The following is a 118,956-nucleotide window of genomic DNA, read 5'->3' on the forward strand; positions in this document are numbered from 1 at the left end:
GCGTGGAGTAGCCTAACTTTAATAGGAGGACAACATTTTCAGAATTTGCAAGTGTTGCAGCTTTAAAAACAACAAAGATGCTGCTAACCCTCATGTACTCAGCGCCTTATCATATGCGGTTTCTATTTTTTGGGCAGGAAACCTCAGCTCACAATTCTCACAGCAGCGATGAAGTTCATTTGAAGAACTCATGGAGTTTTGTTTTGACATGACTTTAATTAGAAACCCTGTTTAACCGGATAAAGTTCAAACATACTTGTAATATTTCATGTAAGGACATAGATCTTTCACACTTGCCTCCTGCCAAATCTCTGTGCCTCCTGCCATTCTCTGCTTCCCCTGATTTTTAAGAACACCTGCTTCTCAATTAGCTTGATATATATGTGGGACTCTTTGTCACATCTTTGTTGGAGTGTAACCTCTTACTGAGTGTTACACACCAAATTTATTGTTCTGTTGATCCCATTCCCAAACATGGTTCTTGCCTAGTTATTTGTTATCTGAGTTCTGACTGATGATTTGGTCCCGGTATACTCCTTTTATACAGTAGTTATTTCTTGTCTGTTATGAACTTGACCTGTCCTGAACTCGACCCCTCTGTGTTATTTATCATGTTACAGCTGAAACCTCAGTTCCTCTTGAATTTCAAATTGCATTTAGAAGTGTCACCAATTTGAAATCTATTTCTCACCTCTTCTTTTCTGGATTGCAGATTTTCCTGACAGGTCCACTGTAAAATGGATGTATCCACATGATCTGGATGTCTTTTTCTCTTAGATAAACGCACCATTTCTGTGAATGAATAAAGTTCAATAACTTAAGGAATCCATAAAACCCCCCAAAGATTAACACACAATTAGTAACCATGTTTTGCTCAGTTACATAACAAGTATGTATGGCTTCCTTTCAAACAAAACAATTTTAAAGAATATACAGTGCATACCATGTGTCATTTTTGCTTCTGGTCAGATGTCTGGGAAAAGCCAACAGCCTGTCAGAATACTCCTTGACTCACTGACAGAACAAAACTGTTCAACTATTTAAACTGCAGAAGACTCCTCCCTCTATATAGCTGCATGCTTTTGCACTCAGCTGACCTTTGTTTAATGAACTGAGAGTTTTTAAGGGGGAGACACAAATTAAAATTGTGGTTTTAGTTTTAGGCATGCTATGTGGTGTTTCTGTTTTTACTGTAATGTTAGTGTTAGTGTGTTAGTGTTAGCGTGAGTGTTAGTTAGTATATTAGTGTTAGTGCGTTAGTGTGAGTGTTAGTTAGTATATTAGTGTTTTAGTGTATTAGTGTTTGGTAACCACTTACCTTCTTCAAGCTTTCTACAGTCTCAGTGTTTCTCACATGTCTTGGTTGCTGTCGCTTCTTGAGCCCCTATCAGTAGGCGTTCTGAGGACTAACAGGTTTTTAGAGCAAGTGCCACTACCTCTCTAACTCAGTGTTTGGGAAACCTTAATCTGAGGCAAAGTACAGATGAAAAAAATCCATGAAAATCAATTAAAGTCACTGACTTAGTTGTAATGTAAGTACATACTTGCTTCTATCTGAGAGGCTGTAGTACATATGTTCCACACAAATGAATAGGTCGTCGGAATCAGTTGCCAGGTGATACCTAAATCAAGAACTCACGAGGGATGTAGATGCTCATGTGGATCGTGTTACACCACCAGTGGCTAAGTCCTGTCAGTGTGCCAGATCAGCAATAAGTGTCTGTCCTATGGGAAAGAAATACTTTGACATATCAGGATATTTTACCTCTCTAAAAAAATAAATGCTGCTTAACTTGGGTTAATAATAATTTGGGTTTATTGGATTTATTACTCTTGTGATTGGCCAGTGATCTTTGGTTCTTTGTGTTCATTGTGGTGGTGTCAAATGAAAAGATGCAAATCTCATAAGTGGAGACAAAGGTCCCTGTTTCTAGTGGTCAGAGAATAGCTTGACAATATTAGCACAATTTTGATTTTGTCAAAAATAAAAGATAACTTTCCCAAGGTATTGATATCATGTCATAGAAATTTAATTTAAAAGAAGAAACTATTACCAGTAGGTAGAATACGTACAACATGATTCATTTGCATTGGAAACATGCTGTACACGCAAGTAATACAGAAGAGATGAGGATAACAAATACACATTTTAAAATATCAATATCAACTCCTATGGATTCTCCGTTATCTACCATTACACCACTTTACACGGGCTTCAAAATGGTCTTTGTTAAATGTTAGCAAACCATCTTTAACTATGACCTTAATTGTCCTTCCATTTAAAATGCCTCATTCTGTTCAGTCATCTTCTGTTGTGTTATGCACATGGTTTTTGTGTTTAGCTATGCCAGTCATTCAGTATGTGTCTATCTGTCATACTCACAAAAGAAACATAATGGCTAAGATAGAGAAACACGTAACAGTCAGGATGGTCTTCACAGCTACAGAGAGATCTGTTTCTTCTTGGATGTTGGAACATCCATTAGGTGAGAATAATGGAACGTGCTCCTTTCCTGCCAGCATGAAGCTGTATGAACTAAGGTGGGAAGAGTACACGAAGCTCCACACTGTTTAACTATCTTTAAAAGTTACAAGACACAACACACTAGTTTTCTGAGTCTGTTCATCGTGAGTTATGCCTCTCAAGCCTAAATCAGTGTAACTTAAATCAACCTGTCATTTAGCCCTTGTTATTCTGCTTTTGGCTTGTGTTTGACCAAAGTCTTGTTCCCTGGGGGGCAATCTTCAGGCATAATGTTGTTCCATCCATGATCTAAAACATCCGGTTGAGCCGACGAATGCCTTTAGGATATGAATATTGGAGCAAGAGTTGGGCATCTCTTGTCCTTCATGACAGTAGATCTCCAGGAGGAATATTGGCAATCTCTGACAAAGACAATTATGGGAGTTCGTTTCACCCCCTTAGGTACTGAACACAAAGAGGAAGATTACAGTCTTTACCAGAGAAGGGCCAGGAAGGAAGCTTTAAGTGTTAAAGCGATCAACAGTGAGGTTGACAGGCCAACGTTGTAATATATGATGTATTTTGCAAAGGATCCTAGAGTTCTGCAATACAGATTTTAAGGAACAAAATCTGAGCCAACACATTCCGTAAACATCCATACTCTAAAGAACAGAAAGAGGGCTGGGCAACAGAAATGACAGACATTACAAAAAGGAATGACCACATGTCCACAGAAGGTCAAAAAGAGTTCTCTGCTACATGTTTAAATGACGACCATAAAAAAAGTATTTTTTTACAGCACTACTGACCTCAATAGCAATCGCAATATGACTTTACTAAAGAACGAAAAGGCAAGACGCTAGTGATGTCTAACACCCAAGACAGACCTGTCAACCCTCCCATTTTTTTCCGGGTTTCTCCCGTATAATAGCCTTCTCTCCGGCAGTGCTCCCGTTTTAATATTTTCTTTAATATATCTCCCGTATTTTAACCTTTCATAACGTTAGGTTCTGGGCCTGGCGGTGGCGTAGCTAGAAATTTGTTTTCGGATGGACAAAAGTGAGCTGGCACGACTTTCACTCACGGTCCATACCTGTCAACACTGGGCTTTAAAAGTAAGGGAGGATCCCCCCCGAACTTTATAATAATCAACAAGGATTGGATTAACTAGTTCCTACGTTAACTAAGTGACTACAATCGGGAGGTCAGTCAGATACCTGCTTGAGGGTGAAATGCTGTGAACACTGAATGCCGTGATTAAAAATGTACACATTCCTCATCGCAGGAGGAGTTGTGAATATCTGTGGGTTTAAAACTTGTCTAGGGCAACTTCAAGGGAAATACGAGGTAAAATCGTAACAAACCGCTTGCTGACGTTACTAAACCTGTTTCTATCAACCAGTACCATTTTACCAGATGCTATACCTCTTTCCAGCAAATAAATTCCTTTCGTCTTGCAGCGAAAAGTTTCCTTTCTTATGTGACTCAAAAGATTTGATGTGAAGTTTAAGCGTTAATTTCCATTAAATAGTTGGATGGAAATCCAGCTACTGTTGTGACAGCATTATATTGTGCATTTCTTGAGACAGGGCATGCCTTTTATGCTACTTCTGGTTAAAGTGGGAGGGTTGACAGGTCTGACGGTTCATCACGTGCCTGCACATTCTTCGTAATTTACTGCTGCACTAAATGACAGATCAGACACCCCATATCGCAACTGTAGCGTAGGCGAACTCAACAAGCCAGTCCACTCTTGGGTTTCGGTGCAAAGAACGGAGGACTGAACCGGCTTGTTGAGTACGCCTACGCTACAGTTGCGATACGGGGTGTCTGATCTGTCATTTAGTGCAGCAGTAAATTACGAAGAATGTAATTGTGATGAACCGTCAGACCTGTCAACCCTCCTGTTTTCCGAGTTTCTCCCGCATTATAGCCTTCTCTCCCGCAGTGCTCCCGTTTTAATATTTTCCCTTGAATCTCCCGTATTTTTAACCTTTCATAACTTTAGGTTCTGGGGCCTGGTGGTGGAGTAGCTAGACATTTATTTTTTAGCTATGGGAATGTCTGTGTGCGTTTCCATCAGCTGTGTTATGCGGATTAAAAATGTACACATTCCTCATCGCAGGAGGAGTTTTGAATATCTGTGGGTTTAAAACTTGTAGGGCAACTTCAACGGAAATGCGCTGGAAGGCGAAAGGAATTTATTTGCCGGAAAGAGGTAATTACTCACTCACTCATTATCTAAGCCGCTTGTCCTGATTAGGGTCGCGGGGGGTGCTGGAGCCTATCCCAGTGCTCATAGGGCGAAAGGCGAGGAAACACCCTGGACGGGTCGCCAGTCCATCGCAGGGCAGACACACAGACAAACACACTCACACACACATTCATACCTAGGGGGCAATTTAGTGTCTCCAAGTCACCTAACCTGCATGTTCTTTGGACTGTGGGAGGAAACCGGAGCTCCCAGAGGAAACCCCACGCAGACACGGGGAGAACATGCAAACTCCACACAGAAAGGACCTCGGCTGCCGAGACCTTCTTGCTGTGAGGCGACAGCGCTACCTACTGCGCCACCACGCCACCGGCCTAAAAGGTAAGTAGCATCTGGTAAAATGATACTGGTTGATGGAAACAGGTTTAGTAACGTCAGCAAGGGGTTTGTTGCGATTTTACCTCGTATTTCCGTTGAAGTTGCCCTACAAGTTTTAAACAGACAGATATGCAAAACTCCTCCTGCGATGAGGAATGTGAACATTTTTAATCACAGCATTCAGTGTTCACAGCATTTCACCTTCAAGCAGGTATCTGACTGACCACCCAATTGTAGTCACTTAGTTAATGTGGGAACTAGTTAACCCAATCCTTGTTGATATTTTAAAGTTCTGGGAGGGAAATCCTCCCTTATTTTTAAAGCCCAATGTTGACAGGTATGGACCGTGAGTGAAAGTCGCGCCAGCTCACTTTTGTCCGTCCAATAAATTTCTAAATAAATTTCTAGCTACGCCACCGCCAGGCCCAGAACCTAATGTTATGAAAGGTTAAAATACGGGAGATTCAAGAGAAAATGTTAAAACGGGAGCACTGCGGGAGAGAAGGCTATACTACAGGAGAAACGCAGAAAAAACGGGAGGGTTGACAGGTCTGTCTTGGGTGTTAGACATCACTAACGTCTTCCCTTCCTAATGTAGGAACTAGTTAATCCAATCCTTGTTGATTTTTTACGGTTGGGGGGGGGGGTCCTTTCTTATTTTTAAAGCCCAGTGTTGACAGGTATGACCCAAAACAGTGATCATACTTATCCCTGGAGGGCGCTGTACAGCGCCTTTTCAAACCTGATCCCTTGACCTGACTGTTTACAGTCTTTGACCATGTAAGCTTGGTCATTATTTTCAGCCATGATACATTTCTCATCTCTTGAACGGGAGAGGCCAGTGGATGTGTTCTGGAGCACAATTTAAAGACCTAATGTATTCCTAATGTATTGATCTAACAAAGATCTTCCCCGTGATTTGAGCCTCGAAGGCCTCGTGTGTGTTATTTATTGAAAAGTATTGAAAAGTCCACTTACGGAGAACACATTCATGTGGACTTTGTAGCAGTTGGTGTATCATGACGTGACCAAGATAAAAAGGTTTGAAAATGAAACAGCACGAACAGCAGGCAAACTGAGATTCTTAGAATAGCGTGGTTGATCTGAGATTCAGAGCCTCCAACTGGCATCATCATTGCTCAAAGCATCTGGATGGCGTATGTATGAATGGTGTACGAACTCTAGCACCGCCACATATGGGTTTTAGGATTCCTTTTTAATTCAAGGTTAACAGTATAAGGGAATGAAAGGAATCCGTATAATATAACATTCCATCCTCTACATGTATTATGGTTGTTTTAATTTATACCGGTCTTTCGTTCTGTTTTCATTTGCTGTGTTTGGGTGAATCAGCTGGCCGTCAAACCTGTCAGCTGACGCGCCAACCCGGGAACTTTTCAAATGCTTTTAAAAAGAAACGCGGGTGTGGCAGGAGAGAGAGGCGAAAAGAAAGTCAGGGAGTCTGCGGGGGACCTGAACGCCGAGATAAAAAAAAGTGCACTTGAAATAAATGAAACGGAAGTTTCCTTAAACTTACATTCACCGAAGTTTCAGGGCTGAGCGCGGGGTAATGTCCTCTGATCCCCAGTCTGCCAAAGCGGTGAGATTGTTCTTTTTTTTCTTTTTTTGCTGGTTCCATTGTGGATTATCTTTTTTGCTGTTTGTTGGTTTTTTGGGGACTCTTTTTTGGTGTAAATTTTTGGTTGCCTTTTTCGTATTTCGTTGGATTACACGCTGTTTTTGAATGACTTTCTACATTGGTTGCGCGAGGACATAAAGCGCAGCTAGCGTTTTACTGATGGAACTGTAAGAACTGTAGGCTATTTGGTTTGTGTGTGAATGATAGGTGTTGGGTGTATGTTTGTGTTTGATGGTGGGTTAATGACAATATATTTAAAAAACGGCATCTTCTGTGTTGCATATTTATTTTATGTACCGATCCGAATTTTCCGCAATTAAAGAAAGAAACGTCAATCAATTTTAAGCCGTGTGTTTGTTGGTAATAATCGCTGTTTGATAGCTGATCGTTACAAGCAAGTAGCCCTAGTTCACTTGATCAGCTTTCCCTTGAATATAATAACTAGCCTACTAAGTGGATTAATCTTGCCTTTGGTATAGACACACTTATTGTTGAGGTTTTTTTTGTAATCCACGGTGCTTAACTTCTCTTAAAAGTCTAATTTTAAACATTAAAAGATAATATTTTCAGGTTGTCTGTCTAGAGGGAAGTAAACGTCGCTCTGGTAACTGGAGCTCCACCCAAGAGGTTCTTACAGCGTCGTCCCGTGTCCGAGAGATGTCATGGAACAGAATCCGTCAGCTGTTCTGTAGTTCGGACAATAGCCCTCCGTCGAACACAGAGCTGACATTACACATTAGTTGGACGACATTAGTTCGACGTTTATCGACCGTTTTATAGAACGGGCTACAGTTTTCAGAGAGGAGAGTCAACGTGGTAAGTAAAACTGATTTATGAGGTTAACCGTACTGCGCTAGTTGCTTTGGAGTACCCTGCATGTTACGCTGCAGTACTACGCTGTTCGCTGCGTCTGGTTGCCGGGTGATGTGACTGAGCAATTGAAAAGGGTCATGTTTCATAGCCTGGAATTACTCAGTTTGCATCCTTACATTTTATGTGCTATATCTGTGATTATTACATTGTTTGAACAAATAATCAGAAGCTCATAAGCACATTCTTTGAAATCATGTTTCATATTTTTGAAAAATGAATGTGTTTGAGTACAAACCGTCTGAACTATGGCGACACATGGTAAATGTTGTTGCTGAATGGAAAATCCAACACACTCCCTGTTACAGCCTCCCTTTGAAAAACAAAATATCATGTTAAATATGATAGATAGACAATAGATATTGCACAAATTCCACACTACTCTGCGACATAACAATTCTGTTCTCATGTCTCCTGTGTCTGACATTCAGACTTTTTTAGTAATACAATTCTGTTGTGCTGTTAAGTTCTTAACCCAGTATGTGTGATGAGTTTCTAAACTGAACGCAGTTTTGTTCTCCTCATCGCTCAAGAATATCACCATGTTCAAATCAGACCTCCCACCAAGTTATGAAGAATCAAGGAATCAGCAGTTTGGTCATGCACATGGGAGCTACCCAGCAGCTCCAGGATATGGATACCCTACCTTTGGGAACCCTGCCCAACCTGCCGTCTACCCTGGTCCTGGTGCCTATCCTCAGGCAGGGATGTGGCAGGGTCCTGGCTACCCTTCACCTGGCCTGCCATCCATGATGCCACCAGTTCTGTCTCCAGGGATGCCTATGTCAAACCCAGGCCCCGGTGAGCAATAATGATAGAATGCCGTGATGAATTTGCATGAATAATGTTTGTTGGATGTTAATGAAAAATCTATATTTAAGGTCACCTCACCCAAGATAACACTGTTCTCCGGTTGTCCTGTTTCTAATTGAGAATGATACTACACAATATTATGCTGTACCGTTTGTTGACAGAGAAACCTGCTGTGGAGAGGTGTAAATAAACAGTAAGAGATGCCAGTAATAGCAACTGATGGTTTTATACTAGCAGAAAGGGAAAGTACAGAAGCACACACATGCATGAAAATTCTTCATCTTCTTCACTGCCTCTCTAAATGTACTTTAACTGACAATCTGTTTTGTGTAAATATGTGAATATAGCAAGGCCTCTGGAGAAATGCTGGCATGTATATTTGGATTGTGATTGTGTAATTAAATAAATCAGCTTTGCTCTGTTGTATTTTTGTGTATGGCACAGGAGACATGGAGGACTTTGCATCAAATCCACTGTGGGATAGCGTGGCTGTTCGCCATGCGTTCATCAGAAAGGTACCTTTGTTTACTGCTTTGAGGAAGCCAGTGAAAAGTTCAGAACAATATTATAAATTATATGTAGAAATGTGTTCTATTTTGTCTACTGATTTTAATGTATGTTAGGCAAATGTTATCAAGTATCACTGTCATTGTATCTAACCACATTCAAACCTATATGCTCACACAGGTCTACATTATTTTGGGTGTTCAGCTTATTGTCACTGCTTCAATTGTGGCTGTGTTCACCTTTATGTAAGCACAACGACAATTATATATATATATATATATCATGAATAATATTTTTTTTTTAAATGTCATCATTGCTATTACTGCTATTTCTCACCTGAGTCATTTATCTGTATGATTTTATTTACATCTTTTGTTACAGCGATCCTGTGCGTCTGTTCGTAATCCAGTATCCAGGCATTTATTGGGCTTCATTGTGATTTTTTTTTTAAATGCATTGATCAGGCAAAGAGAGCGAAATAAGCTTATGTCACTTATTCTCACCCTGTGTTCTCAGGACTTGTTTTACTGAATTCTCTCTGTCATTGGACATCTCTGTAATATTACCATCGTTCATCGGTGACCTGTGATGTAATGAAAAAGCTTAGGACATGTAGAAAGCATGTGGTTATGTCTGAACACTCTGATGTGTTTATTTTATCAGTGGTGTTTTCTTTGTCACTTACCTGGTCCTGGTCTGCTGTGAGGGACCTAGGTGAGCTTCCTTACATTCTCTCTATGTGAGACACCTCATTTCACTTTTCATCTGTTGAGTGCATAGCGGGATGTTACTTTTTGCATCGCGAACAATCAACCACTGTCTTTAGGAGGCGTTACCCATGGAATCTAGTTCTGCTGGCTGTCTTTGTGAGTACCATTCTGCCATGTCAGCAGAATGTAAATTTGATAAGAGGAAACTGCAGTTAATCATTACTCCTGAGCAGTTTACAAATATGTGGCATGTTAGCAAGCTAAAAGGTTTAGCTTTATTTGATGTGTACTTCTAAAACAGGTAAGATTTGAAATGTTTTTTCAGCATATAAATGAATTAATCATTTATGTCCTTCTTTCATAGACTCTAACCTTGTCCTACATGACTGGAACAATATCAAGGTCAGATTCAATATCAGTCCAGTGACACTGTGTAAAATGTTTGTTGTGGATCAGCACACAAGTTTGTCGTTGTAATAACGGCCTTTTTTCTCTCTCATTTCTCGTTGGGTTTTTTTTTCAGTTATCATGACACCAAAGCAGTGTTCCTAGCCATTGGAATTACAGCATTAGTGTGTATAACTGTCACCGTTTTCTGCTTTCAACCCAAGGTAAAGCTGTGATACTCTTATCAACTGGTCGTGTGTGAATGTGCCTTTGTGGTCAGTGTCAAATAAACGAACTGGAGCAAAAGCACGCTTTATTTGGTGGTGGTGGAATCCGGCAGCATGTCTGCTTGCGCCAAAGCTTAACTCAGAGAACTGTTACCGTGATCGGCCTTTTATACCATGAAGCAAACAGACAATAGGTGTACAAATGTTGCTTGATGCAAATCAGAATCTAGGTGTTAATGCTAAAGTCCCCTTTTGTCTGTGATGGCTGCCATTTGCCCATTACTGGTTGTATTTTGCCTTAATCAATTGCTCTTGGCTCCAACAGTAACGTGGCGCCAAAGGTATGAAGCTTTCTTTGTATCTATGGTAATACGACCATCAGGTTAAACAGTTCTCCTATCATGAACCATGTCTGTTCAGATGTCACTATAATCTTACATTCCCCCCCCTTTGATCATAACAAAATATGATCACAAAAAGAAATAATTGTAAGAAAATACATGAACAGAGGGAGGAAAAAGAACAGATAAAGAAACCAAGATATGTTGATAGTAATCATGTACACAGCCTAATACTGATGTTACAGCCTGCACCTCAGTTTGGACTTTTAGTTTGTCATGTCTTTGTGTGCCTGATCTCTGTCTGTCTCCGCCCCTCACTTGTTCCCGTTTGTCTAATTATTGACCTTGTTAATTTTACCCAATCCTGTTTTGCCCTGTTTAGTTTCTCCTTCTACTTAAGTCCTAGTGTTTTCCTTGTCTATTGTCTATCGTTGTTTGTGTATTTTGCGCACTGTCAAGCTGCACCTTTTTGTTATCGGCTTTTGTTATCAGTTTGCACTTGTATTTTTATCTTCTTTTGTCAGTAAAGTCTTCCGTTTGTCACCGTCAACCATCGTGTCTTGCACTTGGGTCCTGCACCACACCACCAGCGAGACAACTGAGTACAGGCACCTCTGCTTACAGTATAAAATAAAAATATCTTTTTATGATGATGCATAAATATTGAAAGGATGTACAGCATTATTAAAAATGACATTGTTGGCATGGTGGATGATTGCATTCCACAGTTATGGTGCTGGATTGTATTGGTGGACGAGATCTCCTGAAGCAGGCTGTGCTATATTGTGCGTTTGTCCGATGCAGATGTGTCCCGTGTCCTGTCAGGTACAGTCCAGTGTAGATGTCAGATGTCAGCCAGGTTTCAGGTACAGTCCAGTGAAGGTGTCAGATGTCAGCCAGGGCACCCTTCTCTCCCAGCTGTTTGGGATCCTCCTTTTCACTAGTTACCTGCAATGACACACAAGAGAGGAAACGGAAACGCACCTGGCCAAACTGCATCGACACCAAAATGAATTGTCATTTGTATAGATGCTTAAAATATCCCTATTTAGTTTACTACCGCCATTCTGTCCCTACTCTCTAGGCGGATTTGCTAACTTACAATGGCTCACATGATACCACTTGTCTTTTCCCTGCACCTTAACTGCTGCATTCGTAACTAAAAGGACCCGATATGGACCTTCCCACTTGGCTTTTAATGCTACCCTCTGATGGTTGCCAACTCAGGTGGTTGCCAACTACAAATGTGTTTCTCACCACCCTGTACTGCGAGACTGAGTTGTTCACAGTACTGCATCAGGCTGTCAGAAGTTAGCATAGATCCATTGTTCTGGGTAGGGGCATGGGCTGGCCTGTGATGACTTCAAAAGTACTTAGTCCATTTTCCTTGTTGTGTGTTGCTCAGTTTGAGTCTTATTTTGCACTCCTTCCTCCAGTGTCCTGGCTTGTGGCAGTAATGACAATGTCCATTTCTTGCTTTCTTTAGGTCATGTGTCTTGCCCTTCATTGCTTTGTGTTCAGTTCCTGTTTTGTTGTACCTCAGAGCCTTAGATTGCAATGCTCTGAGTTTGACGTCCTGTGTTTCAGATCTTGCTGACCGTTCCACAACCTGATTGAAAGCTGTTCTGACACCATCCCAGTCATCATAACAGACTTTAAGGGCTTTGGATACCTCAGGTTCTAGTCCTGAGGACCGCTTGAACCACTTATCAGTTTGCTCTGGTGTAGCTGGTTGATAAGTCTTACATGGGAGGTATCTTTTGACCTTCTTTGTCACAATGCGAGTCTGTATCTGGCCATCCTCCTCAAACTCCTCTTCACTTTGAGCTTCCACTTCAGTTCTCCAGTGTTTGTTTACTACAGGAGCAAGCCTAACCTTTGATGAATTGTTAGACCTTGTCGTGGAGATAGATTTGACACTGTGAACTGCTGTCCTTTGTCACAGATGCAGGAGCAGGTGCATCATTGGACAGTTCCTCACCGCCTGAGCTGCTGTCATAGTCATGTGGTGGTTCTCTCAGCAAATGGCGATGTTGTTCCTCAGTGAAATTCAGCTCTTTGAATGGATAGAGCGGTTTTGGCTTCCCTTGCTTGGTGTCTTTTGATTGTAGCTGGTTGGAGATTAAGTTAAGCCATTTTTGATTTTCAGCTAAAAGTCTCTCTTTTTCCTTTTTCTCTTCTTGTAATAGAGAAGCTAACAATTTAACCATTGCATTTTCTGCAATGATTTCACGTTTCAGTCTTTGGATTTCACACTTATGCAGATGCTGTCTAATTTGCTTGCACAAAATTACAGACAATCCGTCTCGTCTGCTGCTTGCAGACATCCCTTGTGTCTTTCCCCAGGCCTTTTTGATGTCGGGCAAGGTCCAGAGTCTGTCCTCGGAAGGTTCAATGTTGTATTTCCGTTGGATGTCGTCATCGCATTTCCTGAGTCCAAGCCTTTCTTCCCAGATATGAATTTAGGCTGTCCATCATGTGAATGATTGTTACGTCTGAGGAGCTGTTCCGTGATGTTCTGTCGTAGGTTTCACTTGTCCAGCCCCATGGACACGGATCTGCACAGCCAATGATAGCTCAGCAGCCCTGACAACAGATGCCCTCTTTAAAATAGGTTGCAGTGTTTCTAAGCTTACTTAGAACATCTCCTGACTAATAGTCAGAACATGAAGCTCACTTAACAACTTACAATACCAGTATACTGCACTACTTCTTAACTCTCTCACAATCAGGAAAAACACCAAATTTTAATTCTCTCACAGCGAAGAATAATTATACAGTATTGAATTCTGTTCCAGAGCTTACAACGCCACCCTTTAGGAAGGTGTCTAGCAACCCAGTTACTTATGGTCCCTCCATAGACCTCTGATTAGAAGTCTGATAACCGGCTCGATGCAAGATGACTAACAACACTATAGTACACACTCCGTCAACCTCAGGTCTAATCGAAACATATAACTGTGACAGTAGCCAAGTCACAACTAAGTATTTACGGGGAGACGATGTGGTCTGTCTATGCATGTTTCAAATAGTTTATATGCAAATGAGCCGCGACGTGCAGTAAACTGTGACTGGAGCGCTCCTATATAAGAATAATGACTATAAAAGCGATTAGGTTGCACAAGAGCTGCACTTATTTTAATATACATTTGAGCATTTATTTATATTATGCACTTTACGATTTGTACTCCGACTGAAAAGTTTCATTACATTGTGTGTACATGAGGATTATGTGAACCTGTTAGCGTTAAAATTTAAAGAAGTCACTGAGCAGAAACACCGAAACTGCTACATGAGCGAAGCTGGTCTGAAGAAGTCTTTGGTGGCATTATCAGGGACCCTGTAAAATGCCTAACTGATGTTATCTGATGCCTTATATCTATACCAATATTATCAAACCATCAGAAAAATAAAAGACACCTGTCCATTTATAAGCACTAGAGGGTAATATTAGTTCGCAAATCAGGCACCAGATGTACTGCTGTTTGATTGAGTTTACATTAACGAGCACAAAACGCCTCTTTTGAAAATTCATAGTTTAATGTTGTCTCGACAATGATTGTGACTTAAAAAAAATGTTTGATCAACAATCTCTCTCTCTCCTTCTCTGATGGAAATCAGTTTATCAGTTTACCTGAGAAAAATCACCTGTTAAATTTCTGTGAGTGACAGAAAGAGGAATACTACAATACTGTCAATAAACCATTATGATTATATTATTATTATTATTATTATTATTATTATTATTATTACTAATAAATGTAGCACAGTTTGCCTCAGTCATTCAAATAATAATTTCTTACAGGATTGTCTATGTCTTGATATACAATAAAAACAGTGTGGCTTATATAGTTTTGTCATTGCAGTCCTCTACAACATGGTGCAAATTGTATCAGTAGTCTTTCGGTCTCTTAGAGCTTTGGCACGTGCTGTTTTTCCTGAGGATCAGAAAGGAATATTGTGGTCTTGAGCAACTCTCCGGAGAGCCTCTCTTTGGTACTCGCACACCGCTGTACTTTTCTTCACCTCCTTCCACTGCAGTGACTCAGTCTGAGGAGAGAAGAGAGAAAAGATCAGCTCACAGAGAACAGCCAAGCTCTTCAACCTCCTCCAATCACACCTAGACCTGAGTACAGACGAAAGAGTCGGCGATGAACAATAAAACCAAATGTCATCTCAAAAAGAAGGCTGTGCAGTACTTTTCCATGTGGAAGAACACAAAAAATTCCAATTTATTGCATTAAGACTGTTTGACTGATACTTGGAGAAAACAAGACATAAAAATTTCTCCAAGATTAAGTGACCTGTGATGAGCTCAACTTTTACACTTTACATTAGACATCAAAATATGTGCATGTTCGTTAATTCATCCATTCATTTTCAAAGCCTCTTGTCCTAATTAGGGTCAAACACACTGGGCGAGAGGCGGGGAGACACCCTGGACATGTCGCTAGTCCATCACAGCACTTGTGCACATTTCTATTCTAATTAATGAATAACTATCTAGAGTAACATGTCTTAACATTGACGACTGGAGTAGTCTTGGAGTTAACTGCCTGTCATGTCATCAGCGATAGGCTATGAATGGAGAACTGGACCAGAACACTCTCTTTTTGTCTCCCCCGCCTCTCACACTTGCTTGTCTGCTTCCCTTTACCTCTTGACCACCGCTTTGCCAACTGGTTACGTGAATGTTGATGATAGATTTTTCAAGCCAAGCGTTATCAGTGTTCCGAACATCATCAATGTAAACTTCATCAACCTGGAGAAGAACACAAAACCATAAGTGTGTTTGACACAATATTCATACATATCACAGCCTACACACTTTGTAACTCAGCTCTGTCCAAATGAATATGAATGTTGGCCTTTTATGACATACAAAGAGTTATGCAAGGATTATCATATAAAAGCACTTGCTACCAATAGTGTTTAGCTGAACAAGACAAGGATACTGCCATAAGCATAACACGTCACATCCAGGCATCTGCATTTTACCTTCTTTCTCTGGGCTGGGTCCTCTACCTCTGCTTTGATCTTCTGATACAGCTCTGTGCCCAGTAGACTCAGCAGCATTTCAGGTATGGATCCATCAGACTACATGAGAGCATTGAAGCTGGAGTTAATGGTATGATATACCACACAATAAAACTCTGAAACCCTCTAAACATGATTACTCCTCTAAGGTCTTTCACTATTACACAATGACAAATGAGAATTATGAACACATAATTTAATGGTTCTTTAGGGAGAGTTCAGAGAGCTCTCACTGCAGGAAATGCCCACTGGTGTGCAGGCTCATCCCAAACAGCCAGGAACTCAAGAGCAGAGCGGTCACTATTACGCCACCTGGAAAAAAAGAAAAAGAAAAAACCCCTGTCTCATTTAAGTCAATGCATGTTACATGTTACTGCAGATCCTCCACGCCAGGCTGCACGGCTAACCTTAAGATACACAACGGATGAATCAAATTATTTCAGTTTGAGGCATTTAATCTGATCCATTTACAGTCTATATCTGATCTTGATCTGAGTGCATGTTGGGAAAAGCCATAGTATGCATTTATATATATATATATATATATAGACATACACACACACACACACACGCACACGCACATACACATATACATATGAGTGTGTGTGTGTGTATGTGAGTATCTATTTTTTCTCCATTTTAAATTGGAAAGGAATTGGATTTTAGTGCTTCCTTCTCTCACCGAGTGAGAATTAGGTCGACCCCACGATTTGGACCCAAGTTGTTAAGCACTCCTTTCCCCCTCATTCCAGTCCGGCCATTTGGATTTCTGATTTTTTTTTTTTTTTTTTTTAAGGAGAGAAGAGAGAAAGGACATAAGTACAGTTTAATAACATGGTGGTATAACAGAGCAGTGCTGGTCCATAAGATGTTTAATGTCTCCATACCTGTAGTTGTCTAAAGAAGCAAGTTCTGATCTGCAGAAGAAAAAAAAAACAATTCCTTTACAACGCCAACTTGCTTTCTCATCAGAGCTAACTCAATATGTTGAATGAATTAAAATCAAGAAGTTCAGACTGTATTTTTCAGACTTTGTCTTTAATATAAAACTCACTCATTGATCTGCTCTTTTTTGTAAACCGGAGGTTTGTAAAGGCTAAAGTCCACCTGTAGCAGAGTGTGTAAGTGTAAACACATCAGAAAAAAGCTTTGCAAACAGGGAAAATACACTTATCCATCAGTTTGTCCACTGGACAGTAGAGTGAAGTAAAATAAAGCACCTCCCAGGGCACTTTCTCCTCTGGGACAGGGAAGCGAGGCTCTTTGCTGTCAGGGTACCGGAGCTCTCGTGCAAGTATGTGATACTGGGCCTTCACTTGATCTGTCTCTTGCCCATCTGACTCATCTAGGGAGGTACTTTTACCTGAGGGATGGGGTGGGTATTTTGTTTAGCATTCATCAAAGAGTGGAACAAGACAAAATCTCTCTCTCTCTCTCTCTCTCTCTCTCTCATATATATATATACATACACACACACACACACACACACACATATATATATACACATATACATATATATACACACACACATATATATACATACACTTACACATTACTGGAGGGTCCTCTTTTGATTTGAAACCTTGAGATCTGAGTGTATCCATTATCCACTGGAGTGACTGGGAGACCTGTCAGAGAATTATCAACGTGTCACAAATGACAGCTTTGAATCTGGATTATGTTACTCAGTGTTGACATTTTGGGCGGAGAAGGAATGAACGCAAGGCATTAAAACCAGATTCACTGGTGGTGGTTTGTGTAGACACTTAAAGCTCCAAAATTGCTCCTCCAGCTGAGTCAGCCTCCTCTGTATGATCTCAGATGTACTGACCTGCCCCCACTCCCTCTCCATCAACTCTGACATGGTGTCGACCCTGGAGAGCATGACCAGAACCTTCCATTTCTACCAGGCTCTTCAAAATAACTTCAAAATAAATTCTATATAACCCAAATTGGCCATAATAATTATATAAGTCATAAGCAGTCTCAGGGTATGGAAGTCCACTCCCAGCCCCCTATTTTCTTTACTTTTCAGCCGTTTCCTGGATACGGCATTCCATGCTCTGACTGCTGTCCTGATGCATAGATGTCAAATAATAATCCGTCACGAGGGCTTCCCACGACAACAGCAGTTCTTCCTCTTCTTCATTCAGCTCTATACCTGAACAAGTAACAAAAAAAATGAAACTGTTATAATACCACACATTCTCTCACACCGTTCAACCCCACTAGCTTTGAGCACTCACTGAAATGGTCGTCATTCTGCAGAGGGCGACACAGGAGTACTTTTCGGATGAAAAGGTAGAGGTGGTTGAACAAAATGAAGGGAGGTGGTGCTGGAGGTCGGCTGTGGTACTCTCTTATCAGCTCATACCTCTGAAACTTCCAGAATTTGTCAGTGTTGTCTTGCACCTCCTCAAACGTGTAGCTATTGAGAAAAGTAAATGAAAAGTCAAAGAAGTATGGAGGGCAAGCTGATCAAGAAGCCATCAGGTAACTGTTCTAGGGGATAATTTATTTCAGTCTAAATGACCAAGTTTTAGATCTACTGTGTCTGTAAAATTTTAAAATAAATGTTTTAAGTGATTTCAGTAAAACTATGTTGTACGTTGGACAAAATACATATTTAATGGTTAATACTGGTGGGTAAAATAAAGTATCTACAGTAGTAACTCACTTGAATATGGCAATTAGTAGATTAAGAAGCAGTATGTTGGCAAATAGCAGGTAAACACTAAGCAGAATAATAGTCATCCATTCAGGGAATGCAGGCATGTTGTTTTCATTCAGTACAGGACATTTGGGTTTCAGAGGGTCTGTACCATCCACACTACAACTGCTTATGTCAAACTCAGCACCTGCACCAACAAATAAGATGTAATGTTAGGCCTGAAAAATGAAATCTCAGTGTGCGTTTAAGAAATAGGACATTATTGACACTCACTGTCACTGCTCTTTGGCAATTCTCCAAATATGATGAGGTAGGGCTCATAGACAGCACCCCGAAATATCCAGTCGAGCCGCACCTCGTTGTGGACTCGAATGCCCTGTACAGCCACTCCATAGGCCACAATCCAGATACTCAACAAAAACAAGAAGAAGAACAGATCCTTCATCTGTTGAGAACACAGAAAAAAACAACAACAACAACAATCATTCACTGGTCTCATAATGTTACACAGCAACATATGACAAACGTGAATCTTAATGTTCTTATGCAATAAAATGTAATCAATGATGACTGGCTTTACACCCTGAATGCTACAATGTGAGGTCAGTAATCACGTACGCACCATTCTCCTGACGATGATGATATTAGGGCCCAAAGTTCTGCTAACAGTGAAGATTGCCATCAGTCTCAGGGCAAATATGATGAAGTCTATGCAGAGGATAACTTTGCCTGCATAGAACAATGAGTGACTGGGCTGGAGCCTGCCAAAAAAAAAAAAAAGAAAAATTCAACTGTTGAATCCGAAATTAATTTTGGAGTACAGATGAGAGAGATGAGAATGTGAGAATTTTTTTTTTTGGACAACTCATTGATAATTGTTCTATTCTCTTAACACACCTCAAAGCTAGACCAATGATGAACAGTAGTATGGAGAGCACATCAAGAATGTTCCAGATGTCACTGATATACATTCTTGCTTTCCTTCGAAATCCAGATTGATCAGGCATATGGAAAATCTAAACACAGGTAAACATGAATGCAAATCAGAACACCTCACTGTGAATGAAAATGCTAGTCATAAATCTGAGTCAGTGACTGAACTGAACTTGTTACTGTTTATTTGTAAGCCTGTTATGCTGAGTATGCTTCTGATCCAAATAAAGAGAAGTGACATATGTTGTAAGGTGCATCTCACCTGTCGAATCTCCTCAAACACAAGCGATACAAGCCACACGTAGAGCAGGAGCTCCCTCCAGGATGGAGTGTCCTGGAAGTCAATCATCAGCACAAAGGCAAAGAGCCACAGAAAGCCAAAATAAGATGCTATGCTCCAGTAGAATTTCACCTGAGGAGAGGTGAACAGGCCCACTAGCCTGGATGAGCAGGTCAAAGGTTCCAGAGATGATCTGTCTGAAGAGTCACTGAATAGAGCACAGGCATAAGTTAGGTTTTGACAGGAGTTGACAGTTACTATTCTAGTCTTGCCATAACTAAATGCACTTAAGAGCTTCAATGAAAAAAGTATTTTGTAAATATAAACCGAATGCTTGAGTTTCCGTGGGGATTGGAGCAGGTCTCAGAAACAAAGCGCCTTGCATTTTTCTCCTCCTCCTCCTCCTTCCTCTTGGCCTCTTTCTCAATCTCTTCATCCCGCCTGGCATACACAGAGTAACATCACTTTCTCATGAATATTATGCTTAAAAGGAACACACTGAGTATAATGTAAAATAACATACTTCTAAAAATGGTTGAAATGTGAACGGTTTTTTATTGTTTGTTGTTAATGGTAATATATGAAATGCAGGTATAGAAATCTGCAAAAGTGACAAGTAACGTAAAGCCTTTGTCTAAAATCAGATTTGAATTTGTAATTTAGTATGACATTTCGGAGTAATTTATCACAGATTAAACAGTTCTCACACAGGATCAATTTATGTCAAGTTTAAATTCTCATTTCAGAGGCAATCATCATTGTGTTTTGAAGAACCGTGACTTTAAAATGTTTCATATTTGTATGTTAATTTTGTAATGTTTGGCTAATCTGTGCCTTCTGCCCCAAGGAGATAAAGGGAAATGAAATGTTAATCTGACAGCATCACTGACCCAAATGTTATGCTGCCATCTTGTGATCATTTGTCTCATTTTAAACCTTTGTACAGAGCCAAAGTCTGGACTAATTTTATCTCATATCTTACTATTGCAAACAGACTGCTAAAAAGCATTCAGATAAACTTCATTACATTAATATCAATTATATATAACCTATGACAACATTAACTGGTACTACTTTTTCACTTTCACTTTTTTGTGAATGTCGGTGTAAACTGCAGTGTGATGAGGTTACCTGTAGTTCAGGAAGCCTGTGTAGACCAGAGGGAAGAAGAACATACAGAGCACCACTTTCCACGGTGGATTATCAACGGCCAACTCTCCACACCAGATCTGGTTTAAGTGAGCCTGCACAAGGCACAAATCTTCTTTATCAGCATGTGTGCCAACCCAGTGTCGCCATGATCTTCACATTGAACCCCCCCCCCCCCCCACCCCACCCCCACGCATGTTTCCCTCACCACAGATGTTTGGAGAAATGCTTAAATAAAAGGACCACATCCACATCTATTTAATTTGAAAAATACTCAAATGCAGTGAATAGCAATGAGACACCAAAAGAGCCTGTGCCCAAAGGTCAAACATGTTCTGACCTGAACCCCTGAATGGGCCACAAAGCTCTTGTCGTTGGCCTGCAGAGCCAACTGTAGACAGGTGGTTTTGCCCCAGGAGGGTGAAATCCTGACCAGCAGCTTCTGAGCCCACTGTTCATCCCGTTTGTAACATTCAGAGAATACACCTGAAACACACACACACAGGTATGAGGAGTCTATGGTGTATAGCATAAATGAGCTTAGTATGCTTCACAGATTCTCTATACCCTAAATATAACTCCTTACTTAAAGTCACCAAATCCACATATGGTACAAAATGTACATCAACAATCAATTAATCAATCAATCGACCCATAAAATAAACTCTTAAAGAATATTGGTCTGGAGGTAGAAGGTTGGCTTGTCCTGATGTAGTGAGAGTGTTTTGCTGAGTATAATGTAAACTTTGTACCAATAGCATGTTTCTCATAGTGGTTGGCCAGTTCTCTCATTTCTTCTGACTCATCTCCCCCACTCTCATCCTCCTGTGCAAGCTTCTTCAGAATCTTACTGGCTGCCAGAGCTGCTGCAATGCAATCTTTGCACTACACACAGACATCAAACAATAACATCAGTCTTTACCTTTACACTCTTAACACAACTTAAGGATGAGAACAAAAGACAACTAAAATCAGGAAAAATTTGTTTAATCATAAAATCCTGAAAAAAACTGTTACTGCACAATATCAAAAGAGCACAGATATATGTAATTGATTGTGTTTGTGCGTGTTATATGTGTACGTGTATACATATATACATATTTGCACCGGCAGAAAACAAAGCCTTATCCTGTTCATCCTAAGATAGCATTCCTTCCTTTTCTCCAGTAGCAGTACCTGATCAAAGATGATCTCAGCCAGCTCCTTCTGGTTCTGCACGATGGCCCAAAGGAACAGGTCTCTGCCCGGATCACAAACAGTGTCCACGGTCTTGCTGTCCTCTGAGTCGCATGGCACCTCAATGTGCTCTTCGGATGTCATCTAGAGAGAGCCATAGATCATTTTTATCCATTTATATTATTATTAAAACAACATGATAAGAGGTCTTGTAATGACAGTATCCATGCTCTAACTCACTGTCTGTCGGATGGTGGCGACTCCACGCACATCACTGCGCTGGGTTGTGGAAATAGGATAGAGCCGCTGTGTGAAACCCCCCAGTAGGTGGCGCACCTCGTCTGATACATGACTGAGAGAGAGTTTCTTCTTTGAACCACTTTTATCATCTCGAAGACGCTTTTCTAGCTTGTGCCGAAAGAAGCAGTGTGGCATTTTGGCATAGAGATCACACAAACGGTCCTCCTTTTCCAGGAACTTGCCAAAAGAAACATTGTTCTCCAACAGCAGCCGCACAAACTCAGGCTTATGGCCCACCAGCGCAGAGAACATGGCCTGATGCAGATCAGTGGGCTGATGTGAGAGGAGGGAGCAACGACAGGTAACAACAGTCAGAATCAAATCAAGCAAGCTTATCATTGACTCTAATGCAAAGACCCTAAGTTCACTTCAGCCATCATCGATGATCATTTGAATTCAACCCCTTACTGGTACTGACAGCCATGTTAGATATGGCTGTATGTTTGTTTGGATGACAAAGCACGGACCTTCCACTGGTTCACTTCAGTGAAGATCTCACTCCTTGCAATGTCAACACGGTTCCAGGCCACAGCCAGTTCCAGCTGCTGCACCAAGTTTTGCTGACCAAAACTCTCACTGCTCCTAGAGGCTGCAAGGAAACAGCAAAATTTCATCAATGTCATCTTGAGCTAGTGGAATATTGAAGTAATGAACCTCCCAATGGAAAAAGATTTCTATCAAGATCTCGCATGATGCAGGAAAAGCCCTTAATTATATTACATCACATTACATTAATTTGGCTGATGCTTTTATCCAAAGCGACTTACAAGTGGAGAAACAATTCAAGCTCCAGTATAGTGAGAGCATCTGTGACTGCTAACTATGGCAGACTACTGCAACCCTGACGTCTTGGGCTTGATAAAGTAGTGTTTGGGCTGACCAAGAATCCTTTTGTGTTGCACAACCAGATTGACAAAAGGTATTGTCACAGGGGCTAAAATTCTTTACAAAGAGCATGACGTACTAGCATTGCACCCATAACATAGATGGAGAGGCGAATAAGGGAAGAGGTGGGAGGCAGTGGGTGTGGGTGGGGATAAGACACAGGAGCAGCCAGACAGCACAAAAATGAAGACAAAACAAACAAACACAACAAACAATGCCGAGGCAAGAGACTTTCATGAAAATTAAGTAATGGTTCTTAGCTAACTGTCAACGACATAACACTGGTAAGCTTATTGTTGATGTAGAAGGATTGCTAAAGATTTGGGAGACACTGGGATGATCATTAAAAACATTAATGTACCATGGAGTCCTACCATGGAATCTGACACACTTTATCTGTCACAGTGAAGCATGAAAGAATGAATTAGCACACTATGGTAACAAAATCAAGTTACTAGATGAATTTCGAGTGTTTGCTGATGGGTTTGATTGGGTTCTTTCAGAAGCACCTTTCAAAAAAGCTTGAAGAATGGCTACATCCACATCCTGTTTTTTTCCCTCATCATAGTGGAACACAGTCAGTAACTGGGGCATTCTAATTATGTCTTGAATCTGTGGAGAGGACGAAAAAGGATAGCAAAACGCATGATCCTGAAATAAGTTACACACATACAAAAGCCACCAAATCACCACTGTAATACCAAATCTACAGGCATCTAAGTGTCTCGGAACACGCCATGTTTCCATTGTCACCTTCTTGGTCCACTCAATCAAGTTCATCTGAGATAACTTGTCACTCTCCTGGCCAAAGAATTTCTTTATCAGTTGCTGGATGAGAGCCATGGTGACCTGGGACACAGGCAGACTGGCAACCTCAGCGATGACATCTGCCACTCTCCCCGAACCCCCCAAGACCACGCAGGGAGTTTTGTTGAGCATGGCATTGTAAATAGTCTGTGGAACACATCTTTGGATTAACCATAGCTTCATGAAAAGTAAAAACACATAACGCAAAAATCAAATTCAGAAATTCAGAAGGTTTTAATGTCTCACATCTAGAGTGCCATGTCCACCATTCAACACCACACATACCACAGGAACCTTTACAACACTGTCTGGAGATGGTAAACAAAGCCAGATAAGAAAGCAAATGATTATACTGTCAAAAGCATGGATTATCTAAGAAAGAAAAAACAACAGCACATTTCAGGATGATGATGCTTACCTTTGTCTCCCAGGGGCTTTTCGGATATGAGCTTCTCTAGCCGGCTACGCAGCTTGATCTCCCTCTCATACTGTCCATGTGTCCCATCATCCACCAGCAGAAAGTGAGAGTGATTAATGTCCAGAAGGGAAAGCTGCGCCTGATTCATTTCATCCAGAGAGTAACTGACAGGGAAGTAACCCTGAGAAAGGGAGACAGAGAGAGAGAGAGGGAAAAAGAGAGAGGGTGGAAGTATAGAAAGACATGCAATCAGCATCTTGCAGATTATCCGGTTTTTTTTCAGCATCGATTAAAAAGTAGTCACGAAACCCCCTTCATGCATTCAGCTGAAAGACACGGCTAATGGCTGATGGCTAATGTCAGTAAGGTCTGTTTCTAACTTCACTGTGAATCAGAGAATCCCTGTTGTGCACTATGCCCCAGGTTGCCACGCCGATGGTCACAATCTGGCGGCCGGAGGAACCGTTTCTCAGAGTGTGTTCATGGACGGCCATCCCGACATGTTTCATCACCCCAGTGTTGGTGCCCCCAGTGATGATCCACGCACCTGCACGTGCCACACAACAGATGTTAACACGAACAATAGAACATGAACATGAACACATAGAGAATGTGGTAGTGCTACATTGTACTGACATACAGTTAAAGAAGCAGAAACAATAAAAGTCATTTTTATTCAGATATAATCATTAAGGTGCTGTATACCTGTAGTCTGAGCTACTTTAATCAGGCCTTTGCGAAATGTCCTCTTCAGATGGTCTTTCATTTGGAAATTTTTAGCTCCACCAGTGACTGATATCAGCAGATTAGGAGGCTGCAGTTTCCAGTGTCTAATCAACAACTCATACAGAGTCTTTGGCTCGGTATCTGAGGACACTCGAACATACTACACACACGCACACACACACACACACCAAAAGAAAAGAATCTTTCACATTTAGAAAAGAATCAATATATGACCTAATACAAATTAATGTGTGAACCGACATATGATCAAAAACAAGAAAATGAAAAACCACACCTTGCTTGTTTTCTGGCCCAGTCCTCCAAAATCTATTTCACCAAATGCATCAGTAGGCACCTCACGTATATGGATACCCATGGATGCCTCTGATCTTCTCTGAGCTTCATCAGTGTGGTCAGACTTTTTGTAGCCGCACTTACAAATCTCCTCTCCTTTACTGTAAGAAAATCCACGTTTACACATAATAGCCCAGTACCGCACACACCCAGACTACAAATCATAAATAAGGATGGCTGCACAAAAATTAGAGATAAAAAGATAGAGATGTCTCTTTAACAAATGATTTACAGCTCATTATCACTGATACAGATATCAAAAGTCATCTATTTACCTTTGCATCAACATTAAACAATAGAGGTTTGTGGAATTAATGATTGATTAAGGTAAATCAGTCGCAATAACAAGCATGCTAGGTATCTTCAAGTATGTTAGGTTCATCTCATGTCTCATATCCCTACACTGATACCTTAGAACTCTGTATAGGCTCAGCAGTACATGCAAGGTCAGAGCAGGGCACATGCTGACTCAGAAAGCTACCTCCACAGTCAAACAGAAACAGGCACAGTACCTGACATCTTCCACATAGAAACAGCACTCCTTCTTCTTGATGTTTGTCTTGACCCACTTGGTAAATGTGCTGCCCTGAAATATAGGAGTGAAAAGAACATATCTTTAATTCTGATTCCATCTGACAACCCACTGTTGCACCAGGGCAGGCTCTATTACTGCCTCTCCCATCTTGAAAGCACAGAGGAAGAGTGGTGCCAGACTGCTGCGCTCACAGTTCAGCTACTGCATCAGTGATGTCATTCAGCAGTGCCCACAGAAGGAGCGCTGCTAAGTGAGGGTGTAATCTGAGTGGCATCAGGGAGACATATTATCCATAAAGTGAGTTTAACTTAATGTTATAACTCTGTACTTACAGTTTTGTGCTTAATGATCCGTTTGGCTTTCCTTTTTTTCAAGACAGCTCTAAAAAAATTGGACCTGCTGTAAACTTTTACGAGTTCCACTAATAGTTTCTTGTTGCCGTGATGGTTGTGACCACAGTCAAAATTCCGTTGCAATAGTTTAACTGATTTACTGATCTAACTGAACTCGATGGCTGTGTAATTTCGTTAGGGGGCTTGGACACTGCATGTTCCTAGGGACATTTATATCTCAGTTAAATCACAGAACAGCGAAGAGTGTAATAAAATAAGAAACTCAACACATTTTGCCTCTACACTAATTCAGGTGAATAATATTACAATTACAACAATACAATGAATCCTTTGCGAGAACAAATATTTCACATAATAAATTCTAAAGAACTGAAATGTATGAGTAGGCAGTGCTAAGTTACATAATTTTTGTACAAAGTCGAGAGGTTTATGTCCAATTTTTATGTTAATTGATACATAGAGATTCCTATTCACATCTCGCATGTATAATGGTACATGTTCATGTGTGGGGAAACACCAAATTACATCACGAGGTGGAGCTGTTATCTGATGTCACCATATTGCATATTTCTACTGCAAGCGATTAATGTTTTAGCTATGGCTGACAGTTTCAGTAGACTTGCATAGTTATTTGCAAGTGTTATTATATTATTATTATATGATGTGTATAAGAGGTTTTGCAGCTTAAGGTCACTGTTATTGTGTGTAACTATATACACACAAAGTTGCAAGTATTTTGCAGAACCACACACGCACACACACACACACACACACACAAACACACACACACACACACACACACAAACACATATACTCTCTAAGAAATTGCTGTAAAAATACAGCCAAATTCCAATAGTGCTGTAATGTTTTTCCAAAATACCCTGAAATACTGTAAAGTCTGATGCTTTCTTGGAGCCAAAAACAAGACTGACTGCTAACAGCAGGCTACCGAAAAATTTGATGGTACAGTGCAGTATGTTTTTTTTTTGCAGTAGTAGAGCTGTGAGCCACATGCACCAATTGACTTTCAATCATCATTCATCCTCCTTTCTAGAAACCAACTAAAAGGTCAGTAACATCATGCTGAGAAATTAAAATTACATTTGTGAATCTGGTTTCCCAATTTGTGAGATAAGCCTATAATTTATGCTAACTAAAACAAGGCTTAACTTGGCGTCCGATTCGCAGCGTGAGCTGACAGATGTGTTCTGAGCAGAGTAACGGTGTGCAGTTCGCAAACTGGTCGTTCTTTTTGAATGGCTCCTTTTAGTGATTCGTTCATACCGGTTCACCAGCACAACTGAGTTTCTCTTTTTTTCTAATTCAGCTGTTCCCAGTCAACTGCCGATTGCATGTATCGCTACGCAGCGCACACAGCAATGAGCTAATAACAATCAATAAAGAGCAAGAAAGTGTGGAGTAATGCAGCCAAAAAAACAGGTTGCAGTAACATTCACCTCTTAAGAAAATAGACTTTATCTTCATAGAATTTATCTTACTAAATTGACAAGTGTTTCCATTTATCCAGGTGAATTAATCAATTTTAATCTTTGTATAACAAACAAAAGGATCTGAATGGAGTTAAACTGCTCTGGTGTCTCGACCATCAGCCCCCTGCAGCGCTTGAGAGCTCGCGCTTGAACTCGGACAGCTCGAGTTCGACATCACGTGTTCAAACTCGGACAGCTTGAGTTTGAATCTATGAGTTCGATGGTTCATGCAGTAGACGAGTCTACCCGAACTCGTGGCTCAGCTCACATTCAATAGTTCATGCAGCAGAGCAGATGATTCTATCCGAAGACTTAACACATGTTCTGGGTCATTCTGTCAATTCAGTGGATACATCATTCAAGTATCCCATAAGGTCTAGCCAGCAGAGACTTCTTTGACAGTTTGGAAACAAGGAAGTAAGAAGCTGAGAGACAAGCAGGCTCCTACACCATTCCAACTGGTCCTGGTAATTTCTACCATGTTCTAGAACACTCTAATCAACTATAAATTGAGAACAGCTCATGCAGTAGTTCTCTAGTCAGTTACTAGTCAAATTGCAAGTCATGACTGAAACCAAAGAGCTTAGTGAGGACCTCCAGTTGCACATTGTGGCTTCTGACAAGACTGGGAAAGGCTATAAAACTATATTAAAGTGTTTTCATGTGCCAGTGGCCACAGTGCAAAGTATGATCTAAAAGTTCAAGCAGTTTCACTCTGAGAAAAATCTCAGGGTGCGTGGAGTAGCCTAACTTTAATAGGAGGACGACATTTTCGGAATTTGCAGCTTTAAAAACAACAAAGATGCTGCTAACCCTCACGTATTCAGTGTCTTAACTTGTCTCATATGCGGTTTCTATTTTCTGGGCAGGAAACCTCAGCTTGTAAATCTCACAGCAGTGATGAAGTTCATTTGAAGAACTTGTGGAGTTTCGTTTTGACATGACTTTGATTAGAAACCCTATATAACCGGATAAAGTTCAAACATACTTTCACACTTGCCTCCTGCCAAATCTCTGTGAAATTACTTTCAGTTTAGCCATTGTCTGTCTCCCCTGATTTTTAAGAACACCTGTTTCTCTATTAGATTGATATATATGTGGGACTCTTTGTCACCTCTTTGTTGGAGTGTAACCTCTTATTGAGTGTTACACACCAAATTTGAGTCTTTGCCCCTTATTGTTCTGTTTATCCCATTCCCATACATGGTTCTTGCCTAGTTATTTGTTATCTGAGTTCTGACTGATGATTTGGTCCCGGTATTCTCCTTTTACACAGTAGTTATTTCTTGTCTGTTATGAACTTGACCTGTCCTGAACTTGACCCCTCTGTGTTATTTATCATGTTACAGCTGAAACCTCAGTTCCTCTTGAATTTCAAATTGCATTTAGAAGTGTCACCAATTTGAAATCTGTTTCTCACCTCTTCTATTTTGGATTGCAGATTTCCCAGATCTCTTATTCCGGCATGCATCTGTAAATTGGATGTATCCACATGATCTGGATGTACATTTCTCTCAGATAAAGGCACCGTTTCTGTGAACGAATAAAGTTCAATAACGTAAAGAGTCCATAAAAGCCCCCCAAAGATTAATACACAATCAGTAACCATGTTTTGCTCAGTTACATAACAAGTATGTATAGCTTCCTTTTAAACAAAACAATTTTAAAGAATATACAGTGCATACCATGTGTCATTTTTGCTTCTGGTCAGATGTCTGGGAAAAGCCAACAGCCTGTTAGAATACTCCTTGACACACTGACAGAACAAAACTGTTCAACTATTTAATCTACAGAAGACTCCTCCTTCTATATAGCTGCATGCTTTTACACTCTGCTGACCTTTGCTTAATGAACTGAGAGTTTTTAAGGGGGAGACACAAATTAAAACTGTAGTTTTAGTTTGAGGCATGCTACGTGGTATTCTTGTTTTTACTGTAATGTTAGTGTTAGTGCGTTAGTGTGAGTGTTAGTTAGTATATTAGTGTTAGTGTATTAGTGTTTGGTAACCACTTACCTTCTTCAAGCTTTCTATAGTCTCAGTGTTTCTCACATGTCTTGGTTGCTATCGCTTCTTGAGCCCCTGTCAGTAGGCGTTCTGAGGACTAACAGGTTTTTAGAGTAAGTGTCACTACCTCTCTAACTCAGTGTTTGGGAAACCTTAATCTGAGGCAAAGTACAGATAAAAAAAATCCATGAAGATCAATTAAAGTCACTGACTTAGTTGTAACGTAAGTACATACTTGTTTCTATCTGAGAGGCTCTTGTACATATGTTCCACACAAATGAATGTGTCGTCACGGCGTCAGTTGCAAGGTGATACCTAAATCGAGAACTCATGAGGGATGTAGATGCTCATGTGGATCGTGTTACACCACCAGTGGCTAAGTCCTGTCAGTGTGCCAGATCAGCAATCAGTGTCTGTCCTATGGGAGAGAAATACTTTGACATATCAGGATATTTTACCTCTCTAAAAAAAATAAGTGCTTCTCAACTTGGGTTAATAATAAATTGGGTTTATTGGATTTATTGCTCTTGTGACTGGCCAGTGATCTTTGGTTCTTTGTGTTCATTGTGGTGGTGTCCAATGAAAAGATGCAAAATATCATAGGTGGATACCAAGGTCCCTGTTTCTAGTGGTCAGAGGATAGCTTGACAATATTAGCACAATTTTGATTTTGTCAAAAATAAAAGAGAACTTTCCCAAGGTATTGATATCATGTCATAGAAGTTTAATTGTGGTTTTTGTGTTTAGCTATGCCAGTCATTCACTATGTGTCTATCTGTCATACTCACAAAAGAGACATAATGGCTAAGATAGAGAAACAGGACAACAGTCAGGATGGTCTTCACAGCTACAGAGAGATCTGTTTCTTCTTAGATGTTGGAACATCCATTAGGTGAGAATAATGGAACGTGCCCCTTTCCTGTCAGCATGAAGCTGTATGAACTAAGGTGGGAAGAGTACACGAAGCTCCACACTGTTTAACTATCTTTAAAAGTCACAAGACACAACACTCAAGACTGGATGGCAGTGAAATTTCAACTTTTCGTATGCTGACTAGAGCTACAGTGACAAACTTTTCAAGGCTCTAATGAAAAACTCCCAAACACACCCACCTACTCATTCACTCAAACACCCACCTTTTCTCTCTCTCTCTCTCACACACACACACACACACACACACGCACGCACGCACACCTACCCTTTCACTCACGTAAACACATGTACAGACATGAAAATGTCCACTGACATAGACTGAGCAGACAACACAATGGTTAACATAACTACCTTTCAGTTCCTTTAAAGCTTTAGAATTGTCACATACTTTCTTTGTCCTTTCTTTTAATCCCTTCATTTTTGTCTGTGTTACACTAAGCGTTGTAACCTTTTCATTTTCCACTTCTCCTTTTCTCCAGGGTTTCTCAAAGTAGACGTCAGACAATCTGTTACGACACATTGACAATTCCCTCTGCACTTTTGATTTCTTCTCTTGAAACGCATACAAAATGATGATTTTTAAAAATTTTGTCACCTTTGAGTATCAAGAACATAAATTTGATGAAAATCACAGAAATCAACTGAATATTCACAAACTGTATGAAGCATCTGAAATAAATCAAACTTGCAGACAATTGTACACACTAGAGTGCCAATGGTGCCATACTGATTGAAGAGTAAACTATTTGTCATCATTACTCCATCCTAACCTTCCTCTCTGCTGGCCAATAAGTAGTCTGTTTTTCCAGTCTACCGATCACCTGTTAATTACACTCGTTTTTCTAATAATCAGTCAGATATACAGTAATCACCTTCACCTGTCTTTGGTTTGACCTGTGTGTGTTTTTTCTCCTTTGGTTTGGTTTATTGTTGGTGAAGTCCACTCTGTTTTGAGAGTTTTCTGAGTCTGGTCATCGTGAGTTATGCCTCTCAAGCCTAAATCTGTGGAACTTAAATCAACCTGTCATTTAGCCCTTGTTATTCTGCTTTTAGCTTGTGTTTGACCAAAGTCTTGTTCCCTGGGGGCAATCTTCAGGCATAATGTTGTTCCATCCATGATCTAAAACATCCGGTTGAGCCGACGAATGCCTTTAGGATATGAATGCTGGAGCAAGAGTTGGACATCTCTTGTCCGTAATGACAATAGATCTCCAGGAGGAATATTGGCAATCTCTGACAAAGACAATTATGGGAGTTTGTTTCACCCCTGTAGGTACTGAACACAAAGAGGAAGATTACAGTCTTTACCAGAGAAGGGCCAGGAAGGAAGCTTTAAGCGTTAAAGCGATCAACAGTGAGGGTGAGAGGCCAACGCTGTAATATCTGATGTCTTTTGCAATGCAGCCTAGAGTTCTGCAATACAGATTTTAAGGAACCAAATCTGAGCCAACACATTCCGTATACATCCATACTCTAAAGAACAGGAAGAGGGCTGGGGAACAGAAATGACAGACATTACAAAAAGGAATGACCACATGTCCACAAAAAGAGTTCTCTGCTACATGTTTAAATGACAACCATAAAAAGGCATTTTTTACAGCACGACTGACTGCAATAGCAATCGCATTATGACTTTACTAAAGAACGAAAAGGCAAGATGTTAGTGATATCTAACACCCAAGACAGTAATCATACTTATCCCTGGAGGGTGCTGTACAGCGCCTTTTCAAACCTAATTCCTTGACCTGACTGTTTACAGTCTCTGATCATGTAAGCTTGGTCATTATTTCCAGTCATGATACATTTTAAGGCAATAAGTGTTCAAATGAGGACTGCACTCTTTCTCTTCTCTTGAACGGGAGAAGCCAGTGGATGTGTTCTAAAGCACAACTGAAAGGCCTAATGTATTGTGACTGATAACAAAGATCTTCCCCATGATTTGATCGTCGAAGGACTCCACTTACGGAGAACACATTCAGTTGGTGTATCATGACATGACCAAGATAAAAAGTTTTGAAAATGAAACAGCACGAACAGCAGACAAACTGAGATTCTTAGAATAGTGGAACAGAATCCGTCAGCTGTTCTGTAGTTCGGACAATAGCCCTCTGTCGAACACTGAGTTGACATTACACATTAGTTGGACGACATTAGATCGACGTTTTATTGACCGTTTTATAGAACGGGCTACAGTTTTCAGAGAGGAAAGTTAACGTGGCAAGTAAAACTGATTTATGAGGTTAACTGTACTGCGCTAGTTGCTTTAGAGTAACCTGCATGTTATGCTGCAATAATACGCTATTTGGTTAGTCTGGCTGCCAGGTGATGTGACTGATGAGCAATTGAGAAAGGTCGTGTTTCATAGCCTGGAATAACTCAGTTTGCATCCTTACATTTTATCAGTGATTAGAAAACTGTTTAAACAAATAATCAAAGGCTCATAAGCGCATTCTTTGAAATCATGTTTCATATTTTTGAAAAATGAACGTGTTTGAGTACAAACCGTCTGAACTATGACGACACATGGTAAATGTTGTTGCTGAATGGAAAATCCAATACACTTCCTGTTACGGCCTCCCTTTGTAAAACAAAATATCATGTTAAATATGATAATAAAGGTTGCAGACCCCTGATCTATCAAAAGAGGCATATTTGCCCCCTCTCCCACCAAATAAAATTCATCTGGAGCCGCAAAGCCTATTTGACCCTTAAAATAAAGATAACACAGTTTATTGAATTTTATATATAGTTATACTCTATATATAAAAACTATCGTTTATAATGCATTTATGAAATTGTAGAAATACAATAGGCCTACAGCATTAGATTTTTTTGGTTTATTTTGGTTTATTTTTATATATCACGAATAATATTATTATTTTTTAAAAATGTCACTATTGCTATTACTGCTATTTCTCACCTGAGTCATTTATCTGTATGATTTTATTTGCATCTTTTGTTACAGTGATCCTGTGCGTCTGTCCGTAATCCAGTATCCAGGCATTTATTGGGCTTCATTGTGAATTTTTTTTTTAAATGCATTGATCAGGCAAAGAGAACAAAATAAGTTTATTCATTTATGTGACATATTCTCACCCTGTGTTCTCAGGACTTGTTTTACTGAATTTTCTCTGTCATTGGACATCTCTGTAATATTACCGGCGTTCATCGGTGACCTGTGATATAATGAAAAAGCTTAGGACATGTAGAAAGCATGTGGTTATGTCTGAACACTTTGATGTGTTTCTTTTATCAGCGGTGTTTTCTTTGTCACTTACCTGGTCCGGGTCTGCTGTGAGGGACCTAGGTGAGCTTCCTTACGTTCTCTCTATATGAGACACCTCATTTCACTTTTCATCTGTTGAGTGCATAGCAGGATGTTACTTTTTGCATCACGAACAATCAACCACTGTCTTTAGGAGGCGTTACCCATGGAATCTAGTTCTGTTGGCTGTCTTTGTGAGTACCATTCTGCCATGTCAGCAGAGTGTAAATTTGATGCTACTCCTGAGCAGTTTACAAATATGTGGCTTATGTTTGGCAAGCTAATAAGTTTAGCTTTATTTGATGTGTACTTCTAAAACAGGTAAAATTTCAAATGTTTTTTTCAGCATATAAATGAATTAATCATATCAATCATATGTACTTCTTTCATAGACTCTAACCTTGTCCTACATGACTGGAACAATATCAACGTCAGATTCAATATCAGTCCAGCGACACTGTGTAAAATGTTTGTTGTGGATCAGCAGACAAGTTTGTCGTTGTAATAACGGCCTTTTTTCCCTCATTTCTCGTTGTTTTTTTTTTCAGTTATCATGACACCAAAGCAGTGTTCCTAGCCATTGGAATTACAGCATTAGTGTGTATAACTGTCACCGTTTTCTGCTTTCAGGCCAAGGTAAAGCAGCTTACAAAAGCCCTGCACTGACTGAGCTGTGAGACTCTTATCAACTGGGCGTGTGTGAATGTGGCTTTGTTGTCAGTGTCAAATAACTCCTTTACCTCAGCTTACAATGATCGCCTGTCCTCCGTTAAACATTCACGTTTTTTCTCGTAAATGTGTCATGCTAGGCCCTTCCAAAATCATGTTAAATTTTCATGTTTCCAAATTTCTCCAGATCAAACAGGAACTTCCTTTCCATGTCGCTCTATCATTTGAAGAGTGTGAAATGTGAAAGTTTCATTTATGATTGTCTTTATCTTAAATGACTTCTATGTACACTGATACCAAGAAAAACACACATTCACTCACTCACACACACACACACACACACACACACACAAAATCAATCAATCAATAAAGAAATCAAACTGAAATTTTTTTATCTTTTCGTGTAGGTGGATTTCACATCCTGCACTGGTCTGTTGTGTGTCCTGGATTCGTCACAGCCTTTGTGCTGTCCTTTCAGTATGTAAGTGTCCCTGATCAATGAAATGTATGCATAGAAAGCAAAGTTAATGAAGAAGTATGACTCTATGCAGTCAAAATCATGCAGATTTGTTTCAGAGATAATTACCGAAGTAAGTTTGCCATTTGAGTATTTCCAAAAGGTTGATTCCTCTGATTTTTGTTGAAAATACCTTAAGTTCAGATCTTACTGGAGCCAATTTATGGTTCTTAGTGGTTCTGTGAGTTTGTAATGACCTGTTCAGTCACTGCTTAGAAGTAAAAGAAGTAATGATTATATAAACTGACGTTGAATACCAAGTATCAGTTTTACAAAATGTCTGTGATCTGTCAGGTACCTTGGCTCCACATGTTGTATGGTGCGATTGGAGCGATAGTTTACACTTTGGTAAGACTGCAGAAAATTCATTTTGTTTCTATTGGTGTCAGCTGTATGTGGATGGGCTCTCCTCTGCATAGTATTACAGTGTTCCATCTTTACTTTTACCCTTAAAGGAAACAGAAGACATTCCATCAGTCCAGAGGAGTACATCTTTGGAGCTCTGTCTTTATACGTTGACATTGTCCAGATCTTCCTCTTCCTCTTACAGATCACTGGTGCTTCCTCAGAGTAGACAAAGTTAAAACGTTGTTACCATAGTACAACAAAGTGGAAGTGTATTGTGTCGGTGTTGTACTTTCATGATAACAATGCTCAGCATCAACTTTTGCTAATATAGCCTGATGTATAAGTTTCAGATGAATAATTTATTTATTTGCAGTATAGTTTTTTAAAACTTTGGGTTTTTTTCACATTTAAAAACTTTGCAAAATCTTTGCCTTTGCACATATATAGATGGTCATTTACACCTGGTTATTTACATGTGATATGAACCAGAGGTACCAGCAGAAAACACTTGTTTTTCTCTCAGGTATTGGTTAAAGGTGCCTGTTACCTAAGACACACATGGTCAAAAGCCGTGTGGGGTCTGGGTATATCTTTGCCCCAGGAGTGGTTTTCCTTAGACTCAGTAACCATGTGTGCAGAGGTGTCTTCTCTCCTCTCCCCTCCTGCTTCGCCTGTACCATCATTGAGCCTCAATGAAAGAACACTACAACCAAAATCCATCTCTGCACCTTTTTATTATGATTTACCAACATACACAAATGCCCAACAGTAAACTGTAGGATTGTTGGCAGGACATACTCAGAACCATGCAGGGATGGGCAGGAGATTGATCTAAGGCCTGTAAGTGCAGGATTGAGAAATAAATCGATCAAAACCCTGTAAGCGCAGAATTGGGAAATCAATCTCGTTTCCTGTAAGGGTGTACGCTGGCATGTTTGTCTGCCACTGCTTGCTGGAACAGTCTATGCCATTTTTCCCCAGCAATCCTTTCTGTTTAATGTTTTGGACCATAGGACTACCTGTTTTCGTGGACTATACCAAAACCCAAGGATTGCAACCACTGGATTGTGTATCTCAACTAAGCGTCGGATTATTCAACCTGGTCCGTTTGGATTTGTTTTCTCTCCCGCAGGCGACGCTAGAGCTTCACCGGCCTAACTCAAGCCCTCTCTGTCACTGACACCGCTGTCTGCCCAGCGTACACGTGTGTAAGCCTCTCCTTCCTCACGTTTGTATGTTGTCTCTTGTCCTCTCTGGCTAATTTGCCAGTCTTTGTGTGTCTGTCGGCAAGTGTATTGATGGTCATCCTAACTTGGCTGTGTGTAAGCTAGCTCGCCATCCTGGTTGCTTAGACTTGGACAGCCTCACACGTTTCGTCATGCATCAGATGCTGTGGATTATCTACATTTGTGGCCTCTCCATAGCACCACATTTGACTATGGGTTACTTGTACTCCTCAGTGGACCTTCTAGAAACGAACTTCACATCCTTCCGTCTACCTGCTGGATTTTACAATCATTGTGTCAACATGCATCGCTCGTTGGCCTCGTTATACACACTGAGGCTCACGTCATAGATTTTGCTGACAGGCTTGAAGTATCCGTCATTCCCACTATCTGCTCTGTGCTGCCCACTTGTTCCCCAGCCAGGCAATGCTGAGGTGGTGGTGTTGACTTTGGCAATCTCCATTAGTGATAAACTGTTGATTGTAGGAGATTTTAATATTCATATTTGTTGCCCATCAAAACCTATGGACAATGGGTTTTATGCCTTTTGGAGTCTTTTGATCTCATTCAATCAGTGTCAGGTCCAACAAATCTGGGAGGGTCACACACTAGATCTTAAATTATCATCTGGTTTCTCTGTCTCCAACCTTGTAACTGTTGATACTGGTGTCTCTGATCATCTTATGGTTGTGTTCCAATCCACATTGCCTGTATTAACAGTCAGGGAGTGTAGTTTTACTAAGAATACTATTGGCTCAGCCTGCTTCACAATATTTTTGTGAAATATTTTGTGCCATGAGATTGAGAGGACAAAAAATAATTTTTTTTTTTTTTTTTTTTACAAAATCTCAGGTCTCAAGTCAAGTCAAGTCACTTTTATTTAAATAGCACGTTTAAAAACAGTTCGTGTTTGCATAAGAACAATGCTCCTTTCCAAAACAGCCATCATGTAGAAAATTATAAGCACAAAATCCTGTTGAAAAAAAAGAACAATTTCAAAGTTTATTGCTGTGTTTTATTGCGGTTCATTTATTTTCAAAAGTTTCTTCAGTAACATTGTAGTGTTTGAGACTTCTGATAAAATGTAAAAGTACAAAAAAAGGGAAAAAACACATCTTCAAATGACATGCAAATATGGATATTAAAACCAAAGTCCCTGTACAGACAGCTGCTGCATACTCAACATGCAGAACAATTTCATAAGTACCAATTTGTGGCAATGATTTCAGGATTTCTGAAAATCGTTTGTAACAGTTATACACAACACATTATTCAAGGTTCTAAATTTTCATCTCTGATAGGGTCAGTTTGTTAGGAGACATAAACAATATACCTGAATAACTGTTAAACAAAGTGATCAATATACTCAAGAAAATCAAATGAGTGCATCCAAATCTCCTATCATGTTCCCATAAATAGTTTGCTTACAATACACCACAAGAGACAATACCATGGACATTAACAACCCTCATGTCATAAACCTGTAGTCCCCCCCCCGGCCATATACCTGGTACTACAAAGGGCATCCTGGGTTCTTTTATCAACCCAATAAATTAATTTAAATCTCACTGTTTGTTGTCTGTATTGTGTCCTATGTCTTTCTATATGCCTGTGAGATACATCTACTTTTCCAAATCTTACAAGACACAATGCTCAGTGATTTAAGTTAAATTAATGAATTACACGTTGATAACTTATCCAGTCTTCTGTTTCACTTTGAGACTGAGTTTGTAGCCTTCTGTTTCATTTTGAGACTGAGTTCGTGGCCTTCTGTTTCGTTTTGAGACTGAGATAGTAGTAACCTTGACTATGGTTTCAGGGTTGCCATGGGTGCACATGTGTGTGTGCATAGACTGCAAACTCTGATATCATCTGACAAACTGTAAGTAAAATATAACAAGGTGAGACAAACCTCCGATCTGAGCACTATAGCGCTAATCAAAGTCATTCTAGATACTGTTGGCAGTGTGCAAAATTACAGCTGATGACAATAAAATTTTATCTGTAAGTGCTCTCTCTGATGTGTCTGTATCAAATATAGGAATGGTGTGAGGATTTGACAGACCAAGACCCAATCGCAGACCCACTGAGTAAAATAAGATTTATTCAGAACCAAAAATCAGAATCCAAATCTCAAGAACAGTATCCAGTCCAAGGTCAAATCCAGAGGGCAAACAAATCCAAATCATAAGGCAAAAGAATGGTCAAAACAGGATACAAACAAGGTCAGAGCCAGGGATCCTCAGGGCAACCAAATCCAAAACGTAAAGCAAAAACAGGTCCAGGTAAACACGGTCAAAAGTTACAGATCACAGGAGGCAAACACACAGACTGGCAGAGAGAACAAAAGGTCACAATCTGACAAAGAACAGGTACAAACACAGGACTTAAATACACAGAACAATGAACAGCAGAGACAGACTATTGGAGGAGACAAACCAGGTAATAATAGGGATCAGGTGGGGGGCGGGGACAGGAGACACAGGGACAAACAGAAGCACATGGCAAAACCAAAACAAACAAAAGCACAACTCGACAATACACAGGATGGCCAGCAGGGCGGCCAGATTCCCCAATCCTGGCAGATATACTGACAAATGGTGTTGTTACCACTAAAGGAGAGAATAATAATACAAAATAATATGAATAGAACAGTCTTTTTAATAGTTACATCAAACTGGAATTCATTTACATCTTACAAAATTACAATACACATAGGCTGCCAACACCTTTTCAAATTTTGAAACCTTTTCATGGCTTTTCAAAGTTCTCACTTGCTGCTCCTACGCTGCTCCCCTCTCCTGTCCAAGCTCCTCTACTCCTCTCTTCTCCCCAAGCTGCTCTGCTCCTCTTTCCTATCCCTAGCTCCTCTGCTTCTCTCTCCTCCCCAAGCTGCCCTGCTCCTCTCTCTTGTTCAAGCTGCCCTGCTCCTCTCTCATCACCTGCCCTGTTCTGCTCAAGTCTGCATTTAAATGAGAATTGACAAAGGAAAAGGAAAAACCTTAATATAAAGTGAAAGCACTGATGGCGTGACATGATGATGACAAATCTGACAAAAGACTGAAAATGCACCAAGGGACAATAAACTTGAACTAGCTTGGCCATTCAGTGTGGTACTTTAATATCAAGAAATAAAATCATGACTGGATTACCTAGAGAAATCCATTGCTGCATAAGTTATCACTTAAATTAATGAACCACATGCTGATAACTTATGTAGCCTTGTTTTGTTTTTGAGACATGTAGATATAGTAACCTTAACTCAGACGATACAGAAGGCTACTAAGTTATCAATGTGAGGTTTATTAATTTAACTTGAGTCACTGAGCGTTGTGTCTTGTACGATTTGGAAAAGCAGACGCATGTCACAAGCTACATTGAATGCTATAGACCAGTGTGTCTCCATCCTGGTCCTGGGGGACCCTTGCTCCGCACATTTTCCATCTTTCCCTGCTCTACCTACCTGACTGAACTCATCAGTGGCACTTTTGATTGGCTGAGCACACCTGATTTAATCAAGAGCATATTAATCACACTAATCAGGTGTCTTCGGAGCAAGGATAGACAGAAGATATGCAGAGCAGGGGTCCACCAGGAACAGGAATAAGAACCACTGCCATACACTACCGCATGCAATTGCCGAATGTCAGAACCGTTTAGACTCAACATATTTACCGATTTAAAAATCCACATCCACACAGCACAAATTTTCATTTAAAAGTATTTGCATGCGGAGGACAAACAATAAAAGGAATAACAAAATTACAATAATTTTGCTAAACTCGTTTTGCTTATCTTTCAGGTGTGTCTTCCAACCTAGGCTGCACAACCCACTCTTTACGCACCGCAGTAGCCTCTAGATCCACATCTAACATCAAATGCTCGAGCCACCTCGCTTGGCCGTCAAAAGGAAGCCTTAGGCTAATAATGGAGATGATGAACCGTCATCTAATGTGTGAGTGTGTTTAGGATGATTATCATGGTATTCTTATCAGGAGAACTAGGAAGCTACAGTTAATGGTAATGTTAACCATGTGGTACAAGTTAATGTTGGTTGATAAACTGGCTGATTGTCTATAACATCACATCAGTAACATAAGCGACTGACTGGCATTAATGCAAAAACCCCGTAGCTAAATACCACTGGTAGCCCAAAACTGAACGAGACAGGCTGAACATCAACTTCACATCTGAGGAAAGCTTGCTAGTGGTGTAAGTGTCGATGATTTGAAGTGAAAGCAGAAAAATTAAGAAAACAGTAGGCTACATTTTCCAGTTTGTTTTCGTCAAACTGTAGGCTACATGTCCTAATAAAACACTGGGATTTGACTATCGGGTTCGACCCAAATGTAAATGCAACCAACACTATTTTCGATGTAGCCTACTAAGGCAATAGGTTATCTAGTCTTTTCCCAATGCCTCACAAAATTACGTTAGCCTACCTAATGTTAGCTGGTCTAGTTTTGCTAACTAGAAAGTGTCAACTTTAAGTTTTTCTCTCAAGATTTTCACTGATGTGGTACCCTTCTTTACATCAGTCTTTAATCCACATAGACATTTTTTCTCGCATTCCTTCACATGCTTCTTCTTTTCCCTCTTTCTTTTCCTGTTCTGTGCCCCTGACAGTCTCTTTTGAGCTTTCTCCATCTCGACTCATCATGACAAGTTGACAACTTGGATCACAAGATCACAGGATACCGCAAAGCTTCGCACTCTAGGATCTTTTATGACAACATTTTAACTCTCATCATTCAGTGCAATTGCATGAAGGTAAACAATCCGATTTCAATCCGATTACGATCTTTACTTCGATTAAAAAATTTCATGTAGTTTGGGTTATCCGACTGAAATCCAATTTCATGAAATCCGAAAGAATAACCGGGAGTATTCGATTTTGATTGGATTAGATATTGCATGTAACTGATGCTCTGATTTCAGTTGGAGTTTATTTGCGCGTTCCTGTGTAAAGCGCAGGCCAAGAGAAGGGCACAGAGACAGGAGTGGCAGTGCAGAATTTTGCGGTTTATTGGAGGAGGCATCAGTTCACTGTGAAAGAAAGAAGAAAATCCATTAAACTTTGTAAACCGAAAGTGAAACAAAATAAAATCAAAAACAAAATAATTTTATACAACTAAACAAAGTCTTCTCTGGCCTCTGATGATAGAGGTCTAAAACCAGCAGAAACCAGTTTAAATAAATAACCAGTGCTCTGGTACTCCGGGACAACAGACAGGGACCTGCAACAGGGGCAAAAGATAGGAACAAAAGACAGGGACAAAAAAAAACAGGGAGCTCCCACACACATTCATATAGTTTGGTGGACAGAGAGGGTGACAAACAATAGAGCATGGCTAATATATAAATATATAAGGTTATGGTTAAACAAATGTATCCACTGAAATTTACATAAGGTTATTTAACCAATAATCTTAATAAAGAAAACAGAGCAAACACATTAAGAACAATTATTTTGAAATTAAGCATTCGATTTATTATTAGGATGGGTGCTCAGGTGCAGTTTTAAGGTTACTGCCACTGTAATACAAGCAATTTAAATGCTGAAGCAGCCTAATTTTTATTATCATTTAACAAAAAATTTTTCCCAATAAACACATTTGCACTTTTTGAATTTCAGTAACAGAAGCGGTTGCTCTCCATCAAGGCATCATAAATTTGCTCATAATCTAGGAACAACGTTTACCTGTCATTCTCAGTCTTGGACAAAGAAAAAGAAAAAAAGTCCAAAAAATCCCTGGTTTGGAAGCATTTCAAGCTTACTGGTGATGATAAAGAAAAAAGTGGAGTGCCGGATATGCACCCAACAATAAATTTGGGAAACCATCTGAAAAGTGTGAGATTATCTCTGAATTCGTAAAATGGCTATCTTAGTAAATTAAGCTCTACAGTATCGTGAGTTACGCCTAGGTTAAGTTTAGCGTACTGCGCAGATAATCACTGTATTATTTGTGAATGGTTAGATGCATCCTCAGCTATGGAAAGAATGCCAACAGTCAACACCACAAAGACAGAGAACTCTGGATCAAATGATGTAAATAATGTCTATTAAAGAGTGTTGAAAGAAAAAAAGTGTGCAATTTCTCATATTTTATCACCTCTTTACTTATATTATTGAGCAGAAGGTGGAATATCCCGCAACAACAGGCCAAAAGGATGACGTCACGTCACAGACATTCACAGCTTCATTCGAAAAAGGTTGGCTAAAATTCGACCGTCATGAAATGGCATTCAATACAGCGTAATACCAGAGAACATCTCTCTCACTGTGCTTTTCTGCAGAGCATGTGCGAGATTGCAGAACGAAGAGGTGAGGGAGGGGTAGAGCGAGGGGAGACTGTCCACTAGTTAATCGATCGCAGATGACATTGTTCTCTTGTACAGATAAAAAAAAAAAAAATACTAAAATAGGTTTCCAAATATACTTCAGCGGCCGTTAATTTACTGGGGCTTACTTTGGATCGAAAAAGTATAGTTTAGGAACTGGTATCGAAGTCAATGTATCGGTGCCGGTATCGAAATTTTTTAAATGATACTCAGCCCTAGATGGCAGTGTGTATATTCATTGAAAACATACTTTTTAAACTGAAACGTGGCTCCTTTTGACATATAAGGTTTGCACCTGACAACGACTATATTTGATATCTTTACATGTACTGTATGTCAGTCTTAAGCAATCACAAGTGAAGCCACAGAGCAAGGCTAACACTCTGAAGCAAAACGCACCAAAATTCTGAATGAACATAAATATGGTCCTGTAGGCCCCATCACCAAAACCATGTGGACGAAGAGAGTCTAGGAAAATGACCTCTTTCTGTCCTACCAATAACACCTGTAAAGGACATATTTCATAATGATCACAGACACAAATATATGGGTCATCACTGATATATGTAAATACATGAGAGAACGCTAATAACTGACACTGTACACAGAGCATATACTGGTTTGCTTCACTATGCTGCCTACTCCATGCTGGTATTACAGTGCCATCTTTTGAGCCCATGTGTTCCTGGAAACATAAGGTTTGGACATCCATAAATTCCTACAACTTTGCATTTCTAATAGTGTGTTATTGAGTTTGCTGCATCTATGTAACATATTAAGGTATTGTACTCAATAAACCCACTGGCAACCAGATCTCACCCATTTTCCAAGTGGGAACCATGTACAAATTCACAAATTTATATCTTAAGTACAAATTCCCTAATTTATATCTTAAGTCAGTATTTCAAAATGTCTGAATCCACAAGTACATGAAATCCAAAAATTAATGTTGTATGGGAAAGCATGACTGATATACATGTCTGTGGACAGCTTCCTCTATAATCTTGAAACAAGCATTCCCAATCTACAAGTACAGAATGCAAAGGATTATGAAATTCGCTAAGTTATGAAGCCACCCAATGAAAATACAACATGCCAACCCCCCCCCCCCCCCCTCCAAACTGAAGCAAATATCAACTTACATTGCTTTCCATGTTCTGACTTCAGCCTATGCTCCAAAACTCCTCCCCCATGAGGTAAATGGCGCCATCCCGCACAATCAGCTCTTGTGCTGGATGTGTTCTATCCGGGACACATTGTTCAGATAAGAATGATATAAAGTATACCTGTGATTAATCTAACCCTTGAACCGATAGCATGGCCTCAGTCGTGACACATTCAGTGTCTGGAGCTTGCCATCGCCCTTCCTCACAGTCGCCAGACCGGTAAAGGTAAACGGTTCTTGATGCCTATTCTGGAGAGTGTCTCCCACTCTACGTTTCTTGGGGTCCTCCCTGATTGGCACCTCATCACCAGCCTCCAGGGAACACTCTCACCTGCTTTTCTTTCCTTTCTTTCCTTTCCCTTCCCTTTTTTTCTGCTGACTGCTCAGTGCCCTCTCGATGTTGCTGAGAACCTAAAAGATCAGTACATAGAATTTAGTACACTACAACGCATGCAACTGCTGATGTCCTCTATAACTGTCCCAACCATTTAGAGCTTTAATGTCAGTCAATCTCCTATCCAGCTCATCCTCCGGGTCCTTTCCTTCAATTGTTTCTCCCATGGGACACGCATTCATCACCTCTGGGAGATGGAGATGTCGGTGGAAAAGAAGAAGTACAGACTGTACTGTGTGGATCTCTAATTTTTAAGAAAGCTTTTGTAATGCATTTAGATTTCACTTTTAAAACACATGAAGATTTCACTCACTATACAACAACAGTTACGGTAATGGTAGAAAATTTCAGTTTCTGAAAATGATATATTACACACCACCTACAAATAAAAGACCCATTATTGACTGAGATGCAATTTTAATGAAATTGCCAAAAAAAACAAACAAACACTATTATAGAGTAAAAATAATAAGAAAACTGCTCTAGGAGTGCATTGTCTACAGATAAATTATACAACCTAATATCAGTTGGCAAAAATTATTTACAGTGGTGCTGTGTGGTACAGTGCCAGGACTATGGACTGATTTGCTGCGTGATGAGCCATTTTTGTTCAAACCGGTGGCTGCGTGTGGGTTTCGTTTTTGTGGCCATGTGCTTCTGTCTTTCCCCACCTCAAATCCCTGCCTCTCTGCTGATTGGCCAGCCCTTTCCTGATTACTTTTCTAGCACCAGCTGTTTCCTGTTTTCTCTTGACTTGTTTGCCTATTTAAAACCTGTTGTTTCTTTCACCAATGTCAGATCATATATCTGTTTTTCTGGTCTAAGTTCTTGTCCTGTTTCCTGCATCTGCTGATGATTTGTCTACTTGTTTGGATTTAATCTTTCTGGTCTTTCTGGATTTATGGTTTGTGTTTTTGTTTTAGGGACCATGTCTGTTTTGTTTTGCGAACTCTGCCACTTTCTGCCTCTGGATTTTTGCTGTGGACTGTTTACCTGTGTTGACGGTTGGCTTGAGCTTGGACTGTTTGTCTTTAACATGTTGATTACTGCAATAAAAACTTTAATCAAGATTCAGTCTGCAATTGGATCTTTCCTCCATCCACTGACAAAGTAAAGGTCTCTCACTGATAATGCTCCTCTCCTTCATCAGTGTGTTCTACAGTGACTGTGAGACATTGTCGACAATAACCCTCAGTTTGGTGCACATCTTCCCTTTCATCTCTACACTCACTGAGTCCAGACTGACTCCAAGACTCTGCCTTCCTCACTAATATTTTAGTCTGTTGGTGTCCACTGCTTTCATGCCAGTGTCCAAACACACTGAAACAAATGGATGTATGTGATAACACACCCACTTGGTAATTGGTTTGGGGATAGTATGCACTGGACACTGCATTTTAATGTTCAGCGCCTTGAAGATTCTGCTTTTAAGTGGTCAGTAATTAAGAAAGACATAACATTGACTGCTTTAGGGTATGATGCAATCTCAGAAAAGAGGAAGGATAAGTAGCTTAAAACTGACATTACATGACACTGCGTGAAAAGAGGTGTATCCGGACTGGAATACTCCTGTATATTCCCGGATACTCCACAGATAATCGGCTGTATCCGGCAGTTTGCAGCTCTGTTACGCAGCATGGAATACTCCTGAATATGTACCGTGTTTGGGGGTCTGCCTAGAGCCCTTAGTTGCCATGGTGAATAATCCCTTGGGGGTGCTTGCAAGGGAACATTTGCACTTCACACCTTGGGCCACCAGGTATCCTGCAATTGGTCAAAAGTCTTACTTTGGATTGATGGAGCAATGTCTTGCCCCTCCTCTAAAACCCTTCCTCATTGGTCCATTGTGGGTCCCCAGACATGATTTCATATGGTTTATATTATTGATATTATTATTGTTATTATTATTATTATTATTGGTGGTGTTGTTTTATGTGGGCAGACTCCTCTTGCGCCTCTTTGATGGGACTCCATCCTGTCCAACCGCCGAATAACATTCTCCATGAACGTTTACTGCTGTTCAGACCTCTTCTTAAAAATGCGTTTAACGGGGACACCAGTTGTTTGTTTTCGTTCGGACTCGGCGTTGGAAAAATTGGATATCCCCGGTGCACGAGTAGCCTCTCCACTCCGCTGTCCGTTCGAAAACTCAAGTGTTCTTTTGCAAGCCATCTTCAAAATGCACACTATCGACAGAATACGGAGTACAACTTCTGTAATCCTTCAGTGACTTGCTTCTCCTACGTACAGGTAACCCCTTCCCCAAAGCAAATTTCGCGCTGCATTTGCACACAATGCTATTGGTTACTGTCACTCTACGCCATGCACGCACAGAAAACTGATTGGACAGGACTCAACCTTAGATTCTAAGTGGGTTGTTTGAAAATGGGGCGTCTCCTCGTACTGAGGATAAACATTCCAAACAAACAAGTGAGGAACAACAACAACAAAAACTCCTATGCCCGGTAAACTTAAAAAAAAAACCTCCCGTATCCTTTGTCCCGCATCCCTCATACTGAGATAATGTCCCACATTTTCGTTGGTCGTTTAGTTTTTAACTGTCAGAAATAAAAAATATATGGATCCACTGTTTTACCCGCCCGGCACATGAGCTGCCTATGCAGTTGCGGCATAGTTTCTAATCTATTTAATAGCACTATGTCAAAAGCAGTAAAAATGCAACATAGCCGAGTTTTTTTAAAGCCTTGCTTTCACCAAATGGCTGAGAGGAGAGCATTGAGGGCAGTCATCAAGAGGCTGTGGCGGCAGTCAATCAAACTGTGCAGATGTGGGGCCGACGAATTTCTTTGCTACATCACAAAAACCAAACTTTGTAAAACTTTACAGATATGAAGGTAAACGCTGTCAGCCGACATCATGGTCAAAAAGAAAGGAAAAAGTTCTTTTATCCCTCCTCACCATGCTACTCATCCAATAGAGATTTTGGCTTGATATAAAGATTTGCATTGAAATTGTTTTATTTTATGCAATATTTTATTTTGAGCCTTATTTATTCTTATAGTTGGATTTGGTCAGGGGTTTAACTTGAAAGACCTGAGCTGTATGATGCCTGCTGCTTTGCTTAAGTACAGTTGCCTTTGATGGGCCTGTAATGGCCAATGCATGTTGGATGTGTATCAATACACGTGTATACAAGTGTTTCTTAGACTGACATTATATAAGTTTTACCTTATTTCTCAGCATTAGTAACATGTCCCACATTGTCCCACACAAACTTACTACTTGTCCCCCATTTGGTCTGTTTGCATCTGATCACCCAATACCTTTGACCCCAAGTAAAGGACAGTTGCATAACCATCAAATATGTAATTAATGAACCTCTCATTTAGACTTTTTTTTTAAAATTATGTTTTCAGTGTGTTTTTGTATGCTCCATTTGAAGAGTACATTGTAATTTAGCTGCACGACAGAGCAATGACATTAAAGGCTACATGGGCCTACCACTGCTGTATTATACACCATGCAGCACCTAACAAGTTTGTGTGGTTATCAAAATATCGGCTAAATATTACATATAGGCTAACTGATAGAAAGTAACAGCGAGGAAGGGGGGCAGGCTTCTATACCCAGTCCCACCTAGACCACTGACTGTTATTAGCATTTGAAAGGCCAAGCCATCAGCTAACGACTGTGGTCACGCAGATGCCCGAAAACCTCCGTCTAACAGCTGTATTCAGACATTTGCGGAAGTTTTCATAACAAAGTTCTGCAGGCATCCGAATACCTCCAGAAAACAGCAGGATTAGCAGAAGTTTACTTTGTCCAGATATTTCCGAATACACCACTTTTCACGCAGTGTGACATGCCATGATTTTTACAAAGTGCATTAAATTTGCAAGGCTTTAAAATATGTATGGGGGGGTATAGGAAGTGAAATATACTTTTTGGCTGTCTCCCTTAGAGGGCCAATAAGGTCTATTCCCACCACTTCCCATGCCTCTTATAACCTGTGGAGATGTGTGCTATTAGCATATTACCTTGCACAAGTCTTCTCATAGCAATTGTGCATTAGGCAGTAGACCCTACCTTGACTGGATGCAGAACTGGTGCCATCATCTTAATTGGGTCATTCAGTTGACAGTGATAACATTTGACCTGATGTAGGGATTCATTGTTTAAAACAGAAATTAAATGTCATGCGTATTGGAAAGACAAGCCTGATAAAATGTGAAATCTGAAGTTGAATAAAAAGTAAACTGCAGAATGATCTGGTCTGCACAGGTACTCACAGCAAGAGCACTGTGTGAAAGTCATGATGTTCAATTCAATACTATGAAACACTCAATCTGCATCCAATCTGCGGCCTCTTTCCTTAAACAGGACCAGTAATATCCGGCAACCACCCTGTCTCTGGTGCTCCTCACACTATTGTGGTTGGTGTGGCACTCTTTCAGTATTGCCTGCTTTTGTCCATCAGGCAGAACAGCAAGCCTCACGTACAGCCTGCTGGGGCCAGTATAGAACAGTATAGTCTGTTTGGAGAGAAGAAAAAAAAGACACACTTCACTGACTTGCTTCCATGGCTTTACATTAACACTAGCCAACTAGAAAAAAAGGGTGAATATTCACAGTGGCAAGATTTACTGCGTTAGAGTCAGTTCTGCTTTGGATATTCATTTGATATTTAGCTAATTGGTCTATTAAACACTCTGACCATTTGAATTTATGATGTCAAACACATTACAAAAGACACAGATCAAGACTCCTCACCAAACCCAGTGCTGTTAAATCTTGTCTGGAAATCACATATGAATATTATCAACTTACCACAAGACCTTTAAAGAACTTTGAAATATATTTGACAATCATGGCATACCAGGACCTACATGTATGTTTATCATTATATGTTTATAGATCTATCATTCTTCCTCATGATTATATGTGAAATAATGTCAAGCCAAGTGTAGAGCACATACCACAAAATTTGTATTAGAAAATGTACATGGTGGACAAGAATGTTAACTTCAAGCCCTATTTTGGCGAACATTAGCTAACGTTGACTAGTGATAACTGGCTAACGTTAGTTACCTTTTAGGACGTAGTTATCAGCCACCCGGGTGACTGTCTTTCGCCCAACCTTGTCCAGTAGTGGTGCTATTTTCCGGCTCTCTAGATATTGCTTGGAGGGTTGTGAAGAACTCGGTATCAGACATAGCCCAATCTCGTATCACTAGTTAATTTCACTAATTTGATACCAACTCCTGTTGCCACGTCTCCGACGAGATCCCAGCCACGACTTTCAAAATGGTCATGCGAGAATTAGAGCGAGGTAAAAAAAAAAAATGCCACATGCACGTAACGGATTGGACAGTCACTGCATGAAAAGTGGTGTATTCGGAAATATCCAGACAAAGTAAACTTCCGCCAAACCTGCTGTTTGCCGGAGGTATTCGGATGCCCGCAGAACTTTGCGGACTTGAAAACTCCCGCAAATGTCCGAATACAGCTGTTAGACGGAGGTTTTCAGGCATCCGCGTGACCACAGTCGTTAGCTGATGGCTTGGCCTTTCAAATGCTAATAACAGTCAGTGGTCTAGGTGGGACTGGGTACAGAAGCCTGCCCCCCTTCCTCGCTGTAACTTTCTATCAGTTAGCCTATGTTACGTCTCCGGTGGAGTGTGGTGTCTAGGGGTATGTAGGGAGACATAGCAAAAAGGAACCCACCACCTGTGCTGGTTTTGGGACGGTGTGATGGGGGAGAAAAACACGGACACTGGGAATTAGTGTAAAAGAAAGTGCACAATATATTTAGAATATTTACAGAGTGATATTTACAAAATATTTACAAACACACACAAAAACACACAAAGGTGGGAGAGGACGATAGACGGTGCCAAAGAAATGAAACTAGTAAAACAAAAACCACCCTGTCTACACCGAAATCTACACACACAGTGCATCCAGCGTCTTTAAATGTTGGCACTCCACGTCTGGTTGGCTAAACCACGAGGGGCACTCCCTCCCTGGTTGGTCGAACAGGAGAGGGGGGCGGGGCACAACATCAGGCCAGAGGGTTCTGCATACCGGACAAGAATACAATTGGGTTATGATCGGTGTACACCACCACCGGGAGTGAGCTAGACCTGACATAAACTTCAAAGTGCTGCAGAGCAAACAGGAGGGCCAGACATTCCTTTTCAACCGTAGAATAGTTACACTGATGCTTATTGAACTTTTTCGAGAAATAACTAAGTGGATGAACAATGCCACGGTCATCCTCTTGTAATAACACTGCCCCAGCCCCAGTGGCACTGGCATCCACCTCTAGCTTTAATGGTCTGCTGTAATCAGGGGCATTGAGAACAGGTGCATGGCACAATAGCATCTTCACACGCTCAAATGACTCCTGACACTCAGGCGTCCAGACAAACTCCCGGGAAGGACTTAATAGACTAGTAAGAGGAGCAACTACGGTGGAAAAATTTTGGCAAATATTAACCCACCATACCCAGGAAACGCCAGAGTTGCCGTCTAGTATCGGGCACAGGGAAACAGTGGATGGACTCTACTTTAGCATCCACGGGTCTTACCTGCCCTTGGCCAACTATCTTACCCAGGTAAGTTACGGTGGTTTTACCAAATTCACACTTCGCCAAGTTAAGAGTCAAAGACGCAGAGTGCAGACGACCAAAAACTAATCACAGTATTTCCATGTGCGTCTGCCAATCGGAAGAATACACTACGAGGTCGTCTAGATAAGCTTCACAGTTAGGTACCCCCTCTAAAACGATAGACATGAGCCGCTGAAAAGTAGCCGGAGCATTCCGCATCCCAAATGCCATGACTGAGTACTGAAGGAAATGATCAGGTGTCACAAAGGCAGAGATTTCAGCAGCACGGGAAGTTAACGGGACCTGCCAATATCCTTTTAATAGGTCAAGTTTACTTACGAACTTCGCCGAACTGACTCTGTCGATACAATCCTCCATACGAGGCAGAGGGAAGGACTCAGGCACGGTCACCGCATTCACCTTACGGTAGTCTGTGCAAAAACGGGCTGTGCCATCACTTTTGGGTACCAATATGCATGGTGAACTCCAAGGACTAGTGCTAGGCTGGGCAAGGCCGTGATCAAGCAGGTATGACACCTCCTGCCGCATTAAAGTGTGCTTGGTTGGGTTTAGACGGTAAGCATGTTGCTTAATTGGCTTAGCTACATCTACATCAAAGTCATGTTTTAACACATTGGTTTGGGTGGGCACATCATTAAACAAAGAGGGGTATTCATGTACTAACCGTAGCACATCTGCTTGCTGCAGGGGATCTAAATGAGTGAGGCTACGAGGAAGCTCTTGTAAAGCAGGAGAATTCTGCAGCCTGGCACACTGCTCCGGCGTGCTCCGCAGCAAGAGGCCATCTTCATCCTCGCCAACGGTCAGCACCAGCACAGTGGCTACTGAGGGAGCTGGAGTTTTCGCCACTGAACAGGGGGCTTCCGACGCCTGACCACGCACACAATAGCGCTTCAACATGTTGATGTGACATACGCGAGTTTGATGCTTTCGGTCAGGCGTCTGAATTACATAATCAGTTTCTGAGAGCTTATAGTCCACCACATAGCTTACTGAAATACCAGTCATTTTATGATGGCATTAAAGCCTTGATCTCTAATGTGATGACTGATGAATCTGTGGCATCCTACACTTCGAAATGGGAATTCTTGAAATTTAAAATTCGGGAATATTCTATACATTTTGGAAAATTGCACAGCAGGAGTAACAAATTATCAGAGCTTAACATCATTAAAGAAATAAACACCTGCTGCAGTAAGACATCACCTACTGACAATGATAAACAGCATTTCCGGTTTCCGGTTCGTACCTGTGCAAGCCTGCTGCTGCTGTTGTGCTGATTATTCGTCACTGCTCTACGGTCTGTCTCTAACATTTACGTTGTGCTGCGCTTCTAATCTTGTAATATTGTGTGCTTGTTTTAATCTCGCTCTCTGTCTGCTTCGTTAACGTTACCTATCAACACATTCTTTCTACTGTTTGGCTGCTAGCGTGCTAACACCAGCCTAGCATTCTTGCTAACCTTATTTGCACAGCAATAGTGTGTTGATAGTTCACGTTTACGTTACCTCTCTTTATCTGCCACTATGTCTTGCTCTCTCTGCCTCGCTCTCGTAGAGAAGTTGTCTCTCCTAGAGAGACGTGTCCGTCAGCTAGAACAAGGCAGCGCTAGCCCTAGTTTTATTACTATAGATACGACGGGCACCCCAGATAGCATTAGTTTAGCCTCTGAGCCGATTAGCGGCTCAGTCTCTCCCTTTAGTGCAGTTTCGCTGGCGGAAAAGGAGTTTGTTACGGTCATGAGTGGCAGGAGATCTCGCCGACGCCGACACCAGCCGTCATCCGTACGGCCCGACTCACAACCGCTGCCGGTGGTGAATCGCTATGCTACTCTTGTTTCTCCTGCTTGCCGGCCCGGGTCCTCCACCTCCCACGACCGCCCCAAGCCCCGTACCTTAGTTATAGGGGACTCAGTGACCCGAGGGATTAGATTAGCAACGCCAGCCACTGTTACCTGTCTCTCCGGGGCCAGAGCTCCCGACATAGAAGCTAACCTTAGGGTGCTGGCAAACAGGAATAGCCGTATCGATAAGGCACACCGCACAGACACTAGCTATGACAATATCGTTATTCATGTCGGCACCAACGATATTAGAATGAGGCAATCTGAAGTCACAAAAGTCAACATAGCTAGGACTTGTGACTTCGCCAGAAAGATGTGTCGGCATCGATTAATTGTCTCTGGCCCTCTACCAGCTAGGGGTAACGACGAAAGATATAGTAGATTATTGCAACTGAATCGCTGGCTGGCGCAGTTTTGTTTAGATCAGGGATTTGATTTTGTAGATAACTGGCCCTCGTTCTGGGGTCGACCTGGCTTGCTAAAAGCGGACGGCCTGCACCCTAATGGGCATGGCACTGCTGTTTTATCAGGTAACATAGATAGATGTCTGAGTCAGCTATGACATCTTCCACTAGAGCGGGCCAGGTCGCAGGTGATTACAGAACCTGCTAATGAAATCCCCTCAGAGGCTGCTGAGTTCCATGAACCAATGACTCCTCTCCTCCAGCATAAGGCAAAGATTAATTTGACTAGTTATTCATTTAGTGGAGGGGCTTCAGCAGAGACTAGCTCCCTCTGTGAGCCTGGTCCTCATTCTGCCTTAGTTGCTCAACATAACTCGCTCTATGGTCATCCCTCTGTCAGCAGCAATTTGGCTTTTGCTATTAGCGTACTCTCACGCCCTCGCAGACCACGTCGGCCTAGATTTAGACAGCCTATTTCCCACAATAACTTAATTCCTATTCAACTGACCCCCTCTTCCGATTCGATCGTTGTAAGCCCAACAACCCTGAAGTTCGGTTTTATTAATATTAGATCACTCTCCCACAAGGCCTTGCTGGTCAGCGACCTTATTACTGATCTTAGCCTTGACATGATGGGTTTGTGTGAAACTTGGTTGAAGCCAGATGTTTATTTTTCTTTAAATGAAGCCTCACCCCCCAATTATTCCTTTTCACATGCTGCTCGAGCAGCGAAGAAAGGTGGGGGTGTAGCCTTAATTTATAACACTGAATTCTCGCCTAGCATCTTTAATGCACCAAATTTTACCTCCTTTGAGCTGCTCTCTCTGAAACAATCCTGCTCTACCTCACCCTTCCTCATAGTAGTGATCTATCGGCCCCCTGGGCCCTATAGTCAATTTCTCGATGATTTCACTGAATTGATCTCTAGCATTATAACTACGGTGGATAAAATCCTTATAATGGGGGATTTTAATATCCACATCAATGATAGCTCTGATTCTCTTAATAAAGCATTTACTTCTATTTTAGACACTTTTGGCTTCAACCAATACGTCTGCGAGCCCACTCATTCCAATGGCAACACCTTAGATCTTATTCTAGCTCGCGGCCTAACCGTCTCTCATGTGGTTGTTTCTCCCTATTCCACTGCCTTATCTGACCATTTTCTTGTCACCTTCCAGGTCACGCTCCCCTCTCCTCCTGTAGTCTCCACCGTGGTTCGTCGCTGCCGCCGCATTAATGCTTCCACCACTGCCGCACTTGCTAACTTACTTCCTGCTGCCCTCAGCTCTCTCAATGATCAACAAGGGTCTTTGAACGATCTGACAGACAGTATAAACTGTACCCTCCGCAATGCTTTAGATACGGTAGCACCATTAACGCTAAAAAATAGGCGTAAACATAGAACACCCTGGTTTAATAATGATACACGTGTATTGAAGCAAGCATGCAGAAGATTTGAACGAAACTGGCGCGCCACTAAGCTGGAGGTCTTCCGCCTCGCCTGGCATGATAGCTTAATAGCCTATAAATGCGCCCTCTCCACGGCCAAATCCGCCTATTACTCAAGAATAATTAATCTTAATAAAAACAACCCGAGATTTCTATTTGATACAGTATCAAAATTGACCCAGAATCACTCCCCTCAATCCAGTTCTATTACCGCATGCGGCTTTGTCGATTTTTTCTCACAAAAAATAGACTTAATCCGTTGTGATATTAAAAACAGTCAACAAAATCAATGCGCCGGTATACTCCCCATCGCTGCCCCAGAGCCTAATCAGGATGTGCACTCTTTAACCCAATTTGAGCCTATCTCCCTAGACGCGCTCTCCAAACTGGTGCACTCCGCTAAACCAGCCTCTTCCCTGCTCGATCCCCTACCCCCTAAACTTTACGTAGAACTTTTCTCGATCCTCGGCCCTACAATCCTCAACCTTTTAAATTTGTCAATTAAGTCGGGCGTTCTACCCTCTGCTTTCAAAACAGCCGTGATTAGCCCCCTACTTAAAAGACCTAACTTCGACCCAGAAAGCTTGAATAATTATAGACCAATCTCTAATCTCCCGTTTCTTTCTAAAATACTCGAAAAAATTGTCGCTGCGCAACTCATCGCATACATGTCCTCCAACAGCCTCTTTGAAGTGTTTCAGTCAGGCTTTAGGCGTTTTCATTCCACTGAAACCGCATTAACTAAAGTGACTAATGATGTATTACTAGCCATGGATGCTGGTGATACCTCATTACTTATTCTTCTCGATCTGAGTGCAGCATTCGACACAGTCGATCACACCATATTGTTAAAGCGCCTGGAAAATCAAATTGGCATCCGTGGCCTGGCGCTCTCTTGGTTAAAATCTTATCTCTCAGAGAGAAAGCAGTGTGTCCACTACAATAATGTGACATCTGAGTATCGAGAGCTTAACTGTGGTGTCCCTCAGGGGGCGGTCCTTGGCCCTCTCCTTTTCTCTATCTACATGCTCCCTCTTGGAGACATTATTCGTAGCTATCACATTAACTTCCACTGTTATGCTGATGATACTCAGATCTACTTACCAATCAAGCACAGTGACCGCTCTGAATTGGCTAACCTTGAGGCGTGTCTCTGTGCCATTAAAAATTGGATGTCCTCAAACTTCCTGATGCTTAACGCAGGTAAGACAGAAATGCTAGTCATTGGACCCCCTGTGCATAAGCATCTTTTTAGTAATCTTAAATTAAAATTTGACAACTGCATTCTCTTGCAAAATTCTACAGCTAAAAACCTTGGTGTGATTTTTGACTCTAGTCTCTCGCTTGTCACTCATATCAAGAACACTACCAAAACGGCCTTTTACCATCTCCGCAATATCGCCAAAATTAGGCCCCTACTATGTTTAGCTGATGCAGAAACCATTGTCCATGCATTTGTCACGTCTCGCCTCGACTACTGTAACGTTCTGTACTCTGGCTTGCCCGCCTCTAGCACCAGAAGTCTTCAGCTTGTCCAGAATGCTGCTGCCAGAATCCTGACCCGAACTAGGAAGTTCGATCACATCACTCCCGTCCTGGCTTCCCTTCACTGGCTCCCAGTTCACATGAGGGCTGATTTTAAAGTCCTCCTATTAACATTTAAAATTCTCCATGGGCTTGCACCGGCCTATCTTTCTGATTTAATTACACTCTACGCCCCCCCCCCCGCACCCTGCGCTCTCAGGCTGCTAAATTATTAGTTGTTCCAAAAGTTAAAAAGAAGTCTGCTGGCCATCGCGCCTTTGCCTACCGCGCACCCTTTCTCTGGAACAGCCTACCTATAGATATTAAAGAGGCAAACTGTCTTGCTACCTTTAAAACCAAACTTAAGACTCATTTATTCTCCGTGTCGTATGATAGCATAGTCTCAAACTAATCTTCCGGTATAGCTCAGTCTCTGCTGTAGTCTCTCCTGGCATAGTTTAGCTTAGTAGCTGCCGGCTTAGATACCTCTCATCTTCTCTCTCTCCTCCCTCTCCTCTCCTCTGCTCTTATCTTAACCTGATCAGTTGCTGTCATTAACCTGCTCTCTTCTCTTTGTGTGAGTGGTCGATGTCTGCGCCTGCTTCCTGGATGTGGCACCTTCCCCTGACCGGCTGAATGACTTTGTGCCCTGCTGTCCCTGGCCCTGCTCCCCCACGTGGCCCTGCTCCTCCTGCGCCCTCCTCAGCTACTACTCTTGCAACTTTCAATACAAAATTATCTATAAAATTACTTTTCTTATTTCATCTGTTAAGTGCCGCTACTCCAATTGCTCTCCTTCCCTCCCTCATCTCCTGCATGGCTGTGGCTCATCTGTTTGAGCATGAGTGTCTGGTGTGAATGTGGCTACTTTCTCTTAGGTGTCAACCCCCCCCCCCCCACCCTCCATGCCATCCCTCTTCACCGTCATCCTGATGGCTGCTGCGGCTTCGTGTCCTCCTGCGCTGCTACAGCTGTGCCGTCCACCCCAACTGAGCCCCATGCTGTTGTGTCATTCCTCATACTACCTACCAGTTGTGTTCTCATTTATTATCACTCTGTTGTTTTGTAAATTGCCCTCTGGGCTGGCACCTACTGCACGCCTGGCTGGCCTAGAAGGGGTCTCCTCTCTTTGTGGTCCTTCTCAAGATTTCTCCTATTTTTCCCTAACGTCTGGGTTTTTTGAGGAGTTTTTTCTTGCCCGCTATGAGGATCAAGTCAGGGGGTGCCACCCTGCTCTGTTTTGTTGTAATCCTGTGGGCATGTAAAGCCCTTTGAGACTGTAAACAGTGATATTGGGCTCTAAATAAACTTAAACTTGAACTTGAAACTTGAAATTACAAACTCTGCAAACTAAACTTGATGAAATCTATCTTAGAAAAGCTGAAGGGGCCTATATAAGATCCAGGGCAAAATGGATAGAGGAAGGGGAAAGAAGCACATCATATTTCTGTCGATTAGAAAAGAAAAGGCAGGAGAGAAACTCAATTAAAGCCTTATTAATTAACAACGAAGTAAATACAGATCCGGCTTTGATTGCTAATGAAATAGTTTCTTTCTATAGTAATCTATACTCCTCAGCCTTTTCTATGGATGATGCTGACTCTTTCTTCAGCCATATCAAAGATCTCATTCCCCGCATAGACGATGAGTTTGCAGAGTTGTGTGATGCTGATATTTCTTCTAATGAGCTAGATAAAGCAGTAGAGAGTTTGTCCTTAGACAAATCTCCAGGTAGTGATGGTCTTACAGCCAATTTCTATAGACACTTTTGGGACTTATTGAAGGGTCCATTCTCTCATATGTTAAAAGAAGCAACTGAGAATATGACATTTCCCTCTACTATGAAGCAAGGTATAATAACTCTAATTCCCAAGCCTGGCAAGGACCCCAAAATATTAGATAATCTTAGGCCAATCACTTTATTGAACAATGACTGCAAAACTGTGACCCTTATTTATGCTAACAGATTAAAAAAGAATCTACACAAAATTATAAGTGACTCCCAGTCCGGCTTTATTATTCACAATAATATTCGCTTAGTGCTTGACCTTTTAGATTACAGACATTTAATAGAAGATAATGGTTTTATTTTGTTTCTTGACTTTTATAAAGCATTTGATTCAATTGAGCATCCGTTTATTTGCCACTGTTTAAGGTTATTAGGCTTTGGGGTTAAATTTCAAAACATTATAGAATGTCTTTATGAAAATACAAATAGCTCAATCTCTTTACCAGGAGGAACATCACCCCGATTTACAATTAATCGTGGGGTTAAACAAGGCTGCCCTATTTCTCCTTTTCTCTTTATAATAGCTACAGAAATGCTCTCCATCTTTATTAAAAATTCTAACATCGCTCCATTAGATGTATTCGGGAAACCATTAATAATTAGCCAGTTGGCAGATGATACAACTATCTTTATGAAGCAGCTAACTGAAGTCCCCAAGATACTACAACTTTCTCCAAAGCCTCTGGTTTAAAACTAAACTTGAACAAGTGCGAGTTAATGCCAATTCATGAAAGTAATTTAACTGTGGCATACAACATTCCTATAAAATCCATTGTCAAATACTTAGGCATCCATATATCTAAAGACTCAACTGAAAGGGAAAATATGAATGTGTGGAAGGGGATAGATGAATGCCACACTAGACTTAACTAATGGTTGTTGAGAGACATTAGCTTATTAGGTCATACTTTTTAACTAAATTGGAAAGCATCTGAAGGTGTATCTATCCGGCATACTCAATTGCTATTCCAAATGGAGCTATTAAAAAGATCAAATCAAGTTCATTTTGACTATATTTGGAAAATGAAAATCCACTATGTTAAGAGAGCAGAGATGATCAAATAATTTGAAGATGGAGGCCTACAAGCTATTAATTTTGATTTTATGAATGGAACCTTGAAAATCAATTGGTTAAAATCTTTTTTGAACAACAATAACTTTTGGTACCATATCCCCAGAGAAGTATTCAAGAAATTGGGAGGTATAGAATTTCTACTTAAATGTCATTTCACTATTCAAAGGCTCCCAATTAAATTATCCATTTTACCTCAACAGGTCCTGTTATATTGGAAACTCTTATATAATCACAATTTCACCCCACACAATACACCAATATGGAATAATAGATATATTACAGTCAAAAACAAATCATTGTACAACAAGATCTGGATGGAGAAAGGTATTTGGTCAGTGATTCACTTAGTTGATAGTAGTGGCTATATCATGTCATTTGAGAACTTCTGCCTTAGATACAATTTAATTGGCAATTGTAATATATTTAAATCCATAACTAAAGCCATCCCCAACTCTTTTATATGTCTAATTAAAGGAATTTTAACAAACTTTACTCCTATCACCCCTTGTCTCCAGAGGCAGACAAAGTAAACAACTCCATTACTTGAGTCAAAGTATAGATACTCCTGGTCAAACATTACTCCACTACAAGTAAAAGTTGTTCAGTTCAATTTTTACTTGAGTTAAAGTACTGGAGTACTTGCTTTTAAAAAATACTTAAATATTCAAAAGTACATTTTCTTTTTAATGTCATCGCATTGTTGTATGCATTTACAGAGTCTAAAGACTCTGAAACAACCTACTGAATGCACTGACTTGCTTGTAGAACCTGTTAAGTAAAAAGCTTGTGGAATATGCTACAAAGCCTATAGAAACACAGTTGAACCAAATGCTTCCTCTATAAAAGACAGTGTATAGCTTCATTTAAACAGACACTTGGTTAACTCAGATTGGCCTTAAAAGGATAAACACGTCATAATGTTGTAGGCTAGCTTAATTTTACTTCTACTACATAGCATTGTCTGAAATGTGAAACAGCTGGATGACCATCGTCACCGCTTGATTCCCGCCCCCCTCGTCTTATTGGGACTGGGTCCTATGTGAATCCACTGACCTTACAAATATTACTGTGTTTACCTGACAAGATTAGAACATATATTTCTGAAAGGATTTTTGTCAGTAACGTTAACTCGGCATTTTCGCTAGCTAACTATTAGTATGCGACAGCAGTGGATTCACACAGGACCCGGTGTTATGCCCCAAATGGTTTTCAAGCCAACTGGTTTCCATACGCATACGGGAAGCAATTAGCTTGGAAACCAGTTAATTTCAAAAATGTCAGACATGGACTTAAGATATGGCCATGGCTGCTCTGGTGAGGAACCTTTATCTTTATCATCTTTATCTTCCATTGTAGTAGCCATCAGTAAAACCGCCAAGTTCAGTTGTTAAAAAAAAAATGCAGCACGCACTTGACTGACAGCATTGGAGTAGTTTACTGTGATTGGTTTTTTCCCTGTGATGAACACAATATGGCCTATCGCATTTTAGAAAAGAAAATTTGTCCGCTGACTTCAAAGCTATGCATTAAAGTAACGAGTAACGAGAACATTCATAGAAATGTAGTGGAGTGAAAAGTACAATATTTGTATTTCAAATGTAGTGGAGTAAAAGTCATAAGTTTCCAAAAAAAAAATAACACTCAAGTAAAGTACAGATACTCGAAAAATGTACTTAAGTACAGTACTCAAGTAAATGTACTTCGTTACTGTCCACCTCTGCTTGTCTCCCACAACTTTTAGTTGGAGGCTGTGACTTTAATGAAGTCAAAATTCCAAACAAAACAATTAGAAATATGTTTAATAACATTTCATACCGTGTCTTACAGAAACTCGATTTCAGAAATGTATTCGAAATGTACTATTCATAAGTTACGAACTAAATATTTAAAATTTCCCATAACTCCCAAAGCAAAAGAAATCCATTTTAAAACTTTAAATGGAGTGTACCCATCCAGTGACTTGTTACGAAAGCGTTTTGGAATTGAATCCAGTAATTGTGTATGTTGTGATGATACTGAAACCACTGATCATTTATTTTTCCAATGTATGTATTCTGAAGCATTATGGCTCGATGTACATGACTGGCTTTACCCAAAGGTTTTTCAACTTGAAAACCTTTCTCGAAAAGACATGTTTATGGGCTTGTTATAGACAATAACAAAGATGACTTTCTCATTAATAATATTCTTATTTTTGGAAAATTTTATATACACAAATCAAAGTTTATGAAAGTAAAATCTAAGTTTAGCGTTGTTCATAATGAGTTTCTTTCTTACACAAAAGCCCTTAAAGTTATGAATAATAAAAATGCAATGAAACTGTTAAGTATAATAGAAGAATATGATTTACAAGAAAAGCCCTAGCCCTTTAAGTGTTTTTTTTTTGGGTTGTTTTCTCCCTCCTTTTATTATTAATATTATTGCAATCTTGTCTGTTGTGGTTTATCCTTCTTTGTATTTTTGATATGCACCTGATCCTATTGGTATATATGTGAAGCCATGTTGTTTGTATATGGAAAACTGTTCATTAAAAAAAAGCAAAAAAACCCCAAAACAAAACAAAAAAAAAATCTTGTGAGTTTTCACGTCACTTCCGTGTTTTCTCAGCTACACCTGTAACCTGGCGCGCAGATCACACCGTGATATAAATAGAATGAATGAGATTCACCGTTGTTGTGCCCTGTCTTGGCAGTGACGGAGAAATATTTGAATAATTTATCGTTGACGAGTAAATGTAAACAACCTTTGTATCAATATTTTGCTGTAACTAAATTTAAATCTCAGATTTTGAACTATATGTTTTAAGTTGCGATTAAGTTGCACATGAGCTGCACTTATTTGAATATAGATTTGAACATTTATTTATACAATGCACTTTACGATTTGTACTCAGACTGAAAATTACATTGTGTATATGTAACCAAATCACAGTATCCAGTAGAAATGAACAGACTGGATTGACTTACTGAAATGGAGAATTTATTCAGGGTTTGATAGCTGTTTACTACCTGACTCCAATAAAATTATTGGACTGGAACGTATCCCTCTCCTAGAATACAAAGGATATTATACATCACAATAAATGTTTGTTCAATCCATAAAACAAAGTCTTTCTATAGTATATTACACTGCTTTTGTCCAAAATAAACAAAATGGATTCTTACAACATTTGAATTCACCTCCAAATGATACTTTGAACACTTCAGTTAAACACAAACTCACTAACAAATCCTTTGTGTAGTCCATTCTACCAGATTTGTTCCGTAAAGGTCTCTCGTCTGAAGAAATTGTTCCTTCGCCAAATGTGGGTGTCCTTATCACCATACTTTAGTTCCAACATAAAAAATTGAGAAGAAAAGGAAGGAAGGAAGAAGAAAACAAAACGAAACAAACAAACAAACAAAAAAGGGGGTACACCTCAAAAAAATATTGTATAGAGCTCTATGTGAAAAAAATGTGTAATACTCCAGTTGTCCCGGTAGGGTGACCAGTACAAATCCGTCCACTCCTCTCCTCAGCGTGTCAAAAAGTCCAAGACTACTGAGCTGTCACTGAGCAGAAACACCGAAACTGCTACATGAACGAAGCTGGTCTGAAGAAGACTTTGGTGGCATTATCAGGGACCCTGTAAAATGTCATATGAGGCTACTGCTGAGAAAACCTAACTGATGTTATCTGATGCCTTATATCTATACCAATATCGTCAAACCTTTGCGAAATTTCTATTTCCCATCAGAAAAATAAAAGATGTAAGTCCATTATGAGCACTAGAGGGCAATTTTGTGTTGCAAATCAGCCACCAGATGCACTGCTGTTTGATTAACGAGCACAATGATCGTGACTTAAAAAAATGTTTGATCAACAATCTCTCTCTCTCTCGCTCTCTCTCTGATGGAAATCAGTTTATCAGTTTGCCTGAGAAAAATCACCTGTTAATTTTCTGTGAGTGACAGAGAGAGGAATACTACAATACTGTCAATAAACCATTATGATTATATTATTATTATTATTACTTTTTTTTTTTATTAAATGTACTGCAGTTTGCCTCAGTAATTCAAATTATAATTTCTTACAGGATTGTCTGCGTCTTGATATACAATGAAAACAGTGTGGCTTATGTAGTTTTGTCATTGCAGTCCTCTACAACATGGTGCAGACTGTATCAGTAGTCTTTCCGTCTCTTAGAGCTTTGGCACGTGCTGTTTTTCCTGAGGATCAGAAAGGAATATTGTGGTCTTGAGCAACTCTCCGGAGAGCCTCTCTTTGGTACTCGCACACCGCTGTACTTCTGCTCACCTCCTTCCACTGCAGTGACTCAGTCTGAAGAGAGAAGAGAGAAAAGATCAGCTCGCAGAGAACAGCCAAGCTCTTCAACCTCCTCCAATCACACACAGACCTGAGTACAGACGAAAGAGTCGGCGATGAACAATAAAACCAAATGTCATCTCAAAAAGAAGGCTGTGCAGTACTTTTCCATGTAGAAGAACACAAAAAAATCCAATTTATTGCATTAAGACTGTTTGACCGATATTTGGAGAAAACAAGACATAAAAATTTTCTCCAAAATTAAGTGACCTGTGATTAGCTCAACTTTTACACTTTACATTAGACATCAAAACATGTGTGCACGTTCATTCATTCATCCATTAATTTTCAAAGCCTCTTGTCCTAATTAAGGTCGCGAAGGGTGCTGGAGCCTATCCCTGCATTCACTAGGCGAGAGGCGGGGAGACACCCTGGACAGGTCGCCAGTCCATCACAGCACTTGTGCACATTTCTATTCTAATTAACGAATAACTATCTAGAGTAAAAAGTCTTAACATTGATGACTGGAGTAGTCTTGGAGTTAACTGCCTGTCATGTCATCATCGATAGGCTATGAATAGAGAACTGGACCAGAACACTCTTTTTGTCTCCCCCGCCTCTCAAACTTGCTTGTCTGCTTCCCTTTACCTCTTGACCACCGCTTTGCCAACTGGTTACGTGAATGTTGATGATAGATCTTTCAAGCCAAGCGTTATCAGTGTTCCGAACATCATCAATGTAAACTTCATCAACCTGGAGAAGAACACAAAACCGTAAGTGTGTTTGACACAATATTCATAAATATTACAACCTACATCCTATGTAACTCAGCTCTGTCCAAATGAATATGAATGTTGGCCTTTTATGACATGCAAAGAGTTATGCATGGATTATCATATAAAAGCACTTGCTACCTATAGTGTTTAGCTGAACAAGACAAGGATACTGCCATAAGCATAACATGTCACATCCAGGTATCTGCATTTTACCTTCTTTCTCTGGGCTGGGTCCTCTACCTCTGCTTTGATCTTCTGATACAGCTCTGTGCCCAGTAGACTCATCAGCATTTCAGGTATGGATCCATCAGACCACAAGAGAGCATTGAAGCTGGAGTTAATGGTATGATATACCACACAATAAAACTCTGAAACCCTCTAAACATGATTACTCCTCTGAGCTCTTTCACTATTACACAATGACAAATGAGAATTATAACGCATAATTTAATGGTTCTTTAGGGAGAGTTCAGAGAGTTCTCACTGCAGGAAATGCCCACTGGTGTGCAGGCTCATCCCAAACAGCCAGGAACTCAAGAGCAGAGCGGTCACTATTACGCCACCTGGAAAAAAAGAAAAAGAAAAAACCCTATCTCATTTAAGTCAATGCGTGTTACATGTTACTGCAGATCCTCCGCGCCAGGCTGCAGGGCTAACCTTAAGATACATGACGAATGAATCAAATTATTTCATCTTGAGGCATTTAATCTGATCCATTTGTAGTCTAAATCTGATCTTAATCTGAGTGCATGTTGGGAAAAGCCATAGTATGCATTTATATATATATACACTATATATATATATTCATAAATATATATATATATATATATACACACACACACACACGCGCACATACATAAATATACATATACATATATACATATGGGTGTGTGTGTAGTGTGTAGTGTGTAGTGTGTGTGTGTGTATGTGAGTATCTATTTTTTCTCCATTTTAAATTGGAAGGGAATTGGATTTTAGAGCTTCATTCTCTGACCGAGTGAGAATTAGGTTGACCCCACGATTTGGACCCAAGTTGTTAAGCACTCCTTTCCCCCTCATTCCAGTCCGGCCATTTGGATTTCTGATTTTTTTTTTTTTTTTAAGAAGAGAGAAAGAACATAAGTACAGTTTAATAACATGGTGGTATAACAGAGCAGTGCTGGTCCATAAGATGTTTAATGTCTCCATACCTGCAGTTGTCTAAAGAAGCAAGTTCTGATCTGCAGAAGAAAAAAAAAACAATTCCTTTACAACACCTGCTTGCTTTCTCATCAGAGCTAACTCAATATGTTGAATGAAGTAAAATTAAGAAGTTCAGATTGTATTTTTCAGACCTTGTCTTTAATATAAAAGTCACTCATTCATCTGCTCTTTTTTGTAAACCGGAGGTTTGTAAAGGCTAAAGTCCACCTGTAGCAGAGTGTGTAAGTGTAAATACATCGGAAAAAAGCTTTGCAAACAGGGTAAATACACTTATCCATCAGTTTGTCCACTAGACAGTAGAGTGAAGTAAAATAAAGCACCTCCCAGGGCACTTTCTCCTCTGGGACAGGGAAGCGAGGCTCTTTGCTGTCAGGGTACCGAAGCTGTCGTGCAAGTAGGTGATACTGGGCCTTCACTTGATCTGTCTCCTGCTCATCTGACTCATCTAGGGAGGTGCTTTTACCTGGGGGGTGGGGGGGAATTTTGTTTAGCATTCATCAAAGAGTGGAACAAGACAAAATCTCTCTCTCTCTCTCTCTCTCTCTCTCACACTCACATATATATATATATATATATATATATATATATATATATATATATATATATATATATATATATATATACACACACACATACACATACACACACACACACACACATATACACACACACACATACATATATATACACACACATACATACATACACTTACAAATCACTGGAGGGTCCTCTTTTGATTTGAAACCTTGAGATCTGAGTGTATCCATTATCCATTGGGAGTGACTGAGTGACTGGGAGACCTGTCAGAGAATTATCAACGTGTCACAAAGTTGAACAATGACAGCTCTGAATCTCAGTGTTGACATTTTGGACAGAGAAGGAATGAATGCAAGGCATTAAAACCAGATTCACTGGTGGTGGTACGTGTGGACACTTAAAGCTCCAAACCTGCTCCTCCAGCTGAGTCAGCCTCCTCTGTATGATCTCAGATGCACTGTCCTGCCCCCACTCCCTCTCCAGCAACTCTGACATGGTGCCGACCCTGGAGAGCATGACCAGAACCTTCCATTTCTACCAGGCTCTTCTAAATAACCTCAAAATAAATGCTATATAACCCAAATTAGCCATAATAATTATATAAGTCATAAGCAGTCTCAGGGTACAGATGTCCACTCCCAGCCCCCTATTTTCTTTACTTTTCAGCCATTTCCTGGATACGGTGTTCCATGTTCTGACTACTGTCCTGATGCATAGATGCCAAATAATTATCCGTCATGAGGGCTTCCCATGACAACAGCAGTTCTTCCTCTTCTTCTTTCAGCTCTATACCTGAACAAGTAACAAAAAAAATGAAACTGTTATATTACCACACATTTTCTCGCACTGTTCAATCCCACTCGCTTCGAGCACTCACTGAAATGGTCGTCATTCCGCAGAGGGCAACACAGGAGTACTTTTCGGATGAAAAGGTAGAGGTGGCTGAACAAAATGAAGGGAGGTGGTGCTGGAGGTCGGCTGTGGTACTCTCTTATCAGCTCATACCTCTGAAACTTCCAGAATTTGTCAGTGTTGTCTTGCACCTCCTGAAACGTGTAGCTATTGAGAAAAGTCAATGAAAAGTCAAAGAAGTGTGGAGGGCAAGCTGATCAAGAAGCCATGAGGTAACTGACATTGTTCCAGGGGATAATTTATTTCAGTCTAAATGACCACGTTTTAGATCTACTGTGTCTGTAAAATTTTAAAATAAATGTTTTAAGTGATTTCAATAAAATTACACTGTACTTTGGACAAGATATATATTTAATGGTTAATGCTGGTGGGTAAAACAAAGTGTTTGGAGTAGTAACTCACTTGAATATGGCAATTAGTAGATTAAGAAGCAGTATGTTGGAAAATAGCAGATAAACACTAAGCAGGATAATAGTAATCCATTTAGGGAATGCAGGCATGTTGTTTTCATTCAGTACAGGACATTTGGGTTTCAGAGGGTCTGTACCATCCACACTACAAGTGCTTATGTCAAACTCAGCATCTGCACCAACAAATAAGATGTAAGGTTAGAGGCCTGAAAAATGAAATCTCAGTGTGCGTTTAAGAAATAGGACATTATTGACACTCACTGTCACTGCTCTTTGGCAATTCTCCAAATATGATGAGGTAGGGCTCATAGACAGCACCCCGAAATATCCAGTCGAGTCGCACCTCGTTGTGGACTCGAATGCCCTGTACAGCCACTCCATAGGCCACGATCCAGATACTCAACAGAACCAAGAAGAAGAACAGATCCTTCATCTGTTGAGAACACAGAAAAAAAACAACAACAGTCATTCACTGGTCTCATAATGTTATACAGCAACGCATGACAAACGTGAATCTTAATGTTCTTATGCAATAAAATGTAATCAATGATGACTGGCTTTACACCCTGAAAGCTACAATGTGAGGTCAGTAGTCAAGTACACACCATTCTCTTGACGATGATGATATTAGGGCCCAAAGTTCTGTTAGCAGTGAAGATTTCCATCAGTCTCAGGGCAAATATGATGAAGTCTATGCAGAGGATAACTTTGCCTGCATAGAACAATGAGTCATTGGGCTGGAGCCTGCAAAAAAAAAAATTCAACTGTGTTGAATCTGAAATTAATTTTGGAGGGAAGATGAGAGAGATGAGAATATGAGAAATTTTTTTTGGACAAGTCATAGATAATTGTTCTATTCTCTTAACACACCTCAAAGCTAAACCAATGATGAACAGTAGTATGGAGAGCACATCAAGAATGTTCCAGATGTCACTGATGTACGTTCCCGCTTTCCCTCGAAATCCAGATTGATCAGGCATATGGAAAAGCTAAACACAGGTAAACATGAATGCAAATCAGAACACCTCACTGTGAATGAAAATGCTAGTCATAAATCTGAGTCAGTGACTGAACTGAACTTGTTACTGTTTATTTGTAAGCCTGTTATGCTGAGTATGCTTCTGATCCAAATAAAGAGAAGTGACATATGTTGTAAGGTCTCACCTGTCGAATCTCCTCAAACACAAGCGATACAAGCCACACGTAGAGCAGGAGCTCCCTCCAGGATGGAGTGTCCTGGAAGTCAATCATCAGCACAAAGGCAAAGAGCCACAGAAAGCCAAAATAAGATGCTATGCTCCAGCAGAATTTCACCTTAGGGGAGGTGAACAGGCCCACTAGCCTGGATGAGCAGGTCAAAGGTTCCAGAGATGATCTGTCTGAAGAGTCACTGAATAGAGCACAGGCATAAGTTAGGTTTTGACAGGAGTTGACAGTTATTATTCTAGTCTTGCCATAACTAAATGCACTTAAGAGCAGGCTTCAATGATAAAAGTATTTTGTAAATATAAACCGAATGCTTGAGTTTCCGTGGGGATTGGAGCAGGTCTCATAAACAGAGCGCCTTGCATTTTTCTCTTCCTCCTCCTTCTTCTTCTTGGCCTCTTTCTCGATCTCTTCATCCCGCCTGACATACACAGAGTAACATCACTTTCTCATGAATATTATGCTTAAAAGGAACACACTGAGTATAATGTAAAATAACATTCTTCTAAAAATGGTTGAAATGTAAGGGTTTTTTTTTGTTTGTTTTGTTTGGCTAATCTGTGCCTTCTGCCCCAAGGAGATAAAAGGAAATGAAGTGTTAATCTGACAGCGTCACTGACCCAAATGTCATGCTGCCATCTTGTGATCATTTGTCTCATTTTAAACCTATGTACAGAGCCAAAGTCTGGACAAATTTTATCTCATGTCTTAAGATTACAAACAGACTGCTAAAAAGCATTCCGATAAACTTCATTACATTAATATCAAATATATATAACCTATGACAACATTAACTGGTACTACTTTTTCACTTGTTTTTCTTTCTTTTTTGTGAATGTCGGTGTAAACTGCAGTGTGATGAGGTTACCTGTAGTTCAGGAAGCCTGTGTAGATCAGAGGAAAGAAGAACATACAGAGCCATAGCTTCCACAGTGGATTATCAACGGCCAACTCTCCACACCAGATCTGGTTTAAGAGAGCCTGCACAAGGCACAAATCTTCCTTATCAGCATGTGTGCCAACCCAGTGTCGCCATGATCTTCACACTGAATCCCCCCCCCCCCCCACCCCCACGCATGTTTCCCTCACCACAGATGTTTGGAGAAATGCTTAAATAAAAGGACCACATCCACATCTATTTAATTTGACATTTTCTCAAATGCAGTGAATAGCAATGAGACACCAAAAGAGCCTGTGCCCAAAGGTCAAACATATTCTGACCTGAACCCCTGAACGGGCCACAAAGTTCTTGTCGTCAGCCTGCAGAGCCAATTGTAGACAGGTGGTTTTCCCCCAGGAGGGTGAAATCCTGACCAGCAGCGTCTGAGCCCGCTGTTCATCCCATTTGTAACATTCAGAGAACACACCTGAAACACACACACAGAGCTATGGGGAGTCTATGATGAATGGCATAAATGAGCTTAGTATGCTTCACAGATTCTCTGTACCCTAAATATAACTCCTTACTTAAAGTAACCAAAGCCACATATGGTTCAAAATGTACGTCAACAATCAATCAATCAGTCAAACAATCGACCCATAAAATAAACTCTTAAAGAATATTGGTCTGGAGGTAGAAGGTTGGCTTGTCCTGATGTAGTGAGAGTGTTTTGCTGAGTATAATGTAAACTTTGTACCAATAGCATGTTTCTCATAGTGGTTGGCCAGTTCTCTCATCTCCTCTGACTCAACTCCCTCACTCTCGTCCTCCTGTGCAAGCTTCTTCAGAATCTTACTGGCTGCCAGAGCTGCTGCTATGCAATCTTTGCACTACACACAGACATCAAACAATAACATCAGTCTTTACCTTTACACTCTTAACACAACTTAAGGATGAGAACAAAAGACAATTAAAATCAGGAAAAATTCTTTTCAGCATTAAACTCCTGATAAAAACTGTTACTGCACAATATCAAAAGAGCACAGATATATGTAACTGAGTGTGTTTAGGCATGTTACATGTGTACGTGTATATGCATAAATGCACCAGCCGAAAACAAACCCTTATCCTGTTCATCCTAAGATAGCATTCCTTCCTTTTCTCCAGTAACAGTACCTGATCAAAGATGATCTCAGCCAGCTCCTTCTGGTTCTGCACGATGGCCCAAAGGAACAGGTCTCTGCCTGGATCACACACAGTGTCCATGGTCTTGCTGTCCTCTGAGTAGCATGGCACCTCAATGTACTCTTCAGATGTCATCTAGGGAAAGCCATAGATCGGTTTATCCATTTATATTATTATTAAAACAACATGATAAGAGGTCTTGTAATGACAGCATCCATGCTCTAACTCACTGTCTGTCGGACGGTGGCGTCTCCATGCACATCACTGCGCTGGGTCGTGGAGATAGGATAGAGCCGCCGCGTGAAACCCCCCAGTAGGTGGCACACCTCGTCTGATACATGACTGAGGGAGAGTTTATTTGAGCCACTTTTATCATCTCGTAGACGCTTTTCTAGCTTGTGTCGAAAGAAGCAGTGTGGCATTTTGGCATAGAGATCACACAAACGGCCCTTCTTTTCCAGGAACTTGCAAAAAGAAACATTGTTCTCCAACAACAGCCGCACAAACTCAGGCTTATGGCCCACCAGCGCAGAGAATATGGCCTGATGCAGATCAGTGGGCTGATGTGAGAGGAGGGAGGAACGACAGGTAACAACAGTCAGAATCAAATCAAGCAAGCTTATCATTGACTTTAATGCAAAGACCCTAAGTTAACTTCAGCCATCATCGATGATCATTTGAATTCAACCCCTTACTGGTACTGACAGCCATGTTAAATATGGCTGTATGTTTGTTTGGATGACAAAGCACGGACCTTCCACTGGTTCACTTCAGTGAAGATCTCACTCCTTGCAATGTCAACACGGTTCCAGGCCACAGCCAGTTCCAGCTGCTGCACCCAGCTTTGCTCACCAAAAGTTTCACTGCTCCTAGAGGCTGCAAGGAAACAGCAAAATTTCATCAATGTCATCTTGAGCTAGAAGAATATTAAGGTAATGAACCAACCAATGGAAAAAGATTTCTATCAAGATCTCGCACGAGATCTAGATGCAGGAAAAGTCCTTGATTATATTACATTACATTACATTTATTTGGCTGATGCTTTTATCCAATGCGACTTACAAGTGGGGAAACAATTCAAGCTCCAGTATAGCGAGAGCATCTGTGACTGCCAACTAAGGCAAACTACTGCAACCCTGACATCTTGGGCTTGATAAAGTGCTGTTTGGGCTGACCAAGAATCCTTTTGTCATGGGGCACAACCACACTGACAAAAGGTATTGTCACAGGGGCTAAAATTCTTTACAAAGAGCATGGTGTACTAGCATTGCACCCATAACATAGATGGAGAGGCGAATAAGGGAAGAGGTGGGAGGCAGTGGGTGTGGGTGGGGATAAGACACAGGAGCAGCCAGACAGCACGAAAATGAAGACAAAACAAACAAACACTACAAACAATGCCGAGGCAAGAGACTTTCATGAAAAGTAAGTAATGGTTCTTAGCTAACCGTCAACGACATAACACTGGTAAGTTTATTGTTGATGTAGAAGGATTGCTAAAGATTTGGGAGACACTGGGATGATCATTAAAAACATTAATCTACCATGGAGTCCTACCATGGAAGTTGACACACTTTATCTGTCACAGTGAAGCATTAAAGAATGAATTTACACACTATGGTAACAAAATCAAGTTACTGGATGAATTTCAAGTGTTTGCTGGTGGGTTTGATTGGGTTCTTTCAGAGGCACCTTTCAAAAAAGCTTGAAGAATGGCTACATCCACATCCTGTTTTTTCCCCTCATCATAGTGGAACACAGTCAGTAAGTGGGGCATTCTAATTATGTCTTGAATCTGTGGAGAGGACGAAAAAGGATAGCAAAACGCATGATCCTGAAATAAGTTACACACATACAAAAGCCAACAAATCACCACTGTAATACCAAATCTACAGGCATCTAAGTGTCTCAGAACACAGCATATTTCCATTGTCACCTTCTTGGTCCACTCAATCAAGTTCAGCTGAGAGAACTTGTCACTCTCCTGGCCAAAGAACTTCTTCATCAGTCGCTGGATGAGAGCCATGGTGACTTGGGACACAGGCAGACTGGCAACCTCGGCGATGACATCTGCCACTCTCCCCGAACCCCCCAAGACCACACAGGGAGTTTTGTTGAGCATGGCATTGTAAATAGTCTGTGGAACACATCTTTGGATTAACCATAGCTTCATGAAAAGTAAAAACACATAACGCAAAAATCTAATTCAGAAATTCAGAAGGTTTTAATGTCTCACATGTAGAGTCCCTGGTCCACCATTCAACACCACACATACCACAGGAACCTTTACAACACTGTCTGGAGATGGTAAACAAAGCCAGATAAGAAAGCAAATGATTATACTGTAAAAAGCATGGATTATCTAAGAAAGAAAAAACAACAGCACATTTCAGGATGATGATGCTTACCTTTGTCTCCCAGGGGCTTTTCAGATATGAGCTTCTCTAGCCGGCTTCGCAGCTCGATCTCCTTCCCATACTGTCCATGTGTCCCATCATCCACCAGCAGAAAGTGAGAGTGATTAATGTCCAGAAGGGAAAGCCGCCCCTGATTCGTTTCATCCAGTGAGTAATTGACAGGGAAGTAACCCTGAGAAAGGGAGACAGAGAGAGAGAGAGAGGGAAAAAGAGAGAGGGTGGAAGTATAGAAATACATGCAATCAGCACCTTGCGTATTATCAGTTTTTTCAGCATCGATTAAAAAGTAGTCCCGAATCCCCTTCATGCATTTAGCTGAAAGACACGGCTAATGGCTAATGTCAGTAAGGTCTATTTCTAACCTCGCTGTGAATCAGAGAATCCCTGTTGTGCACTATGCCCCAGGTTGCCACACCGATGGTCACAATCCGGCGGCCGGAGGAACCGTTTCTTAGAGTGTGTTCATGGACGGCCATCCCGACATGTTTCATCACCCCAGTGTTGGTGCCCCCACTGATGATCCACGCACCTGCACGTGCCACATAACAAATGTTAACATGAACAAGAGAACATGAACATGAACACATAGAGTACATTGAGTTGCCATAGAGAAAGAAGCAGAAACAATAAAAGTCATTTTTATTCAGACATAATCATTAAGGTGCTGTATACCTGTAGTTTGAGCCACTTTAATCAGGCCTTTGCGAAACGTCCTCTTCAGATGGTCTTTCATTTGGAAATTTTTAGCTCCACCAGTGACTGATATCAGCAGATTAGGAGGCTGCAGTTTCCAGTGTCTAATCAACAACTCATACAGAGTCTTTGGCTCGGTATCTGAGGACACTCGAACATACTACGCGCACGCATGCACGGGCCCAAACACACACACACACACACACACACCGGAACAAAACAAGCTTTCACATTCAGAAAATAATCAATATATGACTTAATATGAATTAATGTATGAACTGACATATGATCAAAAACAAGAAAGTGAAAAACCCAAGAGCCACACCTTGCTTGTTTTCTGACTCAGTCCTCCAAAGTCTATTTCACCAAATGCATCAGTAGGCACCTCACGTATATGCCTATGCTTGTCCCACAGCGCACCCATGGATGTCTCTGATCTTCTCTGAGCTTCATCAGTGTGGTCAGACTTTTTATAGCCGCACTTACAAATCTCCTCTCCTTTACTGTAAGAAAGTCCACGTTTACACATAATAGCCCAGTACCACACAAACCCAGACTACAAATCATAAACAGGGATGGCTGCACAAAAATTAGAGATAAAAAGATAGAGATGTCTCTTTATCAGATGATTTACAGTTCATTATCACTGATACAGATATCAAAAGTCGTCTGTTTACCTTTGCATCAACATTAAACAATAGAAGTTTGCTACCTCCACAGTCAAACAGAAACAGGCACAGTACCTGACATCTTCCTCATAGAAACAACACTCCTTCTTCTTGATGTTTGTCTTGACCCACTTGGTAAATGTGCTGCCCTGAAATATAGGAGTGAAAAGAATATATCTTTAATTCTGATTCCATCTGACAACCCACCGTTGCTCTATTACTGCAATAGTATTATTAATAATATTAATATTATTCAATAGTTCATGCAGCAGAGCAGATGATTCTACCCAAAGACTTAACACATGTTCTGGGTCATTCTGTCGATTCAGTGGATACACCATTCCAGTATCCCATAAGGTCCAGCCAGCAGATACTTCTTTGACAGTTTGGAAACAAGGAAGTAAGAGGCTGAGAGACACGCAGGCTCCTACACCATTCCAACTGGTCCTGGTCATTTCTACCATGTTCTAGAACACTCTAATCAACTATAAATTGAGAACAGCTCATGCAGTAGTTCTCTAGTCAGTTACTATTCAATTGCAAGTCATGGCTGAAACCAAAGAGCTTAGTGAGGACCTCCGGTTGCACATTGTGGCTGCAAAACCATATCCAAGTGTTTTCATGTGCCAGTGGCCAGAGTGCAAAGTATAATCTAAAAGTACAAGGAGTTTCACTCTGAAAAATCTCACAGTGCGTGGAATAGCCTAACTTTAATAGGAGGACGACATTTTCGGAATTTGCAACAAGTGTTGCAGCTTTAAAAACAACAAAGATGCTGCTAACCCTCATGTATTCAGCGTCTGATCTCATATGCAGTTTCTATTTTTTGAGCAGGAAAGCTCAGCTCACAATTCTCAGAGCAGCGATGAAGTTCATTCGAAGAACTCGTGGAGTTTTGTTTTGACATGACTTTGATTAGAAACCCTGTTTAACCGGATAAAGTTCAAACATACTTGTAATATTTCATGTAAAGACATAGATCTTTCACACTTGCCTCAAGCCAAATCTCTGTGCCTCCTGCCATTCTCTGCCTCCCCTGATTTTTAAGAACACCTGCTTCTCCATTAGCTTAATATATATGTGGGACTCTTTGTCACATCTTTGTTGGAGTGTAACCTCTTACTGAGTGTTACACACCAAATTTGCCCCTTATTGTTCTGTTGATCCCATTCCCATACATGGTTCTTGCCTACAGTAGTTATTTCTTGTCTGTTATGAACTTGACCTGTCCTGGACTTGACCCCTCTGTGTTATTTATCATGTTACAGCTGAAACCTCAGTTCCTCTTGAATTTAAAATTGCATTTAGAAGTGTCACCAATTTGAAATCTATTTCTCACCTCTTCTTTTCTGGATTGCAGATTTTCCTGACAGGTCCACTGTAAAATGGATGTATCCACATGATCTGGATGTCTTTTTTTCTCAGGTAAAGGCACCATTTCTGTGAATGAATAAAGTTCAATAACGTACGGAATCCATAAAACCCCCAAAGATTAACACACAATCAGTAACCATGTTTTGCTCGGTTACATAACAAGTATGTATGGCTTCCTTTCAAACAAAACAATTTTAAAGAATATACAGTGCATACCATGTGTCATTTTTGCTTCTGGTCAGATGTCTGGGAAAAGCCAACAGCCTGTCAGAATACTCCTTGACTCACTGACAGAACAAAACTGTTCAACTATTTAAACTGCAGAAGACTCCTCCCTCTATATAGCTGCATGCTTTTGCACTCAGCTGACCTTTGTTTAATGAACGGAGAGTTTTTAAGGTGGAGACACAAATTAAAATTGTGGTTTTGGTTTTAGGCATGCTATATGGTATTCTTGTTTTTACTGTAATGTTAGTGTTGGTGGCGCAGTGGGTAGCGCTGTTGCCTCACAGCAAGAAGGTTTCGGGTTCGGTTCCCGGCCGGGTGCTCAGGGTCCTTTCTGTGTGGAATTTGCATGTTCTCCCCGTGTCTGCGTGGGTTTCCTCCGGGAGCTCCGGTTTCCTCCCACAGTCCAAAGACATGCAGGTTAGGTGAATTGGAGACACTAAATTGCCCTTAGGTGTGAATGTGTGTGAGTGTGTTTGTCTGTGTGTCTGCCCTGCGATGGACTGGTGACCTGTCCAGGGTGTTTCCCCGCCTTTCGCCCTATGTGCGCTGGGATAGGCTCCAGCACCCCCTGCGACCCTAATCAGGATAAGCGGCTTAGATAATGTGTTAGTGTGTGAGTGTTAGTTAGTATATTAGTGTTAGTGTATTAGTGTTTGGTAACCACTTACCTTCTTCAAGCTTTCTACAGTCTCAGTGTTTCTCACATGTCTTGGTTGCTATCGCTTCTTGAGCACCTGTCAGTAGGCGTTCTGAAGACTAACAGGTTTTTAGAGTAAGTGTCACTACCTCTCTAACTCAATGTTTGGGAAACCTTAATCTGAGGCAAAGTACAGATAAAAAAAATCCATGAAGATCAATTAAAGTCACTGACTTACTTGTAACGTAAGTACACGCTTGCTTCTATCTGAGAGGCTGTAGTACAGATGTTCCACACAAATGAATGTTTCGTCACGGTCAGTTGCCAGGTGATACCTAAATCGAGAGCTCATGAGGGATGTAGATGCTCATGTGGATCGTGTTACACAACCAGTGGCTAAGTCCTGTCAGTGTGCCAGATCAGCAATAAGTGTCTGTCCTATGGGAAAGATATACTTTGACATATCAGGATATTTTACCTCTCTAAAAAAAATTAGTGCTTCTCAACTTGGGTTAATAATAAATTGGGTTTATTGGATTTATTACTCTTGTGATTGGCCAGTGATCCTTGGTTCTTTGTGTTCATTGTGGTTGTGTTCAATGAAAATATGCAAATCTCATAGGTGGAGACAGGTAACTGTTTCTAGTGGTCAGAGAATGGCTTGACAATATTAGCACAATTTTGATTTTGTCAAAAATAAAAGAGAACTTTCCCAAGGTATTGATATCATGTCATACAAATTTAATTTAAAAGAAGAAACTATTACCAGTAGGTCGAATACATTCAACGTGATTCATTTGCTTTGGAAACATGCTGTACATGCAAGTAATACAGAAGAACTGAGGATAACAAATACACATTTTAAAATATCAATATCAACTCCTATGGATCCTCCGTTATCTACCATCACACCACTTTACATGGGCTTCAAAACGGTCTTTGTTAAATGTTAGCAAACCATCATTAACTATGACCTTAATTGTCCTTCCATTTAAAATGCCTCATTCTGTTCAGTCATCTTCTGTTGTGTTATGCAGATGGTTTTTGTGTTTTGCCAGTCTACCAATCACCTGTTAATTACACTCGTTTTTCTAATAATCAGTCAGATATACAGTAATCACCTTCACCTGTCTTTGGTTTGACCTGTGTGTGTTTTTGCTCCCTTGGTTTGATTTATTGTTGGTGAAGTCCACTCTGTTTTGAAAGTTTTCTTTTTTTTTTTTTTTTTTGAAAGTTTTCTGAGTCTGGTCATCGTGAGTTATGCCTCTCAAGCCTAAATCTGTGTACATTAAATCAACCTGTCATTTAGCCCTTGTTATTCTGCTCTTGGCTTGTGTTTGACCAAAGTCTTGTTCCCTGGGGGCAATCTTCAGGCATCCATCCATGATCTAAAACATCTGGTTGAGCCGACGAATGCCTTTAGGATATGAATATTGGAGCAAGAGTTGGACATCTCTTGTCCTTCATGACAGTAGATCTCCAGGAGGAATATTGGCAATCTCTGACAAAGACAATTTTAAAGTATAAACAGTGCATACCACGTGTCATTTTTGCTTCTGGTCTGATGTCTGGGAAAAGCCAACAGCCTGTCAGAATACTCTGTGACACACTGACAGAACAAAGCTGTTTAATCTACAGAAGACTCCTCCCTCTGTATAGCTGCAAGCTGTTACACTCTGCTGACCTTTTTTGTAAAGAACTGAGAGTTTTTAAGGGGGAGACACAAATTAAAACTGTAGTTTATTTTGAGGCATGCTACTTGGTATTCCTGTTTTTACTGTAATGTTAATGTTAGTGTGTTAGTGTTAGTGTAAGTGTTAGTTAGTATATTAGTGGTAGTGTGTTAGTGTATTAGTGTTTGGTAACCACTTACCTTCTTCAAGCTTTCTATAGTCTCAGTGTTTCTCACGTGTTTTGGTTGCTATCGCTTCTTGAGCCCCTGTCAGTAGGTGTTCTGAGGACTAACAGGTTTTTAGAGCAAGTGTGACTACCTCTCTAACTCAATGTTTGGGAAACCTTAATCTGAGGCAAAGTACAGATAAAAAAATCCATGAAGATCAATTAAAGTCACTGACTTAGTTGTAACGTAAGTACATACTTGCTTCTATCTGAGAGGCTGTAGTATATATGTTCCACACAAATGAATGTGTCATCACAGCGTCAGTTGCCAGATGATACCTAAATCGAGAGCTCATGAGGGATGTAGATGCTCATGTGGATCGTGTTACACCACCAGTGGCTAAGTCCTGTCAGTGTGCCAGATCAGCAATAAGTGTCTGTCCTATGGGAAAGAAATACTTTGAGTACTTTAGGTATGACCTTAATTGTCCTTCCATTTAAAATGCCTCATTCTGTTCAGTCATCTTCTGTTGTGTTATGCAGATGGTTTTTGTGTTTAGCTATGCCAGTCATTCAGTATGTGTCTGTCATACTTACAAAAGAGACATAATGGCTAAGATAGAGAAACAGGATAACAGTCAGGATGGTCTTCACAGCTACAGAAAGATCTGTTTCCTCTTAGATGTTGGAACATCCATTTGGTGAGGATAATGGAACGTGCTGCTTTCCTGTCAGCACGAAACTGTATGAACTAAGGTGGGAAGAGTACACGAAGCTCCACACTGTTTAAAAGTCACAAGACACAACACACTTGTAGACAATTGTACACTCTAGAGTGCCAGTGGTGTCATACCAATTGAAGAGTAAACTATTTGTCATCATTACTCCGTCCTAACCTTCCTCTCTGCTGGCCAATAAGTAGTCTGTTTTGCCAGTCTACCGATCACCTGTTAATTACACTCGTTTTTCTAATAATCAGTCAGATATACAGTAATCACCTTCACCTGTCTTTGGTTTGACCTGTGTGTGTTTTTGCTCCTTTGGTTTGGTTTATTGTTGATGAAGTCCACTCTGTTTTGAGATTTTTCTGAGTCTGGTCATCGTGAGTTATGCCTCTCAAGCCTAAATCTGTGTAGCTTAAATCAACCTGTCATTTAGCCCTTGTTATTCTGCTCTTGGCTTGTGTTTGACCAAAGTCTTGTTCCCTGGGGGCAATCTTCAGGCATAATGTTGTTCCATCCATGATCTAAAACATCCGATTGAGCCGACGAATGCCTTTAGGATATGAATATTGGAGTAAGAGTTGGACATCTCTTGTCCTTCATGACAGTAGATCTCCAGGAGGAATGTTGGCAATCTCTGACAAAGACAATTATGGAAGTTTGTTTCACCCCCTTAGGCACTAAACACAAAGAGGAAGATTACAGTCTTTACCAGAGAAGGGCCAGGAAGGAAGCTTTAAGTATTAAAGCGATCAACAGTGAGGGTGACGGGCCAACGCTGTTATATCTGATGTCTTTTGCAATGGAGCCTAGAGTTCTGCAATACAGATTTTAAGGAACCAAATCTGAGCCAACACATTCCGTAAACATCCATACTCTAAAGAACAGGAAGAAGGCTGGGGAACAGAAATGACAGACATTACAAAAAGGAATGACCACATGTCCACAAAAAGAGTTCTCTGCTACATGTTTAAATGACAACCCCAAAAAGGCATTTTTTACAGCACTACTGACCTCAATAGCAATCGCAATATGACTTTACTAAAGAACGAAAAGGCAAGACGCTGGTGATGTCTAACACCCAAGACAGACCTGTCAACCCTCCCGTTTTTTCCGAGTTTCTCCCGTATTATAACCTTCTTTCCCGCAGTGCTACCGTTTTAATGTTTTCCTTTGAATCTCCGGTATTTTAACCTTTCATAACGTTGGGTTCTGGGTCTGGCGGTGGCATAGCTAGAAATTTATTTTCGGACGGAGAAAAGTGAGCTGGAGCGACTTTCACTCACGGTCCATACCTGTCAACACTGGGTTCTAAAATATCAACAAGGATTGGGTTAACTAGTTCCTACATTAACTAATTGACACTCAGATACCTGGTTGAAGGTGAAATGCTGTGAACACTGAATGCTGTGATTAAAAATGTACACATTTCTCATCGCAGGAGGAGTTGTGAATATCTGTGGGTTTAAAACTTGTAGGGCAACTTCAACAGAAATACAAGGTAACATCGCGACAAACCCCTTGCTGACGTTACTAAACCTGTTTCCATCAACCAGTAACATTTTACCAGATGCTAATTACCTCTCTCCAGCAAATAAATTCCTGTCGCCTTCCAGCTAAAAGGTTCCTTTCTTATGTGACTCAAAAGATTTGATGTGAAGTTTAAGCGTTAATTTGCATTAAATAGTTGGATGGAAATCCAGCTACTGTTGTGACAGCATTATACTGTGCGTTTCTTGTGACAGGGCATGCTTTTTACGCTACTTCTGGTTTAAGTGTGCCTGATGAGTAAAAATGCGGCAGAATTTTGTGGGTTACTACATATTCCGTTTCAGTGCAAACAAAGAACGGAAGACTGGGCTGGCTTGTTCAGTGCGCTACAGTTGCGATACGGGGTGTGTGATCTGTCATTTAGTGCAGCAGTAGGTTGATGGAAACAGGTTTAGTAACGTCAGCAAGGGGTTTGTTGCGATTTTACCTCGTATTTCCATTGAAGTTGCCCTACAAGTTTTAAACCCACGGATAGCTATTCACAACTCCTCCTGCGATGAGGAATGTGTACATTTTTAATCCAAGTTCAATTTTAAGTTTATGACGATGAAGAGAGAGCTGACAGGGAGGGAGGGGGGCACACCTAAGAAGAAAGTAGCCACATTCAAGCTAGACACTCATGCTCGAACAGATGAGCCATAGCCATGCAGGAGATGAGGGAGGGAAGGAGAGCATTATTGGAGTATCAGCACTTAACAGATGAAATAAGGAAAATAATTTTATAGAAGCATGAATGTTGCAAGACTAGTGGCTGTGAAGGGCGCAGGGGGGGCAGGGCCACGCGGGGGGAGCAGGGCCAGGGACAGCAGGGCACAAAGTCAGTTTAAGTTTATTCATTGGAGAAAAGCTTTATTTGGTGGTGGTGGAATCCGGCAGCATGTCTGCTTGTGCAGAAGCTTAACTCAGAGAACTGTTACCGTGATCGGCCTTTTATACCATGAAGCAAACAGACAATAGGTGTACAAATGTTGCTTGATGCAAATCAGAATCTAGGTGTTAATGCTAAAGTCCCCTTTTGTCTGTGATGGCTGCCATTTGCCCATTACTGGTTGTATTTTGCCTTAATCAATTGCTCTTGGCTCCAACAGTAACGTGGCGCCAAAGGTATGAAGCTTTCTTTGTATCTATGGTAATACGACCATCAGGTTAAACAGTTCTCTTATCCTGGACCATGTCTGTTCAGATGTCACTATAATCTTCCCCTTTGATCATAACAAAATATGATCACAAAAAGAAATAATTGTAAGAAAATACATGAACAGAAGGAGGAAAAAGAACAGATAAAGAAACCAAGATATGTTGATAGTAATCATGTACACAGCCTAATACTGAGTACAGGCACCTCTGCTTACAGTATAAAATAAAAATATCTTTTTATGATGATGCATAGATATTGAAAGGATGTACAGCATTATTAAAAATGACATTGTTGGCACGGTGGATGATTGCATTCCACAGTTATGGTGCTGGATTGTATTGGTAGACGAGATCTCCTGAAGCAGGCTGTGCTATATTGTGCGTTTGACCGATGCAGATGTGTCCCGTGTCCTGTCAGGTACAGTCCAGTGTAGATGTCTGATGTCAGCCAGGTTTCAGGTACAGTCCAGTGAAGGTGTCTAATGTCAGCCAGGGCACCCTTCTCTTCCAGCTGTTTGGGATCCTCCTTTTCACTAGAATACCTGCAATGACACACAAGAGAGGAAACGGAAACGCACCTGGCCAAACTGCATCGACACCAAAATGAATTGTCATTTGTATAGATGCCTAAAATATCCCTATTTAGTTTTGGCTGGAAGCTACAGTATTTATCAGTGGTGGTATGATGACATCTTCATCCTCAGGCAACGAGCTAGAGCCTAGACAACTCTAGTCCCACCATTTCTGGACTCTGATAAATACTACCGCCATTCTGTCCCTACTCTCTAGGCGGATTTGCTAACTTACAATGGCTCACATGGTACCACTTGTCTTTTCCCTGCACCTTAACTGCTGCATTCGTAACTAAAAGGACCTGATATGGACCTTCCCACTTGACTTCTAATGTTACCCTCCGAGGTTTGTGAATCATTACCCACTGACCAGGCACTAGACTATGTCCCCCCTCTGGAGGTGGTTGCCAACTGCAAACGTGTTTCTCAGCACCCTGTACTGCGAGACTGAGTTGCTCACAGTACTGCATCAGGCTGTCAGAAGTCAGATGCACTTCGGCTTTGCACAGATCCATTGTTCCGGGTAGGGGCATGGGCTGGCCTGTGATGACTTCAAATGTGCTTAGCCCATTTTCCTTGTTGTGTGTTGCTCAGTTTGAGTCTTACTTTGCACTCCTTCCTCCAGTGTCCTGGCTTGTGGCAGTAATGACAATGTCCATTCCATGTGTCTTGCCCTTCATTGCTTTGTGTTCAGTTCCTGTTTTGTTGTACCTCAGAGCCTTAGATTGCAATGCTCTGAGTTTGACGTCCTGTGTTTCAGATCTTGCTGACTGTTCCACAACCTGATTGAAAGCTGTTCTGACACCATCCCAGTCATCATAACAGACTTTAAGGGCTTTGGATACCTCAGGTTTTAGTCCTGAGGACCGCATGAACCACTTATCAATTTGCTCTGGTGTAGCTGGTTGATAAGTCTTACATGGGAGGTATCTTTTGACCTTCTTTGTCACAATGCGAGTCTGTCTCTGGCCATCCTCCTCAAACTCCTCTTCATTTTGAGCTTCCACTTCAGTTCTCCAGTGTTTGATTACTACAAGAGCAAGCTTAACCTTTGATGAATTGTTAGACCTTGTCGTGGAGATAGATTTGGCCTGTGAACTGCTGTCCTTTGTCACAGATGCAGGAGCAGGTGCGTCATTGGACAGTTCCTCGCCGTCTGAGCTGCTGTCATAGTCATGTGGCGGTTCCCTCAGCAAATGGCGATGTTGTTCCTCAGTGACATTCAGCTCTTTGAATGGATAGAGCAGTTCTGGCTTCCCTTGCTTGCTTGGTTTGATTGTAGCTGGTTGGAGATTAAGTTTAGCCATTTTTGATTTTCAGCTAAAAGTCTCTCTTTTTCCTTTTTCTCCTCTTGTAATAGAAAAGCTAACAATTTAACCATTGCATTTTCTGCAATGATTTCACGTTTCAGTCTTTGGATTTCACACTTATGCAGATGCTGTCTAATTTGCTTGCACAAAATTACAGACAATCCATCTCGTCTGCTGCTTGCAGACATCTCTTGTGTCTTTCCCCAGGCCTTTTTGATGTCGGGCAAGGTCCAGAGTCTCTCCTCGGAAGGTTCAATGTTGTATTTCCCTTAGATGTCGTCATCGCATTTCCTGAGTCCAAGCCTTTTTTCCAGATATGAATTTAGGCTGTCCATCATCTGAACGATTGTTACGTCTGGAGGAGCTGTTCCGTGATGTTCTGTCGTAGGTTTCACTTGTCCAGCAACATGAACACGGATCTGCGCAGCCGACGACAGCTCAGCAGCCCTGACAACAGATTCCCTCTTTAAAATAAGTTATTAATCTTTCTGAACCGCCGTAGGAAGGCTCCTGCATACGGGTTAACACCAAAACAAAACAAAAACAAACAACACAAATAGGCTACTTTCTTTCCAAACTCAAGTTGGAAGGCTAGATTGCTTAATTTCTTAGCAACTTAAAAAACAAATACAAATTCTTTCAGCATATAACCTTAAGAAAAGTAAAAATTTTCAAGTATGCTTTTAGGACAAAGTAACTCTGTTCTTGGGATCTTTCACCGTCGGAGTTCCACCTCACAACACAACCACGCTACTTCGGGCATTAACCCCTGACGTTACTTAGAGCAGTTTAATTTCCAGACTTACAGTCGGAACGCGAAGCTCAATACCAGTATACTTCTCAACTCTCTCACAAAGAATAATTATACCGTACTGAATTCTTGTATAGCTTACACCAACACCCTTTCATACCACAGAAAGGTGTCTAGCAACCAGTTGCAACGTTTCTAACTTTACTTAGAACATTTCCAGACTTATAGTCGGAACACAAAGCTCACTTAACAATACCAGTATACTACTTAACTTTCTCACAAAGAATAATTATACAGCATTGAATCCTGTGTAGCTTCCATCAACACCCTTTCATATCACAGAAAGAAACTAGTTGCAGCGTTTCCAACTTTACTCAGAATATTTTCAGATTTATAGTCGGAGCACGAAGCTCACTTAACAACTTACAGTACCAGTATACTGCGCTACTTCTTAACTGTCTCACAATCAAGAAAAGCACCAGATTTTAATTCTCTCACAGCGAAGAATAATTGTACAGTATTGACTTCTGTTCCAGAGCTTACAACAACATGCTTTCCTAACCATAGGAGGTGGTCCAGCAACCAGTTGCAGTGTTTCTAAGTTTACCTGGAACATCTCCTGACTTTTAGTCGGAACACGAAGCTCACTTAACAATTTACAATACCAGTATACTGCGCTACTTCTTAACTGTCTCACAATCACGAAAAGCCCCAAATTTTAATTCTCTCACAGCGAAGAATAATTATACAGTATTGAATTCTGTTCCAGAGCTTACAACGACACCCTTTGTTATGGGAGGAGCAACCCAGTTACTTGTAGTAACTCCCTCCATCGACGTCCGACTAGAGGTCTGATAGCCAGCTCGATGCGAGATGACTAACAACACTATAGTACGCACTCCGTCAACCTCAGGTCTAATCGAAACATATAGCTGTGACAGTAGCCAAGTCACAACTAAGTATTTACGGGGAGACGACGTGAGCTGTGTATGTATGTTTCACATAGTTTATATGCAAATGAACCGAGACGCGCATTATCAGGCGCCCTGTAAAATGTCATGTGAGGTTACTGCTGAGAAAACCTAACTGATGTTATCTGATGCCTTATATCTATACCAATATCGTCAAACCTTTGCGAAATTTCTATTTCCCATCAGAAAAATAAAAGACGCCAGTCCATTTATAAGCACTAGAGGGCAATGTTAGTTCGCAAATCAAGCACCAGATGCACTGCTGTTTGATTGAGTTTACATTAACGAGCACAAAACGCCTCTTTTGAAAATTCATAGTTTAATCTCGACAATGATTGTGACTTAAAAAAATGTTCGATCAACAATCTCTCACTCTCTCTCTCTCTCTGATGGAAATCAGTTTATCAGTTTGCCTGAGAAAAATCACCTGTTAATTTTCTGTGAGTGACAGAAAGAGGAATACTACAACACTGTCAATAAACCATTATGATTATATTATTATTATTATTATTATTATTATTATTATTATTATTATTACTAATAAATGTACTGCAGTTTGCCTCAGTAATTCAAATTATAATTTCTTACAGGATTGTCTACGTCTTGATATACAATAAAAACAGTGTGGCTTATATAGTTTTGTCATTGCAGTCCTCTACAACATGGTGCGAATTGTATCAGTAGTCTTTCCGTCTCTTAGAGCTTTGGCACGTGCTGTTTTTCCTGAGGATCAGAAAGGAATATTGTGGTCTTGAGCAACTCTCCGGAGAGCCTCTCTTTGGTACTCGCACACCGCTGTACTTCTGCTCACCTCCTTCCACTGCAGTGACTCAGTCTGAGGAGAGAAGAAAGAAAAGATCAGCTCACAGAGAACAGCCAAGCTCTTCAACCTCCTCCAATCACACCTAGACCTGAGTACAGACGGAAGAGTTGGTGATGAACAATAAAACCAAATGTCATCTCAAAAAGAAGGCTGTGTAGTACTTTTCCAAGTAGAAGAACACAAAAAATTCCAATTTATTGCATTAAGACTTTTTCACCGACACAAACAAAAGACAAGACGTAAAAATTTCTCCAAAATTAAGTGACCTGTGATGAGCTCTAGTCAACTTTTACACTTAACATTACACATCAAAACATGTGTGCACGTTCGTTCATTCATCCATTCATTTTCAAAGCCTCTTGTCCTAATTAGGGTCGCGAAGGGTGCTGGAGCCTATCCTGGCGTTCACTAGGCGAGAGGCGGGGAGACACCCTGGACAGGTCGCCAGTCCATCACAGCACTTGTGCACATTTCTATTCTAATTAACGAATAATTATCTAGAGTAACATGTCTTAACATTGACAACTGGAGTAGTCTTGGAGTTAACTGCCTGTCATGTCTTCATCGATAGGCTATGAATAGAGAACTGGACCAGAACACTCTCTTTTTGTCTCCCCCGCCTCTCAAACTTGCTTGTCTGCTTCCCTTTACCTCTTGACCACCGCTTTGCCAACTGGTTACGTGAATGTTGACGATAGATCTTTCAAGCCAAGCGTTATCAGTGTTCCGAACATCATCAATGTAAACTTCATCAACCTGGAGAAGAACACAAAACCGTAAGTGTGTTTGACACAATATTCATACATATCACAGCCTACACCCTTTGTAACTCAGCTCTGTCAAAATGAATATGAATGTATCGTCCATTCGTTCCATGCCATGGAAAAACGTACAAGCCTGGCTGGATTAACGCACACTTCTCGCTCGCCTTGGGTATCGTTGATATATCATTTATTTTGTTCGTTTACAGCAAAAAGATTGAATGAAAAGTGATTGTAAATTAATCCTTATAGTCATACTTAACGCAAAACTGGTTATAACATGAATTGGTGAGGAGAAACGTGGTCAAAATAGTGTGTTTTAACCAAGCTCCCCTTTTCCATCGGCTAAAACCCAAAATTCAACTGTGCTCTACGTCATATAGATTTTGCCCTCTCACGTGGCATCAAACACGACATTTGGTACATAAAACAGAAATATACATCCAAAACTATCCAGTCACAATTTTCAATAATTATTCATATCTTAATTCAATATGTAAAAAACGAAAATGGCTATAACATTCCGGCCCCTAATTTTTGTGTAACGAAAAATTACCAAAATTATACATCAATAGCCATTAAGTTAATCATTCATACAACAACCAGAACATAAGCACAAAGCATCCATATGCTGTACATCACCCAAGCAGTGTGTATCATCATCTTTGTACATGACCAAGAATAGCATAGTTTAGGTTTAGAATTCTTACCAAAGTCCATTTAAATGTATGTGGGCCTATGTGTGTATGTGAGAGTCCATGAAAAAATGGATCCATCAAAAAGATAGCTGAAAAGGCTCAAAAAATTCTTCAGTAAGAAAGTCCATGAAAGTAAAACCTTGAGGTCAAAATTTCAAAATATATACATTTAAGCATTAATGCGTCCATTATGGAATACGTTCTTATGCATTGGTGTACATCATACATTCAAGTGTGCTTCAAGATTGACTTTCATTTCATTTCATTTCAATATTCAAACATTCAGTCTCAAGTAACACACACATCAACAAGAATTTCCAAACTTATTCTGCTTGAAGCAGAAGGCATAACTTCGTAATAGGCCTTTCCAATTCACCAGTTTGCGTCTTTACACGCACTCTACGTACAAACCCTTTAGAATCTTTCAAAGTTTCTATAATGCGCCCCATAGACCATGAATTCCTGGGGGCAGAGTCATCCATTATAAGGACAAGATCTCCAACTAAGAAGCTTCTATGGGACTTATTCCACTTTTGACGCTGCTGCATTATTGGGAGGTATTCTTTTGCCCATCTTTTCCAAAATAGGTCACTAATATATTGCACTTGTTTCCAGCGCCTTTTTCCATATGTCTCACGCTTTTCAAACAGACCAGGTGGTAGAGTGGGCTTCCCTTTTAACAGTAGAAGGTGATTTGGTGTTAATGCCTCAAGGTCATTTGGGTCATCACTTGATGGTGTTATAGGTCTATCATTCAAAATTGCCTCAACTTCACAAAATATGGTATTGAGGGCTTCATCATCAACTATTTGTTGTTTTGTGACAGAGCAGAGGATCCTTTTAGTTTGTTGCACGAGACGTTCCCAGACACCACCATGGTGAGCTCCATGAGGTGGGTTAAAGGTCCATTTTATCCCATCCTGTGTGAGCGTGTTGTGTATTTTGTTTTGATTCAAGTTTTGTAGTGCTTGTTTTAATTCACGATTTGCGCTCACAAAATTCGTTCCATTATCTGATCTTATTTCTTTGACCTGTCCCCTTCGACAGATAAACCTTCTTATGGCGTTGATGCAGGAATCTGTGTCAAGTGTATGGGCCACTTCAAGATGGACAGCGCGGCATGTTAGACATGTGAATATGACGCCATACCTTTTAACAGTATTCCTTCCTCTTCTTACCTCAATAGGTCCAAAATAATCGACTCCGACCAGAGTGAATGGAGGAAGATCCATTGAAAGTCTGTCAGATGGGAGATCAGACATTTTCTGTTCTCCGGGTCTTTGACGCTGTCGGCGGCATGTCATGCATTCTCTGATGACCCTTCTAGCCAATGAATTGGCATGAGGAATCCAAAACTGCCGTCGGAGAGTGGAGAGCATATGATTCCTCCCACTATGTCCTACCTTTTCATGCACACAGCGGAGAATGAGCTCTGAGATGTTACTACTCTTTGGCAGGATGGCAGGATGTTTCGCCTCTTCGGGTAGTGCAGATTTGCTTAACCGACCGCCTACTCTTACAATGCCATCAACCATCACAGGATCCAGTTTGTGCAGATGACTGGACTTCTTTACAGCCTTTCCATTTCTCAAATTTGTAATTTCCTCAGGAAAGTACTGCCTTTGCACAAAACTAACTATTGCTTTCTCGGCTTTATCAAGATCCTCCAATAATAGTTTGTGAGTCACCTCTTTCTTTTGGACTTTGGGTTTGACATCTAATATTGCGTTATTGTCTGAATGTGTATTATTTGTCCTTTTCTTTTCATCACACTTCTGTTTAAGTGTGTCTTTGAACTTTAAAAACCATGCCACTGCTCGTTTTAGGTCCGTCCATTTGGAAAAGTATGAAAGCAGCTTGCTGGTGTGACAAGCCTCTTCCACTGGCTGAACATACATGACATGAACAAAAGCTTCCTGCTTTATCTCAGGGTCATCATCCAAAATGACACTCATGTCTCCAAGTGTTCCTGGCCACTGAGAGTGCTTGTGAAGGAATTCTGGCCCATTGATCCATGTTTTGCACTTAAGAAAAGCTTTGGCTGATAAGCCACGTGAAGCTGCGTCAGCTGGGTTCTCCTTTGAAGAGATGTGCCTCCATTGCTCAACCTTTGATAGAGAATGAATAATTGAGATTCGATTTGCAACATACGTCTTAAATCTTTTGCTTGTATTGGCAATATATTGCAAAACTGTCATGCTGTCGGACCAGAAGATGGAATCTGATAATGAAAACTGTAACTCTGTTTTCAGCATGTGATCCAGTCGTACAGCTAAGACTGCTGCTGCCAGCTCCATTCTGGGGATGGTAGTACACTTAAGAGGTGCTACTTTGGCCTTTCCAAATGCAAAAGACACACAGACTCCACCCTTACCATTTGTGATCCGAATGTAGGACACGGCGCCATAACCTACCTCACTAGCATCACAAAAGTGGTGCAGCTGTGCAGATTCAATGTCACCAAAGTCTTTAGGAACAAAGCTTCTGTCAACACTGAAAGTATCTAGTAGATGGAGCGAGCTAAGCCATTTTTCCCAGTTTTGTGCTATGTCATTTGGGACTTTTTCATCCCAACTCAGTTTCATCTTACATAAGCTTTGCAAGATCTGCTTTGCCACGAGAACGATGGGAGCCAAAAAGCCCAAGGGGTCATAAATTGAACAAACGATGGACAAAATGCCCCTTCTACTTATCTGGTGAGACTTGATTATGCTGAAAGTAAAGGCATCTCTTTCAACATCCCATTTAGCACCAAGAGCTCTTTCCATTGGCAGCTGTTCCTTGCTCAAACCCAGAGTCCTCACTTCTTTTGCTCTATCCTCTTCAGGAATGGCAGAGAGGACAGTACGATCATTGCTTATCCATTTGTTCAGACGGAAGCCACCTTTTGAGCATATTTCAGTGAGCTGCTGATACAGAAAGGTAGCCTGCTCTGTACTGCTAACCGCTTTTAGGCAGTCATCTACATAGAAGTTTTGTCGGATGGTGTTTGTGACTTCTTCTAAATACTCATCTTGATTGTCATCTGCAGTTTTCAGCAAAGCGAATGTTGCACAGCTAGGTGAGGATACTGCACCAAAGATATGCACAATCATCCTGTGCTCTACGAGTTCCTTAGAGATGTCTCCCTTTGGCCACCAGAGAAAGCGTAAGAAGTTGATGTCTTCCTTTGCCACCCGAACCTGATGAAACATCCCTTCTATATCAGTCATGAATGCAATGGGTCCTTGACGAAAGCGGAGCAATACACCAAGTAGTGTATTTGTCAAATCAGGGCCTTGGAGCAGTTCTTTATTCAAAGAGGTTCCACCAAATGTTGCTGCACAATCAAACACCACACGCAGTTTCTTTTTGCGTGGGTGGTAGACGCCATGGTGTGGCACATACCAGACCTTGCCGGTCTCAAGCTGCAGCTCATTCTGAGGTACGACTTCTGCATACCCTTTAGTCATGACATCATCCATGAAGGCTTTATATTCCTTATAGAACACTTGATTCTTTTCAAACCTTTTCAACAGATGCTGAGCTCTTTGATGGGCTATTTGCTTATTGTTCGGCATGATCACCTTGCTGTTACGAAAGGGAAGTTTCAAATGGTAATGACCATCTTTAAGTTCAGCTGAATCAGACACTATTCTCAAAAACTGCTGATCTTCCTGTGACAATTCATTCTTTTCTCCATAATGCTGTTCCATGAAGTCATGATTGTAATGTCTTATTAACAGGTTTTCCAAGTTGACAACGGATATTCTGTTGACTTGAACAGAAGAGTCATTGACATTTCCATTCCTCCCAAAGCCAAGTGGGCCATTGATAACCCAGCCAAGAAGAGTTTTAACAGCATAAGGTCCACTACCCACACTGTTTATTATTTTCCAAGGTTCTAAAGCTCTTGGAGCATTGACACCTATTAGTAGCCCAATGCTAGCATCAATTGGTGTGAAGTCAACCTCCTCAAGGTAAGACCACTTCCTTATATCCTTCAGTTTAGGAATGTTTTCATGTGTCACTGGAATTGATTTTTGTGTAAAAACATCAGGCAGTTTAAGAAACGTGTCACTGTCTAATGCAGCTACTTCTAGGCCAGATATTTTATAACTGGTTATTAGTTTTTCCTGACCCATTGTTTTCAAAAGTATCTCTGTTTTCTTACCAGTTGCATGAAGCTGCATGGACAACTTCTCGGTACAAAATGTAGCTGAGCTCCCCGGATCTAGGAAAGCATAAGTTTGTATGCATTTTGTTCCTTTCTCCAGTTTCACTTTCACGGGTACAATTGCCAGAGCGCACTCCTTTGTTCCGGCCCCAGTATGGCTACCAGTTGCCAGAGAGACGATGGCATCAGAATCAGCGGATTCTCTGATGACATTCTGAGGCTTTCTTTGATTTTCCTTTGTTTGTATGTGCAAGATTGTTGGATGACTTTGTTTACACACTTTGCAAGACATGCGCTTCTGACAACTTCTGCTTATGTGTCCTTTCTCTAAGCACCCAAAGCATATTCCTTTAGCTCTCAAGAACTCCACCTTTTCAGTATTTGGTTTGGTTTGAAATATTTCACGTACTTCCATTGAATGACTTTTATTGCAGAACATGCAGGGCTTTGTGAATGCGCTTGGACTACTGATTGTGGTTGGGGTTTGTTTCTTATGTGACTGTAACTTTGTTTGCTCAGACATTGACACTGGTGAAACAGCTGTAGCGAAACTGCTTCCCCTGCTATCCGATTTTGAGTATGGTTTATGTTCCTTTTTTGATTCTGAGGTTTTGTTGAATGGACTTTGAATTTCCCCAAAGATTGGATCCAGCATTATTCGAGACTGTTTATCAATAAATGCAAGTAAATCTTTAAATGTGGCTCTCTGCTTGTGTTTGTCATTGATGTTACAGACAACTGCTCTCCATTTTTCACGAAGCTTGAATGGTAACTTTGACACAATGATCTTTAAATTGGAGGGTGTTTCAAGATCTGTGATGTAATCCATCTCCTGCATTGTGTTGTGGCAACTTTTCAAAAAAATTGCGTAAGACCTCAGGCCAGATGCATCTTCTGCCTTGATAGCAGGCCACCTCAATGCTTTATCCATGAAGGCATTTGTGATTTTGATCTTATTTCCAAAATGCCATTCAAGTTGTTCCTTAGCCTCCTTATATCCTCTATCCGGTGGCATATGAAAACAACTGCGCACAAGATTCCTTGGTTCTCCAGATGTGTATTGTTCCAAGTAGTATAGCCTTTGTTGCATGTTGTCAGTTTTGGTTTCAATGGTTTGCTCAAAAGATTTAATGAAAGATCTGAACTGAAGTGGGTCACCATAAAAGACAGAGATTTCTCTTTGTGGAAGTTGAGACAATGCGTTTTGCTTTAATAGCAGCTCTGCAATTTCATTTTGCTTTCTTATAACATCAGCGAGAGCATCGTTATTGTGCGAACGAGGGATATCTTTTGGAGTTTCCTTTTCGATTGCGCTTTGAGTACGTATTTTAGTTTGAATTGAGAATGGGCTTTTTGTCTCTGATTTAACCTGAGATGGTATGGGATTGGGTTTATTTGAACCATTTTGGTCAGCGTATATTCTTTGCCTTGTTTGAACCCTTTTTGTTGTCGTTGGGATAATATATTCGGTTGACGTTCTAGATGAAGTTGCGAAATTACTCATTTCCGTGTGTAAAAACTGGGACTCGGTGAGGACTTTTATTTTAGCTTCGGCTTCAGCTATTTTAGTCTGAAGTTTCAGTTTTTCCTTCTTTGCTTTTATTCGCACTTCTTCCATGTCTAATGCAAGCTGTTCGTCCAGTGATCCTGACTGCGCCACAAGTATAGCGCGTTGCACTCGAGCTTCGGACAGAGCGCTAGACGCTTTGCTGCCCCAACTGGAGACTTTACTTGGAACCTTTTCCGAGGCCTGTGAAACGCTGTCATGTGGCGACACGGATTCAACAACAGCAGCGCCTTGCAAACCATCAGCCACTTCCACAAGTTCACCATCCACTTGATCAGCTTTAAGCCAAAACTCAACACCATTAAGAAACTCTTTAAACTGTGTTAGTTTTGGTTCATACCAGTCATTATGATCGTGCTCCTTTTCCTCATCAGACAATAAAGATTGAACAGCCACTTGTAATCCCATAAACTCATCCAAGTACTGAATAAAAACAATAACTTGTTGTTGTACTTCTTCTCTTGTGTCACCAGCCTCTATAAGAGCATTTATTTCATTACGCTTTCGCGTGAGGACACCCAGCTTTCCTCTACGCGATGCGATTAATTTAAATAATTTCTTTTCCTTCCCAACCACTGTCTCATCATCTAATTCTTGTTCCTGCATCTTTGTTCTTTTATTCTTTTCAGTGGGTAATCAACATTTAAAAAGATTCAAACTTCATCCATTCAGTCAATGGGCGCGGCGGTCCAAACTTCTCTTGAGCGCAGCGGCCCAGTTTTCGGTCATTCAGATATTACTCACGGTTCACCAAGGATTGTCTTCCAAACTTAAAGCCCTCCTTTTTCTCGATAGTTCAAGCCTTCAGACTCCATAATCCAGACACTATTTTGACTTTTATGTATCGTCCATTCGTTCCATGCCATGGAAAAACGTACAAGCCTGGCTGGATTAACGCACACTTCTCGCTCGCCTTGGGTATCGTTGATATATCATTTATTTTGTTCGTTTACAGCAAAAAGATTGAATGAAAAGTGATTGTAAATTAATCCTTATAGTCATACTTAACGCAAAACTGGTTATAACATGAATTGGTGAGGAGAAACGTGGTCAAAATAGTGTGTTTTAACCAAGCTCCCCTTTTCCATCGGCTAAAACCCAAAATTCAACTGTGCTCTACGTCATATAGATTTTGCCCTCTCACGTGGCATCAAACACGACATTTGGTACATAAAACAGAAATATACATCCAAAACTATCCAGTCACAATTTTCAATAATTATTCATATCTTAATTCAATATGTAAAAAACGAAAATGGCTATAACAATGAATGTTGGCCTTTTACGACATGCAAAGAGTTATGCATGGATTATCATATAAAAGCACTTGCTACCTATAGTGTTTAGCTGAACAAGACAAAGATACTGCCATAAGCATAACACGTCACATCCAGGTATCTGCATTTTACCTTCTTTCTCTGGGTTGGGTCCTCTACCTCTGCTTTGATCTTCTGATACAGCTCTGTGCCTAGTAGACTCATCAGCATTTCAGGTATGGATCCATCAGACTACAAGAGAGCATTGAAGCTGGAGTTAATGGTATGATATACCACACAATAAAACTCTGAAACCCCCTAAACATGATTACTCCTCTAAGCTCTTTCACTATTACACAATAACAAATGAGAATTATGAACACATAATTTAATGGTTCTTTAGGGAGAGTTCAGAGAGTTCTCACTGCAGGAAATGCCCACTGGTGTGTAGGCTCATCCCGAACAGCCAGGAACTCAAGAGCAGAGCGGTCACTATTACGCCCCCTGGAAAAAAAGAAAAACAAAAAAACCCCTGTCTCATTTAAGTCAATGCATGTTACATGTTACTGCAGATCCTCTGCGCCAGGCTGCACGGCTAACCTTCCGATACACAACGGATGAATCAAATTATTTCATCTTGAGGCATTTATTCTGATCCATTTGTAGTCTAAATCTGATCTTAATCTGAATTGCATGTTGGGAAAAGCCATAATCAGTGTATATATATATATATATATATACACACAATATACACACACACACACACACACACACACATATACATATATAAATATGTGTGTGTGTGTGTGTGTGTGTGTGTGTGTGTGTGTGTGTGTATGTGAGTATCTATTTTTTCTCCATTTTAAATTGGAAGGGAATTGGATTTTAGAGCTTCCTTCTCTGACCGAGTGAGAATTAGGTCGACCCCACGATTTGGACCCAAGTTGTTAAGCACTCCTTTCCCCCTCATTCCAGTCCGGCCATTTGGATTTCTGATTTTTTTTTTTTTTTTAGGAAGAGAAGAGAGAAAGGACATAAGTACAGTTTAATAACATGGTGGTAATAACAGAGCAGTGCTGGTCCATAAGATGTTTAATGTCTCCATACCTGTAGTTGTCTAAAGAAGCAAGTTCTGATCTACAGAAGAAAAAAAAAAAATCCTTTACAACGCCCACTTGTTTTCTCATCAGAGCTAACTCAATATGTTGAATGAAGTAAAATTAAGAAGTTCAGATTGTATTTTTCAGACCTTGTCTTTAATATAAAACTCACTCATTGATCTGCTCTTTTTTGTAAACCGGAGGTTTGTAAAGGCTAAAGTCCACCTGTAGCAGAGTGTGTAAGTGTAAATACATCGGAAAAAAGCTTTGCAAACAGGGTAAATACACTTATCCATCAGTTTGTCCACTAGACAGTAGAGTGAAGTAAAATAAAGCACCTCCCAGGGCACTTTCTCCTCTGGGACAGGGAAGCGAGGCTCTTTGCTGTCAGGGTACCGGAGCTCTCGTGCAAGTACGTGATACTGGGCCTTCACTTGATCTGTCTCCTGCCCATCTGACTCATCTAGGGAGGTGCTTTTACCTGGGGGGGTGGGTATTTTGTTTAGCATTCATCAAAGAGTGGAACAAGACAAGATCTCTCTCTCTCTCTCTCTCTCTCTCTATATATATATATATATATATATATACATACACACACACATATACATATATATATACACACACATACATACATACACTTACATATCACTGGAGGGTCCTCTTTTGATTTGAAACCTTGAGATCTGAGTGTATCCATTATCCACTGGGAGTGACTGAGTGACTGGGAGACCTGTCACAGAATTATCAATGTGTCACAAAGTTGAACAATGACAGCTTTGAATCTGGATTATGTTACTCAGTGTTGACATTATGGACGGAGAAGGAATGAGCGCAAGGCATTAAAACCAGATTCACTGGTGGTGGTACGTGTAGACACTTAAAGCTCCAAACCTGCTCCTCCAGCTGAGTCAGCCTCCTCTGTATGATCTCAGATGCACTGTCCTGCCCCCACTCCCTCTCCAGCAACTCTGACATGGTGCCGACCCTGGAGAGCATGACCAGAACCTTCCATTTCTACCAGGCTCTTCAAAATAAATTCAAAATAAATTCTATATAACCCAAATTGGCCATAATAATTATATAAGTCATAAGCAGTCTCAGGGTACAGATGTCCACTCCCAGCCCCCTATTTTCTTTACTTTTCAGCCGTTTCCTGGATACGGCGTTCCATGCTCTGACTACTGTCCTGATGCATAGATGCCAAATAATTATCCGTCATGAGGGCTTCCCACGACAACAGTAGTTCTTCCTCTTCTTTGGTCAGATCTATACCTGAACAAGTAACAAAAAAAATGAAAGTGTTATAATACCACACATTTTCTCACACTGTTCAACCCCACTAGCTTCGAGCACTCACTGAAATGGTCGTCATTCTGCAGAGGGCAACACCAGAGTACTTTTCGGATGAAAAGGTAGAGGTGGCTGAACAAAATGAAGGGAGGTGGTGCGGCAGGTCGGCTGTGGTACTCTCTTATCAGCTCGTACCTCTGAAACTTCCAGAATTTGTCAGTGTTGTCTTGCACCTCCTGAAACGTGTAGCTATTGAGAAAAGTCAATGAAAAGTCAAAGAAGTATGGAGGGCAAGCTGATTAAGAAGCCATGAGGTAACTGACATTGTTCTAGGGGGTCATTTATTTCAGTCTAAATGACCACGTTTTAGATCTACTGTGTCTGTAAAAATTTAAAAGAAATGTTTTAAGTGATTTCAATAAAATTACATTGTACTTTGGACAAAATATACATTTAATGGTTAATGCTGGTGGGTAAAACAAAGTGTTTACAGTAGTAACTCACTTGAATATGGCAATAAGTAGATTAAGAAGCAATATGTTGGAAAATAGCAGGTAAACAATAAGCAGGATAATAGTAATCCATTCAGGGAATGCAGGCATGTTGTTTTCATTCAGTACAGGACATTTGGGTTTCAGAGGGTCTGTACCATCCACACTACAAGTGCTTATGTCAAACTCAGCATCTGCACCAACAAATAAGATGTAATGTTAGAGGCCCGAAAAATGAAATCTCAGTGTGCGTTTAAGAAATAGGACATTATTGACACTCACTGTCACTGCTCTTTGGCAATTCTCCAAATATGATGCGGTAGGGCTCATAGACAGCACCCCGAAATATCCAGTCGAGCCGCACCTCGTTGTGGACTCGAATGCCCTGTACAGCCACTCCATAGGCCACAATCCAGACACTCAACAAAACCAAGAAGAAGAACAGATCCTTCATCTGTTGAGAACACAGAAAGAAAAACAACAACAGTCATTCACTGGTCTCATAATGTTATACGGCTACACATGACAAACATGAATCTTAATGTTCTTATGCAATAAAATGTAATTGATGATGACTGGCTTTACACCCTGAAAGCTACATGGTGAGGTCAGTAGTCATGTACGTACCATTCTCCTGACGATGATGATATTAGGGCCCAAAGTTCTGTTAGCAGTGAAGATTTCCATCAGTCTCAGGGCAAATATGATGAAGTCTATGCAGAGGATAACTTTGCCTGCATAGAACAATGAGTGATTGGGCTGGAGCCTGGCAAAAAAAAAAATTCAACTGTGTTGAATCTGAAATTAATTTTGGAGGGAAGATGAGAGAGATGAGAATATGAGAAATTTTTTTTGGACAAGTCATAGATAATTGTTCTATTCTCTTAACACACCTCAAAGCTAGACCAATGATGAACAGTAGTATGGAGATCACATCTAGAATGTTCCAGATGTCACTGATGTACATTCTCGCTTTCCTTCGAAATCCAGATTGATCAGGCATATAGAAAAGCTAAACACAGGTAAACAATGCAAGTCAGAACACCTCACTGTGAATGAAAATGCTAGTCATAAATCTGAGTCAGTGACTGAACTGAACTTGTTACTGTTTATTTGTAAGCCTGTTATGCTGAGTATGCTTCTGATCCAAATAAAGAGAAGTGACATATGTTGTAAGGTCTCACCTGTCGAATCTCCTCAAACACAAGCGATACAAGCCACACGTAGAGCAGGAGCTCCCTCCAGGATGGAGTGTCCTGGAAGTCAATCATCAGCACAAAGGCAAAGAGCCACAGAAAGCCAAAATAAGATGCTATGCTCCAGCAGAATTTCACCTTAGGAGAGGTGAACAGGCCCACTAGCCTAGATGAGCCGGTCAAAGGTTCCAGAGATGATCTGTCTGAAGAATCACTGAATAGAGCACAGGCATAAGTTAGGTTTTGACAGGAGTTGACAGTTATTATTCTAGTCTTCCCATAACTAAATGCACTTAAGAGTAAGCTTCAATGATAAAAGTATTTTGTAAATATAAACCGAATGCTTGAGTTTCCGTGGGGATTGGAGCAGGTCTCATAAACAGAGCGCCTTGCATTTTTCTCTTCTTCCTCCTCCTTCTTCTTGGCCTCTTTCTCAATCTCTTCATCCCGCCTGACATACACAGAGTAACATCACTTTCTCATGAATATTATGCTTAAAAGGAACACACTGAGTATAATGTAAAATAACATACTTCTAAAAATGGTTGAAATGTGAGGGTTTTTTTATTGTTTGTTTTTAATGGTAATATTTGAAATGCAGTTATAGAAATCTGCAAAAGTGACAAGTAACGTAAAGCCTTTGTCTAAAATCAGCTTTGAATTTGTAATTTAGTATGACATTAAAGAGTAATTTATTACAGATTATACGGTTCTCACACAGGATCAATTTATGTCAAGTTTAAATTCTCATTTCAAAGCCAGTAATCATTGTGTTTTGAAGAACCGTGACTTTAAAATGTTTCATATTTGTATGTAAATGTTGTAATGTTTGGCTAATCTGTGCCTTCTGCCCCAAGGAGATAAAAGGAAGTGAGGTGTTAATCTGATAGCGTCACTGACCCAAATGTTTATGCTGCCATCTGGTGATTTGTCTCATTTCAAACCTTTGTACAGAGCCAAAGTCCGGACTAATTTTATCTCATGTCTTATGATTACAAACAGACTGCTAAAAAGCATTCAGATAAACTTCATTACATTAATATCAATTATATATAACCTATGACAACATTAACTGGTACTACTTTTTCACTTTCACTTATTTGTGAATGTCGGTGTAAACTGCAGTGTGATGAGGTTACCTGTAGTTCAGGAAGCCTGTGTAGACCAGAGGGAAGAAAAACATACAGAGCCATAGCTTCCACAGTGGATTATCAACAGCCAACTCTCCACACCAGATCTGGTTTAAGAGAGCCTGCACAAGGCACAAATCTTCCTTATCAGCATGTGTGCCAACCCAGTGTCGCCATGATCTTCACACTGAATCCCCCCCACCCCCACGCATGTTTCCCTCACCACAGATGTTTGGAGAAATGCTTAAATAAAAGGACCACATCTGTATCTATTTAATTTGAAAAATACTCAAATGCAGTGAATAGCAGTGAGACACAAAAGAGCCTGTGCCCAAAGGTCAAACATATTCTGACCTGAACCCCTGAACGGGCCACAAAGTTCTTGTCGTCGGCCTGCAGAGCCAATTGTAGACAGGTGGTTTTGCCCCAGGAGGGTGAAATCCTGACCAGCAGCATCTGAGCCCGCTGTTCATCCCATTTGTAACATTCAGAGAACACACCTGAAACACACACACACACACACACACAGGTATGGGGAGTCTAGGATGTATAGCATTAGTGAGCATAGTATGCTTCACAGATTCTCTATACCCTAAATATAACTCCTCACGTAAAGTAACCAAATCCACATATGGTTTAGAATGTACGTCAACAATCAATCAATCAATCAATCGACCCATAAAATAAACTCTTAAAGAATATTGGTCTGGAGGTAGAAGGTTGGCTTGTCCTGATGTAGTGAGAGTGTTTTGCTGTGTATAATGTAAACTTTGTACCAATAGCATGTTTCTCATAGTGGTTGGCCAGTTCTCTCATCTCCTCTGACTCAACTCCCTCACTCTCGTCCTCCTGTGCAAGCTTCTTCAGAATCTTACTGGCTGCCAGAGCTGCTGCAATGCAGTCTTTGCACTACACACAGACATCAAAGAATAACATCAGTCTTTACCTTTATACTCTTAACACAACTTAAGGATGAGAACAAAAGCATTTAGCATTTCAGCATTAAACTCCTGATAAAAACTATTACTGCACAATATCAAAAGAGCACAGATATATGTAATTTAGCGTGTTTGTGTGTGTGTTATATGTGTACGTGTATACATATATACACAAGCCAAAAACAAACCCTTATCCTGTTCATCCTAAGATAGCATTCCTTCCTTTTCTCCAGTAGCACTACCTGATCAAAGATGATCTCAGCCAGCTCCTTCTGGTTCTGCACGATGGCCCAAAGGAACAGGTCTCTGCCCGGATTACAAACAGTGTCCATGGTCTTGCTGTCCTCTGAGTCGCATGGCACCTCAATGTACTCTTCAAATGTCATCTAGGGAAAGCCATAGATCAGTTTATCCATTTATATTATTATTAAAACAACATGATAAGAGGTCTTGTAATGACAGCATCCATGCTCTAACTCACTGTCTGTCGGACAGTGGCGTCTCCACGCACATCACTGCGCTGGGTCGTGGAAATAGGATAGAGCCGCTGCGTGAAACCCCCCAGTAGGTGGCACACCTCGTCTGATACATGACTGAGGGAGAGTTTATTTGAGCCACTTTTATCATCTCGAAGACGCTTTTCTAGCTTGTGTCGAAAGAGGCAGTGTGGCATTTTGGCATAGAGATCACACAAACGGCCCTTCTTTTCCAGGAACTTGCCAAAAGAAACATTGTTCTCCAACAACAGCCGCACAAACTCAGGCTTATGGCCCACCAGCGCAGAGAACATGGCCTGATGCAGATCAGTGGGCTGATGTGAGAGGAGGGAGGAACGACAGGTAACAACAGTCAGAATCAAATCAAGCAAACTTATCATTGACTCTAATGCAAAGACTCTAAGTTCACTTCAGTTATCATCGATGATCATTTGAATTCAACCCCTTACTGGCACTGACAGCCATGTTAGATATGGCTGTTTGTTTGTTTGGATGACAAAGCACGGACCTTCCACTGGTTCACTTCAGTGAAGATCTCACTCCTTGCAATGTCAACACGGTTCCAGGCCACAGCCAGTTCCAGCTGCTGCACCCAGCTTTGCTCACCAAAACTTTCACTGCTCCTAGAGGCTGCAAGGAAGCAGCAAAATTTCATCAATGTCATCTTGAGCTAGAGGAATATTGAAGTAATGAACTTGCCAGTGGAAAAAGATTTCTATCAAGATCTCGCATGATGCAGGAAAAGCCCTTGATTATATTACATTACATTACATTAATTTGGCTAATGCTTTTATCCAAAGCAACTTACAAGTGGGGAAACAATTCAAGCTCCAGTATATCTGTGACTGCCAACTATGGCAGACTACTGCAACCCTGACATCTTGGGCTTGATAAAGTGCTGTTTGGGCTGACCAAGAATCCTTTTGTGTTGCACAACCAGATTGACAAAAGGTATTGTCACAGGGGCTAAAATTCTTTACAAAGAGCATGGCGTACTAGCATTGCACCCATATCATAGATGGAGAGGCGAATAAGGGAAGAGGTGGGAGGCAGTGGGTGTTGGTGGGGATAAGACACAGGAGCAGCCAGACAGCACGAAAATGAAGACAAAACAAAAAAACACTACAAACAATGCCGAGGCAAGAGACTTTCATGAAAAGTAAGTAATGGTTCTTAGCTAACCGTCAACGACATAACACTGGTAAGCTTATTGTAGATGTAGAAGGATTGCTAAAGATTTGGGAGACACTGGGATGATCATTAAAAACATTAATCTACCATGGAGTCCTACCATGGAATCTAACACTTTTTATCTGTCACAGTGAAGCATTAAAGAATGAATTAGCACACTATGGTAACAAAATCAAGTTACTGGATGAATTTCAAGTGTTTGCTGATGGGTTTGATTGGGTTCTTTCAGAAGCACCTTTCAAAAAAGCTTGAAGAATGGCTACATCCACATCCTGTTTTTTTCCCTCATCATAGCGGAACACAGTCAGTAACTGGGGCATTCTAATTATGTCTTGAATCTGTGGAGAGGACGAAAAAGGATAGCAAAACGCATGATCCTGAAATAAGTTACACACATACAAAAGACACCAAATCACTACTGTAATGCCAAATCTACAGGCATCTAAGTGTCTCGGAACATGCTGTGTTTCCATTGTCACCTTCTTGGTCCACTCAATGAAGTTCAGCTCAGAGAACTCGTCACTCTCCTGGCCAAAGAATTTCTTTATCAGTCGCTGGATGAGAGCCATGGTGACCTGGGACACAGGCAGACTGGCAACCTCGGCGATGACATCTGCCACTCTCCCCGAACCCCCCAAGACCACACAGGGAGTTTTGTTGAGCATGGCATTGTAAATAGTCTGTGGAACACATCTTTGGATTAACCATAGCTTCACGAAAAGTAAAAATACATAACGCAAAAATCAAATTCAGAAATTCAGAAGGTTTTAATGTCTCACATTTAGAGTCCCTGGTCCACCATTCAACGCCACACATACCACAGGAACCTTTACAACACTGTCTGGAGACGGTAAACAAAGCCAGATAAGAAAGCAAATGATTATACTGTAAAAAGCATGGATTATCTAAGAAAGAAAAAACAACAGCACATTTCAGGTTGATGATGCTTACCTTTGTCTCCCAGGGGTTCTTTGGATATGAGCTCCTCCAGCCGGCTACGCAGCTCGATCTCCCTCTCATACTGTCCATGTGTCCCATCATCCACCAGCAGAAAGTGAGAGTGATTTCTGTCCAGATTCATTTCATCCAGAGAGTAGTTGACAGGGATGTAACCCTGAGAAAGGGAGACAGAGAGAGAGAGAGAGAGAGAGAGAGGGAGAGACAGGGAAAAAGAGAGAGGGTGGAAGTATAGAGAGACATGCAATCAGCATCTTGTGGATTATCAGTTTTTTCAGCATCGATTAAAAAGTAGTCACAAACCCCCTTCATGCATTTAGCTGAAAGACATGGCTAATGGCTAATGTCAGCAAGGTCTGTTTCTAACCCCGCTCTGAATCAGAGAATCCCTGTTGTGCACTATGCCCCAGGTTGCCATGCCGATGGTCACAATCTGGCGGCCAGAGGAACCGTTTCTCAGAGTGTGTTCATGGACGGCCATCCCAACATATTTCATCACCCCAGTGTTGGTGCCCTTACTGATGATCCACGCACCTGCATGTGCCACATAACAATTGAACATTAACATGAACAATAGAACATGAACATGAACACACAGAGAATGTGGCAGTGCAGAAATGATAAAAGTCATTTTTATTCAGATATAATCATTAAGGTGCTGTAAACCTGTAGTCTGAGCTACTTTAATCAGGCCCTTGTGAAACGTCCTCTTCAGATGGTCTTTCATGTGGAAATTTTTAGCTCCACCAGTGACTGATATCAGCAGATTAGGAGGCTGCAGTTTCCAGTGTCTAATCAACAACTCATACAGAGTCTCTGGATTAGTATCTGAGGACACTCGAACATACTACACACACGCACGCGGACACATGCCCATACACACACCACATACACACACACACACACACACACACACACACACACACACACACAGACGCGCGCGCACACACACACACCAGAACAAAACAATCTTTCACACTCAGAAAATAATCAATATATGATTTAATATGAATTAATGTATGAACTGACATACAATCAAAAACAAGAAAATGAAAAACCCAAGAACCCCACCTTGCTTGTTTTCTGATTCAGTCCTCCAAAGTCTATTTCACCAAATGCATCAGTAGGCACCTCACGTATATGCCTATGCTTGTCCCACAGCGCACCCATGGATATCTCTGATCTTCTCTGAGCTTCATCAATGTGGTCAGACTTTTTATAGCCACACTTACAAATCTCCTCTCCTTTACTGTAAGAAAGTCCACATTTACACATAATAGTCCAGTACCGCACACACGGATGGCCGCACAAAAATTGGAGATAAAAAGATAGAGATGTCTCTTAATGAACTGTAAATCATTTGATAATCACTGATACAGATATCAATAGTCGTCTATTTACCTTTGCATCAACATTAAACAATAGAGGTTTGTGGAATTAATGATTGAGTAAGGTAAATCAGTCGCAATAACACGCATGCTAGGTATCTTCAAGTATGTTAGGTTCATCTCATGTCTCATATTCCTACACTGATACCTTAGAGCTCTGTATAGGCTCAGCAATACATGCAAGGTCAGAGCAGGGCACATGCTGACTCAGAAAACTTCCTCCACAGTCAAACAGAAACAGGCACAGTACCTGACATCTTCCACATAGAAACAGCACTCCTTCTTCTTGATGTTTGTCTTGACCCACTTGGTAAATGTGCTGCCCTGAAATATAGGAGTGAAAAGAATATATCTTTAATTCTGATTCCATCTGACAACCCACCGTTGCACCAGGGCAGGCTCTATGACTGCCTCTCCCATCTTGAAAGCACAGAGGAAGAGTGGTGCCAGACTGCTGCGCTCACAGCTCAGCTACTGCATCAGTGATGTCATTCAGCAGTGCCCACAGAAGGAGTGCTGTTAAGTGAGGGTGTAATCTGAGTGACATCAGGGAGACATATTATCCATAAAGTGAGTTTAACTTAATGTTATAACTCTGTACTTACAGTTTTGTGCTTAATGATCCATTGGCTTTTCCTTTTTTTCAAGACAGCTCTAAAAAAATTGGACCTGCTGTAAACCTTTACAAGTTCCACTAATAGTTTCTTGTTGCCGTGATGGTTGTGACCACAGTCAAAATTCCGTTGCAATAGTTGAACTGATTTACTGATCTAACTGAACTCGATGGCTGTGTAATTTCGTTAGGGGGCTTGGACACTGCATGTTCCTAGGGACATTTATATCTCAGTTAAATCACAGAACAGCGAAGAGTGTAATAATATAAGAAACTCAACACATTTTGCCTCTACACTAATTCAGGTGAATAATATTACAATTACAACAATACAATGAATCCTTTGCGAGAACAAATATTTCACATAATAAATTCTAAAGAACTGAAATGTATGAGTAGGCAGTGCTAAGTTACATAATTTTTGTACAAAGTCGAGAGGTTTATGTCCAATTTTTATGTTAATTGATACATAGAGATTCCTATTCACATCTCGCATGTATAATGGTACATGTTCATGTGTGGGGAAACACCAAATTACATCACGAGGTGGAGCTGTTATCTGATGTCACCATATTGCATATTTCTACTGCAAGCGATTAATGTTTTAGCTATGGCTGACAGTTGAAGTAGACTTGCATAGTTATTTGCAAGTGTTATTATATGATGTGTATAAGAGGTTTTGCAGCTTAAGGTTACTGTTATTGTGTGTAACCGTATACACACAAAGTTGCAAGTATTTTGCAGAGCCACACACGCACACACACACACACACACACACCCACACACACACACACACACACAAACACACATACTCTCTAAGAAATTGCTGTAAAAATACAGCCAAATTCCAATAGTGCTGTACTGTTTTTCCAAAATACCCTGAAATACTGTAAAGTTTGATGCTTTCTTGGAGCCAAAAACAAGACTGACTGCTAACAACAGGCTACCGAAAAATTTGATGGTACAATGCAGTATTTTTTTTTTTTTTTTTTTGCAGTAGTAGAGCAGTGAGCCACATGCAACAATCTTTCAATCATCATTCATCCTCCTTTCTAGAAACCAACTAAAAGGTCAGTAACATCATGCTGAAAAATTAAAATTAGATTTGTGAATCTGGTTTCCCAATTTGTGAGATAAGCCTATAATTTATGCTAACTAAAACAAGGCTTAACTTGACGTCCGATTCGCAGCGTGAGCTGACAGATGTGTTCTGAGCAGAGTAGCGGTGTGCAGTTCGCAAACTGGTCGTTCTTTTTGAATGGCTCCTTTTAGTGATTCGTTCATACCGGTTCACCAGCACAACTGAGTTTCTCTTTTTTTCTAATTCAGCTGTTCCCAGTCAACTGCCGATTGCATGTATCACTACGCAGCGCACACAGCAATGAGCTAATAACAATCAATAAAGAGCAAGAAAGTGTGGAGTAATGCAGCCAAAAAAACAGGTTGCAGTAACATTCACCTCTTAAGAAAATAGACTTTATCTCCATAGAATTTATCTTACTAAATTGACAAGTGTTTCCATTTATCCAGGTGAATTAATCAATTTTAATCTTTGTATAACAAACAAAAGGATCTGAATTGAGTTAAACTGCTCTGGTGTCCCAATCATCAGCCCCCTGCAGCGCTTGAGAGCTCGAGCTTGAACTCGGACAGCTCGAGTTCGACATCACGTGTTCAAACTCGGACAGCTTGAGTTTGAATCTATGAGTTCGATGGTTCATGCAGTAGACGAGTCTACCCGAACTCGTGGCTCAGCTCGCATTCAATAGTTCATGCAGCAGAGCAGACGATTCTATCCGAAGACTTAACACATGTTCTGGGTCATTCTGTCAATTCAGTGGATACATCATTCAAGTATCCCATAAGGTCTAGCCAACAGACACTTCTTTGACAGTTTGGAAACAAGGAAGTAAGAAGCTGAGAGACACGCAGGCTCCTACACTATTCCAACTGTTCCTGGTAATTTCTACCATGTTCTAGAACACTCTAATCAACTATAAATTGACAACAGCTCATGCAGTAGTTCTCTAGTCAGTTACTAGTCAATTGCAAGTCATGACTGAAACCAAAGAGCTTAGTGAGGACCTCCAGTTGCACATTGTGGCTTCTGACAAGACTGGGAAAGGCTATAAAACTATATTAAAGTGTTTTCATGTGCCAGTGGCCACAGTGCAAAGTATGATCTAAAAGTTCAAGCAGTTTCACTCTGAGAAAAATCTCAGGGTGCGTGGAGTAGCCTAACTTTAATAGGAGGACGACATTTTCGGAATTTGCAGCTTTAAAAACAACAAAGATGCTGCTAACCCTCACGTATTCAGTGTCTTAACTTGTCTCATATGCGGTTTCTATTTTCTGGGCAGGAAACCTCAGCTTGTAAATCTCACAGCAGTGATGAAGTTCATTTGAAGAACTTGTGGAGTTTCGTTTTGACATGACTTTGATTAGAAACCCTATATAACCGGATAAAGTTCAAACATACTTTCACACTTGCCTCCTGCCAAATCTCTGTGAAGTTACTTTCAGTTTAGCCATTCTTTGCCTCCTGAACACCTGTTCAAACATACTTGTAATATTTCATGTAAAGACATAGATCTTTCACACTTGCCTCCTGCCAAATCTCTGTGTCTCCTGCCATTCTCTGCCTCCCCTGATTTTTAAGAACACCTGCTTCTCTATTAGCTTGATATATATGTGGGACTCTTTGTCACCTCTTTGTTGGAGTGTAACCTCTTATTGAGTGTTACACACCAAATGTGAGTCTTTGCCCCTTATTGTTCTGTTTATCCCATTCCCATACATGGTTCTTGCCTAGTTATTTGTTATCTGAGTTCTGACTGATGATTTGGTCACGGTGTTCTCCTTTTATACAGTAGTTATTTCTTGTCTGTTATGAACTTGACCTGTCCTGAACTTGACCCCTCTGTGTTATTTATCATGTTACAGCTGAAACCTCAGTTCCTCTTGAATTTCAAATTGCATTTTGAAGTGTCACCAATTTGAAATCTGTTTCTCACCTCTTCTATTTTGGATTGCAGATTTCCCAGATCTCTTATTCTGGCATGCATCTGTAAATTGGATGTATCCACATGATCTGGATGTACATTTCTCTCAGATAAAGGCACCGTTTCTGTGAACGAATAAAGTTCAATAACGTAAGGAGCCCATAAAAACTCTCCAAAGATTAACACACAATCAGTAACCATAATTCGCTCGGTTACATAACAAATATGTATGGCTTCCTTTCAAACAAAACAATTTTAAAGAATAAACAGTGCATACCATGTGTCATTTTTGCTTCTGGTCAGATGTCTGGGAAAAGCCAACAGCCTGTCAGAATACTCCTTGACACATTGACAGAACAAAACTGTTCAACTATTTAATCTACAGAAGACTCCTCCTTCTATATAGCTGCATGCTTTTACACTCTGCTGACCTTTGCTTAATGAACTGAGAGTTTTTAAGGGGGAGACACAAATTAAAACTGTAGTCTTAGTTTGAGGCATGCTACGTGGTATTCTTGTTTTTACTGTAATGTTAGTGTGAGTGTTAGTGTGTGAGTGTTAGTTAGTATATTAGTGTTAGTGTTTTAGTGTTTGGTAACCACTTACCTTCTTCAAGCTTTCTATAGTCTCAGTGTTTCTCACATGTCTTGGTTGCTATTGCTTCCGGAGCCCCTATCAGTAGGCGTTCTGAGGACTAACAGGTTTTTAGAGTAAGTGTCACTACCTCTCTAACTCAATGTTTGGGAAACCTTAATCTGAGGCAAAGTACAGATAAAAAAAATCCATGACGATCAGTTAGTTGTTAGTTGGAGAGTTGTAATGTAAGGACATACTTGTTTCTATCTGAGATGCTCTAGTGCATATGTTCCACACAAATGAATGTGTCATCACGGCATCAGTTGCCAGGTGATACCTAAATCGAGAGCTCATGAGGGATGTAGATGCTCATGTGGATCGTGTTACACCACCAGTGGCTAAGTCCTGTCAGTGTGCCAGATCAGCAATCAGTGTCTGTCCTATGGGAAAGAAATACTTTGACATATCAGGATATTTTACCTCTCTAAACAAAATAAGTGCTTATCAACTTGGGTTAATAATAAATTGGGTTTATTGGATTTATTGCTCTTGTGACTGGCCAGTGATCTTTGGTTCTTTGTGTTCATCGTGGTGGTGTCCAATGAAAAGATGCAAATCTCATAGGTGGATACCAAGGTCCCTGTTTCTAGTGGTCAGAGGATAGCTTGACAATATTAGCACAATTTTGATTTTGTCAAAAATAAAAGATAACTTTGCCAAGGTATTGATATCATGTCATAGAAGTTTAATTGTGGTTTTTGTGTTTAGCTATGCCAGTCATTCAGTATGTGTCTATCTGTCATACTCACAAAAGAGACATAATGGCTAAGATAGAGAAACAGGACAACAGTCAGGATGGTCTTCACAGCTACAGAGAGATCTGTTTCTTCTTAGATGTTGGAACATCCATTAGGTGAGAAGAGTACACGAAGCTCCACACTGTTTAACTATCTTTAAAAGTCACAAGACACAACACTCAAGACTGGATGGCAGTGAAATTTCAACTTTTCGTATGCTGACTAGAGCTACAGTGACAAACTTTTCAAGGCTCTAATGAAAAATTCCCAAACACACCCACCTACTCATTCACTCAAACACCCACCTTTTCTCTCTCTCTCTCTCTCTCTCTCTCTCTCACACACACACGCACGCACACCTACCCTTTCACTCACGTAAACACATGTACAGACATGAAAATGTCCACTGACATAGACTGAGCAGACAACACAATGGTTAACATAATTACCTTTCAGTTCCTTTAAAGCTTTGGAATTGTCACATACTTTCTTTGTCCTTTCTTTTAATCCCTTCATTTTTGTCTGTGTTACACTGAGCGTTGTAACCTTTTCATTTTCCACTTCTCCTTTTCTCCAGGGTTTCTCAAAGTAGACGTCAGACAATCTGTTACGACACATTGACAATTCCCTCTGCACTTTTGATTTCTTCTCTTGAAACGCATACAAAATGATGATTTTTAAAAATTTTGTCACCTTTGAGTATCAAGAACATAAATTTGATGAACATCACAGAAATCAACTGAATATTCACAAACTGTATGAAGCATCTGAAATAAATCAAACTTGCAGACAATTGTACACACTAGAGTGCCAATGGTGCCATACTGATTGAAGAGTAAACTATTTGTCATCATTACTCCATCCTAACCTTCCTCTCTGCTGGCCAATAAGTAGTCTGTTTTGCCAGTCTACCGCTCACCTGTTAATTACACTCGTTTTTCTAATAATCAGTCAGATATACAGTAATCACCTTCACCTGTCTTTGGTTTGACCTGTGTGTGTTTTTGCTCCTTTGGTTTGGTTTATTGTTGGTGAAGTCCACTCTGTTTTGAGAGTTTTCCGAGTCTGGTCATCATGAGTTATGCCTCTCAAGCCTAAATCTGTGGAACTTAAATCAACCTGTCATTTAGCCCTTGTTATTCTGCTTTTGGCTTGTGTTTGACCAAAGTCTTGTTCCCTGGGGGCAATCTTCAGGCGTAATGTTGTTCCATCCATGATCTAATTCGTGAGCCGACGAATGCCTTTAGGATATGAATGCTGGAGCAAGAGTTGGACATCTCTTGTCCGTAATGACAATAGATCTCCAGGAGGAATATTGGCAATCTCTGACAAAGACAATTATGGGAGTTTGTTTCACCCCTGTAGGTACTGAACACAAAGAGGAAGATTACAGTCTTTACCAGAGAAGGGCCAGGAAGGAAGCTTTAAGTATTAAAGCGATCAACAGTGAGGGTGAGAGGTCAATGCTGTAATATCTGATGTCTTTTGCAATGCAGCCTAGAGTTATGCAATACAGATTTTAAGGAACCAAATCTGAGCCAACATATTCTGTAAACATCCATACTCTAAAGAACAGGAAGAGGGCTGGGGAACAGAAATGACAGACAATACAAAAAGGAATGACCACATGTCCACAAAAAGAGTTCTCTGCTACATGTTTAAATGACAACCATAAAAAGGCATTTTTTACAGCACGACTGACTGCAATAGCAATCGCATTATGACTTTACTAAAGAACGAAAAGGCAAGATGTTAGTGATGTCTAACACCCAAGACAGTAATCATACTTATCCCTGGAGGGTGCTGTACAGTGCCTTTTCACACCTAATTCCTTGACCTGACTGTTTACAGTCTCTGATCATGTAAGCTTGGTCATTATTTTCAGTCATGATACATTTTAAGGCAATAAGTGTTCAAATGAGGACTGCACTCTTTCTCTTCTCTTGAACGGGAGAAGCCAGTGGATGTGTTCTAGAGCACAATTGAAAGGCCTAATGTATTGTGACTGATAATAAAGATCTTCCCCATGATTTGAGCCTCGAAGGACTCGTGTGTTATTTATTGAAAATATTGAAAAGTCCACTTACGGAGAACACATTCAGTTGGTGTATCATGACATGACCAAGATAAAAAGTTTTGAAAATGAAACAGCACGAACAGCAGACAAACTGAGATTCTTAGAATAGTGGAACAGAATCCGTCAGCTGTTCTGTAGTTCGGACAATAGCCCTCTGTCGAACACTGAGTTGACATTACACATTAGTTGGACAACATTAGATCGACGTTTTATTGACTGTTTTATAGAACGGGCTACAGTTTTCAGAGAGGAAAGTTAACGTGGCAAGTAAAACTGATTTATGAGGTTAACTGTACTGCGCTAGTTGCTTTAGAGTAACCTGCATGTTATGCTGCAATAATATGCTATTTGGTTAGTCTGGCTGCCGGGTGATGTGACTGATGAGCAATTGAGAAAGGTCGTGTTTCATAGCCTGGAATAACTCAGTTTGCATCCTTACATTTTATCAGTGATTAGAAAACTGTTTAAACAAATAATCAAAGGCTCATAAGCGCATTCTTTGAAATCATGTTTCATATTTTTGAAAAATGAACGTGTTTGAGTACAAACCGTCTGAACTATGACGACACATGGTAAATGTTGTTGCTGAATGGAAAATCCAATACACTTCCTGTTACGGCCTCCCTTTGTAAAACAAAATATCATGTTAAATATGATAATAAAGGTTGCAGACCCCTGATCTATCAAAAGAGGCATATTTGCCCCCTCTCCCACCAAATAAAATTCATCTGGAGCTGCAAAGCCTATTTGACCCTTAAAATAAAGATAACACAGTTTATAGAATTTTATATATAGTTATACTCCATATATAAAAACTATCATTTATAATGCATTTATGAAATTGTAGAAATACAATAGGCCTACAGCATTAGATTTTTTTGGTTTATTTTTATATATCACGAATAATATTATTTTTTTTAAAAAATGTCACTATTGCTATTACTGCTATTTCTCACCTGAGTCATTTATCTGTATGATTTTATTTACATCTTTTGTTACAGTGATCCTGTGCGTCTGTCCGTAATCCAGCATCCAGGCATTTATTGGGCTTCATTGTGAATTGTTCTTTTAAATGCATTGATCAGGCAAAGAGAACAAAATAAGTTTATTCATTTATGTGACATATTCTCACCCTGTGTTCTCAGGACTTGTTTTACTGAATTCTCTCTGTCATTGGACATCTCTGTAATATTACCAGCGTTCATCGGTGACCTGTGATGTAATGAAAAAGCTTAGGACATGTAGAAAGCATGTGGTTATGTCTGAACACTTTGATGTGTTTCTTTTATCAGCGGTGTTTTCTTTGTCACTTACCTGGTCCTGGTCTGCTGTGAGGGACCTAGGTGAGCTTCCTTACATTCTCTCTATGTGAGACACCTCATTTCACTTTTCATCTGTTGAGTGCATAGCAGGATGTTACTTTTTGCATCACGAACAATCAACCACTGTCTTTAGGAGGCGTTACCCATGGAATCTAGTTCTGTTGGCTGTCTTTGTGAGTACCATTCTGCCATGTCAGCAGAGTGTAAATTTGATGCTACTCCTGAGCAGTTTACAAATATGTGGCTTATGTTTAGCAAGCTAATAAGTTTAGCTTTATTTGATGTGTACTTCTAAAACAGGTAAAATTTCAAATGTTTTTTTCAGCATATAAATGAATTAATCATATCAATCATATGTACTTCTTTCATAGACTCTAACCTTGTCCTACATGACTGGAACAATATCAAGGTCAGATTCAATATCAGTCCAGCGACACTGTGTAAAATGTTTGTTGTGGATCAGCACACAAGTTTGTCGTTGCAATAACGGCCTTTTTTCTCTCTCATTTCTCGTTGCGTTTTTTTTTTTCAGTTATCATGACACCAAAGCAGTGTTCCTAGCCATTGGAATTACAGCATTAGTGTGTATAACTGTCACCGTTTTCTGCTTTCAGATCAAGGTAAAGCAGCTTACAAAAGCCCTGCACTGACTGAGCTGTGAGACTCTTATCAACTGGGCGTGTGTGAATGTGGCCTTGTTGTCAGTGTCAAATAACTCCTTTATCTCAGCTTACAATGATCGCCTGTCCTCCGTTAAACATTCACGTTTTTTCTCGTAAATGTGTCATGCTAGGCCCTTCCAAAATCATGTTAAATTTTCATGTTTCCAAATTTCTCCAGATCAAACAGGAACTTCCTTTCCATGTCGCTCTATCATTTGAAGAGTGTGAAATGTGATAGTTTCATTTATGATTGTCTTTATCTTAAATGACTTCTATGTACACTGATACCAAGAAAAACACACATTCACTCACTCACACACACACACACACACACACACAAATTCAATCAATCAATAAAGAAATCAAACTGAAATTTTTTTATCTTTTCGTGTAGGTGGATTTCACATCCTGCACTGGTCTGTTGTGTGTCCTGGATTCGTCACAGCCTTTGTGCTGTCCTTTCAGTATGTAAGTGTCCCTGATCAATGAAATGTATGCATAGAAAGCAAAGTTAATGAAGAAGTATGACTCTATGCAATCAAAATCATGCAGACTTGTTTCAGAGATAATTACTGAAGTAAGTTTGCCATTTGAGTATTTCCAAAAGGTTGATTCCTCTGATTTTTGTTGAAAATACCTTAAGTTCAGATCTTACTGGAGCCAATTTATGGTTCTTAGTGGTTCTGTGAGTTTGTAATGACCTGTTCAGTCACTGCTTAGAAGTAAAAGAAGTAATGATTATATAAACTGACGTTGAATACCAAGTATCAGTTTTACAAAATGTCTGTGATCTGTCAGGTACCTTGGCTCCACATGTTGTATGGTGCGATTGGAGCGATAGTTTACACTTTGGTAAGACTGCAGAAAATTCAGTTTGTTTCTATCGGTGTCAGCTGTATGTGGATGGGCTCTCTCCTGCATAGTATTACAGTGTTCCATCTTTACGTTTACCCTTATAGTTTTTGGCATACCACACGCAGCTCCTCATAGGAAACAGAAGACATTCCATCAGTCCGGAGGAGTACATCTTTGGAGCTCTGTCTTTATACGTTGACATTGTCCAGATCTTCCTCTTCCTCTTACAGATCACTGGTGCTTCCTCAGAGTAGACAAAGTTAAAACGTTGTTACCATAGTACAACAAAGTGGAAGTGTATTGTGTCTGTGTTGTACTTTCATGATAACAATGCTCAGCATCAACTTTTGCTAATATAGCCTGATGTATAAGTTTCAGATGAATAATTTATTTGCAGTATAGTTTTTTAAAACTTTGGGGTTTTTTTAACATTTAAAAACTTTGCAAAATCTTTGCCTTTGCATATATATAGATGGTCATTTACACCTTGTTATTTACATGTGATATGAACCAGAAAACACTTGTTTTTCTCTCAGGTATTGGTTAAAGGTGCCTGTTACCTAAGACACACATGGTCAAAAGCCGTGCGGGCTCTGGGTATATCCCCAGGAGTGGTTTTCCTTAGACTCAGTAACCATGTGTGCAGAGGTGTCTTCTCTCCTCTCCCCTCCTGCTTCGCCTGTACCATCATTGAGCCTCAATGAAAGAACACTACAACCAAAATCCATCTCTGCACCTTTTTATTATGATTTACCAACATACACAAATGCCCAACAGTAAACTGTAGGATTGTTGGCAGGACATACTCAGAACCATGCAGGGATGGGCAGGAGATTGATCTAAGGCCTGTAAGTGCAGGATTGAGAAATAAATCGATCAAAACCCTGTAAGCGCAGAATTGGGAAATCAGTCTCGTTTCCTGTAAGGGTGTACAGCTGGCATGTTTGTCTGCCACTGCTTGCTGGAACAGTCTATGCCATTTTTTCCCCAGCAATCCTTTCTGTTTAATGTTTTGGACCATAGGACTACCTGTTTTCGTGGACTATACCAAAACCCAAGGATTGCAACCACTGGATTGTGTATCTCAACTAAGCGTCGGATTATTCAACCTGGTCCGTTTGGATTTGTTTTCTCTCCCGCAGGCGACGCTAGAGCTTCACCGGCCCAACTCAAGCCCTCTCTGTCACTGACACCGCTGTCTGCCCAGCGTACACGTGTGTAAGCCTCTCCTTCCTCACGTTTGTATGTTGTCTCTTGTCCTCTCTGGCTAATTTGCCAGTCTTTGTGTGTCTGTCGGCAAGTGTATTGATGGTCATCCTAACTTGGCTGTGTGTAAGCTAGCTCGCCATCCTGGTTGCTTAGACTTGGATAGCCTCACACGTTTCATCATGCATCAGATGCTGTGGATTATCTACATTTGTGGCCTCTCCATAGCACCACATTTGACTATGGGTTACTTGTACTCCTCGGTGGACCTTCTAGAAACGAACTTCACATCCTTCCGTCTACCTGCTGGATTTTACAATCATTGTGTCAACATGCATCGCTCGTTGGCCTCGTTATACACACTGAGGCTCACGTCATAGATTTTGCTGACAGGCTTGAAGTATCCGTCATTCCCACTATCTGCTCTGTGCTGCCCACTTGTTCCCCAGCCAGGCAATGCTGAGGTGGTGGTGTTGACTTTGGCAATCTCCATTCATGATAAACTGTTGATTGTAGGAGATTTTAATATTCATATTTGTTGCCCATCAAAACCTATGGACAATGGGTTTTATGCCTTTTGGAGTCTTTTGATCTCATTCAATCAGTGTCAGGTCCAACAAATCTGGGAGGGTCACACACTAGATCTTAAATTATCATCTGGTTTCTCTATCTCCAACCTTGTAACTGCTGATACTGGTGTCTCTGATCATCTTATGGTTGTGTTCCAATCCACGTTGCCTGTATTAACAGTCAGGGAGTGTAGTTTTACTAAGAATACTATTGGCTCAGCCGGCTTCACAATATTTTTGTGAAATATTTTGTGCCATGAGATTGAGAGGACAAAAAATAACCTCTTTTTTTTTTTTTTTACAAAATACTGACCAGAATATTCCTAATTACATTATCATAGAAAAATACCACAGATCACAAGACACGAACCTACAAAAGCCTGAAAAAGATATTGTGAAGAATATACACTCCCTGTCTGTTAAGACAGGACACAACTATTCACTTAATCTTAATCCTCAAGAGAGAGAAGCAAGAGAGATGGTCCTATCTGTGTGCATGCATGCAGTCTAGGATTCTGCACTTGACCCACATTCCCCATGTAAGAAGAACATGGTTTGGTGAAGATCCACGACCAGTTTTGGTCTGAGCCGGATCTCTCCATTTTGGGTTTGCAGCAGGCTCCAAAGAAACCTGAACTAGAGGTCTCAAGTCAAGTCAAGTCACTTTTATTTATATAGCACGTTTAAAAACAGTTTGTGTTTGCTTAAGAACAATGCTCCTTTCCAAAACAGCCATCATGTAGAAAATTATAAGCACAGATTCCTGTTGAAAAAAAAGAACAATTTCAAAGTTTATTGCTGTGTTTTATTGCGCTTCATTTATTTTCACAGGTTTCTTCAGTTACATTGTAGTGTTTGAGACTTTTGATAAAATGCAAAAGTACAAAAAAAGGGAAAAAACACATCTTCAAATGACATGCAAATATGGATATTAAAACCAAAGTCCCTGTACAGACAGCTGCTGCATACTCAACATGCAGAACAATTTCATAAGTACCAATTTGTGGCAATGATTTCAGGGTTTCTGAAAATCGTTTGTAACAGTTATACACAACACATTATTCAAGGTTCTAAATTTTCATCTCTGATAGGGTCAGTTTGTTAGGAGACATAAACAATATACCTGAATAACTGTTAAAAATAAGTGATAAATATACTCAAGAAAATCAAATGAGTGCATCCAAATCTCCTATCACGTTCCCATAAATAGTTTGCTTACAATACACCACAACAGACAATACCATGGACATTAACAACCCTCATGTCATAAACCTGTAGCCCCCCCCCCCCCCAGGCCATATACCTGGTACTACAAAGGACATCCTGGGTTCTTTTATCAACCCAATAAATTAATTTAAATCTCACTGTTTGTTGTCTGTATTGTGTCCTATGTCTTTCTATATGCCTGTGAGATGCATCTACTTTTCCAAATCTTACAAGACACAATGCTCAGTGATTTAAGTTAAATTAATGAATTACACGTTGATAACTTATCCAGCCTTCTGTTTCACTTTGAGACTGAGTTCGTGGCCTTCTGTTTCACTTTGAGACTGAGTTCGTGGCCTTCTGTTTCATTTTGAGCCTGAGATAGTAGTAACCTTGACTATGGTTTCAGGGTTGCCATGGGTGCACATGTGTGTACGCATAGACTGCAAACTCTGATATCATCTGACAAACGGTAAGTAAAATATAACAGGTGAGACAAACCTCCGATCTGAGCACTATAGCGCTAATCAAAGTCATTCTAGATACTGTTGGCAGTGTGCAAAATTACAGCTGATGACAATAAAATTTTTCTGTAAGTGCTCTCTCTGGTGTGTCTGTATCAAATATAGGAATGGTGTGAGGATTTGACAGACCAAGACCCAATCGCAGACCCACTGAATAAAATAAGATTTATTCAGAACCAAAAATCAGAATCCAAATCTCAAGAACAGTGTCCAGTCCAAGGTCAAATCCAGAAATCCAGAGGGCAAACAAATCCAAATCATAAGGCAAAAGAATGGTCAAAACAGGATACAAACAAGGTCAGAGCCAGGGATCCTCAGGGCAACCAAATCCAAAACGTAAAGCAAAAACAGGTCCAGGTAAACACGGTCAAAAGTTACAGATCACAGGAGGCAAACACACAGACTGGCAGAGAGAACAAAAGGTCACAATCTGACAAAGAACAGGTACAAACACAGGACTTAAATACACAGAACAATGAACAGCAGAGACAGACTATTGGAGGAGACAAACCAGGTAATAATAGGGATCAGGTGGGGGGCGGGGACAGGAGACACAGGGACAAACAGAAGCACATGGCAAAACCAAAACAAACAAAAGCACAACTCGACAATACACAG

At 40.5% G+C, this 118,956-nt stretch overlaps 1 protein-coding gene and 3 pseudogenes across 1 annotated transcript; 1 reads left to right on the forward strand and 3 right to left on the reverse strand.

The window, feature by feature from the left end:
• Positions 1–4,960: 4,960 nt before the first annotated feature.
• On the forward strand, positions 4,961–115,087 carry LOC115822763 (protein lifeguard 3-like). Its single transcript, XM_030786681.1, has 13 exons — positions 4,961–5,057; positions 8,074–8,364; positions 8,821–8,891; positions 9,064–9,128; positions 9,265–9,318; positions 9,547–9,597; positions 9,710–9,749; positions 9,958–9,995; positions 34,414–34,501; positions 34,942–34,963; positions 114,373–114,446; positions 114,777–114,830; positions 114,938–115,087. Exons 1-13 carry the CDS (start codon positions 4,961–4,963, stop codon positions 115,085–115,087), a joined length of 1,095 nt encoding a protein of 364 aa, XP_030642541.1.
• LOC115822115 (transient receptor potential cation channel subfamily M member 2-like) lies at positions 11,434–25,966 on the reverse strand (annotated as a pseudogene).
• On the reverse strand, positions 63,404–83,765 carry LOC115822590 (transient receptor potential cation channel subfamily M member 2-like; annotated as a pseudogene).
• Positions 86,221–108,177, reverse strand: LOC115822591 (transient receptor potential cation channel subfamily M member 2-like; annotated as a pseudogene).
• Positions 115,088–118,956: the final 3,869 nt, after the last annotated feature.

This window comes from Chanos chanos, chromosome 10 (genome assembly GCF_902362185.1).
Source record: "Chanos chanos chromosome 10, fChaCha1.1, whole genome shotgun sequence".
NCBI classification, from domain to species: domain Eukaryota; kingdom Metazoa; phylum Chordata; class Actinopteri; order Gonorynchiformes; family Chanidae; genus Chanos; species Chanos chanos.

Coding starts and splice junctions, on each gene's coding strand:
- LOC115822763 (XM_030786681.1), top strand. CDS start 4,961: ATGCAAACTCCACACAGAAAGGACCTCGGCTGCCGAGACCTTCTTGCT. Junction 34,502..34,941: donor TTTTCTGCTTTCAGGCCAAG/GTAAAGCAGCTT, acceptor CTTTTCGTGTAG/GTGGATTTCACATCCTGCAC. Junction 114,447..114,776: donor TTGTGCTGTCCTTTCAGTAT/GTAAGTGTCCCT, acceptor GTGATCTGTCAG/GTACCTTGGCTCCACATGTT.